This window comes from Pristiophorus japonicus, chromosome 18 (genome assembly GCF_044704955.1).
Source record: "Pristiophorus japonicus isolate sPriJap1 chromosome 18, sPriJap1.hap1, whole genome shotgun sequence".
In the NCBI taxonomy this organism is placed as follows: domain Eukaryota; kingdom Metazoa; phylum Chordata; class Chondrichthyes; family Pristiophoridae; genus Pristiophorus; species Pristiophorus japonicus.
Window position 1 is genome coordinate 17,872,507 of NC_091994.1, and position 144,179 is coordinate 18,016,685.

At 44.6% G+C, this 144,179-nt stretch overlaps 1 protein-coding gene across 1 annotated transcript; it reads right to left on the reverse strand.

Moving 5' to 3' along the window:
* Positions 1–6,166: 6,166 nt before the first annotated feature.
* Positions 6,167–85,338, reverse strand: rnf126 (ring finger protein 126). The gene is made up of 9 exons (XM_070859711.1): positions 85,243–85,338; positions 62,907–62,968; positions 55,492–55,555; positions 37,900–38,153; positions 37,379–37,447; positions 35,160–35,229; positions 32,011–32,104; positions 17,732–17,847; positions 6,167–6,960 (listed from the first exon to the last, which is right to left on the reverse strand). The coding sequence occupies exons 1-9, from the start codon at positions 85,312–85,314 to the stop codon at positions 6,811–6,813; spliced, it is 951 nt and encodes a 316-aa protein (XP_070715812.1). The 5' UTR covers positions 85,315–85,338; the 3' UTR covers positions 6,167–6,810.
* Between the last annotated feature and the right edge of the window lie 58,841 nt (positions 85,339–144,179).

Here is a 144,179-nt window from a genome sequence, read left to right on the forward strand (position 1 = left end):
GCTGCTGCATTTCCCACATTACAACAGTGACTACACTTCAAAAGTATTTCATTGGCTGTAAAATGCTTTGAGCCGTCCAGTGGTCGTGAAAGGCGCTATATAAATCCAAGTCACTTCTTTCTTTTCCTCTGGAAAAAAAACAATACCAGGTGTTAACTTTTTAATCAATTCCTGCCCATTGTCATTTTGGTCTCCCTCCAAAAAAAACATGCTCAAGCAAAAATGCAGCTACGCATCTAGTTTCCCCACCAGAAATATTAAAGGTCACAAAAAGGCTAAAATATTTACAACCTCTGGTTACTTTTATTTAGGGATCATCACATTTTTTATTATTAAGACCCACAAGGCATGAAGAAACAAAAATATATAAAACGCAAGGCAGCAGCTTATAGTTAAAACACAGCTGAAGCAATTGCTTCTATTTTTGTGCAACGTACATCAACCTTCGCCACTTTGATTTCTCGGCTCGTTGCCAGCGAGAAGTATTCCCTGCTCTGATGGTCAGTACAATTAAAATCTTACAAAACTGCAGAAAGGGCCTGATTTTTTCTTTCAGTACTGGATGTCCCTTTCTAGATTTCATAATACATCTGTTCTTGGACAGATCACATGTAAAAAATTATAGCCACATCACCAGAAATGCAGGTATGAAAAGAATGGAAGAATTATACAGAGCCATAAAACAGTCTGAAGAAATAAATCAATATTGTTCCATTTATTTAAAAAAAAACTAGAAATTATATTCATGTAATCAAATATACTTATAATTCATTTAGAACTTTTTCTTTTGAGGAAAACATAAGTAAATCTTGGACACTTCTTAAATCCATTAACATGAAGAACATTAAAAAAAAAAGGATGTGCATTGTAAGAATACCTAGCCGTTTTGTTTCTGGAGGCATATAGTCAGCAACCAACCTGTACCAATTACACTCCACTGATATAATGGTCACAAGTACAAGCCACCACTAAACTGCAGTAGCCCGATTTAGAGTTAACTCCCGGTTTCATAGTGACCAAAGGTGTCACTACTTGCCAAGCACCTATGAAACCCGTGACCTCTACCACCTAAAAGGACAAGGGAAGCAGACGCATGGGAACACAACCACTTCCAAGTTCCCCTCCACCATCCTGATTTAGAAATATATCGCCATTCCTTCATCATCGCTGGGTCCAAGTCCTGGAACTCCCTACCTAACAGCACATTTAGCCCCATGGACTGCAGCAGTTCACCACCACCTACCTTTTATAAAGCTCAAAATGTAATTATCATAACCAAATTAGTTTTGTAACATTGCTATATTAAATATTAATGCTAGAGCCTTGCTTGTTCCCCCATGCTCGTAGGATACATTTAATCCACCCAGTTTCTTCACACAGCATGCCTTACTGATTTTTGCCATATAGTATATTTCAAAGCTAAATTGACAAGAGCCTTCATCTGTGAAGAATATAAAGAAATTATTTCAGCACCTCTGCCTTCTGATGCTTCAATATTATGGCCCCGTATCTGGTATATTTACATTATTTCTTGCATAACCTAATAAAATTATTTGACTTAATTTTACTGCTATCTATGATTCTTTGTAAGATTATGACCCTGAACTTTCATAAGACACACAGGTGCTGGTAGGAACCCGCATAAATTACTCAATGGTTCATTTTAGAAACATATGCTAAGTTAGGTAATCAGCTCAAGTGGGAGTGATTTTCTGAACTAAGATTTTACGATATCTTTTAGTGTGCAATCATTGGTCGAGATTTTTCTGTATGAGCACTTTTTCATCACCTTCCTGGAAACAAGGTCAAGAACAAACTGCTCCACTTACACAACTTAAGGTGCAGCTGTGTTACAAAACAAAGTCGTGAATTTTTGAGCTTTATCACGAGTGTGTGAATTCAAGCTAATATTGATGAATTTCTTACAAAGTTTTATGGTAATATTTTTTAAAAAGTGAACAAAATATAAAACTATCAGGTGTCGTTACAGATGAATTAAGTGAGGGAATGTAAAGATTAGAACATTTTAGGAATCAAAAGGCTTGAACTTTCTGGGATTACAGATGCCCCTGGAATGCAATTATTATTATTAATGATTTTTGAAGGTCTCCCAATGCAACCCTCCCCACTTTATTGGTTCTGGTAAACTGGTCCAATTGTTCACCTGTGCTACATAATGGGCACTGCATTTGAAAAGTAATTCACTGAATAAAGCACTAAGGTGTTTGAACTTGATCAGGTGCATTATTATTGAATTCAAAGTCACAGGACAACCTATAATTATTAAAAATGCTAAAACCCATAAACAATTGTTTGCAAATGATGTACTTCACTTTTGCACAAGGTGGCGCTGCAGTAAACCAGAGACCTATCCATCTCCCCAGCCCCTCAGGAAAGATTTTTTCAAATACTTAGAAACAGATTTAATAAACTGTTTTAGGAAGATTGGTCATGAGGTTTAACTTAAAAAAAAATAATCACAATTTCTCAAACCCTTTAGTTTTGTTGACTCATGCAGGAAGAGAGACACAGGAGATAAATTAACAAAAAATGACTGAGGAAGTTCCCTGGTCTGCTGAATTTATGGCCTGGGCATTAAGTAAGGTGGGGTGGGGGGGGGGGGGGGGGGCGGTGGAAGCAGCCCATTTAATCTTACCCAGAGCCTATTGGAGGAACTGCACATGTGAATAGTGGGTGAGAACAGGGTTTAAGATGGCCCAATAGTTGAACAGCCAGTCAACATTCCTTGGTGGAAGTGAGAAACACCTTCCTACTATTCACTGTAGCATTGTACACGTCACTCTGGCATTTCCACTGCAGCAGTCATACTGGAACAAAACCTGCATTTATACAAAAATAACTTCCCATAAATATTTAAATTTTTAACCATTTTATTAATTGAAACTGCTATATTTATAATACATTTACAAGTATTGCAGTTACCTTCTCCACAAAGGAGCGTCATGCCCTGGACTTGCTACCAGTTTGGTAATGGTTTCCATGCACCAGCATCCTGATTACGCTCCTATATTGTCCCTACACAATATATTTACATACACAGTAAAAATGCTAGCAAGTCAGTTCAATTGATCAGCTTAAGGAAGTGCAGAGTTACCGGTCTGCCTTTGTTTTCTACTTAAGACTTGTTGCAATTAAACTGCATTTCTATGTGCCTGGAACAGAATGCAATGCAGTGCATCTCAGTAGGAAACCGTTCATGATTTAACAGGAAAATTAAAAGAATAGAAGCGAGATTGCGGACATGGTTAAAAAGGAAACCGTTTAAATATACTGATGTCAGCATAGCACAGGAATTTGAGTGATCTGGGTTTCCATTTATTTTATTGTGTCTCATTTCAAATATTGCAATTGCTGAAGAACACCCCTCGGATAGTTACACAGGTTTGTTCAGTTAAACAATTCAATCTTACAAACTGATTGGATATTAATGTCTTTGCAAATCTGGGCTGTGATTGCAATTATTCAAACTGTGAAAGATGGAAAAATAATTTACCTAGGTGGGAAAAGGAACATCCTCACGTTAAATACTACTCAAGATGACTCTTATTTTTTTCTGAATGGAGGGGGTGGGGGGGGGGAGGGGGAAAGAGAGAAAGAGTGGAAGTAATTAGTACATTACATACTAGAAATGGCAGATGATTTATTGCAAAGTCCTATGAATGAAAAAAAAATTGTTTTGAATTTAACCCCACTTCCATGTTAGGCCTTGATTTTTCCAATTATGCTCATCCTTTTGGGGAAATCATATACTGAGACAGTGCCAGGCGACAGCACCTCTAACTAGGCCTTGATCTAAACGCATATACACCCCAATGAGAGGTTAGGACCCAATGTCAAAATGACCGTGTGTGTTTCGTTACATGAATTGCACAACTTCAGCCTTCTGAATCCCACCAACATAAGGTTCAGCGTTAAGCACAGAGGTTATCCTACTGCATTTAACATGTTCAAGGACCAGTGTGAAATTTAGGGGCGAGGAACAAGAAAAGTGAAAGAAGACAGGAAAATGAGATGGAAGGCTTGGAAATGAACATAGCAGATGTCAATTACCACTGATGCTTCACTGGGCATTAGACATAGTAAAAGAGAAGGCAATCCTTTAATTTTAAGAAAGAAAGACACAAGGTGGTAAGCAAGTTTTTATTTTTTGAATTATACTGTACCTAAAACAGCCAATCTACTACCATTGTGCAATGCATCTTCAAAATGGCCTCAAAACCATGGCTAGTAGCCAAAGGGAAAAAGTTAAAGTTTTAAATCAGCTAAATTGTTCAAACAAAAAAAAAGGTACTGAATGCAGAATAAAAATGTTTAAATATTAAACCCACCCCCCCCCCCACCCACCAATTTTTTTTAAATTGAGGTCAAAACATTTTTCAGATACCTGGCAATATTCAGGGCACCATAACTATTGTGAACACACTTTAGTCTGGAGCAGAAATCCATGCATTGATATACTTGTCAGTGGGTAATACAACAGTTAAGAGACGACACAAAATTCAGAAATTAAATCTAATGGCGACTTTCCCATTTTTGTGTGACTGCTATCATATTTCTGAGTGAAGGTTGGCAGAATCTACTAACTTTTTTTGGGGGGGCGGGGGGGGGGGGGTTACATGTTAATTCAGCATTTGCCACTGATTTAATAGGGCAATTTCTCTTCATACTTGCAGTGGTTACCAAGAACCAAATCCTCACATGTACTGAAAGCAGATTTATCGCCATCTCCAAACCACCACCACAGTCAAAACAGCAGTAGTGAATTATTTTTGCCTGGGGAATGGTTTTAAAATTCAGACATGGAATCAAGTTCTTACATACACCATAACCCAATAATGTGCAGGTATATTTATATACACATTAGTTAATGTATATCTATGTACATATGTTGCTCTGCTTTAAGATTGTCCCGGAGCACATTATGAAGTCTGCATTATATGCAAAGTACTGCTCCATCTAATCAAATTTAAAAAAGAAAACCCTCTTCTCCAGTTGTCGATTTAAAAGTTCATGCAATTTCTCCAACTTTACTGAGTCTCATCACTTCAGGTCCCAGATGCGTTTACTCAGCTGATGACATAGCTTTCAGATTCAATTGCTTCCTGACAGACATCTGCAGCTGAAGAGCACAGCCATCTGTGTGGGCCAGCTGAAGCCCATTTACTAACAAGCCATTGCTGATGTGAACCAAGTGATTCTGTTTGTAAGTTTCAAGACCTGGATTCCAGATCTCCAGGGAGCATGGCAAAATCAAAGGAAATCTCTCAGTATCAATTTTAATAAAGCAGCAGGCTCAAGACAAGAGTAAGAGACAGACATGGAATTGCAAACTACAAACATATTTCCTCCCTTACCCTCTCCTTACTTTACACCCTTACCTTCTCTGTTAAGAGCACAAATACACTTCAATCATTTTAATTAGCCTCATTAACTATACACTAAAAGACAATTCTCTTACCTGCAAGTTATGTATCGCTAAAGTATAGTTATACAGGTTTGTTTATAAAAAAAGTCAGTGAAAAAAAATCAAAGTTTCTCAAGGAAGAAAAGCTTCCATCATTATAATTATTAAAGTTGGAAATAATGTTTCACATCATTGATCATTTAAGATTTGCACTTTACTAGAAGAAATGAAGTTCATATGCAAAGTCAAAGAGGACAACACCTTGTTAAAAAGGAAATGATTATTCACTGACTTGTATACAATTGATGGTGACACAGTATTAACAGACTCAGTAAATGCCACAGATTTACTCGTTATTTGCTTGCATCACATTTCCATACATTGCATGTTACCTACTGACAAGCATACCTTTGGACACATCTTCAGATTTCACGTCTCGCCAGGAAACCCAGGTTTACAAAATGCTTTACAGTGAGCCAATCCGGCTTTTAACAGGAAGTGACTGGTGACGGACAGCCCAGCTGCTGATAAAGAAATGCTGCCGGACTGCGTCCTAAACCACTCCAATTAGGTCCGTAGAGGCATTGCACTTCTTCCATGATTCAATTATTTTCAGATTCAACACAAGGAATGGTTGTTTAAAAAAAGATTGGTTTTAAGCAGGCATGTAATCAATTACCACTTCAATGTTTTAAGATAAATTTTCAAATATATTTTCTTCCCCCCCCCCCCCCACCCCCACCCAATCCTTTGATTTGAAGCAAACAACCCCCCCACATTTTACTAAACAAAAATGGGAGGATGTTGGCTGTCATTAAGCTTTCCACAGTATCTATAAAATGGCAATCAGGAAAAAAAGCAAAGAAAATAAAAGATAGAATCCCTTTTAGTATGAGAAAAACAAAAGTCAGGACTGTAAAATTGAATGAAAATACCCAGAGTTCAACAGCTGCATTAATCTTAAAACACATTACAAATGGTCAAAGATTTAAATATATTGGTGAAGAAAAGAACAGCAGAAATCTTCCACTGCTTAAGATAATTCACAGCAGTATGATTACAGCAATGTGCACACAGGGCTTTTCCACCCCCAGTGAGATGAAATAAAATGTACATAGCAGCTTGTCGATAAAAAAAAAGTTTTAAATCGGTCCCAGAAGTTAAATCTATGAAACAAATCTTGCAGTCTGGAGAAAAAAAAAAATGTGGGTATTCATGTTCGAGTTGAGATTTTAGAAAAGAGTTCTTTGTTAAGAAACTCGATTTACTCTGGCTTTCTTTGAGCCATGCATAATACAATAATTTAAATTATAAAATGTTTCACGGTAGTCATCAAACACTGTTGCGTATGAAAACAGTAACCTTAGATGTTTCTTTTTTTAAATTCAGGAATTGTTTGTTGCGTTCTCATTACTTGGTGAACTTGAGGCAGAGGAGGATGATGATGAAGAAAAGTTCATCCTTGATAAATCAGGAGGGTTCGTTGCTGTGTTTTGCCCACTTAAGCTTTTTCGACACACTGGACAGGTGTCATGCTGGAGTGAAGAAAGAGAAATGTTTTATAAAACATGCCTGTGTCCATAGAATAAAATACCCACTTTGAAGAAGGGTGTACACTGAAGTTTTACGCCTGATTTTTTAGGAGCAACTGGTGGAGAACGGACTATCTTAGAAATCGCAATTCTCCACATTTTTTTTTCTGCAGTTCTAGTCGGGTCGAACAGTTCGACTTTGGAACAGAATTTTTTCTTCAAAAGGGGGCGTGTCCGGCCACTGACGCCTGATTTCAAAGTTTCCACAGTGAAAACGTACTCCAAACTAACTTAGAATGGAGCAAGTGAAGATTTTTGTAGAACTGAAAAAACCTGTTCTACACATTAAAAAATAAGGTGCAGGTTACAAATTAGGCGTCCAGAACGAGGTGGGGGGGGAAGGGAACTCATTAAATTCTACAATAAATCCTTATTTATACTTCTATAAATATTATACAAATAAATCCAACCTGAATAAACACTTATAAGCAAAGAAAAGATTAAATAAACCATCTTCCTACCTGTGTAAAAGTGCTTCAGGCACGGAGAATGCTGCAGTCAGCCTGAGGCGCCCGTTCTTCCCGCGGGGGGGGGGGGAGGGGAGAGGAGGCGCCCATTCTTCCCGCGGGGGGTAGGAGGCGCCCGTTCTTCCCGCGGGGGGGGGGGGGGAAGGAGACAGTGAGAAGGCTGCAAGTGCTGATGGCAATGTGCTTTTATTAAAAAAAAATTTCAAAAATTAAACAGCTACAAAGAACTACAAAAATGGCCGAGTGCCAATGTTTTTTTCACACTGAGCATGCGCAAATGCTCCAACCCGCACGCGCAGCGTTGCCGGCAGGAAAAAAACTAATTTAAATAGTACCCGCCCCCTCCCACTTACAAAATCGGCGAGAGTGTAGGCTCCGCCCCCCTGGGCGCCGCGCCAGGCAGACAAGGAGCTGCAGGGCGCTCCAGAATCACGAGGTTTTTTTTTAGGCGCCGTTTTAGGCGCGAAAAACGGGCGCCCAGCTCGGAGGGGCGCCCGTTTTTTATCATGTGGAAACTTGGGCCCAAAATGTCACAATGGTCTTTTCTATTTACGAATGCTAACTGACTCTGTGCATTTCTAACATTTTTGAATTTTATTTCAGATTTCAAGAATTTGCAGTTTTTTTTCTTTTAGAAACATAGAAAATAGGTGCAGGAGTAGACCATTCGGCCCTTCGAGCCTGCACCGCCATTCAATGGGTTCATGGCTGAACATGCAACTTCAGTACCCCATTCCTGCTTTCTCGCCATACCCCTTGATCCCCCTAGTAGTATGGACTACATCTAACTCCTTTTTGAATATATTTAGTGAATTGGCCTCAACAACTTTCTGTGGTAGAGAATTCCACAGGTTCACCATTCTCTGAGTGAAGAAGTTTCTCCTCATCTCAGTCCTAAATGGCTTACCCCTTATCCTTAGACTGTGACCCCTGGTTCTGGACTTCCCCAACATTGGGAACATTCTTCCTGCATCTAACCTGTCTAACCCCGTCAGAATTTTAAACGTTTCTATGAGGTCCCCTCTCATTCTTCTGAACTCCAGTGAATACAAGCCCAGTTGATCCAGTCTTTCTTGATATGTCAGTCCCGCCATCCCGGGAATCAGTCTGGTGAACCTTCGCTGCACTCCCTCAATAGCAAGAATGTCCTTCCTCAAGTTAGGAGACCAAAACTGTACACAATACTCCAGGTGTGGCCTCACCAAGGCCCTGTACAACTGAAGCAACACCTCCCTGCCCCTGTACTCAAATCCCCTCGCTATGAAGGCCAACATGCCATTTGCTTTCTTAACCGCCTGCTGTACCTGCATGCCAACCTTCAATGACTGATGTACCATGACACCCAGGTCTCGTTGCACCTCTCCTTTTCCTAATCTTCACCATTCACATAATAGTCTGTCTCTCTGTTTTTAACCACCAAAGTGGATAACCTCACATTTATCCACATTATACTTCATCTGCCATGCATTTGCCCACTCACCTAACCTATCCAAGTCACTCTGCAGCCCCATAGCATCCTCCTCACAGCTCACACTTAGTGTCATCCGCAAATTTGGAGATACTACATTTAATCCACTCGTCTAAATCATTAATGTACAATGTAAACAGCTGGGGCCCCAGCACAGAACCTTGCGGTACCCCACTAGTCACTGCCTGCCATTCTGAAAAGTACCCATTTACTCCTACTCTTTGCTTCCTGTCTGACAACCAGTTCTCAATCTGGTCAATGAGCTGCCAAACGAAGGGCAATCCTCCTCACCGTTTGTGGGGCACCAAAGTATGGCCTCATGAAAAATCTGCTTGCTCCAGCAAAACCCACAGAGAAGTCGTCATGGTGATTTGAGCGCACTGGTCTGGGAGCATCTAAACCCGAAGGAAAGCGTTCTGATGGCGAGGTACTAGTTCTACACGTACAAGAGGTCTGAAGGCCAGGAAGTGGCGAGCTATGTCGCCGAGCTAAGATGCCTTGCAGGACATTGCGAATTTGAAGGAAACTTGGAGCACATGCTCAGGGACTTCTTTGTACTTGGCATTGGTCATGAAGTAATACTTCACAAACTTTTGACTGTAGAGATCCCAACCTTGTGTAAAGCCATAGCGATAACCCAGGCGTTCATCGCCACCAGTGAAAATCCCAAACAAATCTCTCAGCACACGAATGCTGCTACAAATACTGTGAACAAAGTAATGTTGGTTTCGAATCGTAATGTACAGGGCAGGCCTCACATGCCTGCAGCTGCATGTCTGCAGATGTCTCAGAATTCACCATCAAGGGTGGTGAATGCAAGGCCATTAACACCTTGTTGGCGCTGCAGAGGTGATCATCGCTTTCATTCATGCCGCTTCAAAGGATACGTTTGCAAGGGCTGTGGAACAATGGGACATCAACATACGTGCAGGCAAGCTGCAAACCCTGCAAACCACCATGTTGCAAAGAAGGACATGGTGGATCATGATGAACCAGAGGCTCAGACCGAAGAGGCAGAGGTATATAGGGTGCACACATTTACCACAACATGTCCCCCGATGATGCTGAAGGTTGAATTAAATGGACTCCCGGTGTCAATGGAGCTGGACACGGGCGCGAGCCAGTCCATTATGAGCAAAAAGACTTTGGATAAATTGTGGTGCAGCAAGGCCTCAAGGCCAGTCCTGACTCCTATTCAATGATAGCTTTGTAAAGACAAGCTCTGCTTCATTTGACCATTTGAAAAAAATAAAATCAATGTTATTATAACCATTCTGGGAACAAACCTTAACTGCATGCATTTATCTTGTGATTCTTAATAGCAAAATACATCAGAAGAGTGCTTTGCAATGCTGACAGAGGGAATATAATGGATAGCATGGAGACAAGAGAAAATAAATGGAGGGGCTAGGATAGGGAACTAAATGCACCAAAGAAAGGAATTTTGAGGAAGTCTTTGAAAGCAGGGAATGAGGTGGCCAGGCAGAGGAAATTAGGTAGAGAATTATAGCCGTTATGCTTCTGCCCTCAATTGCATCAATTAATTGTGGAGTGGAAGGAACAGGAGTGGTAAGAAGTCTGGAGTGGATGGTGCATGCAGGGACATAAGACAAACCAATCTAATGTTTATGCTCTGCCTCCGATTAGTCTCTCAAAGTTGCTCCCCCACACAAATCTACCTCGGCAACTTCTGATCCTCGGTACTATAACCTTAATCTAAATTCCCTTTCCTCTAATTTATCTTTTCTCCTCATTCAACTGCATTCTCCATGTACAACCACGACAAGTCCCTACAGTGTCATTTTGAGAAGTCTTGCCACCTCCAACTTCCCAATCTTCAATAAAACCAAATGACCAGATGTCGACAGTGCTGTTAAGTGCCACTTACTCACCAATAACCTGCTCACCGATGCTCAGTTTGGGTTCTGCCAGGACTGCTCAGCTCCAGACCTCATTACAGCCTTGGTCCAAACATGGACAAAAGAGCTGAATTCCAGAGGCGAGGTGAGGCGCGTGTGACTGCCCTTGACATCTGACCAAGTGTGGCATCAAGGAGCCCCGAGTAAAATTGAAGTCAATGAGAATCAGGGGGAAAATTAAGCACAAAGGAAGATGGTTGGAGGCCAATCATCACAGCCCCAGGACATCACTGCAGGAGTTCCTCAGGGCACTGTCCTAAGCCCAACAATCTTCAGCTGCTTCATCAATGACCTTCCCTCCATCATAAGGTCAGACATGGGGATGTTTGCTGATGATTGCACAGTGTTTAGTTCCATTTGCAACTCCCGAGATAATGAAGCTGCCCCTGCCGGATGCAGCAAGTTCTGGTCGACATCCAGGCGTGAGCTGATAAGTAGCAAGTAACATTCGCACCACAGAAGTGCCAGGCAATGGCTATCGCCAACAAGTCTAACCACCGCCCCAAGACATTCAACGGCATTACCATCGCCGAATTTCCCACCAACATCCTGGGGTTCACCATAGACCAGAAACTTAACTGGAACAGCCACATAAATACTGTGGTTACAAGAGCAGGGCAGACAGTGGATATTCTGCAGTGCATATCTCACCTCCTGACTCCCCAAAGCCTTTCCACCATATACAAGGCAATACTGTCCACTTGCCTGGATGAGTGCAGCTCCAACAATATTCAAGAAGCTCGACAGCATCCAGGTCAAAGCAGCCCCCTTGACCGACACCCCATCCACCACCTTAAACATTCACTCCCTCCACCATCGGCGCACCATGGCTGCAGTGTGTACCATCGACAAGATGCACTGCAGCAACTCGTCAAGGCTTCTTCGGCAGCATCGACCAAACCCGCGACCTCTACCACCTAGACAGGCAGCAGGCACATGGGAACACTATCACCTCCAAATTCCTCTGCAAGTCACACACCACCCTGACTTGGAAATGTATCACCTTTCCTTTATCATCGCTGGTCAAAATCCTGGAATTCCCTTCCTAAGAGCACTGTGGGAGTACCTTCACCATAGGGATTGCAGCAGTTCAAGACGACATCTCACCACCACCTTCTCCAGGGCAATTAGGGATGGGCAATAAATGCTGGTCTCGCCAGTGATGCCCACATCCCGGAACGAATAAAAAAAAACTTTAGTCGGCTGCAGCCCACTCACACCCTTCGCTCTGTGACACCACTATCCTCATACGTCCCAATCCTCAGCACTCTGTTGGTGGTTCATCAGTCATCATGCTACTGGAATTCCCTCTGCTTTCCAAAGGTTTTTCCATTCTACCCATTCTTTCTCTCTTGGTTCAACATTAACTAATCCTCTTTCCAGTCAGTACAAAACATTACCATAAATCAACTATTAAAGCTACAGTAAGAGTCAGTCTATAGATATGTGAAGAGTATTAATATGCAGAATCCAGTTTATAATATTTAATAGTATAACTTGTGGGAGCAGAAGTCATTTGTTTACACCTACTGCAATACAGAAATTATTTGGCAGAGAACAGATTTTTAACATTGTAGTGGAAGAGGTTGAACCTCCCTTAGCCGGAACCACCCCTCGTCCGGAACCATTCCCGGCCACCGGGTGGCGCATGCGCAGAACTCCGACATGAACAAATTGAAGTCCTTCCTTGCTGCCGACTCCCACAATCGCTGGCCTGACCGCCCCCGCTCCGCCCCCTCCCCCCCCCGCACACGATCTCTCTGCTACACTCCCAGCCTCAAACCAACCAGCCCAGATATCCCCTTGCTCAGTACCCGTACCATCCAAATTAATGTGACCACCCCTTGTCACGCCAAGTCCAGAGGATTCCGGATAAAGGAGGTTCAACCTGTACTTCTAATGTTTAAGTAATACATAACTAATTAAGAGTTTATCTTTATTGCCAAATCTGCATTATTATTGTTTTAAATTCAAGTGCAGGATAATTAGCAATATATCTCAATAATACCCTCATTTTGACCTACTTGGTAAGAAACAAAACATAACTGCTTTCACCAACAGATTCAGTATTGGAGTGCACAGCTGAATTTTCAGTGCGTTGTGCACACTAAGGGCCGGATTTCCGCCCGTGTTTATACCGGGATGTGATCCTCCGCGGCAAAAACCCGGTCGGCGGGATCCTTGGGTACCTGTTTGCGGCGGTGCTTCCAAGTACCGCCGGGGAGCGGTGCGCCGACGTGCAATGACACAGATTGCGTTTGCGTCGTACTTTCGGCACTCTCCCGCCCCGTACGCCACACCCAGAAAACCGACAGCTCAAACCTGTCGGTGCAGCCCTGCCAGCAGCGGTAAGAATGAAAATCTGCAAAAAAAGTTCAAGTTTACATTTTTTTTCAGCGATTCAATAGATAATGGTCGTGTAAATGTTTTGAGTGTGTTTTTGGAATTTTTTTTTGTTTTTCCTCCCTCCCAAGGCCTCTCTCGCAACGTTCCTGGCCCCGGACTAAAGTTGCTGAAATTCACGGTTTGCACCGCGAATCATCGTGCAGCGCCTTCTTTACCGCGCAGACGTAAAGGCCGAAAGTTTGTCCTAAAAACGGTAGCGCAATGAAAACGGTAATTTTGACGTAAAACGACTATTTTCGCTGAAAACCGAAAATCGAGTCCTCAGTGAGCATGCACACACACGGCCAATCTTAACGCAGGAGTTCCACGCCCATAAACTCACCTGGTGCTCCTCCTGCTACCAGGCTCACGTGCACCATCCCACCCCCCTGAAAAAGAGGCACGCCAACGCATGCGAGCCCCAGAATAATGAGCTACCACACATACATTCACAGAATGAAACAGCACTGAAGGAGGCCAGCCATTGTGCCTGCTCTTTGAAAGAGCTATCCAATTAAACCAATTTCCCTGCTCTTTCCCCATAGTCCTGTAAATAGTTCCCCTTCAAGTATTTATCCAATTCCCTTTTCAAAGTTATTACTGAATCTGCTTCCACCACCCTTTCAGGCAGTGCACTCCAGGCCAGGACAATTTGGTGAGAGAAAAAAATTCTCCTCATCTCATCTCAGGTTCTTTTGTCAATTACTGTGTGTCCTCTGATTACCGACCCTTCTACCACTAGAACAGTTTCTTCTTACTTACTCTATCAAAACTCTTCTTCATTTTGAACACCTCTATTAAATCTCCCTTTAACTTTCTCTGCTCTAAGGAGAACAACCTCAGTTTCACCACATAACTGAAGTCCCTCATCCACGATACCAAATAAACTATTATGATACAGCAGTTGGCCCTTCTCATTTTGCATCTGTCACTTTGCTTTGCTATCCAGTGATGATTCAAACATAAATCTGACAACCTATCTGCACGATGGATTTCAGGAAGTCTTAATCAGACCACCAAGTGCACTAAACAAGGCATTTCATCCAAGTGAAGGCAGGATTGACAGTTTGCTCTATAGCATGACATGAGAGAGCAAAGAAAAGCTAACTGCTGTGAGTGTTACAATATAAATACAGCACTATCTGAAACAGAACATATGCTTAGCATTGCCCATTTACCTGGAGAACATCCTCTATAGTGAGAGTGAGGGGGACGAGGGGAAAGCAAGAAAAAAATGCAAGGGCTTCAATTCCTGATCACTAGCCAACAACCCCTGTTGGAAGAGGCAGTTTTAACATTAGGCGAGGACAGAATCAATGTTCACTGCAATGCCCTCGCAATCAAAGTCAAGAAACATAGGAACAGGAGTAGGCTACTCAGCGCCTTGAGCCTATTCTGCCATTCAATTAGAGCATAGCTGATCTGTATCTCAACTCCATTTACCCATCTTTGCTCCAGAACCCTTGATACTCTTACCTAACAAAAATCAAATCGATCTCGGTCTTGAAAATTTTAATTGACCCAGCATTCACAGCCTTTCCTATTGCGACCATCGTTTGTGTGAAAAATGTTTCCTGATTTTACTCCTTAATGGCCTGACTCTAATTCCAAGATAAAAAGAAAGACTTGCATTTATATAGCGCCTTCCATGACCACTGGACGTCCCAAAATGCTTTACAGCCAATTAAGTACTTTTTGAAGTGTAGTCACTGTTGTAATGTTGGAAATGCAGCAGCCAATTTGCACACAGCAAGCTCCTACAAACAACAATGTGACAATGACCAGATAATCTATTTTAGTGATGTTTATTTTAGGAAATAAATATTGGCCAGGACACCGGGATAACTCCCCTGCTCTTCTTCGAAATAGTGCCATGGGATCTTTTATATCCACCTGGGAGAGCAGACGGGGAAATCGGTTTAACGTCTCATTCAAAAGACAGTGCAGTGCAGCACTCCCTCAGTACTGCACTGGAGTGGCAGCCTAGATTTTTGTGCTCAAGTCCCTGGAGTGGGACTTGAACCCACAACCTTCTGACTCCAGAGGCGAGAGTGCTACCCACTGAGCCACAGTGGATGCTGTCCCATTCGTCTAGATTCCTGCACCAGGGAAATAGTTTTTTTTGTATCTACCCCATCGAATCATTATCATTTAAAACACCTCAATTAGATCACGCCTCAACCTTCTAAACTCAAAGAAATACAAACCAAGTTTATGTAATCTGTCCTCACAACTTAACCCTTTGAGCTCCAGTATCATTCTTGGGCAGAGTCATCATGGTTTTGAAAGGGAAATCATGTTTATTAGAGTTTTTTTGAGGATGTAACTGGCAGGGTCGATAAAGGGGAACCAGTGAATGTATTATTCGATAAGGTGCCACATAAAAGATTGCTACTCAAGATAAGGGTTCATGGGGTTGGGGGTAATATATTAGCATGGATAGAGAATTGGGTCAATCGTCAGAAAACAGAAGGTAGGGATAAAAGGGCCATTTTTCATTTGGCAGGCTGTACCTAGTGGGGTGCCACAAGGATCAGTGCTTGGGCCTCAGTTATTTACAATCTATATTAATGACTTAGATGAAGGGACCATGTGCAATGTATCGAAGTTTGCTGACGACACAAAGCTAGGTGGGAAAGGAAGCTGTGAGGAGGACACAAACAGCCTGCAAAGGGATATAGACAGGTTAAGTGAGTAAGCAGTAAGGTGGCAGGTGGAGTATAATGTGAGGAATGTGACATTCACTTTGGTAGGGCATTTTTTTTTTTTTAAATGGTGAGATACTATTAAATGTTGGTGTTCAGAGAGATTTAAGTATTTTCGTACAGGAAACAGAGTTAGCATGTAGGTACAGCAAGCGGCATGTTGGCCTTTATTGCAAGGGGTTTGATGTACAAGAATAAGGAAGTCTTGCTATGATTGTACAGACTTTGGCGAGACCACACTTGGAGTACTGTGCACAGTTTTGGTCTCATCATGAGAAAGGACATACATGCCTCAGAGGCGGTGCAACTGAGGTTCACTAGATTGATTCCTGGGATGAGAGGATTGTCCTATGAGGAGAGATTGAATAGATTGGGCTTATACCTTGGAGTTTAGAAGAATGAGGGGTGATCACATTGAAATATACAAGATTCTGAGGTGGATTGACAGGGTAGACGCTGAGAGGTTGTTATCCCCAGGCTGGAATGTCTAGAACTAGGGGGCATAGTGTCAGGATAAGGGGTCGTCCATTTAAGACTGAGACGAGGAGGAATTTCTTTACACATGGGGATTTGGAGAGAAAGTGGAGTTGAGATCAAAGATCAGCCATGATATTATTGAATGGCAGAGCAGTCTCGAAGGGCCGTCTGGCCTACTCCTGCTCCTAATTCTTATGGTTCGAATTCTGGTGAATCTACACTGTGCCTCCTCCAAGATAAATATATCATTCCTGCGGTTTAGTGCCTATAACTGAATGCAGTACATCCAAATCGCTTTGCTCCTTCCTAGTCTCGCACCAGTAAGAAAATATTCCAATTCATCTTTCTCAGATCCAAAGTGGATGACCTCACACTTCCCCACATTGAACTCCAGCAGCCATAGTTTTACCCACTCTATGTCACAAGGTTACCTCCAATTCTGTATGCTAATAATCTGTAGGCTCCCACATGAAGGAAAGCTATCTGGGACAAAGTACTGAACAGTGCCTGCCCTTTTGTAACTTGCTCCCAGCTGCACAACTTACTGTGACTCCTGACTAAGTGTTATCTGTAAACTAGGATATACAACTCTCTATTCCTTCATCCACATCATTAATATACATGAAAAGCTGAAGGCACAGTACAGAACCCTGGGGAACATAATTTCTCACATCCCACCAATCAGAGAACGTTCCCTTAAACCCTACTCTATCTCCCAACTCCCAATAAATTACCAACCTATGTCACAAGGTTACCTCCAATTCTGTGCGCTTTCATGTATGCTAATAATCTGTAAGCTCCCACATGAAGGAAAGCTATCTGGGACAAAGTACTGAACAGTGCCTGCCTTTTGTGGATCCCCAGCAAGGAGCTAAAGACATCAAGGAAAAAAAAAAAAGGGACAGGGAACAAACCAATGGACAAAGAGAGGGAAAAAAAACCCTGTAAAATACAATACTGTAGATGAATGTGTAATAAGCACAATACAAATAAACTTATTGATCGGCTCTTTAAATTTCCTCATTTAAAAATACGCTTATATGGGTTGCAATTTCTACAGACCCCGAAGTATTAATCCTGCAGCATCTTAGTAAATGAAAATTTATATAATCAGCTGACTCAGCAAGATTTTAAAAAAGTGTTTCCTTGGATTTGTAGCCTATAAATGGGCAGGTACATCATTGTTGATGCTAACAGGAAAACTGCACTGATCCTCTGCAGGTCTGAGTAAAGGTACATCAATTTGTTCACTGGAACAGGTAAATGGGAGCTGAAAGTAGTATTGCTGCTTACCATTTCTAGCCACGGTATTATACAATCATTGTGGAATAAATGGTTGCACGGAAGTTGCCGAACAGTTTCTCCAACACCATAATCTTCTTTACACACAGGGCATTCTACACCACAACCTGTCGAGGAAGAAAAATTACACATTCAATTTGTCAAATCTACCCCATGAAATACTGCACTGGAAACAAGTACAACCCAGCTTGTTGTCTGACTGAATTCACATTTACAGATTCTTTGTTACATCTAAGTTCCATCTCAAAGACTGTTTAGTTAAAATAGAACCTCAAGTCCTTACCATAACAACAAACTGCTCCAGTTGTTTTTTCAAATCTTTTTGTTTAAACTGGTAAAAAAGGCAGTGTGGTGCTGGTGGTGGGGGGGGGGGGGGGGGCGGATTTAGCTTCAGGCTGCAGATTTTAATGTGATTACCTGAAAGGTATTTTTTGTTAGCTAATTACAATCAGTGCATTTTAATAAGAGGAGCTTGCGATACCTCACAAGCCCCCTCCCTATAGAAATAATTCGAATGATAAGGTGTTCTATGTAGAGGCCTGACCCAGAACTACATTTACTACAAACCATGCAGACCAATTCAAACCAGGCAGCCCCAGGGCTTCCACCCATGGCCTCCAGATCCATGCCTGCAACATCTAGGTTACCACTAAGGCTGCAGTTACTTGCAATTTAGATGAACAACCATCATGTTTTGCAGAGATAAAGGAGGCAAAAAATTGGCAAATCACCGTTGTTAAATGTTCTGCAATAACATCCAGTGTATTACCCAAAACAGTCATCCGATGTCTAGCTTGCCAATATATCAAATGCGTCTCTGGACTCATCTATGAGTAGAACCGCAGAGTGGTGATTACTTTCAGGGATGGAATCACAGGTGGTTTACTCTCCAATTCCAGGGGCATACTATGAACTCGGTGATTGCAAAATTCCACAACACCTGTTAAATATTAAACGTATTATGTGATGTTATAAGTGAGCATCTCAATTTTATGTACTTATAATTCTTCAAACATCTATAAAAAGACATACAATAGCAGTCTATGATAGTGAGCTAGGTACTGCATTTTGCATCAGATTACAAATATCATTTCACCTCAGACCCTGTGTATTGTTGCTGGATCACCAGAGTGATTTCACATTTCAGAAATTTCTGCTTCGAAACAGAAATTCTATTTTGTCAACTCATGTCACCCATAACCTACCATTCATTTTGATTGTCTCATCTTACCACTAGTACCGAAACATACAGACTTGAAATGCAATACACAATAGCTAGATGTTTCTATTTTAAACTGTTGTGTGCAAATGACAAAAACAAAAACATTTTTGTTCACACCAAATTACGTGGTGCAGTAGTTTAGCCAGTCCACTATTCAACCTGGATACAAATTCAGCAAAGACTGATGGAATGAAAGTCTCCAGTAAAGATCCTACATGAACGGAGATTGGGCAGTCTTAATACAGTTCCTTTTGAGCACGTGTCCACAGTACAAAACTGTCCCTAACTCGGAACTAACGGACACACAATGGTTGGAGTGGCAAATGGAAAAAATGCCACATTGTTGCAGTAGGGGGTGCTATGGTTGGATGATGCACATTATTGGGGCAGAGCTTTCTGCTACATCTGGTTGTGCTCCAGCTGACCTTGGAGTGCTTGATGCTGATACAGTCCTCACCACTTACACAGCTCACGGTTATTGTGGGCAACTGTCCATAATAGGCAATTAACACTCGCCATTGCCATAGTTGTCAATAACAAAGGCACCGCTTACACCATATTGGGGGGAAAATTGGGGTCGGAGGCTTCGTACGAATGCCTCTGACCCCCCAAAAAATCTACAAATCTACTTGTTGGTCCCGGAAAAAAACAAGATCCCTGTCAGAAGCCTAGATTCGCTGCGCAGCGCATGGGGACCTGTTTGAGGTACGTACGGAGAAGCTGGAGTCACATGGGCCTGGACCACCAATCATATGCAGTATTCTCATTGATAAAAATGGGAGCTCTGTTTGTACGGGCTACCATTACTATCAATGAGAAAAACCCCTAAAACACCGAAACACAGAATAAATAAAATACCTCACTTAAATGTTTTACATAAAAATATATATTTTGGAATTTTTTTTAATGTGTTTTAATAGTGTTAAAAATAAACTTACTTTAAAGGACAGGGTTTTTAAATATAAAAATGGGATTAAATTTAATTTTTATACGTTCTAAAACACTTACACTGGTAAAAGTAAGCTATGCGCCTGCTTTTACCAGGTGTAAAAGTTTGAAGGACATTTGCTGGGCAGGAATTGGGCAAATAGCTCAGTCTCTTTCGCACGGATGTCCTTCCTGCGAGGATGTGGAGGATCTGTCAAGAGAAATCTCGACAGATCAGAAAAGCTGGTTTTCGGCGCATGCACATTGCACCCCGAAAACTTTGTTCGTATGGACCCGGCAAGGCTGGAATTTTCAGCCCATCTCCAGCTATTTCGGGTAGACTCAGCCGTTCAATCAGCAGTTTGCACTTTCATAAGGTGCGATTACTGTGGCGACATTACGACAATACATTGACCCGGATGTAGTGATGTGACGCCGCTCACCGCGGACCTCAACAAAAGATGCCACAAACATTTAGAGGGCTCTGTGGCCTCAATTTTACCTTTTCCGTTAATTTAATTCTGGCACCATCTATAGGGGACCTCTGGTGTCCAGTAATAGTGATATCATCAAGCAGGCTAAGCAACCAATCACATTGAAAAATTCTCACAGACAGCAAACCGGGAAGTAACAAGCAGGTTTCATTCACTTTTTATAATTTTACAAAAAGCGAAATAACGATTGGGACATGCACATGGGATTAAAGTAGAAGCTAAAATAATTAACTTAAAAAAAATGAAATAAAAATATTTATTTCAAAAATGTATGGCATTATCATGGAATGGAGTAAATGAGACTTCACAATATAAGTCAGTTTTTCAGGGTCGGAGAGGTGGTTCAGCAGTATTTATGACTTAGTATGCCATTAACAAATCAGTTACAAATCAGTTAGACCTCATTCAACAAGGCTTAACGTTTTCAAGGGGTTTTATAGTGAGAATAGGCACAAAAAGTCAAAATTCATCTAGTGATTACTAATTGATTCTATCTGCCATAACTGCAACACCGCCCCCTGTGGAGGATCAGGATATCACTGACAGCAACTTGAGGATTTGCGTTTTTAAATGCGCATGCGCAGTCTCCAAAAATTGCTGTCAGTTTTAGAGAATAATGTCGGCGAATGCCAACAATCTCACCGTCATTACAATCGCAAATTCCAAGCCAATTATTTCACATGTAACATTCAGAACCACGAGGGGAAAAGAGAGACTCATCAGACAGAACTTTCCACTTCGATGGGACCAACACTGGATCAGCCACCCGTGATATAACTCACCCAATTTTCCTCAGTTGATTTCAGAGGCTCCAGGGGTAAAAAGGACAATGAGCTAACCCACTGGATCGCTCAGTTCCAATTTCAAGGAGTTAAAATGGTAAAGCTTCTCTGAATGAGAACAAAATTGTACGATCTATTTGCATATCACTTGCATCGTAGGAGTGACGACACCACACCTTATGCTCGACACTTTGACTCAATGATACTTGCACTCCAATGGAGCATCCATTACGGAAGACCCAACAATGAACATCGGTTTACATAAATCTGTCCAGCGAAGCAGAAAAATCTCAAACTTCTTTGGCAGTATGAAAGCCCATCTCTCTAACATGCACCTGGACTTGTCCCTTCCAACTTAGATTTTCAAGTTGAAAAATTGGCAAAATGTGTTGTTGACATTGCTATGTGAACTGAAAATCCGAAAGCAGAAATCAAGGTGCATCAACTAGTTCGATTTCATCACTACTCAGGAAGTTGAGAAACTTGTCCCCTTACTGGGCAGAATCTTTGTGTATCTGCAGATGCTAGCTCAAAGTTCTTTTTGTAAATTACATTTAGTGACAGACTATGGACTTAATTTTCCCCAATGCCTTTTTTTGACGTACTGCAAGAATTACACCCGTTTTTTATGGCCCCCAAAAAGCAACAAGCATGTTTCCCTGTTCTATTTTTTGAATTTGGCACCGCGCAGCCTGTCCTTTAACTTTTTTTTGGGGGGGGGGGGGGGGGGGGGGTGGAGCCTAATGTCTGCGCTGAAAAAAAAACAATGCCCCTCCCCCATTCTGCGCATGCGCGGAAAAAAAAGGGGCATTTTTGACATGATTGTAGTGCAGTACAGTACAGCTCCCGGTCTGCATTTGGCCATTTTTAAAGAGCCAGTTATGTGCGAGACCTTTAATTCTCAGTGGAAAAATCGGAGCTGCAATACAATATGCGACGCGGCTCAAGGACCAAGAATTTCTCACAGGATGAAGTGGAGGCACTAGTTACTGTAATTGAGGCCAGATGGCACGAGCTGGACACCAGCAGAGGTCACATAAAAGTTTCACCAAAACAAATGAAGAAACACTGGAACCAACTTGCAGAAGATTACTGTGCAATGGTGAGCACCCCCAGGCTTGGAGGCCAGTGCAAAAAGTGGCAGGACCTTGGTCAATCGGTTACTGTAAGTAATATTTTCATTTATTCACTGGAATTGCAATTGTAAATGTGACCATCTGTATGTCCTAGCCAGTAGAAAAATACCCCCTCGAAAAAGTTATATTTTCATCTTTGCAGAGGAAGGTGGCACACAACAAAAGGGAAAGAACTTGAACAGGAGGAGGCCTGGCAAATCTGCACCCACTGACATACATGGAAGACAGGGTCACTGGTTTGATGGGTCCTGCCTGGAGAAAAGCAACCACCACTGCACAAGCTGGGCCCACACTCGAGGGAGAGGGCAAGTCCTGCAAATTCCACAGTCTGGCTTTCCTAAATATTAAGTACTGCGCGGGGTAGCCATTCTTTGGTTCCTAGGGATGTCTCCGTCAGCTACACTTCGGTTGATGCAATGTGCTATCATTCATCATGGTCCTTCAAATGAGCCTGCTCCCTGCGCTGTGTGAGCCCACTCATACCACCCTGCCCCCTCCTCTGCTGCTAACCATTTATCTGTTCTGTTATATTTTGCGTAACCTGAGGCCAACCCTGACGAGGCTGAAGCCAATGCAGAAGATTCAGATACGGACGAGCCTGAAGAGAACATCTTCCAATCCCACCTTCCAGACCAAGAGCATGGGGGTGATGGGGAGGTGATGGATGGAGCCCACACTGTTGTACTCACTCTAGAGGAGGTGCAGGTGCCGCCCATTAAGGTACCAGGCCCTTTCCTGAGTGGTACAAGTGTTGGCGGGATATTCCATGGTTTCTCACAGTCCGAGGCTGGGGATTCCAGTGGGGTGCAGCGAGGCATTCCAAGGGTGAGGAGGGGAAGGAGAGCTCGACAGTGCTCTCCTGAGGTGCAGGATCTAACAGATGTGATTCAGATGATGGCAATGAGTGCGGAGAGCATTGACCTTACACAATCACTCCTGGACACCATCAGTGGGGTGGGTGATGAGGTATCGGGACTGTCAGGAGAAATAACAACACTCTCACAAGAAATGGGAACACTGTCAGTGAACATGAGGGAGCGAATGTTGGAGGTAGTTGAGACACTGTCAGGGCACATGAGGAAGGGAGGGAACACGCCCAGACCTCTCGCCCAGTGACAGAATCAACTGTCACTCCTACTCCAATCCCCAGACCAGCCTCTGAAGAGGCCCAAGCCAGGCCTTCCACATTACTGCCTGCTCTCTGCCACCCATCAAGTGCGCATTACCCGAGATGTTCGAAAGAAGAAGGTTGGTACCAACCAGAGAAACGCTGCGGGCAGGAGTGGAGTCACCAAGACCAAGTGCAGCGGGCGGTCTTTGAATAAGGTGGGAGAGAGATGGGTGCAGCCTTTCTTTGCTGCTTTTGTTATTATTATTGTTGTTACTGTTGCAACTGTTCTCAAATTAAAAAGGTTTTTTTTTTTAGTTATGTAAATTTATAAGTTTAAAAGTTTGTAAGTGATCTTAACTGAAAACTTTAAAGTTTTACAAGAGTATTTTTATTAAAGTTAAAATAAGTACAAATAAATGCACGTTAAACTTTTGAATAAAATAAATTTTAAATTATAACCATCATTTGTTCCATTATTTACCCAACTTTTTGAAGTAAAGAAGAATCATTTCCATTATCTGTTCCATAAACAACACATTACGGAACAGGTCCAAACAGTAAACATGGTCCATTTGGAATAGTTGCCGCTGAACCTTCAGGCAGCAAAGTGTTAACGGATGAGCTGTTGACGCAAGGCTCTAGCAATTGTTAAAGGGGCACGATGGCCCGCCCTCCTCCACCGTCGTGCTCCGGGTTCAGGTAGTTGCATGGCTTCCTCGTCGTCCTCCTCCTCATCATCTGCATCTTCCTCATCATCATCAGCCACTCTCACCTCGGGTGGGTCTTCCACTCCCAACTGCTGCTGCCTCATGGTGGCTAAGTTATGCAGCATACACAGTGAACTGACCGACAATCTCAGGGGAGTATTGCAAGTAGCCTCCGGAATGGGCCAGGCATCGGAAACGCTGTTTCAAGATGCCAATGGTCCTCTCTATTATGCTGCGCGTATTCCCGGTCAGCTTACGTCGAGGTTACGCGTAGGGGCATCATGAGCCAGGTGGGGAGACCGTACCCTTTGTCTCCCAGCAGCCAGCTCTGCCCTTCTGGCTGCTGCTGAAACATGGCAGATATTGCGCTCTCGGGTCGGATGAACGCATCATGGGTCTCCCAGGGTATCTCGCATCAACTGACATGATGTGATGCATAGTGTCACACACAAGCTGCACATTAACAGAGTGGAAGCCTTTTCTGTTCCCATACATCTCGGAAAAGGTGCTCGCAAGGCGATGTGGGTACAATCAATGCAGCCCTGTACCTTTGGGAAGCCAGCAATCCTGGAGAAGCCCATAGCCCTGTCACGCATTGCCTGGGCAGTCATGGGAAACTTTACGTAGTCATTCCTCCGGGCATATAGTGACCTGCTGAATGCAGATGTGTGTTGCATGTTGAGAAATGGCGCACACATCCCCAGTTGTAGCCTGGAATGATCCAGATGCATAGAATGAAAGTGCAGCTGTAACCTTCACTTCAACTGACAAAGCAGTCCTCCTGATGCTTCTAGGTTGCAGGTCTGCTTTTAGTAACTCACAGATCTCGATTTCAACTTCTTTGCGAAACGCAGCCTTCTCACACAGTCTGCATCACTCAGGTGCAGGTGTGAATGCCTGTCTCGATATACCCGATGTGGGTAAGGCCTCCTGCCCATCACCCTATGCGTTCTGAGGTTCCTCATGCGATGACGTCGAATCAATCGTCTCCTCCGCAGCACCATCATGCAGAAGGCTTGCACGAGGTATGGTATTGTCAGTATTGCCCCCATGGTTAAATTGTACGTTTACAAGAAGCTCAAAACAGCAGGACAAGCTTCTTTGATTTCTCTCTCCCCCAAAGGTCAACGGCCTAATATGGACCACACCCAGGTCTGCGCATGCACAATAGGCTTGCTTAGAATGGGAAGCTAGGCATTCAAATGAGGACATTTGGGGCAATCAAGTCTAATGCAATTCTTTAATTTTAGATTTTTTTCAAAGTACCATCCCACCACCGACCGAACGTCTCCTCACCGGGCTCGAGGGTCGGCCGGCAGAATTGCTCCCTCGCCCGGATACATGGGCTCGGCATACACCCCTCGGGCTTCTTTTGATGCTGCTGCAGAGTGTAATTGGCTAGACTTATATTCACTGGAATTTAGAAGAATGAGAGGGGACCTCATAGAAACAAAATTCTGACGGGATTGGACAGGTTAGATGCAGGAAGAATGTTCCCGATGTTGGGGAAGTCCAGAACCAGGGGTCACGGTCTAAGGATAATGGGTAAGCCATTTAGGACCGAGATGAGGCGAAACTTCTTCACTCAGAGTGGTTAACCTGTGGAATTTTCTTCAGAGAATTATGAACCTGTGGAATTCTCTACCACAGAAAGTTGTTGAGGCTACAGTTCATTAGATATATTCAAAAAGGAGAAGATGTGGCCCTTACGGCTAAAGGGATCAAGGGGTATGGAGAGAAAGCAGGAAAGGGGTACTGAAGTTGCATGATTGGCCATGATCATATTGAATGGTGGTGCAGGCTCAAAGGGCCAAATGGCCTACTCCTGCACCTATGTTCTAACGTTTCTATGTTTCCATGTAAGGGTTCTTTCTCATTCCTTCAGTTCGGCTTCCAGACATCCCCACCACCCCCGGGCTTCTTTTGAAGCCGAGCCAGTGTCCGGGCGAGGGACCGATTCTGCCGGCCAATGCTCCGACCCTCGAGCCCAGTTTGGAGACATTCAATGGTGGCGTGGCACTTTGGAAAAAAAATCCAAAATTAAAGAATTGCATTAAACTTCCATTTTTTACATTTTAAGTTTGAAAAAAATTAAGCTTGATGATGCATATTTGATGATACATAGAAACATAGAAAAATAGGTGCAGGAGTAGGCCATTCAGCCCTTCGAGCATGCACCGCCATTCAATAAGATCATGGCTGATGATTCCTTCAGTACCCCTTTCCTGCTTTCTCTCCATACCCCTTGATCCCCTTAACCGTAAGAGCCATATCTAACTCCCTCTTGAATATATCCAGTGAACTGGCATCAACAACTCTCTGCGGCAGGGAATTCCACAGATTAACAACTCAGTGAAGAAGTTTCTCTTCATCTCAGTCCTAAATGGCCTACCCCTTATTCTAAGACTATGTCCCCTGGTTCTGGACTTCCCCAACATCGGGAACATTCTTCCCGCATCTAACCTGTCCAGTCCCGTCAGAATCTTATACGTTTCTATGAGATCCCCTCTCATCCTTCTAAACTCCAGTGAATAAAGGCCAAGTTGATCCAGTCTCTCCTCATATGACAGCCCAGCCATCCCTGGAATTAGTCTGGTGAACCTTTGCTGCACTCCCTCAATAGCAAGAACGTCCTTCCTCAGACTAGGAGACCAAAACTGAACACAATATTTCAGGTGAGGCCTCAATAAGGCCCTGTACAACTGCAGTAAGACCTCTCTGCTTCTATATTCAAATCCCCTAGCTATGAAGGCCAACATACCATTTGCTTTCTTCACCGCCTGCTGTACTTGCGTGCCCACTTTCAGTGACTGATGAACCATGACACCCAGGACTCGTTGCACCTCCCCTTTTCCTAGTCTGCCACCATTCAGATAATATTCTGCCTTCGTGTTTTTGCCCCCAAAATGGATAACCTTACATTTATCCACATTATACTGCATCTGCCATGCATTTGTCCACTCACCTAACCTGTCCAAGTCACCCTGCAGCCTCTTAGCGTCCTCCTCACAAGCTCACACCGCCACCCAGTTTAGTGTCATCTGCAAACTTGGAGATATTACACTCTATTCCGTCATCCAAATCGTTAATGTATATTGTAAAGAGCTGGGGTCCCAGCACTGAGCCCTGCGGCACTCCACTAGTCACTGCCTGCCATTCTGAAAAGGACCAGTTTATCCCAACTCTCTGCTTCCTGTCTGCCAACCAGTTCCCTATCCACGTCAGTATATTACCCCCAATACCATGTGCTTTGACTTTGCACAACAATCTCTTGTGCGGGACCTTGTCAAAAGCCTTCTGAAAGTCCAAATACACCACATCCACTGTTTCTCCTTTGTCCACTCTGCTAGTTACATCTTCAAAAATTCCAGAAGATTCATCAAGCATGATTTCCCTTTCATAAATCCATGCTGACTTGGTCCGATCCTGTCACCGCTTTCCAAATGCGCTGCTATTTTGTCCTTCATGATAGATTTCAACATTTTCCCCACTATTGATGTCAAGCTAACCGGTCTATAATTACCCATTTTCTCTCTCCCTCCTTTTTTAAAAAGTGGTGTTACATTAGCTACCCTCCAGTCCATAGGAACTGATCCAGAGTCAATAGACTGTTGGAAAATGATCACCAATGCATCCACTATTTCTAGGGCCACTTCCTTGAGCACTCTGGGATGCAGACTATCAGGTCCCGGGGATTTATCGGCCTTCAATCCCATCAATTTCCCTAACACAATTTCCCGCCTAATAAGGATATCCTTCAGTTCCTCCTTCGCACTAGATCCACTGTCCCCTAGTACCTTCGGAAGGTTATTTGTATCTTCCTTCGTGAAGACAGAACCTAAGTATTGGTTCAATTGGTCTGCCATTTCTTTGTTCCCCATTATAATTTCACCTGAATCCGACTGCAAGGGACCCAAGTTTGTCTTTACTAATCTTTTTCTCTTCACATAATTATAGAAGCTTTTGCAGTCAGGTTTTATATTCCCTGCAAGCTTCCGCTCGTACTCTATTTTACCCCTCTTAATTAAACCCTTAGTCCTCCTCTGTTGAATTCTAAATTTCTCCCAGTCCTCAGGTTTGTTGCTTTTTCTAGTCAATTTATATGCCTCTTCCTTGGCTTTAACACTATCCTTAATTTCCTTTGTTAGCCATGGTTGAGCCACCTTCCCAGTTTTATTTTTACTCCAGACAGGGATGTACATTTGCTGAAGTTCATCCATGTGATCTTTAAATGTTTGCCATTGCTTATCCACAGTCAACCCTTTTAGTATCGTTTGCCAATCTATTCTAGCCAATTCACACCTCATACTGTCAAAGTTACCTTTCCTTAAGTTCAGGACATTAGTTTCCGAATTAACTTTGTCACTCTCCATCTTAATAAGGAATTCTACCATATTATGGTCACTTTTCCCCAAGGGGCCTCGCACAACAAGATTGCTAATTAGTCCCTTCTCATTACACAATACCCAGCTCCCTGGTTGGTTCCTCGGCATATTGGTCTAGAAAACCATCCCTAATACACTCCAGGAAATCCTCCTCCACCGCATTGCTACCAGTTAGGTTAGCCCAATCAATGTGTAGATTAAAGTCGCCCATGATTACTGCTGTACCTTTATTGCACACATCCCTTATTTCTTGCTTGATGCTGTCCCCAACCTCACTACTACTATTTGGTGGTCTATACACAACACCCACTAGCGTTTTCAGCCATTTGGTATTCCGCAGCTCCACCCGTACGATTCTTTCCAAAACTTTGCCTAAAAACAATGGCGTCTTTCGCCACCGATTTTTTAATGTGCGCTGCTTTTTTTTTTATATAAAGTGCCCAGAAGGTTTTTTGGGAGTGGTCACATACACCATCCTCGGAAAAATGTTAGTTGGTCAAACTTGCATAAATGTGAAAAATTGGCGCAGACATCAGGTTACACAAAAAAAAACCTAACCTAAAAAAAATCGTAACCGAGTTACGCTGGCGCACAATCTTTGGGGAAACATGGATATTTTAAATTTAGGCCAAAAAAACAGCGCAGATAACTGGGGAAAATTGACCCCACTGTTCCCTATAATTTTTCTTGCCGCTGTGCGGTGCTTTTAAGGGGCTGCGCGGGCCATTCAAAATACCACGTTTTTGCATTGATAAGCAAGCCATGTGGAATCCCTGAAGGACTGCGCAGCTTAAAGGGGACATTGGTGACATACCTTCCTACATTGTTACTGCAATAAAAATTAAAATAGCGGATGGAAAATTTACTTTCTGCCTTCTTTTACTTAATAAATACTATATATGCAGTGTATGTGCATTAATGGGTAGTTCAGCTTTCTTTAATGTTGTATTTAGCTCGACTCACCACTAAACAACACAACTTACAACACCACAACTACTTTTGCACCACTGGGAGCAGGCAACAAGAAACGAAGGGTCACAGACCTGAAACGTTAACTCTGTTTCTCTCTCCACAGATGCTGCCTGACCTGCCGAGTATTTCCAGCATTTTCTGTTTTTATTATAAACAAGAAAAGCAAATACTCTTTAATGTGATATCTCAAGCATGTCCCCATGGCACTTCACATTTTTTTCCCTCTACATTTCAGTTCCTCCAAGCCATGCACTGTTCCTTGGAGATTGGGTTATGGTGACTTGGGCTTAGATTGCCTTCCTTTTTTTCTGGGAAGCATTCAACCAAATAATTACAGAGTGGAAGCTTACTAAACTGGAGATCTAAGGTGCAAATCTAAACTCTTTGGGGCCGAAATTCAGGCTCGCCAGAAAGCTGGCACACCTATGATTTTTTACCTGAATTTTCCACCGGGAGCGATGAGGTGGCCGCCCAATCGATCTTCAGTACTTCGAAGATTTTTTAATATTGGACCGGAAGTCGGTCATAATGGGGGCGGATGTGCGGTGGCAAGTCATGCTGAGGGGCGGAAGTTGGGATGAGATGGCGACAGAGTGGTGGTGACGTCACCGTGCTCTCTCCCCCTCTGATAAAGGGGAGAGAATCAGGAAGTTTTTACGGTCAGCCACTGGGCCAGCCTAACCTTAACCCTAACCCAAGAGGGTGTGCGCCAGGCTGCCAATCGAACCCGGGGCAATAGTTGACCAGCCGATTGGGGAGTTGGCCGGGAAAAATCAAAACATGGTGGCTGCAGTAGTGCGCCCTGCCCTTGAACACTTCCAGAAAAAGCTGTCGGAGGCACCGCGTGGCGGATCGCCAATTTTTCAAGCTAAATTTGGGTCGGAGTTTTCTGGAGGTGTGCGAGATTGGCGGTGCACGCTTTGATGACGCGTTTGCGGTGGTCGGCAGTAGTGGGCTCCGGAAGTGGGAACAGGCCGAAAAATCCCCGAACTGAATTTGGGTCGGGGCGGCCCATCGACAACAATGGGTGGGACTACAATGGGAGGGTTCTACAATGGGTGGGTCTACTCGATTCTGCCGCATGGCCGCTGTAAAATGCCAGTAACGGGCCTTATAGGGACCCTGAATTTCTACCCCTTTCACTCTACACTATGCTGGAGCATCAACATTCATGTGCCCTGGACAGTTTTCCATACCCAGTACTGGGTTCTACAACTAGAGCCCACTGTCAGAAGATTGAAAAAAATGCTATTCAGTAGAGACTGTGGGGGAGAAATTCACCCCCACCAGAAACCTGGTGCACCCACCGTTTTCTAAATGTTTTTACCGTCGTGTCTTGATACATTTTCAGCTCTTTGGCAATTTTTTTTTTTTTTTGAGAGACCGGAAGTTGGTCATAATGGGGGCAGAAGTGCAGCGGTAAGTACTCTAGAGGGGTGCAAGTAGGGGCGGGACAAAGTCTCCGCCGCTGTCAGCCAGTGGCGGAGCGGTGCTGATGTCAGTACGCGTGTGTCACGTCTCTCACCTCACTTAAAAGGGGGGAGAAGCAGCGATTATTTAGGCTCGGCCACTGGACCGCCAGGGAGGGTTTCGGCCTGGCCAGCGGCTTGGCACCCAAGAGGAGGTGCCCGGCTGCCTGTTGGTGGCCCGGCTGAACCTGGAGCCATAATTGCCCGACCGATGGGAAGTCGGCCGGCAAAAAAAAAAAAAAACATGGCGGCTGTGGCAGTGCGCCCTCCCCTTGAAGGGCCGCTGCGCTGCTGTGGCCCACACAGTGAAAGCAAGGTGCACCGACAGAAAAAGCTGCCGGGGGCACCGCACGGCGGATCATGGACTTTTCCATCTGAATTTCGCGGGGGTGCGTGGAGGTGTGGCAGATCGGCGTTGCGCGCTTTGATGACGTGTTTCGGATGGACAGCAGCAGTGGGGCGGAAGTGGGGACCGGCAGAAAAATCCCCGAGGTAAATCTCGCTCGTTTGACCGGAAGTCGGTGGCTGCTTGACTCCGCCGCCTGGCCGCAGCTTTTTGGCAGAAAGCGGCCTTTTTGGGAGGCTGAATTTCGGCCCCTGTATGCTTTTGTGCTGGGGAGACAACACACTTACACACACATCAAGGCTATTTTTGTACACATCCTCACCGCCATATTAAAGGCAGACATAAGCAGAGTGCAGAAACAATGTGCAAAAATGTTTTAATTGGATTGAGCAGAAAAAAATCAGTTACATCTCAAACCAATTTTTAACCACAATACAAATATTTTATGGGTAGCTCAGCTATTTTGTCCAAATATTTTATCCTTCTCAACCAGCAGACAACCTAATGTGAAATAAAAGATTTCTGCATGAAACCAGAAAGATCAAAATCATCCCACAATTAGAACATGATCAAGTTGTATAATTTTATCATACTAAATGATAAAAGCTACGTAAAAAATGAAATTTCAGCAGCTGAGTTAGTGGTGTATTCCTGACAAAGGTACGACTGGAGGAGGAAAAATAACTAGGCATTCGGTTACTGGTCTGAAGTATACCCACCTACATGTTCATCTGTTATTTGTACTGTGGGAAGAGTCTTGATTTTCTCTTTGTCTGCAGGAGGTGGGCCAGTATTTTCAAACTGGTTCAGAAGCTGGAGGAAGGAAATAATTAATGTAATTTCCAAGCAGTATTAATTAAGGTCATAATTACGAGCTGCGAGAAGGGATATGTTAGAGGGGTCATCAAACAAGGCCGTATGGGTTGATTTGAAGAACAAAAAAGGGACGATCACACTATTGGGAGTGTACTATAGACCCCCAAACAGTCAGAGGGAGCTAGAAGAACAAATATGTGGGCAAATTGCTGCGAAGTGCAAAATCTATAGAGCTGTAATAATGGAGGATTCCAACTACCCTAATATTAACTGGGAAAAAAAGTAGTGTAAATTGTACAGAGGGTGTGGAATTCCTAAAATGCATTCAGGAGAACTTCTTTAGTCAGTATGTAACAATCCCAATAAGGGAGGGGGCGATTCTGGACTTGGTTTTGGGGAATAAGAGGGGAAGGTAGAAAGGGTATCAATGGGAGAGCATTTTGGTGCTAGTGATCATAATTCTAAGATTTAGGGTAGTTATGGAAAAGGACAAAGGTGGACCAGGGAAAAAAGTTCTCAATTGGGGTAAAGCTAATTTTGCTGAGCTGAGATGGGATTTGGCCAAAGTGGACTGGAAATGGCTACTTGATGATAAATCAGTGTCAGAGCAGTGGGAGGCATTCAAGGAGGAGATCCTGAGGGTACAGAGCAAGTATGTTCCCTTAAAGAAAAACAGTGTGGCTAACAAATCTAGAGCCCCCTGGATGTCAAGGGACAAACAGGGTAAGATAAAGAAAAAAAGGGAAGCTTATGAAAATATCAATATACTGGTCAGGTGGGCAGCACAGTGACAAATGGAATTTAATCCGGATAAGTGTGAGGTCATGCATTTGGGGAGGACCAACAAGGCAAGGAGAGAATACACATTAAATGGTACGACACTGAAAAGTGTAGAGGAACAAAGGGACCTTGGAGTGCAGGTCCACAGATCTCTGAAGGTAGCAGGCCAGGTTGATAAGGTGGTTAAGAAGGCATATGGAATACTTGCCTTTATTAGTCGAGGCATGGAATACAAGAGCAAGGATGTTATGCTTGAACTGTATAAACCAATGCTTCAGCCGCAGCTGGAGTACTGTGTGCAGTTCTGGCCATCACATTACAGGAAAGATGTGATTGCATTGGAAAGGGTTCAGAGGAGATTTACAAGAATGTTGCCTGGGCTGGAGAATACTTGGATGTGCACTTAAAGTGCCGTAACCTACAGAGCTATGGACCAAGAGCTGGAAAGCGGGATTCGGTTGGATAGCTCTTGGTCAGCTGGCGTGGACACGATGGGCCAAAATGGCCTCCTTCCATGCTGTAAATTTCTATGATTCTATGATTTCAAATTGAACACGATACAACTCTTTCCATTGCCTGCATACCATGGCTGCAGCGTGTACCATCAGTGTGTACTGCAGCAATTCGCAGAGGGTTCTTCAGCAGCACCTCCCAAACCTGCAACCTCCACCATCTAGGACAAGGGCAGCAGGTACAAGGGAATGTCATCACCTCCAAACCCCCATCCAAGTCACACACCTGACTTGAACGTTCCTTCATTGTCGCTGGGTCAAAATCCTGAAAGTCCCTACCCAATACCAACATGGGAGCACCTTCAGCACACGAACTACAGCAATTCAAGAAGGTGGCCCACCACCATCTTCTCCAGGGCAACGAGGGATTGGCAATAAACGCCGGCCTTGCTTGCAACACCACATTCCAAGCATAAGGAAAAAAAATGCCAAATCACTTTAAAAAAAAAAAAAAAATTCTGTAACAATCCAGGTTTCCAAAGATTATGCTTGAACTATAATGACTGGCCTAAGGAAAGGGAATTTGTTTTCAAGATTAAAAAGTGATAAATTTGTTAGATTACTGGCAGTAGAACTACAATATTTGCAATTCCACCATTTCCAACAGCAATGCAGCTTAACAGTATTCTTGACCCAATGACACAAGAGCAAGGTCTTCTTAAACTGAAAGAAAGTAGTAAAATGCTTATTGACTTATTTTTTGTCCCCAACTTTTTTTTTGGAGTAATAGTAGATCACTATTGTGCTACACCAAGCAGCCCCAAATCCCAAATGGCAATTTTGGCATTGTTACGGAGATAACAAGTTAATACAATCTTTAATAAACTTCTATAACAGATGGCTCAAGCAAGATCTGGTTCTTTCATAAGACATGACTTCTAAATCACGTAACAGCAGAAACAGGAATCTCTTGCCATGTCATAATATTAAGATGCAGAAACTCTCCAGAGCTCATAAATACATATCTGTGCAAAAATTGTAGTCGGAGGCTTCCCATAGAAGCTGCCAATTTAGCCCCATCATAAAATTTGCATCATAAAATTATAAGCCTACTGTGGCAATTTAGAAATTACGCTTTGTTACTATTGTTGGCAGCTACAGGACTAATATGCTAACTAAAAAGTATAAAATTGCTCCTCTGATATTCGCCTGTTTTATGAGGAAAATTCCAGATCTAATCTCTGGTGTGCGTTGAGTTAACTAAGCTCAGCCAGAGCAGCAGCAGTAATGGGGTCACTCTAATTGTCCTCTGCGTTGCTGGTTGGAGATCAGGGAGGGGGAAATCGCAATGAGAGTTCATGCTCCTAAATAATTATTCAGAAACTTCTACTGGAACTTCTGTGCATGGAAGTCATGAAAGAACAGGATCGGGTGAGGCTCCCTTCCTACTTCCATATTCTAATTCATCTTGGCTCGCATGTGAAGCTCCAGGAGGCCAACTGACATCTGTGGAGCTGTCGCCCAATCAACAGTCAATGCCTTCCATGAGCAGAAAAGAAATTGCAAGAGATGATCAGCTGGGGGGGGGGGGGGGGGCAGCGGAGAGAAATCCAAAAATAAGGGGGATTTTTTTTTTTTTTAAAAAGACATGTTTTTGATTTCTGTGGTGCCAAAACCTCAATTTATTCAATAATGAAACTTCCATTCACAAAATTGTAGCACCTTCACTTCTCTGTCAGAAGCTAGGACCAAATTGCATTTTTCTTGAGTCCACCTTCTTACCATAATTCCAACATGAACAGTGTTAACAGATTAACTACCTGTGTGATGATTGTGTCCAAGCCATTGGCTCCCCATGCGTAGTCCATTGGATTTGAGTGTAAGACACCCCTATAAAGTACAGAAAATTGTACATTAAAAATCAGTATACAAAATAGATAATGATATTTTAATTATACTAAATACATTTTTTGTTAGCCTGTGCTCAACTAGCAAAATATATGGTTAATTGAATTCTAAACATTAGGCTCTAAAATAATTAAAATTACAAAACAAAATACAACACTTTCAATTTAAAATAAAAAGTAATTTCCTTCCCACCCCGTTGCCCATCTCTCCTGATGCTGGGCTACAGGTTCCATTGCTAATAGCCCTTCGTACCTCAGCCAAGTGACCATCTTCCATATGAGAGTCTGGTCAGAAAGCATTGCTGTTTGACCATAACATTAGAGCACAAGTCAGTCCTCACATGAAATTCACATATACACAATACCAGCAAAGGATCACCAGATAGCAATTCCCACCCTAGCCTATACATGGAGGCCAATTCACATCCACCGGATCAACAAAGTGATTGAATCTGAAACCTTGCGGGTTTATATAGCTCAATACCACGTCTCAGCAGATTTACCTACCAAAGCATTTGAGGATTCTCAAACAATTTTTTTTTAGTGAATTTTTGTACGAACAATTTATCTCAATAGGCCAATTATTTGGATCAAAGCAACAGTAAAAGGGCTTAGAAACATAGAAATATGCAGCGCAGAAGGTGGCCATTTCGGCCCATCGTGTCTGCGCCAGCCGACAAAGAGCCACACGGCCCTTGGCCAGCAGCCCTGAAGGTTACATATAAACCTATGAACAATGACGGAAAGGTAAAGAACATCCGGTCCAACCAGTCCGCCCCACACAACCGCGATACCCCATGCATCGCAACAATTTACACTCCAGCGGAGCCATGCGATCTCCTGGGAGAGGCAGAAAGAGATAAAAATCCAAGCCAATTGGGGGAAAAAATCTGGGCAAATTCCTCTTCGACCCATCCAGGCGATCGAAACTAGCCCACATCATCAGTTATTGAATGCACATGACTTTATACTGAACTACCCAGCCAGGAAGGTCCCATAACTGTAGCAAACTAGCTGACACAGAAGACAGGGGGACTGATGAAGTCTAGAATATAGGACAGGCCTACATGGGGCTGAGGCCAGAAGCTGAAAACCAGTACTAGCGAGCAGCAGGTTCAGGTGATTGCAGATGTTGACCAAGAATGACAGCCAACATATACACAATCTCATATCCAATTGGTATTTGATAAAGATGTGACTGAAAAAACATTAACCCAGATTGTCTTATGAGGAGATCGCAACATATACTGCAAATTTCGAGCTCAAGCATGCTGGCTTTACAGAGGATAACTTCCTTCACATTTTCTTGCATCTCTAATTACAATATGCCGCAGCAAGTATGGCGGCAAATGGCCAATATCTGCTGCAATTCAATTCAGTGACGGTATTAAATCTTAGTTTTTATGTAAAACAGTGACCAAATTGAAATCTCCACTTCTCCCTTCTGATCTCCAAAGCAGATTAATGTCAAATGGGACATTTTTGAAATCACCGTATGCAAATTTGATGAAGCAGCAAACTGGAAAATAAAAGGCGATGAAACTGACAAAAGTTGCTGTCGGTTGAATTTATACCGCATGCTTGTGCTCGCTAAATTTCAGCTTGGAGTAGTCTGCCCCGTCAACACGTTTCAGTTCCTGTAATCTCAAAAGTGATCATTGGCCATTAACTACATGAGTTTTGATCATGGCTATTTATTAGGCTAACGTGACTGAGGGGTCTGCATGCATGCTACAATTCATTCCGTCACCTCAAAACAATGCACGTAATTTTCCTCAAATAAAATATTGAAAACACATTAGAACGCTGCTTTTGCTGGTATTGTTCCCTTACATATGCATTGTTTGGGTAGCGACCGGTTCAATCGAATTCTGGTTATTTCTGGTATTTTACACAGAATTTCTTGGACAATCTGTGCTCCAACAATGGCATACGTCATAGATACACCGTTGCTATATTCAGGAAAGTCTTGGCTTTTGTCATGTGGTTAGTTCAAGCAGGAAAAAATGGAAGAAAGATTTGCCTTCTCATTTTTAGACAAATGGATCTCAAAACAGATAGTCACAATTTTCAATAACTAAGCATTCAAACTTCAAGAAAAACCTTTTCAGTAGCTTTGCAATGTGGCTTACCATGGACCCAGTCCTAAGTTTGGCACTGCTGTAGGTGCAATGATTCCATTCACCAATTGCTGAATAATTCTGTAATAAACCAAAGAAAAGTTTGAGTGGAGATGTCTTATCATTTCAAACTACACTAACTGCAAGCACATGAATGCACGCTCCAACCATGCATAATTCAACATATACCATCATAGTTTCTATTATGGCACATGCATCAAAATGCACCTCCATTTAAACCGGTATCTCAAGCTAAAATGCTGGCAGAGTGTTCGGAGTGCACATTCTTTTAGTTCATACAATATACACTTGCTGTTGTGAATCCCTTGCTCCAACTCATTCACATTACATAACTTTCATATAGATGCCACCAATAATCTTCCTGGAGCTAGACACTGCAGTAAAATAGACACCAAATAGCAGCTTTAATATAAATAAGTTACAGCTAAAGACAGGTATCAAAGTCAGCATTTCATATTGTAAGCGAGCTTCTTTTCTCTGTTGAACTCTGAAATTTTCAGAGTTACACCTACCCTTCTAGAGTTGGCACTCCTTCGTTTCGTGATGAAGGACGCCGTGATGGGAAGCGGGGTGCTCTGGGTTGCCTGGAACTATATCGTGGCCGCGACTGGTGTTCCCGCTGCTCCCTCCTATTCTCAAACTCTCGGTTTTCTTCTGAGGTCTGGTTGGCCCCAAAGGAAAAGGGATCGAAGGGATCATCCAAAATGCCAAATGTAAACTGTCCATAGCTTCCTTGCGGTAAGGAAAGCAAGTGTTGATCTAAACCCTGGAGTAAATAGAATTTTAAAAGAAAGATTAGGGATAAACATTTTCTGGCTGTCACTAAAAAAAAAAACACATTTTTGCAATGTTCCCTTTGGTCCTCCCTAATCCATGTCCCAAAAGTAGTCAGGTAATGTTCCCCTGGGCCTCTTGAGGTTTAGATTTTCTCTTTTCTCTTTGCAGGGCAAATACCTGGTTTCTGTGCAATGCCGCCCCCAAAAAATAAACTAGTCTGAGGGGGTCGAGGGAGGAGAAAGAGGAGCAGAAATAGGGGAAGCAAAATCCGAAGACTAAATGCCCTACAGTATTTAAACCAGCATCTCAATCTAAAATGCCGACAGTGTTCAGAATGCACACTTTTAATTCCATTGCTACAAAAAAATGCAAGATGCTACGAGAGATTTTTGTATTTTATTTCACAGAGTTCTGAAATAGCTAAAGTTAAAATGATTTTCCCTTACCTAACTTTAAAATGAAGATCAGGAGACTAGCTGTCTATGGAACAAGGCCAAGGTGGTTGATCTAGAAATAAGTCAGGATATAGGGGGATTTGTTCTAGGTGCTCAGTAAATTGTAAATGGTCAAGGCATCAATAAGTATTCAAAAACCAGACAGGAGCATACCTGGTTTATATTACATTGATCATCCATCATTCAGATTATCATGAATGATGTGCAGTCCAAAGGTGTCAAAGTACTAGAGCATGCTCCTATATTCCATAGTTGTGACAGGAAATCTGAACTTCACAGATAAAAGGTAAAGTTCACATTGTCCATTTAGATTATCACATCTGGCAAGTCTGACAATTTTATCCAAAAATCTTGTGATTACCAGCAAGAAATACATTCTAAAAGTGGCATTTTAAACGCTTATGGACTTATTCCAATTGTGTTTTTAAGTACTGTATTGATTCAGTATCTTGCAATATTGTTAGTTCCTGGGTTAAATAATCCATGAATAATTTGACCAAGTAGTTCGACACACATTGGTCCATCATAGATGTGTTTTTCATCTTTCAACTTTCAGAAAAGACACGAGAATGTTTTGGGCAGCCCATGTGTCCTTCAGTGAATTATGCACCAGAGTTAGGGTTTATTTGTTAATCCTGAGCACATTAACCCATACAAGACACATAAAATAGGTGCAGATTTTAGATCAAAGGAAACCGATTCTGGATCCATGTTTCTCCCATGAGAAGAAGACAAGTGCATGCTGGGCAAAAGCCAAAACACAGACAGTAAGTATTTCAAACATACAGTACCATGCAAAATGGATTTAGCTGTGAAGCTCTAAATTTCATTGCAAGAGTAATTACCGGAAGGACCAAATGCTTAGTTGTAAACATAGACTGTGTTCTTACTCCTAATATTCTCCTTTGCAGTCGGAAGGAAGTGTGAAACTATGCCTTTCCATCTACATTTCTAAAAATTCTTAAAAATATATCTAAAAGCATTGGAGCAAAACATTTTTCTTTTTGCATTTGGTAGCAGCATAAAGCTTTCTTCTGGGTTAAACTTGGCGCGAACAGAGTCTGATGTTTACAACTAAGCATTTGGTCCTTCCGTTAAATACTCTTGCAATGAAATTTAGAGCTTCACAGCTAAATCCATTTTGCATGATACTGTATGTTTGTAATACTTACTGTCTGTGTTTTGGCTTTTACCCAGCACGCACTTGTCTTCTACTCATGGGAGAAACATGGATCCAGAATCAGTTTCCTTTGATCTAAAATCTGCACCTATTTTAGTGCGGTAGCGATCTTCAGCAGTTATGCTATTCTGAGGTAAACGTTCACCACTTTTCAACAGTATTCTAGGAGGTGTACGTACAGTGTAAACTGTCGCTTCTTTGCCAACCTTTACCGCTCCTAAAGATCTTACCTCTGTGCTGGGGCATAGTTCCACAGACTCTGGTCCCCCTTTTCTATCTCACCCAAATGGCTACAATTCATGTGTGAATCTTAATGAGCGTTAGCAAGCTTTTCAATAGGAAGGGTCTTTGTAGGTGAATGCAATTCTGTCCTTACCAGATGGTCACACAAGTGCACTTTGAGCAGAGGTCACTAAATAGAAATCAAGAGCAAATACCGGAGGCTAACTCGAATACTCTTGCTGCAACCCTTGTTCAAATTAACTTAAACACAGACCAGGGATCAAACTTGGAACATTCCGTTTTGATGCACTATACATTTACTGTAATACGGAGTTGTTTGAACTTCGGAATGCACATGTATTCAGCCGGATTCATACACTCAAAATCAGCAGCGATGAAAAGACAACCCACCTCAGGCTAGTTTTATTCTGTCACTGATTCAGATGGATGCTGCTTTATTCTGACAGAATAACTAATTGCGTTCACCAATCTCCATTCATTACGTCCTTTACAGTATTGCATGCCCTAGTGTGTGTAGCTCCCCCACCACCCCGCTGACAACAGTCTGACTGCAGCAGCTCCATTAAGATAGCCATGTAGATTCACATATTTAGCTTGCATCTCAGTATAACCACTGGGACACGAATACAATGATATATGTAACTCTCCAATGTTACTGGAAAAATGGAATGAGGAAGGAAGTAAGCATAACATGTAAATACTTAGTTAATTTCTAGAACAGCACAGAATTAAACCACCACAGCTTTTGATCTTGGGGATTTAAAAGTCTCTAAACTTCTAAACAGATAGGAGCACAATTAGGTTTTCTTACAGCTAACTTGCAGTGTTTTGGGGTAAACATATGATCACTTTTACATGATTTTTAAGTCATTCATACTAGCTTGTCCATCCTTAATTTGATGGCGCCCTTTTACAAAGTTATCTTTTCTCCCTCCCAAAATGTTGGTCGCTGAAAACTTTAGCTAGAGCATTCATCTGCTTCTGCCTCGTCCCTTCAGTAAGCAAAGGGTTTTGATAAATATTATTGTACTCAATAGTCTGAGGCACAGCAAAATAAACTTTCTGCAGATTACCAGATCGCCAAGTGGCAGCATTTTCATTGTGTACAGTGAAGAGTAGTGCCTGGCTGCCTTGATATTTTCAACTATGTCTATGGTAACATCTGAACAGGCAACTGTATAAGTTCATCATTTTCTTTGCACCAAAAGAAAATGAGTGAAGATACAAACAGCCGAATGCACTGGTGAAGGCAAAAGGATTGTATTGCTTCTTTGAAATCACCATCCTCTCCCTCCCCCCCACCGAGAACAAAACAGCAATCAGAGCTTGGAATTTTTACGAACAAATATTATACTGTAGATATGGGTGAAACTGAATGGTCAGAGATCATTGTACACAGTAAATATCAGTCTGAGAAACCTTACTCCAAATGGGCTGAGAGAAAAATACAGAACTACAGGAGGTAACAGGAGGAAACTGGAGGACTTACCACCACGGGGGAGATTTCCTCACTTCCCTATCAGTAATGAAATTCTAAGTATTTGCAAGAAGAACGAGTATCCAATTTTGCTGTAAGTAGCACACGGAAGACATTGTTTCCTTCAAGTGGTTAAAAACCAGCTTGTTGTGTTAAGTTGCACTCACTAGCCGGGAGATTAAATCTTTTACACTGATGGAACAAACACACTATGACTAATTATTTTAGGATAGATCCAAATAACTTTAGCTACACTGCAATTCCTGAATAATGCATGCCTTATTCTATTGCAGTTACAAGTCATACTCAACTAGGCCTTAATCTACACAATGGGCCCAAGTTTCCACATGATTTGCGCCTGATTTTTAGGAGCAACTGGTGGAGAACAGACTATCTTAGAAATCGCAATTCTCCACATTTTTTTTTCTGCAGTTCTAGTCAGTTAGAACAGTTCTACTTTGGAACAGAATTTTTTCTTCAAAAGGGGACGTGTCCGGCCACTGAAGCCTGATTTGAAAGTTTCCACAGTGAAAACGTACTCCAAACTAAAGTAGAATGGAGCAAGTGAAGATTTTTGTAGAACTGAAAAAAACTGTTCTACACATTAAAAAATCAGGCGCAGGTTACAAATTAGGCGTCCAGAACGAGGTGGGGTGGGGGGGTGGGGGCGAAAGGGAAGTCATTAAATTCTATAATAAATCCTTATTTATACTTATACAAATATTATACAAATAAATCCAACCTGAATAAACATTTATAATCAAAGAAAAGATTAAATAAACCATCTTCCTACCTGTGTGAAAGTGCTTCAGGCAGGCCTTTCGGGACCGAAGGCTGAACGGGCCGGCCCGAGACTTCGGGCAGGGCCCGTCCCCAGCACCAGATTTACAGGTAGGTGGCGTTAGGTTGGGTCGGGTCGGTTCGGGGGGGAAAGAGAGGGAGAGAGAGGGGGGGGGGGGGGGAAGAAGAGAGGGGGGGGGAAGAGAAGGGGGGGGGGGGAAGAGAAGAGAAGGGGGGGGGGAAGAGAAGAGAAGGGGGGGGGGGGAAGAGAAGAGAAGGGGGGGGGGGAAGAGAAGAGAAGGGGGGGGGGAAGAGAAGAGAAGGGGGGGGGGAAGAGAAGAGAAGGGGGGGGGGAAGAGAAGAGAAGGGGGGGGGGAAGAGAAGAGAAGGGGGGGGGGAAGAGAAGAGAAGGGGGGGGGGAAGAGAAGAGAAGGGGGGGGGAAGAGAAGAGAAGGGGGGGGGAAGAGAAGAGAAGGGGGGGGGAAGAGAAGAGAAGGGGGGGGGAAGAGAAGAGAAGGGGGGGGGAAGAGAAGAGAAGGGGGGGGAAGAGAAGAGAAGGGGGGGGGAAGAGAAGAGAAGGGGGGGGGAAGAGAAGAGAAGGGGGGGGGAAGAGAAGAGAAGGGGGGGGGGGGAAGAGAAGAGAAGGGGGGGGAAGAGAAGAGAAGGGGGGGAAGAGAAGAGAAGGGGGGGAAGAGAAGAGAAGGGGGGGGAAGAGAAGAGAAGGGGGGGGAAGAGAAGAGAAGGGGGGGAAGAGAAGAGAAGGGGGGGGGGAAGAGAAGAGAAGGGGGGGGGGAAGAGAAGAGAAGGGGGGAGAAGAGAGGGGGGGAGAGAAGAGGGGGGGGGGAGAAGAGGGGGGGGAAGAAGAGAGGGGGGGGGAAGAAGAGAGGGGGGGGGAAGAGAGGGGGGGGGAGAAGAGAGGGGGGGGGAGAAGAGAGGGGGGGGAGAAGAGAGGGGGGGGAGAAGAGAGGGGGGGGGAGAAGAGAGGGGGGGGGAGAAGAGAGGGGGGGGGAGAAGAGAGGGGGGGGGAGAAGAGAGGGGGGGGGAGAAGAGAGGGGGGGGGAGAAGAGAGGGGGGGGGAGAAGAGAGGGGGGGGGAGAAGAGAGGGGGGGGGAGAAGAGAGGGGGGGGGAGAAGAGAGGGGGGGGGAGAAGAGAGGGGGGGGGAGAAGAGAGGGGGGGGAGAAGAGAGGGGGGGGAGAAGAGAGGGGGGGAGAAGAGAGGGGGGGAGAAGAGAGGGGGGGGAGAAGAGAGGGGGGGGAGAAGAGAGGGGGGGGGAGAAGAGAGGGGGGGGAGAAGAGAGGGGGGGGAGAAGAGAGGGGGGGGGAGAAGAGAGGGGGGGGGAAGAAGCGAGGGGGGAGGGAAGAAGCGAGGGGGGAGGGAAGAAGCGAGGGGGGAGAGAGAGAGAGAGAGAGAGGAGGGGAAGGTCAGGTCGGATCCAGTCCGGGAGCGGGAGTTGGGTCGGGTCCAGTGGGGGGGTGGGGTCGGGTCGGGGGGGCGGGAGCACAGGTCGGGTTGGGTCCAGTCGGGGGGGTCGGGGAGCGGGAACAGGAGCGCGGGTCGGGTCTGGTCCGGAGGCGGGGGGGGGGGGGGAGAGGGTGTCGGGTCTGGTCCGGAGGCGGGGGGGGTGCAGGGAGCGAGTGTCGGGTCTGGTCGGGGGGGGGGGGGGGAGCAGGAGCTGGCCGCGGGAGGAGCCTTATTCACGCAGCCCCAGTGAGGCCATTCAGCCAGGGCTAGGGGCTGCGTGCTTCGGGCCCCTCCCACACAGTTCGGCGCCTGGAGCTACTGCACTTGCGTGCCCACTGTAGCGCGCATGTGCAGAGGTCCCGGCACTGTTTTCAGCGCCGGGACCTGGCTCCGCCCCCCCACAGCTCGTGCTGGCTGCGCCGAGGGCCAAAGGACCTGCAAGTAGGTGGAGAATACCGAGGATTTTTTTATGCGCACTTTGTGGCGCGAAAAACGGGCGTCCAGATCGGGACTGCGCCGTTCTAGGCGCATGTGGAAACTTGGGCCCAATGAAAGTCTTTTTAAATATTTTTCTAAACACGTCATTTAAAAATGTGCACCACGTTGATACATTTTGGTGGCATCATGCACTAATACTATTAAGTTACACATAAATTACAACACAGAAACAGGCCACTCGGCCAACCAGTCCATATTGGGGGTTATCCGCCATGTGAGCAGTACAACAGCCACAGTGTAATGTGCACATTGGATATGTGGCATGGATTACAAGGATATACAGCACAGAAACAGGCCATTTGGCCCAACCAGTCCATGCCGACGTTTATGGTCCACTCGAGCCTCCTCCAGTCTTTCCTCATCTAACTCTAGCAGCATAACCCTCCATTCCCTTCTCCCTCATGAGTATCTAGCCTCTCTTGAAATGCAATTTGCTTAAATCACTCGATTGTGGCGAGTTCCAAATTCTCACCACTCACTGGGTAAAAAGATTTCTTCTGAATTCCCTATTTGGTTTGTTGCTGACTATCTTGTATTGATGGCCTCTAGTTTTGCTCTTCCCCACAAGTGGAAGCACTCCGCAATGAGCTTTTGCATTACATTAAGTAAGTGTGGAATTCTGAGTGCATATTTTAAGACATGGAAGAATGCAACAGTTACATGAAGGAAATAACTGGCTCAAGTCAAGACATCCTCTACGTGATACAAAGAGAGTAAGTCTCCGAAGGCCATCAGCGCATGTGCGACTAAACATGACAAACTATTACAGCTGCACCTTGGAATGTGAACAAACAACATACAAAGAGCTCCATTCTACCCATAAACTACGTGTGATTAACTGGAATGCAAGGAGAAAAGGTGGCACTGAAACAATAAGTAAAAAATAGTCTTCAACAATAGAGAATTACGGGTAAAATATCAACTTTTATTGCCAAGCCAAGTGTAATCTTTTTCATTATAACCCAAAGTAATAACTATAAATGAAGATAACTCGGGTAAATTGGAAGTATGTCTATCAATGGAAGTTCTGCTTTGCCACATTATCACTTATGAATGAGATTGAAAAAACAAAAACACTTGATTGAGGTACTAAAATTATGGTTTCACTTTCAAAATTTACAAAGTACCAGTTGCCAAGCTTTGGGAAGACCCAAATTCAAAACATCCTCCACTGGGTTGAACATTTAGATCAGAAACCAACACAAGGCATGGAACTGGATGCTAACCCAGAACGTGTGTGGATAGGTCTTCACAGGCATCCTGAAAACAGCATTCTGGGCAATTTAGGAGACAATTGCTGGAGATAAGTGTGGTGCACAGATTGACTTTCCGGTGTGCAACTGGGCCTCAATAAACAAATGGCCTGTTTAGACAGATGCATATCCTCCTCCAGAGAGCTTTGAGGTAGTGTTGGGCTTCCTGAAGGGTCAGCATCTGTCACATGTGGCTTTGGTGGATTGTTGTAGGCCTTCTTACTTTAGGCATGATCGAACACCAGGTGAAGGGTCCTCCCATCAATAGACAGCATCAACGTTCCCCATAAACTGCGCAACGCTCCAGGGATCCCAAGCAGCCAGCTTTTCAATGCAAAGGCCACGCAGTGCCAGAAAAAAATAGAGGGAACATTGGACAGCACATCACAAATCTGTGCCTGCATTCTACAGCTATGCTTTAGTCTTTGCTCAAGGATCTGGCACTATCACCCTCTATTTTTTTGCACCATTGAATTTTAGAAACTATGTTTATTTTCTTAGTCCATGGGTAATGCTCATCATTCTGTGTTTTGTAGTGTCAATATCATTCCAAAAATAGGTATACAGGTATTTAAATTTAAATTAACTGTTTGGACTAAAATAACAGTTCTGTTCTTTCCTCAGTAATACCTGGACAACTTTTTTTTAGTCTTCATCTCCATGTTACAACTTTTACTGCTACCAACCCATGATCTGCCATTCAATAGACTATATTAGCTAGGTAACATGCCTCATTCATGCTCATTAATGTGGTCGGTTTTAATTATGCCCACTAACTTCTGACTGTCTTAGATCACTGACTGCCATCAGTAAGATGAGATACTGCACTTTGGAATTTAAGTGTCGTTCCCCAGAGTATTAAACAAAACGACCAGTAAGCCACGGCATTTATCTTTGGTTGGTGGCAAGATTGTTAGCTGCTATGTAACCTCATGGAATCTCGTCTATCGCGGCTACGTAGTGGTAGTTTGTGAATGCTCGCCAAGATAAATATCTGGCCATCAAGTTTGTTGGGCTTAACAACTTGAATTTATATAGTGCCTTTAACATAGAAAAATGCTCCAGGGCATAGCACAGAAGTACAATCAGACAAAAAGCGACAATGAACCAAAAGAGATATTAGGAAGGATAACTAAAGGCTTGGTCAGAGGTGGGTTTTAAATAGGGTCTCAAGGAGCAGAGGAAGGTGGTGAGGTTTAGGGAGGTAATTTCAATAAGCTGAGGACCTCGATGGCTGAAAGCATGCTGCCAATGGTTAAGGCAAAGGTATTTCAGGTGTACAAGAGGCCAGAGTTGCAGGAACAGAGAGTTCTTGGTAGTGTTGTAAGGCTGGAGACGGTGACTGAGATAATGAGGGGCAAGAACATGAAGGGAATTGAACACGAGAATGAGCATTTTAAATGTGAGGTGTTGTAAACGGGAGCCAATGCAATGAAATCGGTGGAGATTGTAGCAAGGGCTGAAGATGATGGCTTCAGTCTTCCCAACAAGATTGGCTATCAAACAGTCTGACAACACAGAGACAGTGGAGGGGTTGACAGAAGTGGTGGTGAGGTAGAATTGAGTGACATTAGTATACATTTTGAACCTGGCCCCATGTCTTCAGATGATGTCACCAAGGCGCAGCATGTAGCTGAGTAAAAGGAAGGACTAAGGATAAATCCTTGGGGGACTTGAGGGAACAGTACCAGAGCAGAATGAGAAGCCATTGTTGGAAATGATCTGACTACAGCTGGATAGGTAAGTGACGAACCAAGCAAGGTGATAGAGAATACAAGCAAGTTGTTAAGTTGGAAGGAAACACAGACAGCAGTTAGATGTGTACATGTGAACTGGCACGATGCATTAGGCCATCAATCACACTTGACATCTCAGGACTTTAGGCTGTTAACAACACATACTGTTGAATCAATTGAGCCAATAAGATAAAAAGGGGGCGAGTTCTTGGTTGTAAACTGATCCAGGTATAAATTCATCCATTTTAGCCATGTGCTGCCAGTGTAACAAAGACCTGGAATTCTGCCAAGGATCTGTTGCTGCTGCTAAAATAAAGTTACTTTAAACCTACAACCGGATTTCGAATCTCATTGAAAATTAAGAGATCTAACAATTTTGGCGTCACGAACAGGATCGCTGAGGGAAGAAACTGAATTTTGGATATCGGACCTACATACTGAGGTAAGGATTCCTCTTTATAAAAATCCTCAGTCAATTGTCTAAATTCACCCGCCCCTCTACGCGATTCCAAAAGCCTCCGGTTTGCGAACCCTCCAGTTGGTAGTCGGCTCGAGGTCCCATATAGACGGTCTAAATTCGGCGGTGTGTTAGTTAATTAATTACCGACCCACTGACCTGGCTGGAAAGTCTATGACTCGAGACCCCAGTAAAGAAATCAGTACAATGGCAGCAGAAGACAAGAGCAAAAAATTGCCTACAACTGTTAAAGGTGGGCGGGTTCCACCTGAGGTTTCGATAGATGAAATCCTCCAATAGTTGAAAAAATACATAGAGCAACAATTCGACTTATCTAAAACCTGTATCAAGATCTAACAAAAGTACGGTACCTCCAAAGGCAATGGTCCTTGGACGAGATCAAAAGGGTCTGGAGAAAAATGACCCATATGAAAAATAAAGAACGAACCAGATGGTCCCTAGCCGTTATGGGACAGATCAGACAGCGGAATTAAATCATGACGCGGTCCCAACATGATAGGGACCTGACCAGTACAAAGGACCAATTGCAAGCGGTTTGTGAACAACTAAGACAGAAAAAACTTGAACTTGAAAAGCTGGAAGCGGAAGTTAAAGATCTTAAAGGTGAAATTAAAGAATGGAAAAAATCATTAGGTCAAGAGACAGTAATAGGAAAAGGAAAATGTATCGGTCAATTCCCAGGGTACCCATGTTTGGATAAATTAAAAGCGCAAACCCGAAGACATGCCCAAGGAATAGATACGGATTCTGAGTCCTCCGACGATACAGGGTCGGAGGATGAAGAATTAGGGGTGCGCTTTGCCCAGTTTAAAAAAAGACGAGTTGTAGTCAAATCAGGAGATATTGCGGATGAGGACGGAACCAAAAAAATGAAGAAAAGGGTGTATGCAAAATACTTAGTTCATGATCCGGCAGACCCAGAGAAAATTGATAAATGGTCCAAGGAGTTGTCCAATCCAAAGAAAGGGGGAGGGAAAACGTGGGAGCAATTGCATCCCTGGGACGGAGTGCAAATTTTGACCATAATGGTGCCAAAAACACAAGGAAGAAAATTGTACGACAAGGTAGAAGCAGCTTTGGGGCAGAATGAGCAAGAATTAAACGCAGGATGGGATGTGATTAAACACTGGCTGCAAGCCTTCAGTCCAGCTAAGACAGACTGGGGAAAAATTGCAGCCTGCCAACAGAAAGGAACAGAGGAGGTCCTGGAGTATGACGAGTGGTTTAGATGCACTTGGTTAGAACATTTGGGTATGAATCATACGGATGAGGAAATGGATGAACAAGTGTTTGGACCCCTGAAAGCAATTTTCGTGGCAGGTCTAAAGCCAGAACTGTCCAAAATGCTTAAGGTAGTGTTACCGGACTGGGAAGGTAGAGGAACTACCTTTGCAGCATTGGTGGATCGATGTAACCAATCAGATAGGGATATGGGAGATAAAGTCGGAGCTGTGCAGGCTATGGGATGGAAATCCCAGGATTCCAATAAACAAACAGTCATTAGGAAAATTATCCGGAAAATGTCATTATTGTGGGAAAGATGGTCACTGGGCCAAGACATGCAGGGCGAAACAGCAAGGTCATGGCCGGGGAAGAGGACGTGGTCAGGGATACCACTCAGCCAACAAACCAGGCTTGTCACAAGATAACGACCTCATGGAAGCATTTAAGCGACTGACAATACAACAACAGAAAGAGTTACTTGGGATAGCAAAAAACGATTAGAGCCCACCCTGGCCCCTCTCCTCGCACTAATACAACGAAGGGGAGATGGGCTATATATAACTGTGCGGGTGGGCGATAAGGATGTGGACTGCCTTTTAGACACAGGGGCAGAATTAACATGCTTACCCCTACAATATGGAGACTCTTTGCCGTTGGATGGTAGGGCACGTACAGCCTATGGAGTTGGGGGCCATAAAAAGGAAATTAAACGGACAACACCGATGCTTATAGGGTTGGGTCCACATGAACTAACCACGCCCGTCTGGATAGACCCAGTAGATCAACCCCTTTTGGGAATGGACGTCCTAATCCAAGTAGATTCATCATTGCATTTCGAGGATGGTCGGGTGACATGGTCAATTAGAACTTTGAAGAAAGAAGAATGGAAGGAACACCCAATATGGGCTAAAGATAAGAATGATTGTGGCGTACTCCAGATGGAGCCTGTGTCATTTACCGGGACGAAGCCTCCATGCACTAAACAGTATCCCATCAGTCCAACTGCCGTCGCAGGAATCCTACCTGTTATTCAGCAATTGGAGAAACAAGGGGTGCTTATTAAAACACATAGCTCCTCCAATAGCCCCATGTGGCCGGTACAGAAATCTAATGAGACTTGGCGTTTGACCATCGATTATAGGAAAGCTAACTAGTGTATTGATCAAAAAGCTCCTTTGGTCGCAGATCCCTCCACCATTTTTAATGCCCTCAAATCAGAACATAAATATTTCTCGGTTATAGATATGGCCAACGGATTTTGGTCGGTGCCTCTGGCACCGGAGGTTCAACAGTGGCTTGCTTTTACTGTCCAAGGACAACAGTATACTTGGACCCGGTTACCGCAGGGTTTCCACAACAGCCCTACAGTATTCCACATGGCTTTACAAAGCCATTTGCGAGAATTACCTCCCCTGTCATCCAATATGTAGACGATATCCTGCTAGCTTCAAACACGGAAGAACAGCATGAACAAGATCTACGAGCTCTGGTGGACCACCTTTGGCTGAAAGGACATAAAGCCAGCATCGACAAAGCACAAATTATCCCAAGAAGAGGTTGTATACCTGGGACAAAAGATTTCACAAGGAAAGAGAGAATTTACCCAGGATAGAACTGCAGCCATTCAGGCTGCTAAAAAACCCACCACTATTCAGGAACTAAGGTCTTTTTTGGGATTGTGTAACTTTTAACAGAAATTGGATTGACTCCTTCACACAGCTTGCTCAGCCATTGAATGATGTCTTAAAGGGGAAACGTGCCTCTAAAGAAGCCATCACCCTCACTAAGGAACAGCAAGAGGCATTCCTGAGTTTGAAAAAGACCTTGTGTTCGGCACCGGTTCTGGGAATCCCCAACAGTGGTAAGCCATTTACCCTGTTTGTACATGATAAAGAAGGATACATGACAGCTATACCGACACAAGAACATGGGGATCGGTAAAGACCTATTGGCTATTATTCGGCAAAACTGGATGTAGTAGCCCTCGGATGGGGAAGTTGCCTAAGGGCCATGGAAGCTACATGTCGAGCGGTAATGATCACTGCGGGTCTAGTCCTCGACCAAAAGCTGATTGTCAAGTGTCCCCACATCGTACACGCTTTGCTGTCTATGAATAGAATGTCTCAAGTGACGGCAGCTAGATGGACCCGCTGGACATCAGTTTTGGAAGCTCCTAATCTCCATATCGTCCGGGCCAGCCCGGTTAATCCTGCAACTATGCTCCCAATGTCAGAATCGAGGGAGCAAGAGGGGGGAGAATGTGAAGAGCATGACTGCGTGGAGATTTTAAAAGAAAGAGAAAAAGCAGCCTTAGCAGCAGAGGAACCTCTGCACAACCCAGACCTCATCCTGTTAACAGATGGTTCCCCCTTTGCTGACAATGGTTCCAGAAAAGCAGGATGGGCAGTTACAACCTTATATGAGGTAGTGGCAAAAGGATGTTTATCCTCAGGAACGTCAGCATAACAGGCCGAGTTACAGGCCCTGTCAGAAGCATGTCAAATAGCAGAAGGACAGACAGCTAATGTCTACACAGGTTCGCGTTCTGCTTTTAGAGTTGCTCACAACTTTGGTATGTTATGGCGGAAAAGAGGATTCCTCACTGCTGCTGGTACACCTATCCAAAATGGAAAAGAAGTCCGAGATTTACTAGAGGCCATATAATTACCTCAGGAAGTGCCCATCCTGAAGTGTAAGGCCCATACCAAGGAAAATATCACGGAAGCACAGGGAAATGCCCTAACCGACCAGGCAGAGGCACTCTCCCAGAAGAGCCAACACAGATGTGCAGATTGAAAGCACTCAGGACTCTGACATGAGACCTTCAAACAATGCAAGGCGAGTGCTCCCGAAAGGAAACATGGACATGGATTGAGGCAGGAATTAAGCTATGTGAAGATGGTGTCTGGAGACAAAGAGTTACCGACAAGCCAGTCGAGCCACAAGCGCTTATGCCTTTTTTAGCCCAACAGATCCACTCGTGGGGACACTTGGCCTCACAACAGATGACGGCACAGTTCCAGAAAAGCTGGTGGGGTCAGGGATTTAAAAAACACGCCCAGCTGGTAGCAGACTGCTGTGTGGTTTGCCAGAAAAATAACTAGACCCATCACGGTAATGCCCCAACTGAGGCCTCCTGCCCGTCAGACCATTCCAGCATCTGCAGGTTGATTATATATCTCTCTCTCCATGCCAAGGATACACTAACATTCTTGTCATGATCGCCAGATTCTCTAGGTGGGTAGAAGCTGTCCCAACTAAAAGAGCCACAGCCAATCACACTGCAAAGGTCTTGTGTAAGGATTACATTCCTCGATGGGGAGTCCTGAGTAGCATTGACTCAGATCAGGGAACACACTTCACAGGTGCTGTCTGCCAAGAAGTCTGTAGGTTACTGAACATTATGTAGGATTTACACTGTCCTATCACCCACAATCATCAGGACAAGTAGAACGAATGAATCGAACTCTGAAACAACGGCTTGCCAAATATCACCAAGAAGGAACACCATGGCCCCAGGCACTACCAATAGTGCTATGTAGCATTAGGGCAACCCCAAACAGAATTACAGGTCTAGGCCCGTTTGAAATGATAAAAGACCCATGTCGCTGCCAGGAACTATCGATTTATGGAAAGCTGATGTTCACTTAATGAGTGACACTTTGTTATCATACTGTCAGAACCGAACCAATGCTATTAGTTCCGTTTCCTGACAAGTATCGGCAGCTTGGGGTAATCCTCACGAAGGAGGACACGACATCATCCCGGGAGTCTGGGTTTGTGTGAAAAAGTTGCATAAAGAACCTTTGGGTGCCAAGTGGGAGGGACCTTACCAAGTGTTATTGGCCACCCAGGCAGCTGTTAAAGTCCAAGGAAAGAAAGCCTGGATCCACGCCTCACACGTTAAACAAGCACCCGTAACTGAAGCTGAAATCTGATAAGGACAACTACTTCTTGCCAAAATGTATAAATTTACTGTACTACTGACTGTAGGTATTCTAGGCATTTGCCTACTTCTTCCTAGCTGACCTTCTGCACCAAAGGGAAATAGTAGAGTACATGTAAATACTTTTTTTTTTTTACATATGTCATTCATTTATACCAAACAAGGTAACATTTCAAGTTGTTGGGTGTGTGCACATATTCCTATTCACTCAAAGGGAGGGATTCCCTTGAGGCCAATTCCCTTGACTATCTCGGAAATGGCTGAGTGGATAATTAATCAAAAACAAAACAGAAATGCATTTCAGGATACGGAAGACTGGACACCTAAATGGAAGTCAGCAGGACACAATCTGACTTACTTTGAAGGGGGGTACCAACCGTGCTACAATAACTCCAAACGACTCCCATTTTTTTTTAATCACGAATACAACGGGCGTAGGAAGACCGAGTGAATCGGTCTGTCTGATTAGAAACATAACGGGGGGGCCAAAATATGGGGTATAGTAACTGCTCCTGGAATTATAATGTAATCAAGCCACGGAACCGTCCACACTGGGCCGATGTGGGAGTTCTTAACGTAACGGGGATTCTGAATAAAACAGATGGAAAGGCCTGGACAGGCCCCGGAATGTTGATGACAAAGAAACAGCTAACATTCATTGCCACCTATTGGGTGTGTGGCCACAAGGCCTACCCTTGGCTGCCCCAGAATTGGACGGGATCCTGCTATTTCACCTACATTGTGCCATATATGTATCATATAAAGTCCCTGTCGGAACATTTACGCCATCTTAAAAGAGCTATCACAGAAACAGAGAGGTTCTTTGCCATTCTGGTCCCTGGGTATGGGACCGCCAAACTGGCAAGAGAATCCATTAACATGGCATCCATTGTGGAACAGGTAGCCAATGATACCTCTGAGGCTCTAGTTAAAATTAATGCAGAAATGGTAGCAATCCGCACAGTAGCCCTACAGAATAGAATGGCCCTTGACTACATCCTGGCTGAAAAGGGAGGTACTTGCGTCCTACTCTGAACTGAATGTTGCACATATATCCCAGATAGCTCCGAAGAAATTATCCACTTAGCGGAGCATATCCAAAAAGAGGTAGAAAAACTTAAGCAACCACCATCATTCACTTTGTGAAGCAGGGCCACTGAATGGCCAGGTTCAATAGGAACTTAATTGGTGGAAGGTTTAATTCATTGCAATTATTTTACTTTTATATTGTTTGTTTATGTTGATTAAATGCTGTTGCAACCAGGCGGCTGTAGCTGCTGTCCCGCAGGTGAGACGCCTAGCAGGTCCCAGCAGACCGTCTGTACGTGGTACAGGGGTATGTTATGTTTAAGGGAAGGTTGTTTACTGGTTGAATTAAGATATTGATTTGGGTTAAATTGGAATGAGGTTAATTAACCTACTAAAACCAGACTTTCATTGTGGCCACGATGGAATTTGGGTTGGTGTAAATTTGTGTGGAAGTTACTAGTCCGGACATGTGGCGAAACACATCAACAAATTTTAGAAGGAAACTCTATTAACATGTATGAAATTATTTTGTAGAATGTATAACCAGTGATATGATTCAGTTTTTGAAAGAATCAAAGGGGGGATTGATAGAGAATACAAGCAAGTTGTTAAGTTGGGAGGAAACACAGACAGCAGTTAGATGTGTGCATGTGAACTGGCATGATGCATTAGGCCATCAATCACACTTGACATCTCAGGACTTTAGGAGATTCATACTGTTGAATCAATTGAGCCAATAAGATAAAAGGGGGCGAGTTCATAGTTGTAAGCTGATCCAGGTATAAATTCAGCCATTTTAGCCATGTGCTGCCAGTGTAACAAAGACCTGGAATTCTGCCAAGGATCTGTTGCTGCTGCTAAAATAAAGTTACTTTAAACCTACAACCGGATTTCGAATCTCATTGAAAATTAAGAGATCTAACACAAGGGGAGTCCCATTGCACTAGACAGTGGAGAAGAGGTGTTGGGAGGAGGATGGTATGGTTGACCGTAACAAAGGCTGCAGAGAGTTTGATAAGGACAAGGAGGGATAGTGCACTATGGTCACAGTCACAAAAGTTGTCACTTGCAACTTTGCTTCAAGCCCTTTCAGTGCTGTGACAGGAGTGGAAACCTGTAAAGTGGTGGGTCCTGGATGGTTCAATATAAATAACTACAGTATTGTTTAATAACCAGTTAAAGCTATTAGCTGCATCCTTTACTGAGTGGTTGGTGGTGTACACATGAAGTAAAGATCTATGCAAGAATGGCATCCTACCACATGCTCAGCTTATAAGTGAATTATGCCACGGATCCATTCAAAATAAGATATTGATGATCTAAACTATGCTCTAAAACTTTTTTTTAAAAAACACACATATTAACTAATACTTTTGCATTTACTAGGACTAAAACAAGATGAACTGATATCAGAATTAATAAAGTTAAAACAAACAAGTATTCATTGAAAATGTAGTTCCATCAAAAACCAAATTAGGAATCGATAGAACACATTCTTAAGAACATAATTATGCACTGCAGAGTAATTAAATGCACCTAAAACCCTGCTAAAATCATGCTACCAACCTCAAATAACTGTCGAGTCTGGTCGCTCGTGGAAGGTGTTGAACTTGAGCCATTTTCAGTATTTCTACAAGAATTTCAAATATTGCATAATTAACAATGTCATAATGTATAGTTTCCATAAGAATTTGCAACTAGCTATTACAGATTAATGCACAATAAGGCAGGCTGCTTCGTCTGTATCAAATGCTGGATTAAATTCAGAGTCCATGTAAACGTAAACACAGTAACACCAGTTTCAATCACAAGCTATTTCGCTCGGTTTGGTTCAAAATCCTAAAAGTTCCCAAGAAGAACTGAACATATTGTGCATCAAATGTCATCACATCCATTGACAATTCGAGATTCTCCTTGCACATTCAGTTGCAAATATCCTTGCAAGGTTGCAGCCTGCTGCTTCCATGACCGTTCAATGTGGCCAGCCGTTCACTAAAAAAATGTTTATGGCTCATTTTCATACAAATAGCAATATAATCAGCATGTTCTGTAAAAAGGAACTGACTAAATGAACTAGCCTATCCTTAGCTGTACCTTAATTATTATTTATAGGGTAAGGAAAGCATAGGGAGGACTTTCAATCATTATGAAGTACTTCCTTCCCTCTCCAGCGTAGGCAAGCCTATGATTTTTTTTAATAAAAGTACTTTTCACAGTTGTTCAGCCCATCTCCCCCTCAGAGATCTGCCATTTTGGGCTTCTCCTCTCATCAGGAAGCTTATTAGTGGGGAACAATTACAATGCGTAAGCAGTTCCGTAGGAAATGCTGCAGATCAGCATCATATCCAGCACTTGATGCTGACTCAGAGGAGTCAGAGGAGTCAGCAGGGAGGGGGGGGGGGGGGGGGGGAAATCAGTAATGCCCAAACAATCAGCAATAATATAACATTAAAAATATTGTCAGCTTGGAAGCTGACGAGAATCACTTCAGGTAGTCATGTGTTCTAGTCTTATTGACAACGAACACTCAGGTTGAACACACAAAAAGAACACAATGGAAGGTGCATTAATCATAGAATGGTTACAACACAGGAGGTGGCCATTCGGCCCATCGAGCACTTCAACTAGTCCCACTCCCTCGCCCTTTCCCTAAGGTCCAGCAAATCTTTTTCCTTCGGGTACTTATCCAACTCCCATGATTGAGTCTGCCTCCACCACCCTTTCAGGCCGTGCATTCCAGATCCTAACCACTCGCTGCGTAAAAAAGTTTTTCCTCATGTCGCCTTTGGTTCTTTTGCCAATCACCTTAAATCTGTGTCCTCTTGTTCTCGACCCTTCTGCCAATGGGAACAGTTTCTCTCTACCTACTCTTTCTAGACCTCATGATTTTGAACACCTCTATCAAATCTCCCTCTCAACCTTCTCTGCTCTAAAGAGAACAAACCAGCCAGCTTCTCTAGTCTACCCACATTACTGAATTCCATCATCCCTGGAATCATTCTCGTAAATCTTTTCTGCACCCTCTCTAAGGAATTCTCATCCGTTCTAAAGTGCGGTGTCCATTGGACACAATACTGCTGTTGAGGCTGCACCACTGTTTTATAAAGGTTCATCATAACTTCCGTGCTTTTGTATTCTATGCTTCTATACTAAATATATTCAAAAAGGAGTTAGATGAAGTCCTTACTACTAGGGGAATCAAGGGGTATGGTGAGAAAGCAGGAATGGGGTACTGAAGTTGCATGTTCAGCCATGAACTCATTGAATGGCGGTGCAGGCTAGAAGGGCCGAATGGCCTACTCCTGCACCTATTTTCTATGTTTCTATGTTTCTTCTGAAGCCCAGAATACCATATGCCTTCTCAACCTGCCCTGCCATCTTCAACGATTTGTGCACACATACCCCCAGGTCTCTCTTCCTGCACCCCCTTTAGGATTGTATCCTTTAGTTTAAATTGCCTCTCCTCATTCTTCCTACCAAAATATATCACTTCACACTAGTGTTAAATTTCATCTGCCATGTATCCGCCCATTTCACCAGCCTGTCTCTGTCTTCTTGAAGTCTACCACTATCCTCCTCACTGTTCACTATACGTCCAAGGTTTGTGTCATCTGCAAATTTTGAAATTGTGCCCTGTATACCCAAGTCATTAAGATGCATAAAGAAAAGCAGTGGTCCTGGTACCGATGCCTGGGGACCACTGTATGCCTTCCTCCAGTTCGAAAAACCGCCCACCACTACTCTCTGTTTCCTGCCACTTAGCCAATTTTGCATCCATGCTGCCACTGTCCCTTTTATTCCGTGGGCTTCAACTTCGCTGGTATGCTTTTTATGTGATACTTGGTACACCATGTCAACTGCATTGTCCTCATCAACCCTCTCGTTTACTTCATCAAAAAACAATTTGCCGTTCACAAATCCGTGTTGGCTTTCCTTAATTAATCCACACTTGTCCAAGTGACTGTTAACTTTGTCCCTGATTATCGTTTCTAAAAGCTTCCCCACTACCGAGGTTAAACTGACTGGCCTGTAGTTGCTGGGTTTATCCTTGCATCTTTTTTTGATCAAGGGTGTAACATTTGCACCACCCCCGTATCCAAGGAGGCTTGGAAGAGGCCAGTACCTCCGCGATTTCCTCCCTCAGCATCCTAGGATGCATCCCATCTGGTCCGAGTAACTTATCACCTTTAAGTACAGACAGCTTTTGTAGTACCTCCTCTATCTCATCCAGTACCTCCATACTTCCTCTTTCACTATGACTTTGGCAGCATCTTCTCCCTTGGTGAAGACAGATACAAAGTACTCATTTAGCACCTCAGCCATGTCCTCTGCCTCCATGCGTACATGTGCAAGTATCCATTTTGGTCCATAATCGGCCCTACCCTTCCTCTTACAACCAGTTCACTATTTATATGCCTATTAATGATTAACCTTTTTGAGCCATACAAGATCCTAAACCAGACAACTTGAATAAAATAAAAATAAACACAGAGTTTTTAAATCCACGACTGTTACATCAATTTCATGAGAAAGCGCGGCCTCTTCCTCCACCATCTCCTCTCCACACCCGAACGTCGAAACTCATGCTTGCATTACAGGTGGATGTGCAGCAGCAGCTTTCTAGTATCTCACCCCAAGTGGTTTTTTTTTTTTACATGGAAAAACTTTTATCTTTGGAGTGAGGAAAAGGGAAGACGAGTGGAAAATGAAGTCGGGTATGAGCAACACATTAGAAGCTTTGCAGCTATGTTCAACACACAGACCCTTCCTGATTACGAACTTACTTTCTCCACCATTCTCCATTGGGGAGTGGGCGGGTAAGTGGAGCGGAGTCCACGGCAAGATCAGCCATGATCTTGGTGAATGGCGGAGCAGGCTCGAGGGGCTAGATGGCCTACTCCTGTTCCTAATTCTTATGTTCTTATTTATCAACTCTCAGCACAACAGCATCCAGTCCGCAAAAACAATGAGACCACAAAGGTTATTAAAAAATACTTCACACTGCACCCCAAAATTTAAACAGTTTTATTAAATACTCAGCTCAAACAGAAATCAAATACTTTCCAAGCTCATGGTGGCATAAAAGTCTCAGCTTCAACAGAACAGAAATTTCTGCCACCACAAAAATGCACTGACCAGGTATTGATAATGCAGAGAAGAGTCAGCACAGTGACCAATGTTCCCACTAAGCTGAGTGGCCACGTGACTGTCTGGAGGAATGAGGGTCGTGAATCTTTGGAATTCTCTACCCCAGAGAGCAGTTGAGGCTGGGTCATTGAATATAGTTGAGATAGATCAATTTTTAAAAAGATAAGTCAGTCAAGGGTTATGGGGAGAGGACAGGGAAGTGGAGTTGTGGCCAGGATCTGATCAGCCATGATCTTATTGAATAACAGGGCCAGGCTCAAGGGGCCAGATGGCCTGCTCCTATTTCTTATGTTCTTGTGGAGGTTCTGGCAAGGCAGTCACCAGCTTTTCAATCGCGAAATATTGAATAGGCCGCGCAGCCCGTTAAAAGTGGCCGCGTAGCCGGAAAAAATATATATTAGGGGGAACATTGATGACCAACTTACACTAAGAAGAAGCTGGACAGTCATATATCAGACAATGACAACAACCCCCATCACCAACATTGCAAGATACACAAATGATATATATAAACCAAAGTAATTTCCTGGTGTATTAGAGAGATAGCGGGCCGGCATCACTGAACCAGCTTTGCATTTGGCAAGATTACGCATGCAATTGTTTGCAAGTCTCGATAAATTTTATGTAAAAAAATATCAAGTGTCCAGCTTGTGAGAAACTAAAGTGAGCCTGCCAGACAGTGGGGCGGGGTGGGGGGGCGGGGCGGGGCGGAGGTGCCGTTGTCTGTGAGTACTTTGAATGTCTTTGTTTGGCTGTTCCTGGCAGTAACTAGAATTGGTTTTGGAGCACGTCCTGGTTTGCTATCATTAACAAGTGGTACAAGTGGTTCAGTTCCTACAAGGCCAGAATCAGACGCTGCAAATCTGGCCAATGTTTTTTTTCCTGTGTGTGAGAGACACGGTGGAGAATATAGAGTCCTTTGTGTGTTTTACACAATCCTGTACTGACCACAATCCAGCTGTCAATATAGGAACATCCATAATCTCTCGTCCGTGAGGGTTTCAAGGTCGGATGCAGAGTAAAATTCCTCAGTGAGCTAGACTACACTTTGGGGCTAGAAGAGGCGAGGGCCCAGGGACAGCACGGGCCCAGCCCACACTGCGATACGTGTGCGCACTAGGTCCGTGCAGCAGAGCTGGTCTCCAGTCGTCTTGGTTAATCCTTGCCGCTGGACCAAGACCTAGCTCTGTCAAGCCCGTGTGGTGGCTGGTGTGCAACGGCCACCACACGTTTAAAAAAATCCACGCACAGGCAACTTCCACCCTTCAACATGTAGTTCGGGACCTGGAATATTAGATCCTTCATTGAAACACCTGTGAGCTTTTTGCCATGGAAGCAAGTCATCCTCGATACGAGGGACTGCCTATGATGATGACCTACCTGTGCAGAATTGTTGGATCAGAGTATTCCAGAACATAGCAAGATTGAATGCAGTAACCTTAGCATTAATATTCTGTGCAGAATACAAAGCTCTCGGAAAAACTAGGCCATTCATTTGGAAATATCTTATTTCACAATCTCATAATAAATAAATTCAGCATAATATAAATAATTCTCTTTTACATTGTCTTTCAGGCTTTCTGGTGTCAAGCATTATTTGCAGTGGGTATGTTAGATCAAGATAGTACTCAAATAAAATACAGTAAAGAGACCTCAAATTGTTCCATCAGAAAATGGAGATGGGTATTAAGTACAGCCTACGTAAGTGCGTGAATCAGTATTCCATGGAGCATCTAGCAGATATATTCTGGTTACAGAGACAAATGTTTTCCTATACTAGCAATCTCCCATGTTCACAGTAAGTTAGACAATATGCTGTTTTATAATGATAGCAGCAGAATAATGCATTGTGGGTTATATGGTACAATATTCTTAACCTGGAACTGTATTTATCCAGTCTGTCTTTCCAAAGTCTTGTAAATAGGCATAAGTCTGAGGTCAGTTAACAGTTTAATTGCTGTTGGGAGAGGAAAGTTTGCAGATGAACAAATGCTTATAAAATTTCCAGATAAATCTGCAAATTTTCCTCTTTAAAAGCAAACATCTTGCATTTGAACACTGACATGATTGCCATATTTGTTTTTATTCAAAACTATACTTTGACACATTATATTTATAATCGCCTAAAACATTGATCAAGTCAGAGGATTTACTAAACTATGAAGCTAAAGTGCAACAAGTAGTAAGTGTGCTTACAACAACTATACTCTACATAAAAGATTTTTATTTGTTATTAGCTGGTGTTCCATGATCTTGCTCACATTGTCAAAGGTTTTACAAGAACAGGGATATTACACCAAGTAGGATTATCGCAGACAACCGCTGTTCGTAGGCTGCCATGAAGATCTGGCAGCACTGAGAATGAGGCCTGGAGTCTGGTCGTGCTAGGTTGGGTATTATGGACTTGCAATACTTTGGGGGGCGGGGGCATTCTAGGATCTGGCAGCACTGTGGAGAGTCTGGCATAAGCGGCTAACCTTTTTGAGGAAGTAACACCATTTGGGTACTGTGGTAGCCCCCACTAGGTAGTGTACATATATTTCCAAAAGACATGTTAGAGTTACAGCTCTTAATTTTTTCCAGTTCTGACCAAGGGTCACCGATCAGATACATTAACTCGGTTTCTCTATCCAAAGCTGCTGCCTGACCTGCTGCATATTTCCAGACCATCATCAGGCCAGGGCCATTGGAGGGAGCAGCGTGCAGCAGCATACCACTGCAGGAGGGCGATGGCTACAAAACCAGGTCGCTGATTGCAGTGCGGGCAGGCACAGCAGGAGGGGCGAAGGAGCGGCAAAAGTCCGTCGAGGGAAGTGACCGGGGGCCCAGGAGGAGTGTGAATCTGGGGCCCAGAAGAGGAGAGAGACCAGGGGGAGCACAGGCCAGCCCACACTGCGATATATGTGCGCGCTCGGTCTGTGCAGCAGAGCTGGTCTCCAGTTAGTCTTGGGTAATCTTTGTCACTGGATCAAGACCTAGCTCTGTCAAGCCCGTGTGGTGGCTGGTGTGCAACGGCCACCACATGTTAAAAAAATCCAAGCACAGGCATCTTCCACCTTTCACGATGTAGTTCAGGACCTGGAATATTAGGTCCTTCATTGAAACACCTGTGAACTCCTTTTTGGCGTGGAAGCAAGTCACCCTCGTTTCGAGGGACTGCCTATGACGATGATTTCCAGCATTTTCTGTTTTTATTCCAGCATCTGCAGTATTTTGCTTTTGTGATTAAAGTTCTATGTGTGTTGAAGTTCCACACAAAAGGCTGCTAGTTAAGCTCAAAGCCGTGAGATTTCAGGGTTAAAAATTGGGAATGGATGATAAATTGGCAGAGGGCTATAAAACAAAAGGTAGAGGAGCAATGACTGGCATTCAGAAACTCCATGCAAATTGATCAAATTTACATGATCCCAAATTGAGCACAAGGAATTGAGGGAGGCAAACTTAGAAGTGAGTTATTCTGTAACTGCTTAACGTTATTATGGTGTGCTAAGTCAAAAGGGCACTAGAAAATCCAAAGCTGGTACCTCGATCAACTTCAGCATTTCTAATATTTTTGCAAACACAGCGGAGAGCTTACTCATTTCTTTGGCAGGTACAGGGAAGTGGAAAATCACAAAATACAGTCATACCAAAGGTACTCTCTGCCAAATTCGATTCTGAGACCCATAATAGGAAACCACTACAGGATTACAGTTTTACACTTACATTATAATTTTTCAGCTAATCTGTTTATTATCTCCCTAATCCTAAACATATTTTGGGGTCATTATTTCTTGCAGGATCTATAATTAAAAAGCTAGTTATGACATTGCTGTACAATGATGCTGTTTTACCTCGGTGCTTGATCAAGTAATTCTTCTATAAAACCAGAGTCACATCTTGGACATGTATATTCCTGGGGATAGAATAAAATAACATCATCAGGAAACAAAAACAGAGTAAAGCTGAACATATGAAATTCTTTTAAAGAACCCCCCCCAAAATCTTTTAAGTTTTGATTTTAAATATAGTGCTCAGTTTAGTCCCTGGTAACAATATTCGGAAGTACAACTAGACAAGAGTCAATCTGGATCTTTTCTTCTGCCAAATGTTTGACATTTATATCTTTCAGGTTAACTGTTAGACTCATCACTTCCCCTGTTAGAATGGTTGTCAGACAACACTTTACTGGTGCTGCTACATAACCATCTGCTAAAGGTAGATAGATAATTGGCACAAGTTGGCTGACTTTCCAATTTTCCCTGTGCTTTTCTGGCAAAATACCTTGCCTTATGTCAAATATTTTAATGGTAGTCTTAAGGGAACCATAGAAGCAAAGGAGCGGCTGCAAAAAAGTCCATACAGCCCACTCAGTGGACTTTAAAATTTAAGGACCCTTCTTTATGAACTTTAAAAAAAAATGGAGAATAGAAATTGCAGGCTCAACAAGCTCTACTCAATTGCAGTAAAGTAAAATCTTTAAACTATCTTCCAAATTATTTTTGCAGCTAATTGATGATTATTGTTTTGTCAAGATTCTGTTTTTCAACTAGCTGATGCACATTTAATAAATATTTCGAAGTATTCCCCAGTTCCTTTTTTAAAGTTATTGGGGTCAAAATTCAGGGTCTGTATAAGGCCCGTTACCGCCACTTTGTGATGGCCATGCGGCACAATCGAGTGGCTGCCGTGTTGCAGTCCACTGGCCGCCCCAACCCAAATTCAGGTCGGGGATTTTTCGGCCTGTTCCAACTTCCACCTCGCTGCTGCAGAACGCCGTAAGCACGTCATCAAAGTGCGCAGCGCCGCTCTGCCTCACCTCCAGAATACTCCGACCGAAATTTAGCGAAAAAAATTGTTGCCCCGCTGTGCAGTGCCCCCAACAGCTTTCTCTCTCGGTGTACCTTCTCCTGACTGCGCGGCCCGGCAGCATGGCGGGCCTTCATGGGGAGGACGCACTGCCACGGCCACCATGTTTATTTTTGCCTGACGACTTCCCGATCGGCCGGCAAAATCTTGGGTGCCAGGACGCTGGCCCGGTCAAAACCCTCCCTGGTGGCCTAGTGGCTGAAGATAAAAAATGCCTGATTCTCTCCCCTTTAACAGAGGAGAGAGAGCGTGGTGATGCACACTCGCTTGGATGTCACCACTGCTCCGCCGCTGAGTGACAGCTGCGGAGACTCGATCCCGCCCCAACTTCCGCCTCTCAGCAGGATTTACCGCCATATTTCCGCCCCCACTATGACCGACTTCCCGTCCAACGTTAAAAAATCTTCTAAGTGCTGAAAATAGATCGGATGGCTGCCTCATTGCTCCCAGCGGAAAAACGAGGTAAAAAAAAAATCATGGGTGCACCAGCTTTTTGGCCTGCCTGAATTTCGGCCCCATTGTCTCAGCCAAGCGTCCCTGTGCCAAGCATCCCTCCCCAACAAGTGATGGGTAGTTCGTTGTTGGAGCTTCCAGGCAATGATGCCGGCTGGGAGAGCTGTCTGGGAGGAGTTCATTGACCGAACAAGCTTTGTTTTTGGCATTCCATTCAGACTTTTGGATTAAAATAGAATGTTGAGTTACAGCTGCGGCTTGAATATTCCCAACATTACCATGAAGTTCTGGTGCGACGCCAGCAGCTTTTGTGACCCTGCTCCAGTCACGATCTTGACAGTCCAGCAATATCTGAAGTGCAGTAGCCAGTGTAGCATTAGCAGCACAACGTTATTTGAATTTTATAGTTCTTATTGATAGAGATATATAGAGATATATATTTTCAGTTTGAAATGATTGCCAGTTAAAAAGTTGAGTCATCAAGTTATTTATTGGTATAGCCAATAAAAACTGGTAGTGGTCAGACTTTGACCTGGAGTAAGCCACCTTCATTCAGCCCACTGACCCGATCTTTTATTTGCCAATGTCACGAAAAATCCACACTCACTCACTACAAACTGTGATTATTCAGAGTCAGCTGCTGAGTAATTGCATGCCGAGATGAATAGCTGAATGAATTCCAGTAACTCCTTAGTTCAGTAACACAAAAATGACTAGATATACAATTACGGTTCAGCAATGGGAATAATCAGCACATGTGCAGTATGCGATTCGGTAACGTATTTTTTTTTTTAACCACACAAGCATTCTTTTTCAGGTAAAAAGCAAAGCTGGGAAATAACCACACAAAAGCACAGTAAAATTCCCCTGTTGCGTCCCACTTCATTACCTTCAGTCAACAGATTCCATACATTTAACGAATGTGAAAGTAAAACAAAAAAAAAGTTATGTTGTACAAAGTTGTCATTTAATGACATTAAAAAATGGTCAGCTTTAAAATAGAGATGTGCAAAAGACAAAAGAAAATTCTAAAATCATGGAGTGGCCATAATTTGGTTTTACGCTGTTGTGGCGGCCAATCACAGCAGCAATTATACTGCCTGCCTTTTATCAGCATAGTTGCACAGCCGATTTAAAATAGTTAATAAATCTTCAATCACTTCCTTAATCAATCAGGCTATGGTGAACACAATTTATATAATACATCAGTCATGGCACAAAGTAAATAATTGTGCCCAATTCCAAGAAATTGACATGACAAATTCATTGAAAATGTCATGTATATTCAGTACTGTGTACAGAACACATTTTTCCCAGTACACATCACACTTTATTCTGGCAACAAGGAGGAAACATTTAAAAATTGGCTGACTTACAGAAAACATGTCCTTCCCATGTCCAACTCTGATACACCCCTCGCCTATTCTGTATGGCAGAACAAAGCCACCGTACCCTTGCCATGCATAGGCAGAATAGTCACTGCACTGCTCCCCTGTACATATGTCAGAACAAAGAGTCACTGCAACTGCTCCCCTGTAGATTCAGCACTACAGCTAGTCACTACACTCCTGCCCTGTGCATACAGCATCACAGATATGTTATTTCCATCTATTTAAAAAGTGAATTATTTTATAACCAAATAATCTTTGAAGTATTTGGATACAGTCACGCAATGTAATTCTATTCCTGCACTAAAGTACCTGTCTTGCATATTTTACATCTGTGGAAAGTGAGATATGTTTGCATTTTATTGCAATCCAATAAATATGGTGAGCATTAAATAGTACCATTTGTCTGGTCCAAAGCATAAAGAGGCAGTGTACTAATCTAACACTGCACGTGAATCTTTTCAACCTGTGTTTTTAAATCAAGTATCAACAATAAATTTGTTTGCCGCCTCCTCCCATTCACTCTTTTAAAGGTCACTTTTCCTGAAACACAGCATGCAGATGGTATGTTTGATTGTATCACAAACTAACCAAGACAAAATTATTTTGTGGCTGCTAATGCCATGGCTAAGAATAATTATAATGAAAATTAAAAACAATAACTATTGCTAGTTATTTAAAGCTACTTAGCTGCACCAGTCGGGTCAGCCATGGCTCAGTGGGCAGCACGCTCTCCTGAGTCAGAAGGTTATGGGTTCAAGACCCACTCCAGAGACTTGAGCACAAAAATCTAGGCCGACACTCCCAGTGCAGTGCTGAGGGAGTGCTGTTCTGTCGGAGGTGCTGTATTTCGGATGAGACGTTAAACCGAGACCTCATCTGCTCTCTTAGGTGGACATAAAAAATCCCGGTGTCCTGGCCAATATGTATCCCTCAATCAACATTACTAAAAACAGATTATCTGGTCATTATCACATTGCTGTTTGTGGGAGCTTGCTGTGCGCAAATTGGCTACTGTCTCCTACATTACAACAGTGACTACACTTCAAAAGGATTTAATTAAGTGTTTTGGAATGTCATGAGGTCGTGAAAAGTGCTATATAAATGCAAATATTTCTTTTACAAGTTACATAGAATATACAGCACAGAAACAGGCCATTCGCCCCAACTAGCCTGTGCAGGTATTTATGCGCCACACGCGCCTCCTCCCATTCCATCAACCTCATCTCAGCCTTTCAACCTATCTTTCCGTTCCCTTTTCTCTCATGTACTCGTCTAGTTTCCTTTTGAAAGCATCCAAGCTATTTGCTTCAACCACTTCCTGTGACAGCGAGTTCCACATTCTCACCACTCTCTGAGTAAAGACATTCCTCCTTATTTCCCTAGTGGATTTATTAGTATTTATGGCTCCTAGTTTTGGATTCTCCCACAAGTGGAAACATTCTTTCCAAATCTACCCTGTCCAACCCATTTATCATTTTAAAGACCTCTATCGGGTCACCTCATAGTCTTCCCTTTCCTAAAGAAAAAAGCCCCAACATAGAAACATAGAAATTAGGAGCAGTAGTAGGCCATTCGGCCCTTCGAGTCTGCACCGCCATTTAATAGAATCATGGCTGATCCTCTCTCTCAACACCATATTCCCGCTTTTCCCCCATACCCCTTGATGTCTTTTATGTCTAGAAATCTTAAATATATACAGTGACTTGGCCTCCATAGCCTTCTGTGGTAGAGAATTCCACAGGTTTAACACAGAGTGAAAAAATGTCTCCCCCTCTCGGTCCTAAATTTCCTACCCCGTATCCGGAGACTGTGACCCCTTGTTCTAGACGTCCCAGCCAGGGGAAACATCCTCCCCGCGTCCAGTCTATCCAACCCAGTCAGAATTTTATATGTTTCAATGAGATCCCCTCTCATTCTGCTAAACTCCAACCTGTTCAATCTTTCCCGATAGCTGTAATTTCTCATTCCTGGCACTATCCTTGTAAATCTTTACACTTCTCAGTGCTTCTATGCCCTTTTTATAGTATGGAGACCAGAACTGTTCACAGTAGTCCAAGTGCAGCCCTTCACTACTTTTGAATTCTATACTCTAGAAATAAATCCCAATGCTTTGCTGACCTGCGATGCTGCTTTCAATTATTTGTTTCACCTATATTTCTTTGCTCTTCTACCCCATTCACTTTCTTACTTTCCAAGGTACAGGTGATGTTTCTATTTTTCCTACCAAAGAGCATCATCCCACATTTATTTATGTTAAAGTTCATTTGCCACTTAACTTCCCAGTTCTTTTATTATGCTGCATTCTTCCTCAGCATTCGTTAAAACCCCAGTTTGGTATCAACTGCAAATTTTGATATAGAGTTACTTGTTCCCAAGTCCAAATCATTCATGTAAAATTATGAACAACATTGGTCTCAGCACTGATCACTGTGGAACATCGCTTTCTAACTTCCTCCGATCTGAATAACTACCCTCTCTGCTTTCTATTTTTTAGCCAATTTGCTATCCATTCACCTATTTGTCCCGACTCCACACGCCTTAATCTTTATCATTAGCTTACCGTGTGGTATTTTATCGAAGGCCTTTTGAAAATCCAAGTATATGACATCTACTACATTACCCTTGTCTACTCTTTCCGTTACCTCTTCAAAGAATTCTATCAAGTTAAGCATGACTTAGCACTTTTAGAATCCATGCGGACTATTTTTTAGTTCCCAGGTTTTGTTCAATCTCCCTTTCTGTATCATCATCATCATCACGAGGATGACTTGCTTCCACGAGTTCACAGGTGTTTCGATGAAGGACCCGATGTTCCCATCCTGAACTCCAATTGAGGGGGTGGAAGATGCCTGTGCGTGAATTTTTTTAGCGTGCGGTTACCGTTGCACACCAGCCACCACATGGGCTTGACAGAGCTAGGCTTTTATCCAGTGGCAAAGGTAAACCAAGATGACTGGAGACCTGCTCTGCTGCACGTACCTAGTGCGCACACATATCGCAGTGTGGGCTGGCCCGTGCTGCCCCTGGGCCCTCGGCTCTTCTGGGTCCCGTACCCTCATCTGTCGCACCTCCGCCACGATCTCTCACCGCCCCTCCGCCATAAACATTCACCGCATCTCGCCACAAACACTCGCCGCTCATCCGCCCCGACCTTCCACCCCTCTGTACCTGGGCCCTGCCGATGTTCCTGCCCACGCTCCAAAACGGCAACCAGGGTTTTGATGACGTCACCCAGTCGCCCATCTCAAAAACATCACATATTTGGAGCAGCTCGCACTGGAGGTTGAAGTGGTATGCCGCTCCAGCTCTTTTATGGCTCGGCTGCACCTGTCCTAACTCGCACTAAGCCCCCTTCACCTATCACCCCTGTGCTCGCTGAATATATTAGCTTGCGGTTAAGCAAGACCTCGATATGAAAATTCTCATCCTTGTTTTCATAACCCTCCATGACCTCGCCCCTCCCTATCTCCAATCTCCTCCAGCCCCATAATCGCACCCCTTCCCTCCCAGAGATATTTGCGCTCCTCTAATTGTGCACTTGAGCATCCCTGATTATAATCGCTCAACCATTGGTGGCCGTGCCTTCTGTTGCCTCGGCCCTAAATTCTGACATTCCCTGCCCAAACCTCTCTGCCTCTCTTTCCTCCTTTAAGATGCTCCTTAAAACTTACCTCTCTGACCAAGCTTTTGGTCGTCTGCCCTAATTTCTCATTGTATGGCTCGGTGTCAAATTTTTTGTCTTGTAATAATCCTGTGAAGCACCTTGGGACAGGCGCTATACGTTAAAGGCGCTATATAAATACAAGTTGTTGTTATGTCACTCACTCTCTTAAATCTTGAGTCTTACTATGTTGTGATTACTACTACCACCAAGATGCTCTCCTCCTCCTCTCTGTTCTGGTTCATTACCCATTACAAGGTCCAGCAGAACTCCGACATGAACAAATTGAACACATTGAAGTCCGTCCTCGCTGCCGACTCCCACAAATCGCTGGCCTGACCCCGTGATGCACCCCCCCCCACCATCTCTCTGCTACACTCCCAGTCCCCAAGCCAGCCAGCCCCGATATCCCCTTGCTCAGTACCTATACCATCCAATTTCACGTGACCACCTCTCATCCAGAAAAATTCCTTATCCAGGCCAGGTCCCAAGAGTTCCAGATAAGGGAGGTTCCACCTGTACCAGCTTTTTAATTTCTACTTTAAAAAAAAACTGAATTCAAATTCTCCAACTGGCATGGTGGGATTTGAAATCCCATGCTCTGGATTACTAGTAGTAACATAACTACTACACTACCATACCCATTACCTTTGAACAATTAGATATTACTTTGAGCCTATGATTCCTCAGAGTTTAGCTACTCTCATGCACATTATGATATCCCAAATTGGATCCAGTAACTCAAATGTCAGTACTCACCATTTGTGCCCAAACATCTTAACTCAACATCATTCACAGATGTTAGTGCACTGGTTATGGTGATGGACCAGCAACCCACAGGTCATAAGCTCATATCCCACTATGACAAGTTGAAAAACTAAATTCAATAAATCTAGCAACAGTGGGCTAGCAGCAGGAAAAAAATGAAAGCTGTAATCTCATGGCCTGGCATATCCCTCACTCCTCCATTACTATCAAGCTAAATGACCAAGCTTGGCTCAATGACGAGTGTAGAAGAGCATGCCCAAAGCAGCGCCAGGCATATCTGAAAATGATGTACCAACCTGGTTAAGATACAACACAGGACTACATGCATGCTAAACAGCAGAAGCAGCATGCTATAAACAGAGCCAAGCGATCCCTCAACCAACGGATCAAGTCAAAGCTCTGCAGTCCTGTCACACCCAGTTGCGAATGATGGTGAACAATTAAGCAACTAACAGGAGGAGGCGGCTCCGTGAATTCCCCATCCGCAAAATGATGAGTGCAAAATATACGGCTTAAGCGATCACAACCAGAAGTGCCAAATGAACGATCCTGCTTGGCCTTTGCCTGTGGTGCCTACGGTCACAGTTACCAGTCTTCAACCAATTTGATTCACTCCTCAAAAAAAAAACATAAAACAGCTGAGAGCACTGGTCACAGCCAAGGCTACGGGTTCCAACAACATCCCGGCTGAAGAGGCGTGCTCCACCACTAGCCACACCTCTTGCCAAGCTGTTAGAGTACAAATCCAACTTGACCAATTACCGTCTTAATCAGAAAAGTGATGGAGTCATTAACAAAGCTGTTAAGTGCCAGATACTCACCACCAATGTGGGTTCCACCAGGACCACTCGGCTCTGGATCTCGTTATAGCCTTGGTCCAAACATGGACACAAAAGCTGAATTCCAGAGGTGTTGTGAGATAATGAAGCGGTCTGTACCCGCATGCAGCAACACCTGGATAACACCCACGCTTCTGCTGAGGTGTCAAGTAACATACATGCCAAACAAAGACCATCTCCAACAATAGAACCTAACCACCTGCCTTTAACATTCAATGGCATTACCATCGTCAAATCCCCCACCATCAACATCCTGGGCAGGGGTGGGGGGTCACCACTGACCAGAAACTCAACTGGACCAGCCACATAAATGTCACGGTTACTAAAGCAGGTCAGAGGTTGGATATTCTGCATCAAGTGGTTCACCTACAGATGCCCCAAAGCAGGGTCCTCTGTAAACCGCAATGCCTCCTGTGCGGCCCGCCTCCCCCAGTTGCGCAGCCCATTTAAACCTTTGCGTTTGCGCAGTACCTACAATGTAAAAACCCGTGACCGGCCTGTGTGGGATCTCAGACCCGTGGCCGCACAGTTTAGCGGGAACATTGCCCCAAAGCCTCTCCACCACTACAAGGCACAAGTCAGGAGTGTAACAGAATACTCTCCACTTGTCTGAATGGGTGCAGCTGCAACAACACTCAAGAAGCTCAACACCATCCAGTACAAAGCAGGCCACTTGATCTGCACCCCACCTACCAGCTTAGACATTCACTCCCTCCACCACTGGCATATAGTGTGTACTATCTACAGGATGCACTGCAGTAATTCACTACGGCTTCTTCGACAGCACCTCCGCACCTAGAGGACAAAGGCAGCTGACACACGAGAACATCATCAGCTCTGAATTCCACTCCAAGTCACGCACCATCCAGACTTGAACATATACCTCACAGTTCCTTCATCGTTGCTTGGTCAAAATCCTGGAATGCTCTCCTGAACAGCACTGTGGGAGTGGCTTCACCACATAGACTGCAGCGGTTCAAGATGGCGGCTCACCACCACTTTCTCAAAGGCAACTAGAGATGGGAAATAAATACTGGTCTTGCCAGCGACGCCCATATCCCGTGAATTAATTTTTTTAAATCGTAAGAAACCAACTGTCCTTCAGGGAAGGGCACATGCCATCCCTGCCTACTCTGGCCTACGTGACTCCAGTCCACAGTATATGGTTGACTCTTAATGTCATGTGAAACAGCCTAACAAGCCGCTACAGGTCCCTTCTTAGGGCAACGAGATGGGCAATCACTACACTAAATCCACCAATGAACCAGCTAACAAAGAACTATTTCAAATTAAAAAATTTTTAACCATATTATTCAGCTGGACAAATACTCAGCATTAAGTGTTCTCACTGGGTTTAATTTTAATCTGTGCTAGTTTTAATCTCTCAAACTGCTTTCATTACGAACACCATCAGTATTTTGTCTTATATTACACAGCTCAAAATACTTTCTACAGACATAACTCAAATTTGAAAGTACAAAATCTATGCCTGTGTTTTAAGTTTTTTTCCAGTTGAAGTGGATACAAGACAAGACAAAAGTTTCGATGGTCTCCAGCATGCTTTACTGAAATCCTAATCACAACTGTTCGTTACCTTTTGATATGGTGCAATGTTTGAATGGTGTTTGAATGGTGTTTGAATACTTCTGATAACTTTGTTGATAATTTGAATACCTCCTCATAGGTTTATCTCTGTATGCTTACTTATGTGTAGGCAAGGACAATTAAGAGTTCAAAAGGAGAAAATGTCTGACAAAGATTATTATTTTTTTGTACTGTACCAAGAATTGCATACATTCACTATTTTCTGTTCATATCGGTCAAAAATTAGTTGCTCTGCAGTAGCAGCTATACCCACCCCCCCCACCACACCCCCCTCCCGCACCCCCCCCCAACCACCCCACCCCTCGCACACCCCCCCCCCCCCACCAACCAACCCCCCCCAACCCCCCCCCCCAAACCACCCCACCCATTGCGTTTTACAAAGAATGAATAGGAGCAGGAGTAGGCCATTTGGCCTCTCGAGCCTGCTCTGCTATTCAATATCATGACTGATCTGATCTTGGCCTCAACTCCAATTCGCTGCCCGCTCCCCACTCCCCATAACCCTCGATTCAAAAATCTGTCTACCTCCACCTTAAATATATTCAATGACCCAGCCTCCAAGCTCTCTGGGGCAGAGAATTCCAAAGATTCACAGCCTTCTCATTTCGGTTTTATTCTGAAACTATTTTAATCCAAGAGTATCCTCTACTGCATCAGCGTGAAATCATCTTCACCTTTCATATCATTCATCAATCTGACACTATGAGGAGATTGCCAGAGAGGAAACTTTCATCCCATCCATCAGGCTGCGACTAAATCATTGTGCCACCCAAAATGATGGTCCCCTACGGCAGCTTTTAGGTAGAGGGACACAAACTTGAGGGATGAAAGGGTGCAGAGGAAGATGTGACAGGCTATTTCAGCTAGCGCCAGATTGGTGATGAACTGGTGTGTAAATTATACAAAGAAAATTGTTTTGCTACATTGTCATCACCCTTGGCACAAGTTATAGCAGTCTCCAGCTAATAAACCAAAACCATGCAATTAGCTCATTGATAATCCGAGCAATTTTCCATTACAGCCCTAAACACCAGATAAAGTAACTGGTTTTACTTTAATCATATCAGTCTAAAAGGATTTATGTAATAAATACACAAGCCTATTGATACAACACCTTATTGTGCTCCTTACTAAAATCAAAAGGGAGAAGGTTGTGTGACAAAGTGTCCATGGCACAGGGCCCATTAATTGACTAGTGAGAACTCCCAGAGACAGCATTCTTAACTAATTCAGCTTTTCCCTTAACCCAAGCACTTGGGTTAAATTTCCTACTCAATATCTAAAAGGTCTAACATCTGGTATAGTAGTCTCAGTAGATTATTTAATTATACTGAGTATCAGAGAATGCACTTGGAAGCATAACACTACTTTAAATATCTTGCTGTAAAAAAAACATCGAATGTACTCTAGCTTTTTCAAAATTATAGTAATGGTTTACTTTTGCCTTTATTAATCCCCTACATAAACTTGTCCTCATCCAAAACTCTGCTGCGGTATTTTAACTCATACCAAATCCCATTCACCCATGCACCCCTGCCCTTGCTGACCGATACTGGCTCCTGGTCCAACAATGCCTCAATTTTTTAAATCCTCGACTTTTTTTCCCCCCAAATCAGTCGCCCCTCCCTATCTCTCGAACGTCCTCCAGCTCTACAAGCCTGGGAGATATTTGCACTCCTCCGATTCTGGCATCTTGCATATCCCTTTTTTTTTTTTATATTCGTTCCACCCTTGGTGGCTGTGTTTTCAGCTGCCTTGGCCCCAAGCTCTGGAATTCACCCCCTATTTCTCGCCACTCTCTACCGGTCTCTCCTCCTTTAAGATGCTCCTCAAAGCCTACCTCTTGGATCAAGCTTTTAGTCATCTGTCTGGATATCTCCTTCCGCAGCTCGGTGTCAAAACGTTTTTTGATAATGCTCTTGTTAAGTGCCTTGGGACATTTTGTTGTTACAGGCACTTATATACAAACGTTGTTGCTATTATACTCATTAATGTGAAGAATATATTTTCAACTATTTGGCACAGTGGCCTGCACAGAGTAATCTTAACTTAGATGTTGTACAGGCTGGATGGATGCACAGTAAAGCTCCCTCTACACTGCTGTAGCAATGAATGTCAACTCCTATCTCAAAAGAGCACCTGTACTGTGCCAGTGTCCCGCTTTCACTATTCTTGACCACACTATGTACAATGGACTCAGGCTCACTGGCAGCTGGGCTCAGATCAAACTCGTTTCATGTGGGATATTGATAGCTGGCATGGAGGAGATGGAGAGGAGACAACTGCTTGAAAAGACCAATGTCATTATTTTCAGACCCCGCCACGAACTCCATCCCTCTCCCCAACTTCTGTCAGAGGCTGAACCAGACTGTTCGCAACCCTTGGTGTCATATTTGACCCTGAAATGAGCTTTCGACCACATATCCGCAGCATAAGCAAGACCACCTATTTCCATCTCCATAACATCGCCCATCTCCGCCCTTGCCTCAGCTCATCCGCTGCTGAAGCCCTCATCCATGCCTTTGTTACCTCTAAACTTGGACTATTCCAATGCACTCCTGGCTGGCCTCCCACATTCTGCTAGAGGTGATCCAAATCTCGGCTGCCCATGTCCTAACTCGTACCAAGTCCCAATCACCTATCACCCATGTGCTCACTGACTTACATTGGCTCCTGGTTAAGCAATGCCCCGATCCTCTAATCTGCCCTCAAGCAGCCCTGATTATAATTGTTTAACCATTGGTGGCCATGTCTTCTGTTGCCTAGGCCCTAAGCTCTGGAATTCCCTGCCGAAACCTCTACCTCACTTTCCTCCTTCAAGACGCTCCTTAAAACCTACCTCTTTGACCAAGCTTTTGGTCACCTGCCCTAATTTCTTCGTTTATGGCTCGGTGTCAAATTGTGTATCTCAAAACACTCCTGTAAAGTACCCAGGGACATTTCATCACATTAAAGGCGCTATATAAATACAAGTTGTTGTTGTCGTAATGCTATTTTCACAACCTGTCAATGTTATTCTGCAAGTGGAAACAATGCTCAGTGTTCCAGTCACGAGCTGCACTGTTAAAAGCACAGTGCAATTATTCACTTCACAAAAGCAGAGTAACCCTTCACAAACAGACATCACTGGAACAAAGGAATACCAATAACAGAATGGATCCTGAAGCTAGATTGCCATAGAAACTCGTGTATAGAATTATGTACAGAAAAACTCGACCACATTTCACAATTTAAAAAAAATACTTCAAACCTTTTTTCACTAAATGCTAACAAGCATAACATATGAATATTACAACAGTGTATTATTAGGTTAAATTCACTTGGGGGAAGGATGTCAATTCAGTCGCACCTGCAGCCCTTGCCAATTAGAGGTCTTTTACCTCATGTGATCACTACCACCACAATACTCTCGATATATTCAGTTTAGGCATGGTGTCAAACTAAAAAAAAATATCTTAACAAAATTAAATGGGCTCATGATTGCATGTGTAATCAGTTCTCACCAGGAAAGAGGAAAGTATAGAAATACTGGTTCTGGGTGAAGTGACAAAAGAGTAGCAGCATGCCAAGTTCTGTCTCGGTCTCCAGTCATCCTGGAGTTGCATGGATTTTAAAGCAGAGAAAGAGGTCATTGGGCCCAACTGTTCTGTGCCAGTGTTTATGCCCCACACAAGCCTCCTCCCACCTGACCTGCATATCCTTCTAGCCCTTTCTCACTCATGTACTTATCTAGCTTCATCTTTAAAAAATTATTAGACTATTATAGCAGAAACAAAAGACAAATGGAAAGGAACATGAATAGTCTCGGATTTTAAAGCAAGGTGTTGAAGAGTTTAAGAGGAATGACAGGAAGCTGTCCATATTTGCAAGGGCAAGGTGACACAGAATCAGTGGGTGTGCAATCCAATAGAGTACAATAATGCCAGGCACAAAACACAGAATTAACTAAAAGCAACACTGGGTAACTGGTCACGTCATGAGCTGGCACTTTCTAGAGAATAGCATGTGTGCTCTCCTGGGACTTCCCATGAACCTTTCACACGCACTATCTACAATACAAAGAAAAAAAGAAAGAATGTGTATTTATATAGCGCCTTTCATAGAAACATAGAAAATAGGTGCAGGAGTAGGCCATTCAGCCCTTCTAGCCTGCACCGCCATTCAATGAGTTCATGGCTGAACATGCAACTTCAGTACCCCCTTCCTGCTTTCTCGCCATACCCCTTGATCCCCCAAGTAGTAAGGACTTCATCTAACTCCCTTTTGAATATATTTAGTGAATTGGCCTCAACTACTTTCTGTGGATGAGAATTCCACAGGTTCACCACTTTCTGGGTGAAGAAGTTTCTCCTCATCTCGGTCCTAAATGGCTTACCCCTTATCCTTAGACTGTGACCCCTGGTTCTGGACTTCCCCAACATTGGGAACATTCTTCCTGCATCGAACTTGTCTAAACCCGTCAGAATTTTAAACGTTTCTATGAGGTCCCCTCTCATTCTTCATAACTCCAGCGAATACAAGCCCAGTTGATCCAGTCTTTCTTGATAGGTCAGTCCCATCATCCCGGGAATCAGTCTGGTGAATCTTCGCTGCACTCCCTCAATAGCAAGAATGTCCTTCCTCAAGTTAGGAGACCAAAACTGTACACAATACTCCAGGTGCGGCCTCACCAAGGCCCTGTACAACTGTAGTAACACCTCCTTGCCCCTGTACTCAAATCCCCTCACTATGAAGGCCAACATGCCATTTGCTTTCTTAACCGCCTGCTGTATCTGCATGCCAACCTTCAATGACTGATGTACCATGACACCCAGGTCTCTTTGCACCTCCCCTTTTCCTAATCTGTCACCATTCAGATAATAGTCTGTCTCTCTGTTTTTACCACCAAAGTGGATAACCTCACATTTATCCACATTATACTTCATCTGCCATGCATTTGCCCACTCACCTAACCTATCCAAGTCACTCTGCAGCCTCATAGCATCCTCCTCGCAGCTCACACTGCCACCCAACTTAGTGTCATCCGCAAATTTGGAGATACTACATTTAATCTCCTCGTCTAAATCATTAATGTACAATGTAAACAGCTGTTGCCCCAGCACAGAACCTTGCGGTACCCCACTAGTCACTGCCTGCCATTCTGAAAAGTACTCATTTACTCCTACTCTTTGATTCCTGTCTGACAACCAGTTCTCAATCCACATCAGCACACTACCCCCAATCCCAAGTGCTTTAACTTTGCACATTAATCTCTTGTGTGGGACCTTGTCGAAAGCCTTCTGAAAGTCCAAATATACCACATCAACTGGTTCTCCCTTGTCCACTTTACTGGAAACATCCTCAAAAAATTCCAGAAGATTTGTCAAGCATGATTTCCCTTTCACAAATCCATGCTGACTTGGACCTATCATGTCATCTCTTTCCAAATGCGCTGCTATGACATCCTTAATAATTGATTCCATCATTTTACACACTACTGAGGTCAGGCTGAACGGTCTATAATTCCCTGTTTTCTCTCTCCCTCCTTTTCTAAAAAGTGGGGTTACATTGGCTACCCTCCACTCAATAGGAACTGATCCAGAGTCAATGGAATGTTGGAAAATGACTGTCAATGCATCCGCTATTTCCAAGGCCACCTCCTTAAGTACTCTGGGATGCAGTCCATCAGGCCCTGGGGATTTATCGGCCTTCAATCCCATCAATTTCCCCAACACAATTTCCCGACTAATAAAGATTTCCCTCAGTTCCTCCTCCTTACAAGACCCTCTGACCCCTTTTATATCCGGAAGGTTGTTTGTGTCCTCCTTAGTGAATACCGAACCAAAGTACTTGTTCAATTGGTCTGCCATTTCTTTGTTCCCCATTATGACTTCCCCTGATTCTGACTGCAGGGGACCTACATTTGTCTTTACTAACCTTTTTCTCTTTACATACCTATAGAAACTTTTGCAATCCGCCTTAATGTTCCCTGCAAGCTTCTTCTCCTACTCCATTTTCCCTGCCCTAATCAAACCCTTTGTCCTCCTCTGCTGAGTTCTAAATTTCTCCCAGTCCCCAGGTTCGCTGCTATTTCTGGTCAATTTGTATGCCACTTCCTTGGCTTTAATACTATTCCTGATTTCCCTTGATAGCCACCTTCCCTTTTTTATTTTTACGCCAGACAGGAATGTACAATTGTTGTAGTTCATCCATGCGGTCTCTAAATGTCTGCCATTGCCCATCCACATTCAACCCCTTAAGTATCATTCGCCAATCTATCCTAGCCAATTCACGCCTCATACCTTCAAAGTTACCCTTCTTTAAGTTCTGGACCATGGTCTCTGAATTAACTGTTTCATTCTCCATCCTAATGCAGAATTCCACCATATTATGGTCACTCTTCCCCAAGGGGCCTCGCACAACAAGATTGCTAATTAATCCTCTCTCATTACACAACACCCAGTCTAAGATGGCCTCCCCCCTAGTTGGTTCCTCGACATATTGGTCTAGAAAACCATCCCTTATGCACTCCAGGAAATCCTCCTCCACCGTATTGCTTCCAGTTTGGTTAGACCAATCTATGTGCATATTAAAGTCACCCATTATAACTGCTGCACCTTTATTGCATGCACCCCTAATTTCCTGTTTGATGCCCTCCCCAACATCACTAATACTGTTTGGAGGTCTATACACAACTCCCACTAACGTTTTTTGCCCTTTGGTGTTCTGCAGCTCTACCCATATAGATTCCACATCATCCAAGCTAATGTCTTTCCTAACTATTGCATTAATCTCCTCTTTAACCAGCAATGCTACCCCACCTCCTTTTCCTTTTATTCTATCCTTCCTGAATGTTGAATACCCCTGGATGTTGAGTTCCCAGCCCTGATCATCCTGGAGCCATGTCTCCGTAATCCCAATCACATCATATTTGTTAACATCTATTTGCACAGTTAATTCATCCACCTTATTGCGGATACTCCTTGCATTAAGACACAAAGCCTTCAGGCTTGTTTTTTTAACACCCTTTGTCCTTTTAGAATTTTGCTGTACAGTGGCCCTTTTTGTTCTTTGCCTTGGGTTTCTCTGCCCTCCACTTTTCCTCATCTCCTTTCTGTCTTTTGCTTTTGCCTCCTTTTTGTTTCCCTCTTTCTCCCTGCATTATTAGTTTAACTCCTCCCCAACAGCACTAGCAAACACTCCCCCTAGGACATTGGTTCCGGTCCTGCCCAGGTGCAGACCATCTGGTTTGTACTGGTCCCACCTCCCCCAGAACCGGTTCCAATGCCCCAGGAATTTGAATCCCTCCCTGCTGCACCACTGCTCAAGCCACGTATTCATCTGCGCTTTCCTGCGATTCCTACTCTGACTAGCACGTGGCACTGGTAGCAATCCCGAGATTACTACTTTTGAGGTCCTTTTTAATTTAGCTCCTAGCTCCTTAAATTCGTTTCGTAGGACCTCATCCCTTTTTTTAACCTATGTCGTTGGTACCAATGTGCACCACGACAACTGGCTGTTCTTCCTCCCTTTTTAGAATGTCCTGCACCCACTCCGTGACATCCTTGACCCTTGCACCAGGGAGGCAACATACCATCCTGGAGTCTTGGTTGCGGCCGCAGAAACGCCTATCTATTCCCCTCACAATTGAATCCCCGATCACTATCGCTCTCCCACTCTTTTTCCTGCCCTCCTGTGCAACAGAGCCAGCCATGGTGCCATGAACTTGGCTGCTGCTGCCCTCCCCTGATGAGTCATTCCCCCCAACAGCACTACCTTCCTTGCACTACTCTGCATGCTGGTCTTCCATTCCCTATCTGGCTGTGGACCCTTCTCCTGCGGTAAGACCAACTCGCTACACGTGCTACTCACGTCATTCTCAGCATCGTGGATGCTCCAGAGTGAATCCACCCTCAGCTCCAATTCCACAACGCCTCCGGACGTGCCAAGGGATGTTACAGCCAAATAAGTACTTTTGAAGTATAATGTAGGAAACATGGCAGCCAAATAACGTGCAAGATCCCACATAGTAATGAGGCAATGAGCAGATAATCTGTTTTAGTAATGTTGGTTGCGGGGCAAATGTTGGCCACACACCAGGAGAACCTTCACCACACAAACCACTCCCCACTCCCTCTTCGAAAATTGCCATTTTTACATCTATCTGAAAAGGACAGATGGGACCTCAGCAGCATTGCGCTAAGTTGCACGGACGAGCAGCCATCTGGAGGTCCCGCGCAGGCCGCTCACCGGCTTCTACAGGCAAGAAACCATGCATGCGCAAACATTTTAATGGGCCACACAGTTAAAGGGACCACGCACTAAAACAATTAGGGGGAAACACTGGGCCTCGGTTTTGCATCTCAGTCGATTGACGGCCCCTCTGATAGTGCAGTACTGTGCTGGAATGTCCATTTACATTACGTGCTTTAGACTGAGACTTCATCCCACTTCTGGCTCAGAGGCGGGAGCTCGCACTGGAGCAAGGCTGACTCGCACCTATTCGTATATAGTTATTTGAAGTGGGAGTAGTCATCATCACCCATGTCGGTCACCAAGACAGAATGTTCTAGAATACTAAAAACAAAACTGCAAATTGAAACAGAAAGCTAAAATAGCTATCGGAATCACTGTTCACTCCAGAGGTCAACAGTCACAATTTTTTTTAAAAGCGTCTGCTTCAGCAACAGGAGATAAATCATTCACGGCAAATCTTAGAGGAGATCCGAGCTATATTTTGTGGACTGTACTTTAATTATTTTTATGTTTAACTGCAGACTGCTTTTCAAGATAGCTTTAGATGGTGAAAATCTGCCCCCCTCCATCCTCCCCCCAGCTAATACACAACCTTCCTTTAACATACTAAAGCCCGTGTCTTTCAACAATGCCTGATGGACACCATTAGACTTGTCCTCAACACAAAAATACAAAATAGAAAAATAATTCATTTCTGCAAGTACTGGCGTTGTCACTACTTCCTTGATTTATTTCCAGTGATCACTAGGGGGCGCTCCAAAAAAATCTGCAGAGACTATTGCCAGATACTGCTCCGCCTAAATAGTGGCACATGGAGTCACTCCTTTCTTGGAAATGAGAAAGCGTAGATCTTTCCATATTACACCCATGGCATTGCAACTAGAAAGACAGCTCAGTATCATGCGACTGGGCATTCCCCTTTGTGAAACAGCAAATGACACTAACTTATCTGCTTATTTCTGCTCTTTACATATTCCAATTCATTGTAGTTGTAATCAAAATAAAATACAGTGAAATGAATCCAAATGTTAGGATGAAATTATCCAATGTTTTTTAATTCTGCTGGAAAGAGCAAACAGATAAAGCCTGGTTACAAATAGGACTGTAAACCTGCATTCAGTTTAAACGGAATTGCAATTTATAATTAAAAATAAAAACAGAAAGTGTTTTGGGTTAGCTTGGTTTCTCTCTCCACAGATACTGCCTGACCTGCCCGAAATGTTTCCAGCATTTTCTGCTTTTATTTCAGATTTTCAGCATCCACGGTATTTTGCTTTTGTTTGCACAATTATAATGAAACATGTTTAACCACATAAAACTTACACAACCTTACAACACTTGATAAGGTACTGTTGTTTGTCAGTAGGGTAATTGTTCAAATACAACTCGTTACCCATGCCTGAAGCACTACTTCAAATTGTGCTAGATGAGCTTTAATACTGGCTCATTTAAAAGTTAGGTTCAAATGAGCACACAATTAAATCAGGTCGCAGTAGGGGCTACCAAGCAGAAGACTTGAGCACAAAAACCTAGGTTGACCCTCTAGTGCAGAGGGAGTGCTGCACTGTTGGAGGTGTCATCGTTGAGATGAGACTTTAAAATCGAGGCTACGTCTACTCTCAGGTGGATGTAAAAGACCCCACTATTTCAAAGAAGAGCAGGGGAGCTATCCCTGGTATTCTAACCAATATTTATCCCTCAATCAACATCACTAAATAAAGATTATCTGGCCATTTATCATACTGCTGTTTGTGGGAGCTTGCTGTGTGCAAATTGGCTGCTGTATTTCCTACACCTTTTATGTTGAAATTTGGTGATTGATGGTTAGTGCCATCAACAAGACAGTAAGCAAGTGACCCCTTTTAATGGGGCACAGCCAGTAAACCGCAAATTAAACCAAACTTATACGCAAGTTAACAAATCAAAATGTTGTTTCTGGGGGTGAAGCATTCGAGTCTCTCCGGTGTCCAGTTGTGGAAGGCCTCAAGCGTACCAGTGGACACTGTGCTCCCTCTCCAGGGACACCCAGGCACGAACATAACCATGGAAGAGTGGACCCCCCCTCGAACGCCCATTGCCTCGACCTGCTAACAGCCACCTTGACCAGGAGCAATCCAACAAAGAGGCCCTCAGATCTGCCTGCTTCCTCCCCCACAGCAGGTGCCCAACGATCGGGAGTGTGGGACTGAAGTGCAAACAAAAATTGAGCAGCAGCCCCTTCAAAAATTGCTGAGTTTCCTACATCACACTAGTGACTGCACTTCGAAAAAGCACTTTGGGAATTCCTGATGTTGTGAAAGACTTGTATTTATATAGCGCCTTTCACGACCACCGGACGTCCCAAAGCACTTTACAGCCAATGAAGTATCGTTTTTTTAAAAAAGTGTAGTCACGGTTGTAATGTAGGAAACGGGGCAGTAAATTTGCACACAAGCAAGCTCCCACAAACAGCAATGTCAGAATGACCAGATAATCTGTGTTTTTGTTATGTTGACTGAAGGATAAATATTGGCCAGCACACCGGGGAGAAATCACCTGCCTTTCTTCGAAATAGTGCCATGGTGGTCTTAAAAAAAAAATCTAGGCTAACACTTCGGTTTAAAGACTCATCTGAAAGGCGGCACCTCCGACAGTGCAGCACTCCCTCAGCACTGCACTGGAGTGTCAGCCTAGATTTTTTTTGTGCTCAAGTTCCTGGCTCATCATCATCATAGGCAGTCCCTCGGAATCGAGGAAGACTTGCTTCCACACCTGAAGTGAGTTCTTTGGTGGCTGAACAGTCCAATATGAGAGCCACAGACTCCGTCACAGGTGGGACAGATAGATAGTCGTTGAGGGAAGGGGTGGGTGGGACTGGTTTGCCGCACGCTCTTTCCGCTGTCTGCACTTGATTGCTGCATACTCTCGGCATTGAGAATCGAGGTGCACTTCCTCCACTTAGGGCGGTTTTGGGCCAGGGACTCCCAGTGTCATAGAAACATAGAAAATAAGTGCAGGAGTAGGCCATTCGGCCCTTTGAGCCTGCACCACCATTCAATGGCTGATGATCATCTCAATACTCTCTTCCTGCTTTCTCTCCATACCCCTTGATCCCTTTAGCCGTGAGGGCCATATCTAACTCCCTCTTGAATATATCCAACGAACTGGCATCAACAACTCTCTGCAGTAGAGAATTCCACATGTTAACAACTCTGAGTGAAGAAGTATCTTCTCATCTCAGTTCTAAATGGCTTACCCTTTATCCTTAGACTGTGACCCCTGGTTCTGGACTTCCCCAACATCAGGAACATTCTTCCTGCATCTGTGTCAGTGGGGATGTTGCACTTTATCAGGGAGGCCTGGAGGGTGGTTAGGTTTGGATAATCTCAACGCAGTAAACCCAAATCCCTTTTTTAGCACATGATTTGCATTTGTGTGGGTGCCAATTGAGCCCTTCCCACACAACCAAACCCAACCTTCTGACTCAGGAGTGCAACCAACTGGCTGACACACAGGGTTGTCCTTTTGACAAAAGTTTTTTGGGGGGGGGCGCGGGGAGAAGTTTGTGTGTGTGTAAAGAAGTTTGCAAGTGAGTGTGTGTGTGTGTGTGTGTGTGTGTGGGGGGGGGCGGGGTGCTGGGAGCAGCAGGGGGGGGGGGGGGGAAGAAGTTTGTGTGTGTGTGTGTGTAAGTGTGTCAAGAAGTTTGTGTGTGTGTGTGTGTGTGTGTGTGTAAGTGTGTAAAGAAGTTTGTGTGTGTGTAAAGAAGTTTGTGAGTGAGTGTGTGTGTGTGTGTGGGGGGGGGGGAGGGGAAGTGTGGGGGGGGGGGGGAGGGGAAGTGTGGGGGGGGGGGGGGAGGGGAAGTGTGGGGGGGGGGGGGAGTGTGTGGGGAGGGGAAGTGTGTGGGGGGGGAGTGTGTGGGGGGGGAGTGTGTGGGGGGGGAGTGTGTGGGGGGGTGTGTGTGTGTGTGTGTGTGTGTGTGTGTGGGGGGGGGGGGGGAAGAAGTTGTTTGTGTGTGTGTGTGTGTATAAAGAAAATTGTGTGAGAGTGTGTGTGTGTATAAAGAAGTTTGAGTGTGTGAGTGAGTGTGCTATGCTGGGAGCAGGGGAAGCAGCCAGCCACCCCGCGCACGCGCACTGCGGCCGGAGCGTTGTGTGGCAGCAGGGACGCGATTGGGCAGCGACTCGGGCCCGGCTCGTGTTACCCAGAAACGGAGGCGCCCGGCGCACCGGCTCGGCGCTCGGCGGCCGCCCGCCCCGCTCTCTCCAGCCCCCCCCTCCCCACACACACACCCGCCAGCGCCGCTGCCCGTCACTCACCCCGCTCCCCGCCCCGCCCACCGCACAACCGATCGACATTGAAACACGGAGCCCGCGGGGGGAGCTCCACTCACCGGCAGCCTGGGGAGGATCTCGGCCGAACAGCGGTGGCAGAAATAGCGAGACTGTGAGGAAGCCTCCGCCATATTCACGTAAGTCCGCCACAGTGACGTACGGTACGGGTGCCCTGGCGCGTCAAAAAACATTACTTCATACGCCGATTGTGACGTGCCTGGAACCTGTCAATCACAGGACAGTGTTGCAGAGTGTGTATCTGTGTGAGCATTTATTGAGCAGTGTTTGTTACCATTGTCATTTAAGTCTTTATTAAGTAAAGTGTGTGTTGTCACCATTATCTTTTAACTTTTTTATTAATGAAAATGTGCTTTGTTACCATAATCATTTAACTTTCTTTATTAAGGAAAGTATGTGTTATCATTATCATTTAATTTTCTTTATTAACGAAAGTGTGTGTTGTTACCATTATCATTTAACTTTATTAAGGAAAATGTGTTTTGTTACCATAATCATTTAACTTTCTTTATTAAGGAAAGTATGTGTTGTTACCATTATCATTTCATTTTCTTTATTAACGAAAGTGTGTGTTGTTACCATTATCATTTAACTTTATTAAGGAAAATGTGTTTTGTTCCCATTATCATTTAACTCTTTCTTTATTAAGGAAAGTGAGTTTTGTTACCGTTATCATTTAACTCTTTATTGGGGAATAAAAACAGAAAATGCTCAAAATACTCAACAGGTCAGGCAGCATCTGGTGGGAGAGAGAAACAGTTAATGGGCCTGAAATTCGGGTCAGGTCGGAGGCTTCCTTCGGATGAACGCTTCCGCCCCGAGAATTTTTTACAAAATTACCTGGTGGTCTCGGAGACGTCTGCGATTCCTGTGTGAGGTCTTCTCTTCCCGCGCTTCGGAACGCGTTCCCGTCCACCAAGTTCGGACGCAGAAGGTGCAGTCACGTATTCCGTATGGACCTGCAAAAGCCGGTTTTCGGCGCGCAATGTGCATGCGCTGAAAACCAGCTTTTCCAATCTGTCAACTTTTGGCTTGACAGATCGCATGCAACCCCGCAACCAGGACATTCGCACTGGCGAGAATGAGCTATTTGCCCAACTCTTGCCCAGCGAATGTCCTTAATACGCTTGCGCCTGGCCTGGTCTACTTTTACTAGCGTAAGAGTTTTAAAACAGATAAAAATAAAATTTTAACACTCATTTTTATGTTAAAAACCCTGTCCATTAAGGTAAGTTTATTTTAAACCCTGTTAAAACACTTTTTTTTTAAATCCCCCAAAAATATATTTTTTCTAAAACATTTAATGAACTTTAATTTAAATTAATTTTAATTATGTGAGGTGTGTTTTTTATTTTTTATATTGTGTTTAGTGTGTTTGTTTTTTTCCCCTCATTGATAGCAATACGAACTCGGAGATACGGAGAATACTGTACCTGATTGGTTGTGCAGTCAAACGTGACTCCACTTTCTGCGTCCGAACCTGGAGGACAGGGGCGCGCTCTGAAGCACGTGAAGAGAAGGCCTCACACAGGAATCGCAGGCGCCTCTGGGAGGGACCGCCAGGTAATTTCGTAAAAAATTCTCGGGTCAGAGGCATTCGTCCGAAGGAAGCCTCCAACCTGAATTTCAGGCCCATTATGATTTAACTCTTTATTAGGCAACGGCGACATGAAGCAAAACCTTTTTTCGCAGCGATTGGTTATGATCAGAAATGCATTGTCTGAAAGGGTGGTGGCGGCAGATTCAATCGTGACTTTTTTCAAAAAGGAATTTGATAAGTACCTGAAGGGAAAACATTTGGAGGGCTACGGGGAAAGGATGGGGGAGTGGGACTAGCTGAAATGCTCTTGCAGAGAGCTGGCACGGGCTCAATGGGCCAAATGGCCTCCTTTGCTGTAACCATTCTGTGATTCTAAGTTTTATTGGCACATGTCACTCATTTTCAGTTTGTTGTCTAAATATGGAGTATTGTATATCGATTGAAGGATAAAATCAACACAGCTACCTGTATTGAAATGGGTATTACGTGCTCCTTCATAGTTTGATTATAAATCTCACTCCAGATGTTTTCCCAATGGTAATGACACTTTTTCTCTCAATCTTTTCAGTAACTGCAAGTTTCAATTATACAGCATCTTTTAATGTAGAAAACCCTTCCAAGGCAGTTCACAGAGGCCGATTTCCCCCAAAATTGGACACCAAGCCAAAGAAAGATATTCGGAAGAATGACCAAAAATGTAATCGAAGAGGTGGATTTTAAGGAGGGTCTTAAAGAAGCAAAGAGAGGTGGCGAGGTTTGGGGATGGAACTCCAGAGCCTGAGGTCTAGGCCACTGAAGACAGCGATGGGGGCGAAGGAGGTGAGGGATGTACAAGAAGCCAGAGTCGGAATAATGGAGAGTTCAGCTGGAATGGGGTTGTAAAGCTGGAGGAGGTTACAGAGCTAGGCAGCAGTGAAGCCCTGAGATTTAAAAATGAGGATGAGATTTTTAAATTTGATACATTGGGTCCCAGAGCCAAAGTAAGTCAGCAATGATTTGGGGTGATGGGCAAGCGGAATTTGATGCAAGATAGATTGTGGGCAGCTGTTTGAGATGAGCTTGAGGGTAAGAGGTCGACCAGAAGAGAATTGGAATAATCAAGACTGAAGTTGATAAAGGCTTGGATGAGGGTTTTAGCAGCAGGTGGGCTGAACTAGAGGCAGAGGTGTGCAATGTCGTGGAGATGGAAATGGATGGTCTGTGATGGAGAGGATATGGGGTCAGAAATTCAGCTTAGGGATGCCGAAGTTGTGAACAGTCTGGTTTAGCTTGAGACAGTAACCATGAAGGGAGATGGAATCGGCAAGGGTATGGAGTTTGGAGCGGGGACTAAAGACAGTGGGCTGGATTTTCGGTTGTCGATAGCCTCAGTTAGCACCCAGAGGGGGCGTTAATGTGAGCGTTAGAGCTTAGCGACCGGGCACGCAGCTTTTAGCTCCCCACCAGAAAATTCGTTACCGGTCTGGCGGGGGCACAAACTTCGAGCGCCTGACTGTTGGCGATCACTCCGATCATGACGTCAGTCCTGGTGCAACGCCCAAGCTTGCGCCCAGCTCGCTAAATTCAGTGCGCCCGCCAATAACAACATCTGGAACAACAGTCGGAACAGGCTTCCAGAGTCGTTAACTGGTGGCTACTTAAAGGGATGAGGATGCGCTTCCCTTGGAGGTCATAGTCAGTGCGACGTTTACACAGAGCACAGTGCGTGAGCCTCAGAGTTTGCAATGGCAGACACACACAACAGTTTAGCTTGAGAAAAAGTATTTTGGAAAACTTTAATGGGGGCGTTACTAGTTCGCCAGTGTCGCATTCTACATGCTCGAGCAAGGCGGCGTCAAGAGAGAAGGGCTGTTGTCATGTCAGCGGCTGAAGGAGGAGAGCCCCTAGACATCGGGGCAGGAGGCCTTACCTCCCCCACAGCTTTACCGGCGGCAACGTTCATACCTGGACCTGTCCGAGGAGCAGTGTGTCAGAAGGCTGCGCTTCCGAAAGGAGGTAGTTACAGAGATATGCCATCTCCTGCAGGAAGACCGACAGCCTCACATCAGCACCAGGACTGTGCTACTGTCACAGTGAAGGTCATGGTGGCATTCACCCTCTATGCCTCCAGCTCCTTCCAGGCAGCATCAGGGACATATGCAGCGTCTGACAATTCACAACACATCGCTGCATCCACGACGTCACCACAGGCACTCTACATATGTAGAATGGACTTTATTAATTTCCCGATGACCAGGGAGAAACAGGATGAGCACACATGTAGATTTGCCAGGATAGTGGTCTTCCCCAGGGTGCAAGGAGCAATTGCCTGCACATACGTGGCCTTACGAGCACCATTCCAGAATGCAGAGGTCTTCAGAAACAGATATGGATACCACTTCCTAAATGTGTAGCTGCTGTGTGACCACACGCAGCACATCCTCACGGTCACTGCTCGCTATCTTGGAAGTGCACATCCTGCGGGAGAGCACTGTGCCTCAACTGTTTCAGCCACAACAGCAAAGCCGAGGCTTGCTGCTCAGGGACAAGGGATATGGCCTGGACACTTGGCTAAAGACCCCCCTCCGCATCCCCACCAGAGAGCCGGAGGAATGCTACAATGAGAGCCATGCCGCCGCCCGCATCATCATAGAGCAGACAATAGGGGTGCTAAAGCAGCAATTCCAACGCCTGGACCGCTCTGGAGGCAGCCTTCAATACTCCTCTCAACAGGTCTCACTATTCATTGTGGTGTGCTGCATGCTGCACAGCTTGGCCATCATGAGGGCCCAGGCCTTGCCAGTGGGGATCGCAGATCCACTTCAGGAGGCTGAGGACGAGGAGGAGGAAGAAGAACAGGAGTCTGGCCATGCCCCAAATGTCCAGCAATACGACGAGGACGCAATGTGCCAAAGTTGGCGGCGCCAGGGCTATTCGGTGGCGGCTCATATGGGAGTGCCTCCCTTAAATGCAGTGTGCTGAGGGATGCAGCTAATAATGACCGCGCATTGTGCCACGATAATGCTACATCTCCATCTCCAACTGAACAATCATATACCAGAAGCTGAAGGAAACGGTTAAACTAACATTTTATTTTGCAAATATGCTTTAAACAACCCCAAAAACCCCACACCCTACAATAAAACAAAATGGAGCAGCCGCCCCCTTCAAAAAACAGAACAGATGCTGAAACTTCCGAACATACGTACATGGGTCCCATGGGGACACATTTACTTAGTGGGTCTTAGGCTCGCATTTCCCACCCCTCTGCCTCACCCTCCCTCCCTCGCCTACTGCTCGTCCCCAATGGGTCCTCGGTGTCTGCAGCAAGGCCGCTTGAGGCTGCTGTGTGTCTGAGGGAGTCAGGACAGATGCCTGGCAGGACGCCCTGAACCAGTTCTGGGTCTGCTGACAGCATTGCCTGAGAATAAGCGGCAGCAGTCTCAGATGGCTGGCTTGCAGAAAGGGAATGGCAGTGGTGGGACCCGGAATGATGTCTGTTGTGTATGGAGAAAGAGTCAGACTGAACACTGCGAACTCAAAGTAAAGTGTGACCTTGGTCTTTTATTGCAGGTCTCCAACGTGCCTCTCCAACTTGTGAAGCCTTTTTTATACCTGTGTTCCCAAGGGATTATGGGATCCCTTGGGACGCCGGGGAATGAGCCCTCTGGTGGCTGTACAGAGTAAATACAAGTCCACATATATAACAATGTTCTCCTGAGAGAGGACATCAGGTTCAACCTCGACCAACTGGCTGGCACTCCCCCGAGGCTGAGCCTCATCATCTGGAGCAATCTGGTAGGGCGCAGATTGCTGGCCTACTTTGGCACCATTAGCCATGGGGACCCAGACACAATGGCAGCAGTCAGTGCTTGCGTGGCATCGCACAGTGGCTATGTGAACAGTGGATCTGGGGCACGAGCAACTACCAGTAAGTATGAGGCTCAGGACTTGGACGGCATAGGAAGAGCTGAAAGGTGCTGCTAGGTGGGCACAGGCTGAGTAAAGAGCTAGAGGGTGAGAGACGCTTGGATGGGCAGGCCATATCTGGTGAGGCAATAAAGAGGTCTCAGGCTGTCTTCAGCAAGGAGGAGCATGGTTTGGTAGACATAGAGAAGCGGTAGGCACTCCAGAGTCTTTACATTGTGAGAGACATGTGAAGTTCATATGAAGGCATTGGATGGTGAATGGAAAAGGTACTCACCCTGACGGCCCTAGTAAGGTCATTGAATTTATTGCGACATTGCATAGCTGTTGTGGCCACCGTGTTCCGGGCTACAATGTGCTGCGCCACTTGTCTCCACAGCCCTTTGTCCCCCTCCAGACTGGAGGACATCCAGTGACTCTCCACTGCTTCCAGCAAGGCATCAAGGGCGGTGGGTGAGAAGCGGGGAGATAGCTGACGTCCTCCTTGCTCTTCCATTTTTGCACTCTGAAGCCACTGTGGAGCTGGAGCTGCTAATGCCTTACTTTACCTTGCCATGCCTTTAAGAGTCCTGGGATCTGAATCGGAGTTCCACGCATGCGCAATGGCTTCGCAAAATTTAGCGACAGAACTTTTGTTCACACCCCCCCCCCCCCCCCCCCAAGTCATGTGTGTAACAACTGATTTTGCACTACCTTCAGCTGTTTGCTCAATTCCGACAAGTTTCTCAGCGGGAGGCACAAACTTTTTCAAGGCGCTAACATTACCATTCCACCTGAGTTACCGCCCCAACTGAGGCACGACCGAATTTCTCCCCCTATGGTTTTGGCTTCAACTACCTCTCCTTGGCCCAGTGGTCAATGCTGTCATCTATTTTCCTCAGACAAAGTTCTCCATCCCATCAAAATTGCTGTCATCAACTCCCTACTTAAAATACTCAACCCATCCGACATCTCCAACTACTACCCCATCTCTAACATTTTCTTTCTCTCTAAGGTACTTGAATGCATCATCATCACCCAATTTGGCTCCCACTTTTCTCTCAGCTCCCTGTTTAAATTTTTTCGTCTTGTTTCCATCCGTTCACAGCACTGAGACCACACTAGTCAAAGTCAGGAACGATATCTGACATGCCTGGAAATTTGGCATGTTATCGTTCCCTATTTTTCTACGACTATCTTCCTATGACCTTTGATGGGGTTAACCACTCCCTCCTTCTCCACTGCTTGTTCTCATAGTCTACCTTCATGGTACTACTCTTTCATGGTTTCATTTCTAAGTGGCTTGATGGGCAGCACATCTCCTGCAATAAATTCTCCCGTCATCTCTGTCATACCCCAAGGTTGCATTCTCATCCCTATCCTGTTCGGCATTTACAAACTATCTCTAAGCAACATTTTCCTTAAGCATGCAGTTAACATCCATATGGATAAACACCCAGTTTTACCTCATTATCACCAGTCTTGCTTAACTCCATGACTGTTGCTGTGCTGTCCAATTACCTGCCTGACGTTAAGTCATGAATGAGCTAGAGTTATCACCAGCTTCACTCCATACAAGCTCCTATTCATCCAGAATCTATGGTCTGCATCCCATCTTATACTAAGTCCCGCTTTCCTACCCCTCTCCTCACCAACCACTAATGGATCCCTTTCCTCTTCCACAAAGTTTTGAATTCAATATCTTCATCCCCATCTACAAAGCTGCCCATTACTTAGCTTCATCCTGCTATTGCATCTTGCTCCAAACCTGTGTCCCAGCTCACGCTATACTATTCAAACTCTGGCTCGTCCCTCTGTCTGGAGCTAAAGTTATTTCTAGCTCACAAGAGCAAGACTGGGCCGCTCTGTGCAGCACATGCCTGAAACCTTGTACCTCAGTGCCTGATTCAATCTGCTTTTCCAGTTTCTCACACAGACTGAACCCAACCATGCAGAGCTTTTGGTATTCCGTTTGATCAAGTCAAACGTCAAAACCGCTTATTTCAACCTCTCAAATATTGCTTTTCTCTGTGCCTATCTCCAGCAGCACTCAAGAAGCTCAACACCATCCAGGACAAAGCAGCCCGCTTGATTGGCACCCCATCCACCACCTTCATCATTCATTCCCTCCACCACCGGCGCACCGTAGCTGCAGTGTGTACCATCTACAAGATGCACTGCAGCAACTTGCCATGACTTCTTCGGCAGCACCTCCCAAACCCGTGACCTCTACCACCGAGATGGACGAGGGCAGCAGGCACATGGGAACACCATCACCTGCAAGTTCCCATCCAAGTTATACACCATCCTGACTTGGAAATATATCGCCGTTCTTTCGTCGTCACTGGGTCAAAATCTTGGAACTCTCTGGTAGTACCACCACCTTAGGTAGTCCCTCGGAGTCAAGGATGACTTGCTTCCACATTAATATAAGTTCTCGGGCAACTGATGAGACCAATGCAGGACCTACTGTCTCTGTCACAGGTGGAGCAAACGGTGGTTGAAGGGACGGGTGGGTTGGGGGGCTTGGGTTGTCGTGCTCTGTTTGCGCTTCGCTTCCGCGTGCTCCCGGCGAAGAGACTCGGTGTTCAGCGCCTTCCCGGATGCTTCTCCTGCACTTGGAGCAATCTTGAGCCAGGGATTCCCAGGTGTCCATGGGGATGTTGCACTTTTTCAAGGAGACTTTGAGGGTGTCCTTGAAGCGTTTCCTCTGCCCACCTGCGACTCACTTGCCGTATCAGAGCTCTCAGTAGAGTGCTTGTTTTGGGAGTCTGTCTGCATGCCCGATACTAATGTGGCCCGTCCATCAGAGCTGATCGAGCGTGGACAATGCTTCAATGCTGGGGATGTTGGCCTGAGCGAGTACACTGATGTTGGTGCGCCAATCCTGCCAATGGATTTGCAGGATCTTGCGGAGGCAGTGTTAGTGCTACTTTTCCAGTGCTTTGAGGTGTTTGCTGTACATAGTCCATGTCTCTGAAACATATAGGAGGGGGTTATCACTACTGCTCTGTAGACCATGAGCTTGGTGCCGGGTTTGAGATCCTGGTCTTCGAACACTCTCTTCCTCAGGTGACCGAAGGTTGCACTGGCACACTGAAGGCGGTGTTTGACTTCATCATCGTCGTCTGCCCTTGTCGACAGTAGGCTCCCGAGGTATGGAAAATGGTTCACATTGTCCAAGGCCTTGTTCCGGATCTTGATAATCGGGGGGCAGTACTGTGAGGCGGGGGCAGGTTGGTAGAGAACCTTTGTCTTACGGATGTTTAATGTAAGGCCTATACATCATACAGTTTGGTGAAGGTGTTGACAATGGTTTGAAGTTCGACCTCCAAGTGTGTGCAAACACAAGTGTCATCTGCATACTGTAATTCAATGACAGAGGATGGGACGATCTTGGATCTGGACAGGAGGCGACGGATGTTGAACAATTTCCCGTTTGATCTGTAGATTAGCTCCACTCCAGTAGGGAGCTTATTGAGGGTGAGATGGAGCTTTACAGTAAGGAAGATCGAGAAGAGCATTGGTGCGATGACACAGCCTTGCTTGACCTCGGTCCACACGTGTATTGGGTCTGTGGTAGATCCGTTGGTCAGTATCACAGACCTTCACCAGACAGACTGCAGTGGTTCAAGAAGGCAGCTCACCACCACCTTCTTAGGTAGTCCCTCGGAGTCGAGGGATGAGTTCCTATGGATTGAAGGGTAGCTAATGCAATCCCACTTTTTAAAAAAGGAGGGAGAGAGAAAACGGAATTATAGACCGGTTAGCCTGACATCGGTAGTGGGGAAAATGCTGGAATTAATTATTAAAGATATAATAGCAGCACATTTGGAAAGCAATGACAGGATTGGTCCAAGTCAGCATGGATTTATGAAAGGGAAATCCTTGCTTGACAAATCTTCTAGAATTTTTTGAGGATGTAACTAGTAGAGTGGATAAGGCAGAACCAGTGGATGTGGTGTATTTGGACTTTCAAAGGGCTTTTGACAAGGTCTCACACGAGATTAGTGTGCAAAATTAGGGCACATGGGATTGGGGGTAATGCATTGATGTGGATAGAGAACTGGTTGGCAGACAGGAAGCAAAGAGTGGGAATAAACTGGTCCTTTTCAGAATGGCAGGCAGTGACTAATGGGGTACCACAAGGTTCAGTGCTGGTACTCCAGCTATTTACAATATATATTAATGATTTAGACGAAGGAATTGAATGTAATATCTCCAAGTTTGCAGATGACACTAAACTGAGTGGCAGTGTGAACTGTGAGGAGGATGCTAAGAGGCTCCAGGGTGACTTGGACAGGTTAGGTGAGTGGGCAAATACATGGCAGATGCAGTATAATGTGGATGTGTGAGGTTATCCACTTTGGTAGCAAAAACAGGAAGGCAGATTAGTAAAAGGGGAGGTGCAACGAGACCTGGGTGTCATGGTACATCAGTCATTGAACGTGGCATGCAGGTACAGCAGGCAGTTAAGAAAGCAAATGGCATGTTGGCCTTCATAGGATTTGAGTATAGGAGCAGGGGGGTCTTGCTGCAGTTGTACAGGGCCTTGATGAGACTGGGCCTTGATGAGACCACACCTTGAGTATTGTGTGCAGTTTTGGTCTTCTAATCTGAGAAAGGACATTCTTGCTATTGAGGGAGTGTAGCGAAGGTTAACCAGACTGATTCCCGGGATGGCAGGACTGACATATGAAGAAAGATTGGATCGACTCGGCTTATATTCACTGGAATTTAGAAGAATGAGAGGGGATCTCATAGAAGCATATAACATTTTGACGGGATTGGACAGGGTAGATGCAGGAAGAATGTTCTCAATGTTGGGGAAGTCCAGAACCAGGGGTCACAGTCTAAGGATAAGGGGTAAGCCATTTAGGACAGATGAGGAGAAACTTTTTCACCCAGAGAATTGTGAACCTATGGAATTCTCTACCACAGAAAGTTGTCCAGTCCAGTTCATTAGAAATATTCAAAAGGGAGTTAGATGTGGCCCTTACGGCTAAAGGGATCAAGGGGTATGGAGAGAAGGCAGGAGTGGGGTACTGAGGTTGCATGATCAACCATGATCATATTGAATGGTGGTGCAGGCTCGAAGGGCCGAATGGCCTGCTCCTGCACCTATTTTCTATGTTTCTCCAGGGCAATAAATGCTGGAACTTGTCAGTGACATGCAAATCTCAGGAACGAATAAAAAAAAATGTTTACTATTTTATGGTCATCAGCAGTTTCAAGCCTATTAGTGTCTTTTACAGCTCTCGTCTGTTGTCTGACTGCCTTCCTGTTGTGATACAGAAATAATCTTTTTAGTTTTGCTTAGTTTCAGCTGCTGTGCCTCTTTCCAGGTTTCTTTGCTCCTCTAATCAGCCGTTTAATATGTTGCTGCATTTTCTTATATCTGTCCCAATGAGCCACTTCTCCTTTCACCTTTGTCGGATTTTTACAACCCACATTTCGGCTTTATCTCACTTTTAATTTAGCATTGTCTATGCTTGTTGGTTTTAGGAAATGATTTTTTCTACGTGCTCAACATTATTGCCCTGAATTTCCATGGGGTTCCACTGATCGCCTGCCATGACCAGCGTAAAGTCTGGATATATGTCTGTTTTTAGGCCTCCATGGCCTCGCCCCTCCCTATCTCTTTAATCTCCTCCAGCCTCAAAACTCCTCGAGATATCTGCACTCCTCCAATTCTGGCCTCTTGAGCATCCCTGATTTTAATCACTCCACCATTGGTGGTCGTTCCTTCAGCTGGCAAGGCCCTAAGCTCTGGAATTCCCTCCCTCAACCTCTCCGCCTCTCTACCTCTCTTTCCTCTTTTAAGACGCTCCTTAAAACCTACCTCTTTGACCAAGCCTTTGGTCATCTGCCCTAATATCTCCTTATGTGGCTCGGTGTCAAATTTTGCTTGATAACACTCCTGTGAAGCGCCTTGGGACATTTTACTAGGTTAAAGGCACGACATTGATTTTGGTTCCCGCCACAAACTCCGTTCTCTTGCCATTGACTCCATCCCTCTCCCCAACTTCTGTCTGAACCAGACTGTTCGCAACCTTAATGTCATATTTTGACCCTGAAATGAGCTTTTGACCACATATCTACAGCATAGCTAAAACCGCCTATTTCCACCTCCGTAACATCGCCCGTTCTCTGCTCTTGCCTCTACTCAGCCATTGCAGAAGGCCTCATCCATGCCTTTGTTACCTCTAGACTTGACTATTCCAACACACTCCTGGCTGGCCTCCCACATTCTACCCTACGAAAACCAGAGATCATCCAAAACTTGGCTGCCCGTGTCCTAACTCGCACCAAGTCCCGTTCACCCATCACCCCAGTGCTCGCTGACCTACATTGACTCCAGGTTAAGCAATGCCTCTATTAAAATTTTCATACTTATTTTCAAAACCATCCATGGCCTCGCCCCTCCCTATCTCTGTAATCTCCTCCAGCCCCACAGCACCCAGCGATGTCTGCACTCCTCTAATTCTGCCTTCTTGAGCATCCCTGATTATAATCACTCAAACATTGGTGGCCGTGCCTTCTGTTGCCTAGTTCCTTAAAACCTACCTCTTTGACCAAGCTTTTGGTCACCTGTGCTAATTTGTACTTATTACGGTTTGATGTCAAATTTTTTATCTCATAATACTCCTGCGAAGCATTTTGGAACATTTCACTATGTAAAAGGTGTTATTGTTGTTGTAAATAAATTCAAGTTGTTGTTGTTTCCAGGGTTTCCACTGGTCTTCCGTCAACTTTATCTTTAAAGATGTTCCACTTGTCTTCTGCTAAATTGAATGACCTACCCCAATTTATTTACTTTAGTTACTCCCTCATTTCATCAAATTTAATTCACTGTTTTAATGTTATATATCTGGCTCCTAGTTTGGAGTATTTCTGTCTCTCAGATCAACTTTATCACTCTTTGGTCAATGTCCCCACCCTAGCCCCACCGCCGCACCACCACAGTCCGTAAAGTCTTTGCATCTATATGCACCTTTTGGACCTGTGCAGTTTTTTAGCAGATATAACAGGCCAGAATTTAATAACACTGAATGAACAGCATCTAAACGGGTAAATGCTGACATTGCAGTCAATCATTCACTGCTCCGACACAGACCGTGCTGTGAGTGCCCCCTCTCCCCCATAATCAGTGTAATCGGTGAAACTGACACAAACCTGGGCTTTTGTGCAGTTACATCGCTGTTAAATACCCAGTTAAATGTTAGGCCTTTTGGAATCGGTATAACTGGGGTTTTAACAGTGTATTGACTGCTGAACAAATGTTATAACCATGAAAAACTAATTTTCATTTTGTGCAGTGTCAAATTTTTCCATTATAATAATTGAAATTTTTACGAAACTTTAAAAAAATACATATTTTTTAAGTTTGTTCACAATATTTCAGGTTCTACCTTATCCCCATATGAGAACACCAATCTTTATTTAGCTCTCTGTAACATTTTTTTAAAAGTCAGGATAAAAGCAGATTCTCATTTCCTGGTTCACTGAGAATTCTGCAAAGTGTTTAGCTGGTTAGACAGCTTGTTGACATCACAGCAGATCACGCTATAGAATCCACACTAAACTGCGCTGAAATCACTGGCGTGTAGAAAAAAGCAAACTTTTCACCTCAGATTGCGAGTTCTCTGTAGGCAGCTTTCTTTGGGGCCAGCGACAAACGTCTTTGCTTCACAGCAGATTCCGGGCCAATAACTAGCTACAGTAATGTTTTGTAGCACCCTCAGTGGTACAGAACCTTTTGTCTAGCTAGATGGTAAATAGTACATTAGGATGTATTTTTATTAACCTTGAGCAAGTTCTAAAAACATACATTTATGGCATTTACTATATAACATTAAACATGTTTTCAATTCAGCCAGTTGTGTTTGCCATTATGTAAGTTTTACGTTTAAATATGCAAAAGTTTTCCAAAAGTTTTTTTTTCTGACCTATGTAGAATGTCATTGTTAAGGTAAGCAAGAAGCTATCTTTAGGAGCAATAAGCCACAAGTGGGTTTAAATAGTTAGCCCAAGATTACGAATGCTAGACCTAAGGTGATACATACCAGAACAATTATGTTTGGTAGAGGAGAGGGAGTTGTTCAGAATTGGGCCTCTCATGAAGATTAGAAAAGGCAGGAGAATTGCCAGTGGAGGCATGATGGGCCGAATGGTGTGTTGGCACGATGTTACATCCCTTGGGCGGATAAGAGTACATTAAATTAATATTACAAAATAGGCATTTGAAAGAAATTAAGTATGAAGTAAGCCACTACTTGAAAGTGTAATTGCCAGCTCTGAGGCAGAATTGTGGCCCTACATGTTGGAATATGTTTGATTCCTCCAAACCATTGAGTTCCCAAAATCAATCACATCCCTTCTGAGCCAAGGAATGTCACCTCCCACTGGGAGGGAATGAGGGAAGAAACTCCAAATGGCAAGGCAGTCTTCTTGAGGGATGCCCTCTGGCAACAACTATGGCTACAAATTCCTTGAAGCTTTACACTTATCCCACAGGCAATGTCATAGTGGGTACCTGACTTTGCATATGGGATAAACATAATACAAGGGAGAATTTCTAGCTCCGACATGGGTTAGAGAGACATTAGTACAGACCAGGGGCTAGAACCTCACACTCAGTTTCTCACTTGGTCATAATTGGTGCATGGCTTTGAAAGACCAGAAAAGATGGGAGTGAACTGAAGGGAGTTTATACTCATTTGAAAAAGAAAGTGTGTTTGCCAGGGGAAGATATAGTGAAGCACCTGCTACAGTTACATTGTTTTATGGCAAGTATAAGTTTATTATAAGATGATATCTCAATATGTGTTTAAAATGAAACTCCGGTGTATAACATTATGGATCCACCTGCATAAACTTAACTGATTTAAGTGAGAAAGCTTGCTAAATGCTCCGTGAAAATGTTCAAAATGGAAGATTCATCAATCTATGCTACTTTATCTGGAAATAAACCAGAAATTTTGAAACCAAAATAAACACTACGGCCCTGAAATTCTGTCGCTTTAATCGGTTAATGCTGCCCCTACAACAGAAAAGAAAACAATTTCAGGCATTACCATTTCTGAATCCCCCACCATCAACATCCTTTTGGGGGGGGGGGGGGGGAGAGGCAGCATTGATCAGAAACTTAACTGGACCAGCCACACAAATACTGTGGCTAATAAGAGCAGGTCAGATGCTGGGTATTCTGTAGCGAGTGTCTCACCTCCTGACTCCCCAAAGCCTTTCCACCATCTGCAAGACACAAGTCAGGAGTGTGATGGTATATTCTCCACTTGCCTGGATGAGTGCAGCTCCAACAACACTCAAGAAGTTTGACACCATCCAGGATAAAACAGCCCGCTTGATTAGCACCCCATCCACCATCTTCAACATTCACTCCCTCCACCACCGGCACACCGTGGCTGCAGTGTGTACCATCTACAAGATGCACTTCAGCAATTCGCCAAGGCCTCTTCGACAGCATCTCCCAAACCCCTGACCTCTACCGCCTAGAAGGACAAGGGCAGCAAGCGCTTGGGAACACCATCACCTCCAAGTTCCACTCCAAGTCACACAACATCCTAACTTGGAAATATTTTGCCATTCTTTCATCGTCGCTGGGTCAAAATCCTGGAACTCTCTCCCAAACAGCACTGTGGGAGCACCTTCACCACACAGACTGCAGCGATTCGAGAAGGCAGCTCACTACCACCTTCTTGAGGGCTATTAGGGATGGGCAATAAATGCCGGCCTTGCTAGCGATGTCCACATCCCGTGAACGAATAAAAAAAAAGTCAAAAGCATTAAGAGGTAGATTTGCATTTTACTGTCTAGGCATTTAACATCACTTGGGCCAAGCACAGAGAGGTGAATTGGGCAGAGAGGATCATACGCCGGTCACAACACACCTGATTTTCCTTCCGCTAACCTCAATGGAAACGAAAGTTGGATAGGTTTTGTTTGCACCAAGTCCCGCTCACCCATCATCATCATCATTATCGGCGGTCCCTCAAACGAGGATGACTTGCTTCCATGAGAGTTCACAGATGTTTCAATGAAGGACCCGATGTTCCAGTCCTGAACTCCAGTTTAGGGGCTGGAAGATGCCTGTGCATGGATTTTTTTAACGTGTGGTGACCGTTGCGCATCAGCCACCACATAGGCTTGACAGAGCTAGGCCTTTATCCAGCGGCAAGGGTAAACCAGGATGACTGGAGGCCTGCTCTGCTGCACGGACCTAGTACGCGCACACATCGCAGTGTGGGCAGGTCCGTGCTGCCCCTGGGCCCTCAGCTCTTCTGGGCCCTGTACCCTATTCCACCACGATGTTCCAGGGCCCGGCGCTCCGGCTCTATTTATAGCCCCAACCTGCGGTGGTGTTCTCTCACAGGTCGGGGCGGCCCATGATGTTCCAGGGCTTGGCGCTCCAACTCTATAGCCCCGACCTGCGGTGGTGTTCTCTCACAGGTCGGGGCGGCCCATGATGTTCCAGGGCCCGGCGCTCCAACTCTATAGCCCCGACCTGCGGTGGTGTTCTCTCTCGGGTCGGGGCGGCCCATAGAGCAGCCAGGTCAGATGTTATCCACCCGAGGGTGCTCAAGGAGATGCGACATGTACTATGCGAGCCCCTTTTAAATAGCTAGCTGCACTCTGGGACAGTGACCATAGACTGGATGGAGGCTAATGTAGTCCCTATCTTTTTAAAAAAAGGAAGCAGAACCAACCCAGGTAATTATAGGCTCATTAGTTAGACATCAGTAGTAGGAAAGATGCTTGAGGGAATCATTAGGGATGCAATATATGATTACTTGGATAGAGGGACATATTAAGGACATCCAAAGGGAGGTCAGGTCTTACAAATTTGACTGCATTTTTTGAAGAAGTCACCAAGGTGATGGATGAGAGAAGCCCATTAGATATTGTCTACTTAGACTTCCAAAATGCTCTCCACAAGATTGAAGCCTCTGGCATTAGTGGTAATATATTGAGCTGGATTGAGAACTGGCTGGAAGGTCGTATGAAGAAAGTAGTTATCGATGGATTTGGATCTGTTTGGAGTCCGCTCACCCATCACCCCTGTGCTCGCTGACCTACATTGGCTCATGGTTAAGCAACACCTCGATTTCAAAATTCTCATCCTTGTTTACGAATTCTCTATGGCCTCGCTCCTCCCTATCTCTGTAATCGCCTCCAGCCTCACAACCCTCCCAAGATACCTGCGCTCCTCAAATTCTGCCCTTTTGAGCATCCCTGATTATAATCGCTCCACCATCGGTGGCCGTGCCTTCAGCTGCCTGGGCCCTAAGCTCTGGAACTCCCTCCCTAAACCTCTCCACCTCTCTACCTCTCTTTCCTCCTTTTAAGACGCTCCTTAAAACCTACCTCTTTGACCAAGCTTTTGGTCATCTGCCGTAATTTCTTGTGTGGCTCGGTGTCAATTTTTTTTTGTCTTCTAACACTCCTGTGAAGTACGTTGGGACATTTTACTGTTAAAGGTGCTAAATAAATATAAGTTGTTGTTGTTTGCAAAATACAGTTCTCCCACCGGCTTTTTTTTTGCACCCAGGCAATGTTTAATATCCAATGTTTAATCTACCTTAAAATGTTAAAATGCTAATATCCGACCGTGTCATTTCAGGACCAAGATCTGTTTTTGTGAAAAAGTTGTTTTTTTCTTTGGGGGAGGGAAGATCAGAATCAAAACAAACCACAGCAATGTCCAAAAAACAAAATGCTGGCCATAATTATAATATAGTGCCTGTGTGACCCATTAAGTTCGACGTTTTAACTAGTTGTGTATCATTACGAATATCTCTCAACACCATAATAAAATAATTCCTGTACCTCACAATGGAGATTGTTTTATTGCTGTTAGCCTCGTGATTAACGCAGGTGTCATTTTCCATTTACATATATATTAAATTAAAAATCTTATTGTTAGAATTTGTCACTGGCTGCATAATTACAGTATTGTAGGCATTTAAATAAATTATGAGCAATGAAAATTTGTACAAGGTAACTGGGTAAAAGAGAAATTATTCCCATAAATATGGCAGTAAAATAATCGTTAAGGTGTAGACATTTTTATTTGGTGAAATAAAGATTCAGTAATTGCATTTAACAGCCTGCCTGTAGAGGGCACTTTAAGCATGTAAAATAACATCTCCATAATTGAGTATCAATTGAATCAAAAATATTTCCACGAGCTCGATATCACAATGGCAAAGTGACCACCCAAAGTATATTTAATGACTAAAAACTACAAATATACTCATTCCACTTAATCTTTGTCAAAAATACACGTATTTTAAATGTAACATGTCATAACGAGTAGTGTGATCTGATGTCTCTCTTAATGAGGTTGAACATAACACACTGACTTTTTTACTCTCATAAATTTATACAGTCAGCTTCACCTGGGGAGATATTTATCATGTCGGTGCTGCCCACGGCATATCCTTTATGTATCCTCAGCAGAGTATCAGTTTCATTGCAGGTCAGAATTTTCCATTGTTCTGTTTCGTGCTTAGCACTGTGAAACCCACAGGCTTTCACTCATTTCAAGACAATTCTTCACAATAAACGTGAACTTTATCATTTATTATTACGCTTACGATAAATGATTCAGTGTGCTATCTAAACTGAGAACTGGGGCAGGATTTTCGGCAAAAACGGTAGTTTTACGTCAAAATTACCGTTTTCGCTGCGCTACCGTTTCTGACCGAACTTTCAGCTTTTACGTCTGTGCCAAGGGCGTATTGGTAAAGGAGGGGTTGCACGACTATTCACAACGCAAAACACGAGTTACGGAACTTGGTCCGTGGTCGTTTGTGCTGCAATAGAGGCCTTGGGAGGGGAGGGGGGGAAATAAAATAAAATTGCAAAAAAACATTCACAAAACCCTTATCTACTAAATCGCTGAAAAATAATTTAAAAATAAAAACTTTAACTTACCTTTTTTTGCAGGTTTTCATACTTACCGCTGCTGGCAGGGCTGCACCGACAGGTTTGATCTGTCGGTATTCTGGGCACGGCGTACGGGTTGGGAGAGCGCCGAAAGTACGACGGTAACGCAATGCGCGTCGTTACACGTCGCGCACCTCTCCCCGGTGGTATTTCATTTCACCGCTGCAAACAACGAGCCCAGGATCCCACCCGGGCTTTGCGACCGGGTTTCCGCTGCGGAGGGTCAAAAGGTGGCGAAAATCCGGCTCCTGGTATCCACCATGGTGCAGAGTAGACCAGTTATCTCATTTGGCCTGCTATCGGACACTGCAGATAAGAAAGATCAAAAATCAAATCGACGCTTAACCTCTTTGTCTACGATGTAACCATATCCAACATCACACAATTCCGCAATATTTGGCTGTAGAAAGATTGCATCTGAAGACAGATTGCATCCAATCAGAAACTGTATTTTTCAATGTTGGTTCTATCTGGGACCTGGAAAATTTGAATAGAAATTCATATGCAGTTTAGAATAATCCAGTTTGACTCTTATTTTAACTAATTGGAAAGGAAAGTCTAGGGGATTACCTTTTGTTCAAATTGCTCCCTGTATAACAGTGACAGTAGAAATGGCGGTTATGTTGCTGGACGAGTAATCCAGAGGCCTGGACTAATGATCTGGAGACGGCAGCTGGGGAATTTAAATTCAATTAAAAATAAATCTGGAATAAAAAGCTAATATCAGTAATGGTGACCATAAAACTACCGGATTGTTGTAAAAACCCAGCTGGTTCACCTAATGTCCTTTAGGGAAGGAAATCGGCCGTCCTTACCCGGTCTGGCCTATATGTGTCTCCAGACCCACAGCAATGTAGTTGACTCTTAACTGCGCTCTGAAATGGCCACCAGCAAGTCACTCCATTGTGTTCAAGAAGGTAGCTCACCACCACCTCCTCAGGACAATTATGGATGGGAAATAAATGCTGGCCTTGCCGATGACGCCCATATCCCATGAATGAATAATAAAAAAAATAAAGAAATATATAGATAAATAATACAATTTTGAAAAATTTGTTTAACAATTTCTTTAAAACATCAATTATCTGAAATAAAAACAGAAGATACTGGAAATACTCAGCAGGACAGGGGAGAGAAATGTAGAGTTAACATTTCAGGCCAAAAATGTTGCTTCCCTCAAGAAATTAAATCAATTGGGGAGAACTCATGGCAATCCGAGTTGTGTGTGGTCAAACAGTATTCTACACTTTCATATTGATCAAACTATGTCAGATGCTCCTGACCATGATGGATGTTAGAATGCAATAGGAATATTTTTGAACATTTTTACAACAAACTAAGAAGAAACAAAATTTAGTCGGATGGTGATAGATCTAGCTCATCAAGAAAGAATCACAACTGGCATTTCCTTGTTTTTTCTGAGTGCTGTTTGCAATTCAAACAGGTTGATATAGATTTCGCTGCTCATGATGCTGTCTCCTCTACTACATCATCATCATCATAGTTCCTTGGCATCGAGGAAGACTTGCTTCCACTCTTAAAATGAGTCCTTAGGTGGCTGTACAGTCCAATACGAGAACCACAGTCCCTGTCACGTGGGAGAGATAGTCGTTGAGGGAAAGGATGGGTGGGACAGGTTTGCCGCATGCTCTTTCCGCTGCCTGCACTTGATTTCTGCATGCTCTCGGCGATGAGACTCAATATGCTCAGCACCCTCACTGATGCACTTTCTCCACTTAGGGTGGTCTGTGGCCAGGGACTCCCAGGTGTCAGTGGGGATGTTGCACTTTTTCCGACTTTGTGCTCCCTGTAACGTTTCCTCTGCCCACCTTTGACTCGTTTGCATGAAGGAGTTCTGAGTAGAGCGCTTGCTTTGGGAGTCTCATGTCTGGCATGCGAACAATGTGGCCTGCCCAGCAGAGCTGATCAACTGTGGTCAGTGCCTCAATGCTGATGATGTTGGCCTGGTCGAGGACGCTAATGTTGGTGCGTCTGTCCTCCCATTGGATTTGTAGGATCTTGCGGAGACATCGTTGGTGGTATTTCTCCAGCGACTTGAGGTGTCTACTGTACATGGTCCATGTCGCTGAGCCATACAGGAGGGCGGGTATTACTACAGCCCTGCAGACCATGAGCTTGGTGGCAGTTCTGAAGGCCTTGTCTTCAAACCCTCTTTTCCTCAGGTGGCCAAAGGCTGCACTGGCGCACTGGAAGCGGTGTTGAATCTCGTCGTCAATGTCTGCTCTTGCTGACAAGAGGCTCCGAGGTATGGGAAATGGTCCATGTTGTCCTGGGCCGCGCCGTGGATCTTGATTACTGGGGGGCAGTGCTGTGCGGCGAGGGCAGGCTGGTGGAGGACCTTTTTATTTTACAGATGTTTAGCGTAAGGCCCATGCTTTCGTACGCCTCAGCAAATACGTCGACTGTGTCCTGGACTTTAGCCTCTGTAAGTGCACAGACGCAGGCGTCGTCCACGTACTGTAGCTCGACGATAGAGGTTGGGGTGGTCTTGGACCTGGCCGTGAGAAGTTGAAGGTTGAATAGGTTCCCACTGGTTCTGTAGTTTAGTTCCACTCCAGCGGGGAGCTTGTTGACTGTGAGGTGGAGCATGGCAGCGAGGAAGACTGGGAAGAGGGTTGGGGCGATGACGCAGCCCTGTTTGACCCTGGTCCGGACATGGATTGGGTCTGTAATGGATCCATTGGTAAGGATCATGGCCTGCATGTCGTCGTGGAGCAGGCGGAGGGTGGTGATGAACTTTTGGGGGCATCCGAAACAGAGGAGCACGCTCTATAAACCCTTGCGGTTGACAGGTCTACATTGTGGAGACCAAACACAGATTGAGTGACCGCTTTGCGGAACACCTCCATTCAGTCCATAAGTGTGACACTGAGGTACCGGTCGCTTGGCATTTTTAGTTCTCCCCCCATTCCCACTCTGACCTCTCTGTCCTTGCCTTCCTACGCTGTTCTAATGAAGCAACTCGTCTTTCAGTTAGGCACTTTACATCGTTCCAGACTCAACATTGAGTTCAACAATTTCAGATCATAAACATTACTCCCATTTTGTTGGACAGCAGTTGTCAATCATGATTGTGCTATTCCCATTTACACCTTGAATGTATTCAAGTTACAGATAGATAGATTTTTAACCAATAAGGGAATTAAGGGTTATGGGGAGCGGGCGGGTAAGTGGAGCTGAGTCCACGGCCAGATCAGCCATGATCTTGTTGAATGGCGGAGCAGGCTCGAGGGGCTAGATGGCCTACTCCTGTTCCTAATTCTTATGTTCTTATGTTATGTTCTTATGTTCACCTCCTCGAGACCTATCTTTTGTTTCTTTACTTGTCCCATTACCACCCCCTTTTGCCTCGCACCAACATCGCTTTTTGTCATTTAATCTCTCCTGCCTTCCACCCGATCACAGACCTTCACTTTTGTTCTTTCCTCCCCTCTCCCATTTCCCTGCCTTTCTCCTTGCTTAAAACCTGTTACATCTCTACTTTTCCCAGTCTGATGAAAAGTCATCAACCTGAAACGTTAACTCTGTTTCTCTCTCTCTCCACAGATGCTCTGAAGGGGATTGACAGGGTAGATGCTGAGAGGTTGTTTCCCCTGGCTGGAGTGTCTAGAACTAGGGGGCACAGTCTCAGGATAAGGGGTCGGCCATTTAAGACAGAGATGAGGAGGAACTTCTTCACTCAGAGGGTTGTGAATCTTTGGAATTTTCTGCCCCAGAGGGCTGTGGATGCTGAGTCTTTGAATATATTCAAGGCTGAGCTAGATAGATCTTTGGAGTCGAGGGGAATCGAGGGATATGGGGATAGTGCAGGAAAGTGGAGTTGAGGTCAATGATCAGCCATGATCTTATTGAATTGCGGAGCAGGCTTGAGGGACCAAAGGGCCTACTCCTGCTCCTATTTCTTATGGTCTTATGCAGTCTGACCTGCTGAGTATTTCCAGCATTTTTCTGCTTTTATTCCAGAATATCACGTTAGTGAAGAGGGTCCACAATTGTGTGGAGTATGACCATGTACTGCTGGGCCAAATGGTCTATTTCTGTCCTGTAGATTCCATGCAATGCTAGGAAATATGGGGATTTCACTTGAGATGAAAGGTAATAGATGAAGAAAGTTAAGAATAGCATAGTCAAATCCAAGAGGTGATAGATTCTCGTTAGACAGATAAAGCTGTGGTTTTGAAGGATTGGAAGAAACAAAATCTTCGTTGTCTTGGAACAAAGAGGAGATCGAGATACAGTGGTTCACACATCGCACTGCGAGAAGATTGGAGATGGGCCGTGCTGGAGATGTGCAATCTGAAGGAAGTGGATTACATTGCTTGCATGTTTTTGCTTTCGCTTCCAGCCTTTTTAAAAGTAACATTCTTTTTTTTAAAGCTTGGCTGAACTTTAGAATTAATGAGGGACTTTTATTATGTGTACCTTTTAAACAATTTGAAACAGTTATTAAACTATCAAAGTGGCCCAACATTTTAATAGCTTTGTGTATATGTTTTTGTGCTAAGAGATAAAATATGTGAAAGCACTGTTATTTACTTCAAGAGTGTACTCTTAATGCAAAGTTGCTTCATTCAAATTATCTGACATTTAAATTTTTTTAACCAGAAATTCCTATGGTTATGTGTCATTTACATTGCTTAATTCGAATTACTGGATCATTTTTAAATGGTTGAATTACCAAGAGTAGACTAGTTTTATCCTCTTCACTTTGTTTAAGAGTGAAGTATTTACTATTTACACATCTATTTACCTTAAAGTAATCTTCATTGCTTATACATTCACTGTCTATTATGTAACATTTTTCTGGCTTTTTCCGTTTATTTTCTTTGCGAGTAAATATCTGGTGTAGCAGTGTTGCATAAAGTGATGCATAATAGAACTGGGTGGTCCAGTGGATTAAAAGACTTTAAACTTTGTATACATCCAGCACTTTTCACCTCTTTTTAAGATCTATTTAATTGACTTAAAAGCTATTAAACCCATGACATGTAGATTTCTCTTTGTAAAAGAAGTTAGTATATCTGTATCCAGTTACTGTGGCTTTTTAGAATTTGTACAGAACTTGTTTGATCATATTTGGGGGTCCCGGAGTTTTTTTTTCTTAAATTGGTCTGAGGTTTTTCTAATTATATTTTTGCCTCTCCCGAGATTTGCATGGTTGGGGAGAGGTGAGATGGGGGTGATAGTGCCCAGGACAGTCTTAACGGACAAACTGATCTTTGCTCTGGTCTGCACAGTAATGTCGTCGTCGTTCAGTTACTGACTCCTGTCGTATGGATCTCAACAGCTGGCATCCAAAATCAAGGTAAATCTGTTGGAACCTTTTCAACTGGAGTTTCCTTGCCGCGGCCAATCTTAATGAGGGTGGTAAAAATACTGCTGCACTGTGATATTATCAAACACAGATGTATTTATCATCATCATGATGCACACGTATTCTGGCCAAAGTGCTAGGGTCAGCCCATGCACGCATTACCAGCTTTGCTGTTAGCTCACAGGGCGAACGGTGACACGATTTACAATTCAGGAGTAGTGCACATAAGAACATAAGAAATAGGAGCAGGAGTAGACCATTTGACCCCTAGAGCCTGTTCTGCCATTCAATAAGATCATGGCTGATCTGATCATGGACTCAGCTCCACTTCCCTGCCCACTCCGCGTAACCTTCTACTTCCTTATTGCTCAATATCCATTTCTGCCTTAAATATATTCAGTCACCCAGCCCCCACAGCTCTCTTGGGTAGAGAATTCCATAGATTTACAACCCTCTGAAAGAAGAAATTTCTCCTCATCTCAGTTTTAAATGGGCGGCCCCCTTATTCCAAGACTATGTCCCCTGGTTTTAGTTTCCCCTATGAGTGGAAATATCCTCTCTGCATCCATCTTGTCGAGCCCCCTCAATGGGCCCAAATTTGGCCAGGAGTTGCTCTGTTTTTTTTTTGGAGCAACTTGATTTTTCTGGAGTATCTTAAAAATCCCCATTCTGCACATTTAATTTGCGTCAGTGTAAGTGAGTTAATTAGGATTTTTTTTAGTTTCGTTTTTTTTTCCAAAAGGTTGTGTTAACAGCCATCTATGCCTGTTTTGGCCATTTAAGCCAGTTTGGACAGCTAATAGTCGCTCCAAACTAACTTAGACCAGCATATGTGGCCACTTGTGACCCGCACAGAAAACCCTTGCGGAGAGTTAAGAAATCGGCACAGGTTGGTACATTCTAAAGCACCAAGCACTAAACAAAGCACAAAAATAAGCATTCAATAACAAATAAAAAATACAAAGAAGCTGAGAGGACCTGCACCTACCACTGACTTATAAAGCACAAAAAGTAATAAGTAATTAATTGAAGGATTAAAAAATATAAGAAACTCTGCACCTAAAGCACCAAGACCAAAGTAATAAACAATCAATCAATAACAAATAAAAAAATAGAAGTCCTACCAAAACACGGCCTAGAAGGCAACGGGCCGCCGATGAGGAAGACCATTCGGCTAGAAATAGGGGCATCACGCTTCGGCCCCTCCCACACAGCCTGCAGCACACTCAGATTCTGGGGGCGAGGAGCTACTGCATATGCGCGCACACTCTAATGCGCATGTGCAGAGGTTCCGGCACTCTTTTCAGCGCCGGGACCTGGCTCCGCCCCCGAATCCAGTGGCCACGCTACACTACCATCGAGGAGAGGCTGGGGAGCGGCCAAACTCGGCCTGAAGATTTTTGGAGCATTTAGAGGTGGACAACAGCGGCGCACCTCTGGTAAGTGCACCAGAAATCTATACTGGCTAAGATCTACCCCATTATCTTATAAGTTTCAATAACATCACATCTCATTCTTCTGAACTCCAATGTGTTTAGAACTGAGATGAGAAGAAACTTCTTCACTCAGAGAGTTGTTAACCTGTGGAATTCCCTACTGCAGAGAGTTATTGATGCCAGTTCATTGGATATATTCAAGAGGGAGTTAGATATGGCCCTTACAGCTAAAGGGATCAAGGGGTATGGAGAGAAAGCAGGAAAGGGATACTGAGTTGAATGATCAGCCATGATCTTATTGAATGGTGGTGCAGGCTCGAAGGGCCGAATGGCCTACTCCTGCACCTATTTTCTATGTTTCTATGACCCAACCGACTTAACCTATCCTCATAAATCAACCCACTCATCTCCAGAATCAACCTAGTGAACTTTCTCTGAACGTCCTCCAATGCAAGTATATCCTTCCTTAAATACGGAAACCAAAACTGTATGTAATACTCCAGGTGTGGCCTCACCAATACCCTGTACATGGTAGCAGGACTTCTCTGCTTTTATACTCTATCCCCCTTGCAATAAAGGCCAACATTCCATTTGCCTCCCTGATTACTTGCTGTACCTGCATACTAACTTTTTGTGTTTCATGCACCAGGACCCCCCAGGTCTCTCTGTACTGCAGCATTTTGGAATTTTTCTCCATTTAAATTATAATTTGCTTTTCTATTATTTCTGCCAAAGTGGATAACCTCACATTTTCCCACATTATACTCTCTCTGCCAAATTTTTGCCCACACACTTAGCCTGTCTATATCCCTTTGCAGATTTTTTGTGTCCGCCTCACAATTTGCTTTCCCACCCATCTTTAGGCTGCTCTCCCAAGATCCGGCCTATAATGTAAAAGGCCCATTAAAGGACCATAAGAATATAAGAAATAGGAGCAGGAGTAGGCCATTCAGCTCCCCGAGCCTGCTCCGCCATTCAATAAGATCATGGCTGATCTTCTACCTCAATTCTACTTTCCCGCACTATTCGCATATCCCCTTAATACCCCAAAAATCCATTGATTTCTGTCTTAAATATACTCAACCACTGAGGCTCCATAGTCCTCCGGGGTAGAGTATTCCAAAGATTCACCACCCTCTGAGTGAAGAAATTTCTCCTCATCTCAGTCCTAAATGGCCGACCCCTTATTCTGTGACTGTGACAAATGATCTTCACTCCCACCCAGTTTCTGTTTTGTTTCAGATCTCCAGCTTTCAAAATTTGCTATACTTTTACCTCTGGAATTTGTGTTTGAATACAGCCCAGAATGAGAGAAAGAAAGTCTCCCCTCTCTAATTTACATGATGGCTATAAAGCTGTTAAGTTTATTAGTTGGGGTTAACTTTACAGAATTGGTAAACATGACTTGACACTAAGAGTCTTTTGTTAATGCAACGTGAAGAAACTACAGACACAATACAGCTTCCTCTGAGCTGCCCTCTGACACCTGCTTTTCATGAACTCTACCAAAGCAGTCATTGTTCAACCATGAAAATCATGGTTCAACAGCTTCACAAACAGTTAATGAGCTACTTGATCTGCATGTGTTAACATCCAGCTTCATGGCTTTGAGCTACAAATCAAAGTAGGGCGATTCTGCCCATCTTAGTTCATCCACCCAGAAGAACTCTACAGATCCGTTGTTACAGCATCTAATTGTTTATATTAATGAGTTCAGGATTTTTTCCTCTATTTTTTAGTCTATCTGGAAACCCATTCCATATGTGAAGAAGTTCCTAATATCAGTCCTAAATTTTCCTTTCACTAACTTGAATCTGTGTCCCCTTGCTGTACTCCCATAATTTAATTTAAAGCAATATTCTGTCGTTACTTTTCAATACTCATCATCATCATAGGCAGTCCCTCGAAATTGAGGAAGACTTGCTTCCACTCTAAAAGTGAGTTCTCAGGTGACTGCACAGTCCAATACGGGAATCACAGGTGGGACAGACAGTCGTTGGAGGAAAGAGTGGGTGAGACTGGTTTGCCTCACGCTCCTTCCGCTATCTGCGTTTGTTTTCTGCATGCTCCTGGCGATGAAACTCGAGGTGCTCAGCGCCCTCGCAGATGCTCTTCCTCCACTTTGGGTGGTCTTGTGCCAGGGATTCCCAGGTACTATTTACAGTCTTGTAAATGTCTTTAAGAGCACCTATTAGATGCTTCCATTCCAGGCTTAGTCCAAATTGCTCCAGCCTTCATAACTCCGATACTTGACACTAAAGATCAGCATTCAACATCATGGCTCTTCTCTGTACTGCTGCCAGGGCCTGAATGTCTCCCTCATTTCATAGAATCATAGAAGTTTACAGCACGGAAGGAGGCCATTTCGGCCCATCGTGTCCGTGCCGGCCAACAAGAGGCTATCTAGTCTAATCCCACTTTCCAGCTCTCGGTCCGTAACTCTGCACGTTACAGCACTTCAGGTGCACAGCCAAATACTTTTTAAATGTGGTGAGGGTTTCTGCCTCTACTACCTTTTCAGGCAGTGAGTTCCAGACCCCCACCACCCTCTGCATGAAAACATTTCCCCTCAAATCCCCTCTAAACCTTCTAGCGATTACTTTAAATTTATGCCCCCTGGCTGTTGACCCCTCTTCTAAGGGAAATAGGCCCTTTCTATCCACTATATCTATACACCTCAATGAGATCTCCCCTCAGCCTCCTCTTTCAATGAAAACAAACCCAGCCTATCTAATCTGTCCTCATAACTTAGATTCTCCACTTCCGGCAACATCCTCGTAAATCTCCTCTGTACCCTCTCCAGTGCAATCATGTCCTTCCTGTAATGTGGTGACCAGAACTGCACACAGTACTCCAGCTGTGGCCTAACCAGTGTTTTATATATTTGAAGCATAACCCCCCCCTGCTCTTGTATTCAATGCCTCAGTTAATAAAGGCAAGCATTCCGTATGCCTTCTCTACCTGGCCTGCTACTTCCAGGGATCTGTGGACATGCATTCCAAGGTCCCTTTGTTCCTCTACACTTCTCAGTATCCTACCATTTAATGTGCATTTCCTTCCCTTGTTAGCCCTCCCCAAATGCATTTCCTCACACTTCTCTGGATTAAATTCCATTTGCCACTGTTCTGCCCACCTGACCAGTTGATTGATCTCATCATGCAGTCTGCAGCTTTCTTCTTCATTACAAACCACACAGCCGATTTTAGTATCATCTGCAAACTTCTTAATCATACCCCGTATATTCAAGTCTAGATCATTGACATACATCACAAAAAGCAAGGGACCTTGTACTGAGCCCTGCACAATCCCACTGGAAACATCCTTCCAGCCGCAAAAACACTCATCAACCATTACCCTTTGCTTCCTGCCTCTGAGTCAATTTTGGATTCAACTTGCCACTTTGCCCTGGATCCCATGGGATTTTACGTTTGTGATCAGTCTGCCATGTGGGACCTTATCAAAGGCTTTGCTAAAATCCATATGCACTATGTCATATGCTTTGCCTTCAACAACCCTCCTGGTTACCTCCTTGAAAAATTCAATCAAGTTCGTCAGACACGACCTTCCCTTAACAAATCCGTGCTGACTGTCCTTAATTAATCCGTGTCTTTCTCCGTGCTGACTGTCCTTGATTTAATCCGTGTCTTTCTAAGTGAAGATTTATCCTTTCCTTCAGGATTTTTTCTAATAATGTTCCCACCACTGAGGTGAGACAGACATTTCTTGGAGACTAGAACAGGATACAGTATTCAAGATGTGGTTTGATTACAACTTCCTGTGACTTCTGTTTTACTGTTTTAGGTGTGAGGTTCAGGTTGTTGATTGCTCCTCTACACTGGTTGGACATATTGAGTGTGCAGTCTACTAAGGTTCATCAATCTCTTTCAACTTCACCCGTAGCTATTTCAGCACCATTTATGGAGCGCATATGTTCCCCCATTGTTTTCTTCTATGTACAATACTTTACACTTATTTCACCTGCCATTGTTCTCCTAACATTGGCCATATTTTGTCCAACTCATTCTGTAATTGACTTCCAATTCCACAACCCTTCCTAGTTTGGTATCATTGGCAAATTCGACCAATTTACTTTGAGCTGCTGAATCCATGTCGTTGATGTAAATTAAAAACTGTAATGGCTCCAACAATGAGTTCTGGGGCACCCCCCAATCAGTATAGTTCCCCATTCTGACACAGTTACACTAAGAAGTACCTGCTAATTTACAACCCTTTGGCCAGTTTCTTATCCATTCCCACATTTCATCTGAATCCCCACAACTTTGTTTAACTAATAGCCTTTCATGTGGAACTTTGTCGAAAGCCCTCGGAAGTCCAGATATACCATGTCATAGGGTTTTTACAGTTCAGTCAGATTGTCACTTCCTCAAGAAATTGGGGAGATTAGTCAGGGAGCATCTTTCCTTTGAAAATTCATTTTGATTGTTTACTCCAAACCCTCTACCCTTCCTAATTTGGTATTCACTGTAAATTTATTAGGTTATTATTGTAGAGGTAATCCTAAAGTTTACTCCTGATAATCAATTCCATTATTTGACATCACCCAGGTAATTTACACTTTCAAATGTGGTAGGTATGAACTGTGACTGACCCACGAGATGCAAGACTTTTGTTGTATGGCAGAGACTTTGAACAAATATTTTGTATCGGTCTTCACAGTAGAAGACACTAAAAACATCCCAGTAGCGGATAATCAAGGGGCTATAGGGTAGGAAGAACTTAATACAATCACGATCACTAAAGAAATAGTACTCGGTAAAATAATGGGACTAAAGGCAGACAAGTCCCCCGGACCTGATGGCTTGCATCCTGGGGTCTTAAAAAAAGTGGCTGCAGAGATAGTGGATGCATTGGTTGTAATCCACCAAAATTCCCTGGATTCTGGGGAGGTCCCAGTGGATTGGAAAAAATGCAAATGTAAAAAAGGAGGCAGACAAAAAGCAGGAAACTATAGACCGGTTAGCCTAACATCTGTCGTTGGGAAAATGTCGGAGTTCATTATTAAGGAAGCAATAGTAGGACATTTGGAAAAGCATAATTCAATCAAGATCAGCATGGTTTTATGAAAGGGAAATCAGGTTTGACAAATTTGCTGGAGTTCTTTGAGGATGTAACGAGCAGGGTGGATAAGGGGGAACCAGTGGATGTGGTGTATTTGGATTTCCAGAAGGCATTCAATAAGGTGCCACATCAAAGGTTACTGCACAAGATAAAAGTTCACGGGGATGGGGGTAATATATTAGCATGGATTGAGGATTGGCTAACTAACAGAAAACAGAGAGTCGGAATAAACGGGTCATTTTTCGGTTGGCAAACAGTAACTAGTGCGCTGCCACAGGGATCGGTGCTGGGGCCTCAACTATTTACAATCTATATTAATGACTTGGATGAAGCAACCGAGTGTAATGTAGCCAAGTTTGCTCCTGATACAAAGATGGGTGGGAAAGCAAATTGTGAGGAGGACACAAAAAATCTGCAAAGGGATATAGACAGGCTAAGTGAGTGGGCAAAAATTTGGCAGATGGAGCATAATGTAAGAAAATGTGAGGTTATCCACTTTGGCAGAAATAATAGAAAAGCAAATTATAATTTAAATGGAGAAAAATTGCAAAGTGCCGCAGTACAGAGAGACCTGGGGGTTCTTGTGCATGAAACACAAAAAGTTAGTATGCAGGTACAGCAAGTAATCAGGAAGGCAAATGGAATGTTGGCCTTTATTGCAAGGAGCATAGAAGGCAGAGAAGTCCTGTACAACTGTACAGGGTATTGGTGAGGCCACACCTGGAGTACTGTGTGCAGTTTTGGTCTCCGTATTTAAGGAAGGATATATTTGCATTGGAGGCTGTTCAGAGAAGGTTCACTAGGTTGATTCCGGAGATGAGGGGGTTGACTTATGGATAAGTTGAGTAGGTTGGGACTATACACATTGGAGTTCAGAAGAATGAGAGGTGATCTTATCGAAACATATAAGATAATGAGAGGGCTCGACAAGTTGGATGCAGAGAGGATATTTCCACTCATAGGGGAAACTAAAACTAGGAGGCATAGTCTCAGAATAAGGGGCCACCTATTTAAAACTGAGATGAGGAATTTCTTCTTTCAGAGGGTTATAAATCTATGGAATTCTCTGCCCCAGAGAGCTGTGGAGGCTGGGTCATTGAATGTATTTAAGGCGGAGATAGACAGATTTTTGAGCGCTAAGGGAATAAAGGGTTATGGGGAATGGGCAGGGAAGTGGAACTGAATCCATGATCAGATCAGCCATGATCTTATTAAATGGCAGAGCAGGCTCTAGGGGTCAAATGGCCTACTCATGCTCCTATTTATTGTGTTCTTGTACTGTATATGTATATGTTTGCAGGCTTACCTGAATTTATGGCAACCGCAGCCAAAACTATAATGTCTTGTCTGCTCACTTTTTTCCAGACGTACTTTCCATAATGTTTGCTTCATAATACTTTTTTGTTCCTTCTCCTTAGGTTCCTCCAAGCAATACCCAATTTCCCAGCTAAAGGAGCTGGTCCTTTACTGGCACTGCTCTTTAACCAGCTGTGAACCACAACAACAACAACTTATATTTATATAGCGTATAATACATATTAAAAATTCCAAGACACTTCACAGGAGTGTTATAAAACAAGATTTGATGCTGAGCTGCATAAGTAGTAATTAGGGCAGATGACTAAATGCTTGGTCAAAGAGGTAGGTTTAAAGGAGGAAAGAGAGGCAGAGAGGTTTAGGGAGGGAATTTGAGAGTTTAGGGTATAGGCAGCTGAAGGCACGACCACCAATGGTTGAGCGATTATAATCACGGATGCTCAAGCGGGCAGAATTAGAGGAGCGCAGATATCTTGTGGGGGGGGGGGTTGTGGGGCTGTGGGGCTGGAGGAGATTACAGAGATAGGGAGGGGTGAGGCCATGGAGGGATTTAAAAACAAGGATGAGAAGACGTACATGAGAGTGCCCCAAAGTGAGAAAGTGTTTTTCTTTTCTATGCATCCCCTTCAGCAACTGAATCAAGACAGGAACCCATGCCATAATGAGGCACACCCTATGATGCACGTTATACATGCATAAATTTTTTTATGGTGACTTATATCAGGGTAAATGAATCATGTGTAACAATTGCTGAACGTTTTTTGTCGATGCTGGCTTTTTAATAGGATGGCAGTGAAGGTGTAGACACTGTTTGAATCACCAGTATTACTGAGGGCAATTAAGAATGTTCTTAATCCCACAATGTGGTCAGCATAATATATTGCAATGCATTTTGTGGGCGAGGAGAAACCAGACAGTAAAAAAAGAACATAAATGATCAAGCCTCTTCCCACAATTAAAAGCTGTGTCTAATATGGCACAGGCGTCTGTGGAGAGTGAGCAGTTCTTCAAATAATCCCTGTACTTTGCCGTCATATTGTTTCATTTGGTTGATTCTGTTTGGATAGCAAGTTGGTCAATCTCAATAAAAAAAATGATTTCACTGTTTTGGAAAAATGGAACATTAGAATATCTTCAGTCAGGTAGGGAGGTAGGGCATTTTTCAATAAGTTGTGATACTAACCTTTGAAGAGATTTCAGAACTGAGACCATTGAAGATATTCATTAGATTAGAATATCTCCAACATCTATTCTACTCCTGCAAGAAAAAGCTTTTAATCTAATAGGCAATCCTGCTCCGACCTCTCACCTGTAGCCTCTCTCTCTCTCTCTATCTCTATTGCAACCTTTCTTGTCTCTTTATTAATAATATTATAATGAGCAGTTTTCTTCTGGGCTTTCCAATCCTAAGCTGGAAATGCGCCATCCTACATGCTTTCTCTCCCCTCATTGTGTTCAACTCAGGACTCATCGCTCAGTGTCTTCTTATAACTCATTCTCTCCCAGAACCTCAAGGCCTGAATTTGGCACTTGAGTTACCCCACAGAGTCTAAACGGGGTAGAGGAACAAAGAGATCTACGGGTACAGATTCACAAATCATTAAAAGTAGCAACGCAGGTTAACAGTGCATTAAAAAATGCAAACAAAGAATTCCTTCAATTCTAGAGGAATAGAATTGAAAAGCAGAAAAGTTATGTTAGACTGGTTAGATCACATTTAGAGCACTGTGCACAGTTCTGGGCTCCATATAATGAATAGGATGTTGAGACACTGGAGAAGGTGCAAAAAAGATTTACAAGAACGGAGAGATTATAACCTACAGGAAAGATTTAACAGACTGGGACTCTTTTCTCTAGAAAGAGAAAGTTGTGAGATGACCTAATAGAGGTCTCTAAAGTTATGAAGGGGTTTGACAAGGTAGATGTGGAGAACATTTTGCACTTGTGGGGAATCCAAAACTAAGGGTCACAAAAATAAGATAGCCACTAATAAATCCAATAAGGAATTCAAGAGAAAGGTCTTTATCCAGAGAGTGGTGAGAATGTGAAACTTGCTACCACATGGAGTAGTTGAGGCAAATAGTATAGATGCATTTTAGGAGAAGCTCAATAAGTACCACTGTGTGAGAACTCCAGCGGCATGTCGGGGCCATAAAAGGAGTGGCGAGCGGCCTCGGGAGCAGTGTGGAGGCGTACTACTTCAGGGAGCAGCGCGAGCTGGTGCAGGAGGGCGACGGCAGCGAAGACTGATGTCATCAAGGTCCAGATTGGTGATTGGAGCCTGGGCAGGTACAGCAGGAGCGGCGAGATCAGGGCGAAGGAGCAGCGAGAGAATGTAGAGCAATGTGATCAGGGCCCAGGAGAGGCGAGGGCCCAGGGGCAGCATGGGCCAGCCCACACTGTGATATGTGTGCGCATTAGGCTCGTGCAGCAGAGCAGGTCTCCAGTCGTATTGGGTAATCCTTACCACTGGACCAAGACCTAGCTCTGTCAAGCCCGTGTGGTGGCTGGTGTGCAACAGCCACCACACGTTAAAAAAATCCACGCACAGGGATTTGTCCACCCTTCAAGACTAGTTCAGGATCTGGAATATTAGGCCCTTCATTGAAACACCTGTGAACTCATCTCTTTTTGGTGTGGAAGTAAGTCATTCTCGTTTCGAGGTACTGCCTATGATGATGATGAGAGAAGTATAGCAGTGGGCAAGGAATAGAAGATTATGCTGGTAGGGTTAGATGAAATAGGATGGGAGGAGGCACATGTGAAACATAGTGAGAGAGGAAGCATTAAGGAGCTTAGTAGTTTTGAAAGTGGATAAATCCCCAGGCCCGGACAAAATGTATCACAGGCTGTTAAGAGAAGCAAAAGAGGAAATAGCAGCATTTTTGACCATCATTTTCCAATCCGCTCTGGCTACAGGTGTGGTGCCGGAGGACTGGAGGACTGCTAATGTTGTACCTTTGTTTAAAAAGGGAGAAAGGGAAAGATCGAGTAATTACAGACCAGTCAGCCTAACCTTGGTAGTGGGAAAATTATTGGAAAAAATTCTGAGGGACAGGATAAATCTTCATTTAGAAACACAAAGATTAATCAAGGACAGTCAGCGTGTATTTGGTAAGGGAATGTTGTGTCTGTCTAACTTGATTGAATTTTCTGAGGAGGTAACAAGGAGGGTCGATGAGGGTAATGCATTTGATGTAGTATATATAGATTTTAGCAAGGCTTTGGATAAGGTCCCACATGATAAACTGGTCACGAAAGTAAAAGCCCATGGGATCCAGGGCAAAGTGGCAAGTTGGATCCAAAATTTGCTCAGAGGCAGGAAGCAAAGGTTAATGGTTGATGGGTATTTTTGTCACTGGAAGACTGTTTCCAGTGGGGTTCCGCAGGGCTCAGTACTAGATCCCTTGCTTTTTGTGGTTTATATCAGTGATTTAGACTTGAATGTAGGGGTTATGATTAAGAAGTTTGCAGATGATACTAAACTTGTCTGTGTGGTTGACAATGAAGAAGAAAGCTGTAGACTGCAGGAAGATATCAATGAACTGGTCAGGTGGGAATAACATTGGCAAATGGAATTAAATCCGGAGAAGTGTGAGGTAATGCATTTGGGGAGGGCTAAAAAGGCAAGGGAATATACATTAAATGGTAGGACACTGAGAAGTGTAAAGGAACAAAGGGACCTTGGAGTGCAGGTCCACAGATCCCTGAAGGTAGCAGGCCAGGTAGATAAGGTGGTTAAGAAAGCATACGGAAAACTAGTCTTTATTAGCCGAGGCATAGAATACAAGAGCAGAGAGGTTATGCTTGAACTGTATAAACCACTAGTTAGGCCACAGCTAGAGTACTGCGTGCAGTTCTGGTCATCGTATTCCAGGAAGGATGTGATTGCACTGGAGAGGGTACAGAGGAGATTTATAAGGCTATTGCCTGGACTGGAGAATTTTAGCTATGAGGAAAGATTGGACAGGCTGGGTTTGCTTTCTTTGGAACAAAGGAGGCTGAGGGGGAGACCTTATTGAAGTATATAAAATTATGAGGGACCTTGATATAGTGGATAGAAAGGACCTATTTCCCTTAGTAGAGTGGTCAACAACCAGAGGGCATAGATTTAAAGTAATTGGTAGGAAGTTTAGAGGGGAATTGTGGAGAAATGTCTTCACCCTGAGGGTGGTGGGGGTCTGGAACTCACTGCCTGAAAGGGTGGTAGAGGCAGAAACCCTCACCACATTTAAAACATGCTTGGATATGCACTTGAAATGTCATAACCTATGGACGCAATGCGCAGAAATGGCCTCCTTCCGTGCTGTAAATTTTTATGATTCTATGATTCTATGATAAACAATATACACCGGCATAGTCCAGTTAAGCCAAATAGCCTCTTTCTGTGCTGTAAGTTCTATGTAACCGCCCAACGCAGGGGATGGGATGCCTGTTCAGCATCATTATGGGTAGAATTAGGGTCATTTAAAATGTGTTGCCTGTGCAAACAGTCAATTGATTGTGTAGTGTTTGGCAATAAGTTCAAGAAAAATAAAACAAATCTTCATCAATTTTTTACTGACAGGATTATGGCTACTGAGGACACACTGAGGCCTTTTGCAGTTAATTTCCAGCCAAGATCTAGGCAGATTCCTTGGCAAAGCTTGCCCACAATATGCAAATAACTCCAAGGCCAGGAAATTGGTCAGGGTCAGAGGCACATCTTTGTGACAGATGGATGTCCCATCACAGCCAAGATGCGACACCATTCTACTAAAGCAGAATAACGTAGGCTTAGAACTGTACAATCCTTGCTTGCTGAAGTTTTTCCTTTCCCCTGCAATTTTCAGCTTTCTAAATCTAATCTTGAGCTTTTTAAATGACATTTTTTGAATCAGGTTATGTGTGCAAAGTGAGTTGCGAGATCGTTCCCATGTTCAACTCCTGCAATTGCCAGAATTATTTCATCATGACAGAGACTCTACTGATTTACAGCTCTTTCGCCTTAAACCATTTTATGTTCCAGTTGGAATACATGTTTATACTTGAATAAAGTGGTGAATCATCCTAAGGGAAGCCTGTGGCCTTTGAGGTCTGTATCCAGTTACCAGATTTTTATACTGCATTTGTTATTGAGTAAATGTTTATTTTCATCAAGATCCACGGCACGGCCCTGGACAACGTGGACCATTTCCCATACCTCGGGAGCCTCTTATCAGCAAGAACAGAGGAAAGGAGTTATTTGAAGACCAGGCCCTCAAATCTGTCAGCAAGCTCATGGTCTACAGGGCTGTAATAATACTCACCCTCCTGTATGGCTCAGAGACATGGACGATGTACAGTAGACACCTCAAGGCGCTGGAGAAATACCACCAACAAGGTCTCCGCAAGATCCTGCAAATCCCCTGGGAGGACAGACGCATCAATGTTAGCGTCCTTGACCAGGCCAACATCTCCAGCATTGAAGCACTGACCACACTTGATCAGCTTCACTGGGCAGGCCACATCATTCGCATGCCAGACACGAGACTCCCAAAGCAAAGCTCCCAAACTCGGAACTCCTTCACGGCAAACGAGTCAAAGGTGGGCAGAGAAAACATTAAAAGGACACCCTCAAAGCCTCCCAGATAAAGTGCAACATCCCCAATGACACCTGGGAGTCCCTGGCCAAAGACCACCCTAAGTGGAGGAAATGCATCTGGGAGGGTGCTGACCACCTCGAGTCTCATCGCCGAGAGCATGCAGAAATCAAGCGCAGGCAGCGGAAAGAGCGTGTGGCAAACCAGTCCCACCCACCCCTTCCCTCAAAGACTATCTGTCCCACCTGTGACAGGAACTGTGGTTCTCGTATTGGACTGTTCAGCAACCTAAGGACTCATTTTAAGAGTAGAAGCAAGTCTTCCTCGATTCCGAGCACTGCCTATGATGATGATGATTTTCATTTTTAATGTCTCATACGTTTGCTCCAATCTGTATTTTGGTTTGTCAATTCTTCAGGTATTTGTATCAATAGCCATTTTAATTGTATGTTTTCTAGGGATGTGAGCCAAAAGCAGAGAGGAATCAACAAAGAAACAAAGGGGGCAAAATTGCCCCTTTTTGAGAGGCCTGTTAGCCACTCCGGGAGGTACTAACGGGGTGCAAGGCACCGGGGTGGGGGTGTGGTGCTACTAGCTCCTGGGAAATTGCCTGGGAGTTTGCGGAGGCACTGCCATGGCAGCGGCGTGCCCCATGGGTAGTGGCCCGGGCCGCCGCCCAACCCTTTCCGTCCCGCGGGGGAAATTGCCCCACAGCCCGCGAAGCTGGCGCGAGCGGGTGTCAATGCCAGCCGCTGAAGTCCTGTCCCTCTCCAGAAATTCGGGTTACCACTCCCTCCCGGAAGGAAGTGGAGCGCTAAATCCAGTGCTCTATTTCATTCCTGGGGCGCTAACATGGTGGACCCCTCAGCAGCGCTGCGCACTGGGCCACACAGCGCTTCCACAGGGGCTCTTCCCTCACTTAAAGAGAAGACCCCACGCTGCCAACTTTTGTGTTCCAGGTCGGTCCGTTTTTCTTTTGCAGCCACCTAGGTCCTATACTGAGGAATTCTTTTCCTAAATGACGTGGAACACCAGGGAGCGGGGGTGCCGCGCGATCAGCCTGCCTTTAATATTTGCCCTGGTGTTTTCATCCGGCTCTGCTGTAGGGGGCAAAAGTCAATTTCGGGGCGGGGCACTAATGGGGCGATGTGGCGGTGATGATGTCTCAATCTACAGGTGCAGGTGATCGGGGCGCAAAGTCAATATGGTGTGAGTCGTTAACAGCATCATGCCCGGTCGCAAACTCATTTGCGCCCGGTTAGCGCCTCCCTGTTAGCTAACGGGAGGCGTAAATGAGTTGAATTTCCAGCCCAATGCCTTTTTTTGTCATTTAATTTGTAGTTTTATCTGTTTCTATTTGTTTTGTTTAATTTCCTTTCTGTTTTAATAAGTTTTATTTTGCCATCATGTCTTTGCAGAAAACACTAATAGGCAATTTTCTTCAAATGTCGATTGATATTTTGGAACACTAATTGCACTGTTGGTTCAGTCTTGGTTAATTTCTTATAACCTGTATAAGGAATTCTAAACAGTATTTTGTCTAGTCCTTTTGCCAATACTTTTCGTTTCTCTTTTGTGTAATTAATGACTGTTTTCATGTTATCTTGTGTCTTATCTAGTTCCTTTTGGCCGCAGCTCTGTTGTTTACTTTGATGCAAAAGTTATATCTGTCTTCTGGTTTCTGATTCATCTTGCCGATTACTTCCATAGTTGGTGCTGATAATGGGCTCAATTTCCCCCAGTTATCTGCGCCGTGTTTTTGGCGTGCGCGGCTTTTTTTGGCGTAAATTAGAATATTCAAGTTTCCCCAAAGTTTCTGCGCCAGCGTAACTCAGTTAGTTCTGATTTATTTAGGTTAGTATTTTTTTGTACCATGTTCGGTCGGTGGTGGGATGGTACTTTGAAAAACATCTTAAATTAAAGAATGCCATTTGACTTTGTTGCCCCAAATGTCCTCATTGAATGCCTAGCTTCCCGTTCTAAGCAACCTATTGCGCACGCGCAGACCAGGGTGTGGCCCATACTAGTGCGTCAATCTTGGGGAGAGAGAGAGAGGAGAGAAGCTTTAACTTTGTCCTGCTGTTTTGAGCTTCTTGCAAAGGTACAATTTAATTATGGGGGCAATACCTTACCTCATGCAAGCCTTCTGCATGATGGTGCTGTGGAGGAGACGATTGATTCGACGTCATCGCATGAGGAATCTCGGGGCACGTAGGATGATGGGTAGGAGGCCTTACCAACTTCGGGTACATTGAGATAGGCATTCATACCTGCACCTGAGTGATGCAGACTGTGTGAGAAGACTGCATTTCCGCAAAGAAGTTGTACCGAGATCTGTGAGTTAGTAAAAGCAGACTTGCAACCTAGAAGCGTCAGGAGTACTGCTTTGTCAGTTGAAGTGACAGCTACAGCTGCACTTTCATTCTATGCATCTGGATCGTTCCAGGCCACAACTGGGGATGTGTGGGCCATTTCTCAACATGCAACACATATCTGCATTCGGCAGGTGACTGCTGCACTATATGCCCAGAGGAATGACAACATAAAGTTCCCATGACCGCCCAGGCAATGAATGAAAGGACTGTGGGCTTCTCCAGGATTACTGGCTTCCCAAAGGTACAGGGCTGCATTGATTGTACCCACATCGCGAACACCTTTGGAGGATTCCGAGATGTACAGGAACATAAAAGGCTTCCACTCTGTTAATGTGCAGCTTGCTAATTGATGTGAGATACCCTGGGAGCACCCATGATGCATTCATCCTATGCGAGAGCGCTATATCTGCCATGTTTCAGCAACAGCCAGAAGGGCAGAGCTGGCTGCTGGGAGAGAACGGGTACGGCCTCGCCACCTGGCTCATGACGCCCCTACGCGTAACCCAGACGGAAGCTGACCGGGAATACAACATGTTTGCGACACGCAGCATAATAGAGGGGACCATTGGCATCTTGAAACAGCATTTCCGATGCCTGGACCATTCTGGAGGCTACTTGTAATATTCCCCTGAGATTGTCGGTCAGTTCACTGTTGTGTGCTGCATGCTGCATAACTTAGCCATCATGAGGCAGCAGCAGCTGGTAGTAGAAGACCCACCTGAGGTGAGAGTGCCTGATGATGATGAGGAAGATACAGATGACGAGGAAGAGGAGGATGAGAAAGCCATGCAACTACCTGAACCCGGAGCACGACGGCGGAGGAGGGCGGGCCATCATGCCCCTTTAACAATTGCTTGAGCCTTGCGCCAGCGGCTCATCCATGAACGCTTTGCTACCTGAACGCTCAACAGCAACTATTCCGCGTGGACTATGGTTACTGTTTGGACCTGTTCCGTAATGTTGTGTTGTGTTGTGTTAATGGAACAAATAATGGGAATGATTATTCTTTAGTTCAAAAAGTTGTGTTAATAATGGAACAAATAATGGAATTTGGATGGTGAGACCCTGGGTGTGCCTCGCTGCAACCCATGGAATCCCCAGCCTCGGACTGGGAGAAACCATGGAATGTCCCAATACTCGTACCGCTCAGGAAAGGGCCTAGCACCTCAATGGGTGGCACCTGCACCTCCTCCGGAGTGAGTATAACAGTGGGGGCTTCATCCATCACCTCCCCTGCCCCTCCCCCTCTGCTCTTGGTCTGGAAGGTGGGATTGGAAGATGTTCTCCTCTTCAGGCTCGACACGTCTGAATCTTCTTCTGCATCGGCTTCAGCCTCGTCAGGGTTGACCTCAAGTTCTGCAAAATATAACAGAACAGACAAATGGTTAGCAGCAGAGGAGGGGGCAGGGTGGGTGGTATGAGTGGGCTCACACAGCGCAGGCAGCAGGCTGATTTGAAGGACCACGATGAATGATAGCACATTGCATCAACCGAAGCGTAGCTGACGGAGACATCCCCATGAACCAAAGCGTGGCTAGCCCGCGCTGTACTTAACATTTAGCAAAGGCAGACTGTGGAATTTGCAGGACTTAACCCTCTCCCTCGAGTGTGGGCCCAGCTTGTGCAGTGGCGGTTGCTTTTCTCCAGGTAGGAACCATCAAAGCAGCGACTCTGTCTTCCAAGTGTGTCAGTGGGTGCAGATTTGCCGGGCCTCCTCCTGTTCGAGTTCTTTCTCTTTTATTGTGTGCCACTTTCCTCTACAAAGATGAAAATATAACTTTTTCGAGAGGGTGTGTTTCTGCTGGGTGGGACATTTACAGATGGTCACATTTACAATTGCAATTCCAGTGAATAAATGAAAATATTTCTTACACTAACTACTTGACCAAGGTCCTGCTACTTCTTTTTGCACTGGCCTCCAGACCTCGGGGTGGTCACCATTGCACAGTAATCTTCTGCAAGTTGGTTCCAACGTTTCTTCATTTCTTTTGGTGAAACTTTTAAGTGACCTCTGCTGGTGTCCAGCTCGTGCCATCTGGCCTCAACTACAGTAACCAGTGCCTCCACTTCGTCCTGTGAGAAATTCTTGGTCCTTGAGCCGCCTTGCATATTATATTGCAGCTCCGATTTTTCCACTGAGAATTAAAGCCCTCACACACAACTGGCTCTTTAAAAATGACCAAATGCAGACCGGGAGCTGTACTGGGCATGCGCGCCCATAGCAGTCACGTAAAAAGCGTCCTTTTTTTTTGCGCATACGCAGAAGGGGGGGGGGCATAATTTTTTTCAGTGCAGGCATTAGGCACCACCCCCTGAAGTTAAAGGACAGGCTGCGTGGCACCAATTTCAAAAAACAGAATGGGGAAACTTGCAAGTTATTTTGTTGGAGTAGTCGGGGCCAAAAAAAACAGGCGTAAGTTTTGCAATATGCCAAAAAACAACATTGGGGAAAATTGAGCCCAATATATTTTATTTCTTTGTTTTTTTTCTCGTGTTTTTTTTCTTTTGTGTTTGGCTGTAGTAGATCTTCTGCCTATAGTACTCCATTTTCTAGCGTTTTCATTGGCCTGGAATTTGCGGTTAGCGGCAAAACAAAGACGTTTGCCGCTAGCCCCAAAGAAAACTGCCACAAAGATCTCGCAACCTCTGTGGCGAGAAGTTGGCCTTTCTCGATGCGTAAGTGAGTTCAGCGCTCTATAGTGGGGAATCCCTAGTGTGATCTGCTGTGACGTCATTAAGCTGTCTAAGCAGCCAGTCACATCGAAGAATTCTCACAGAGAGGGATCCAGGAAATTAGAACCTGCTTTTATCCTGACTTTTAAAAAATGTTACAGAGAGCAAAAACAAAGATTTGGGCTCACATATGAGGATAAGGTAGAATTTTGAAATGTCATGAACAAATTTTAAAAAAAACATTATCCGTTACTACCCACTGCAAATTCCAGCCCATTGTCATTTCTGCTGCAATATTTTGAGGTATGCCTTTCGTCATTTGATAGAAAATGTTTCCCATTTTTTAAATACCTTAGAAAGCTAATTAATGTCATTTCAATCATTCACAATAAGGTCATGGATGGCAAGGGCCTTGATTACAAGTGAACAGACATTCTGGAAGGAGATGAGGAGAGGGGAAATGAAAGTTGACCCACTGGCACTGTCCACAGCATCAGCGATGGGAGGGGTGAATGGGACGGGAAAAGAGGTTGCCGTGCTAGACCGGAAGTTCGGCGAGAGAGTAGGATGGGGCAGTTGGGGTCATAAGGAGGCAGCGACAAGTGTCTTGATGGACCCTTTGGAGGATAATGAGAGAGGCACAAGAGCCGGAGAGCGGTAAAGACAAAGAAGATAAACGGGAAATAGATTGGGCTGGAGTGGCAGCCAAAATGGGCATGCAAATAGACACGGAGAAACTCAGGTTACATAGGCATGGCAAAGATTAGGATAGATATGTCGTGATAGTAAACGGAGAATAGAGAGGAGACAACAGGAGAGAGTCTGAAATTAAAGTCCAGAGGTCCCGTGGTGGGATGAAGCTGATGTAGATAGGGCGGAGTCAGCTTGGAGCATCGACGAGCTGATGTCCAGGTTCGGAGACAGGTGTGCAGAGCAAGTGAGTCCAGGAGATATTTGGTGGGCAGAGTATTGGAGGAGGCACTGCTAAAGGTATTTCCATGGAAAATGTAGAGCCAAGGAGGTGTGGAGAATCACTCGCGGGGCATCATAGGTTGATGCAGGGATCCAGTGGAGGTAAGTAATGGCCTTGGGGATTAGTAGGACATACCAATGGATCCATTATACCAGTGGAGGGATGAATAGAGTCAGCGACAGTGGGAAGCAGGCAAAAGGCATCCAGAGCAACAGTGGGGCAGAACCCAGAGCTTGGTGGGAACCAGCAGGAACAAAACAGAGCTAGCTTAGAACAGAGTTAAAAATTCCGAGAGGCAGGGGCAGAGAAGGGTAATGTTACATGAGGTGGAAGTAGGATATGGAATGGAGAAGATATGGAGTCAGAAGCTCAGTCAGGATTGAATAGGACGTCAAGGCTACCAATAGTCTCGTTCAGCCTAAGAAGCAATGTCCCCGCTAAGGTGCGCGCGCACGGCCGCACCATAATCTGAAAGGTCCCAAGCAGGCCGCTCATGGCTTTTATGTCGTAAATACCGCGCATGCGCAGACATTTAAAGGGACAGCACATTAAAAGAAATAGATAGGACAGAACAAAGTGCACTTTACAGGGAACATTGCCGAGGAGGGGGTTAAAATTGGAGTTTGTAGCAGGGATTGAAGATAACTGCTTTGGTTTTCCCAATGTTTAGCTGGAGGAAGTTGTAGCTCATCCAAGACTGAATGTCGAATAATCAGTTTGACAACACCGAGGCAGCGGAGGAATTAAGTAAGGTGATGGAAAGATGGTGTTGGGTGGCTTCATCATATATGTCAAAGCTGACCCCACATCTGCGGACGTCGCCAAGTGGCAGCATGCAGATGAGGAAGAAGGGTGGGACCAAGGATAGTACTTTGGGGTTCCCCAGATGTAATAGTCTGGGGATGGAAAGGGAAACCACTGCTGGGGATTGTTGCTACAGTTGGATAGCCATGGGTGGAACAAAGCGATGGCTCAACCACGAAAATGATTCAAGCCTCCCACCGACGATATTGAGTGGGCGCAGTGAATGCTTCACTCCATTCCTGGCTGGAGAGGGGGAAAAAACAGCCAGCATTTCTGCTCCTGATTACTGTTCAGTGACTTTAGCTGGAAGATATGTGATCTACAAGGACAGAATCGGGTTTGGCTGTAAATCCTCCATGAAAGATGTTGAAAGAAAACAGGAGAAAAGAAGAAGAACCAATTACAGTGGGAGCACTTTAAGGGCATTCTGGCTGGATGAACTAAGATGGGAGGAATAGTCTTTCTCATCTATAATTATCTTGTTACTATATCTGTTAAATGGCAGCAACCAAATACTGTTACATGGTTGATTTGTGACACAATGCCAAATTTTAAATGGTTATGTGGCATCATAATTTCTTTTAAAATCATCTAACTACCTACGTGATGCCCGAGAAAGTGCTTTTGTCACCATGGGACTTCAATCAACAACAATAACTTATATTCATATAACGTAATAACGTAATAAAAACATCCCAAGGTGCTTCACAGGATTGTTAACAAAGAAAAATTTGACACCAAGTCATATAAGGAGATGTTAGGTCAGATGACCAAAAGCTTGGTTGAAGAGGTAGGTTTTAAGGAGCGTCTTAAAGGAGGAAAGTGAAGTGGTAAGGCGGTGAGGTTTAGGGAGGGAATTCCAGAGCTTAGGACCTGGGCAGCTGAAGGCACGGCCACCAGTGGTGGAGCATTTAAAATTGGGGATGTTCAAAAAGCCAGAATAGATGGAGCGCAGAGGTCTAGGGGGATTATAGGGCTGGAGGAGATTACAGCGATATGGAGGGATTTAAAAACAAGGACGAGAATTTTAAAATCGAGGCGTTGCTTAACTGGGAGAGAGAAATCAAGTAGAGAGAATGGTAACACGCTGGAACAGAAATAAATAACTGAGAATTGAAACAAGAAACAAAACACTCGATTTTACATGTCAATTCAGGTGAAGAATCTGTAGGCATGACTTGAAAATTGCCAGACCCATAAACAATTCCTCTCTGGCAAGCATAAAAACACAAGCAGATGCCAAAACAAACTTTTTTAAAATGCATGATCATTTAAAATTGGCCTTCAGTCAATATCTGCAGAACGCAATACTTTCAGGGTTGAGTGTTTGCAGACTTTTGTGGCTTAATCTTTGAAAAAACAAGGAAAAAGATTAAGTTGAAATAGGGCAGGATGCATCAAGCATAATCCAATATATTGGGTGCTTAGCACTGTCCCATCTCATGCTAGATGCGTCTCAGAATAAGAGGTCGGCCATTTAGGACTGAGACGACGAGAAAGTTCTTCACTCAAAGTGTTATGTCTTCAGTTGTCATCGTAATCCATGTATAAACTGACCTAAGTTGTACACCGTGAGAACACTGACCACTAGGTGGTGAACTTGTGGGAGACACTCCTAACCTGGACTTTCAGGTATAAAAGGGGAAGCTCCACCCACCTTCATCACTTCAGTGCTGGAATAAAGGTTACTGGTCACAGAGTGACCTTCTCTCTAGTATGGGCCTCGTGTGCATTTGTACTGTATAGTAAGGACATATTATTGGCGACGAGAAACTGGGATTTAAACCACGCGAACATGGCCACTAGCAGCACAGACGAGAGGTACTGTGTTGGTGATGATTGGGACGATTTTATTGAAAGACTACAGCAAAGTTTCGTCATTAAGGAATGGCTGGGACAGGATTCGGCCGACAAACGCAGGGCTCATCTCCTGACAGTTTGTGGATCCAGGACGTACTCCCTGATGACAGACCAGAGAAGCCGTAGGACAAGACTTTTGAAGAGCTCAGTAAGTTGATCGGGGAACACTTTAAACCGGCGAGCAGCATGCACATGGCGAGACACTGGTTTTACACGCACCGGCGGTGAGAAGGGCAAAGCGTTCCAGACTTCGTGGCAGACCTCCGGCGACTGGCGAGCCTATGTAGGTTCCCAGATGCATGCAGAGCGGAGATGCTGTGAGACATTTTTATTGAGGGCATTGGGCACGCTGGGATTTTCAGGAAACTGATTGAGACCAAAGACTTGACCCTGGAAACGGCGGCTTTGATGGCCCAGACATTTATCTCAGGGGAGGAAGAGACCAGAATGATGTTTGACAAAAATCTTGGTTTAAATGCAGCATAGGGACAGAGAGTCAACATTGTTAACGCGGCACACAGTTCTCCAGGCAGACAGGAGCAATCGGATGCCCTAGCATGTAGTCGAACCCAAAGGGGGAATTCAACAGAGACAATGGCTAGCTGAACGGCGATTCATGCCATTGCAAGGGACAATGCGGCCAGTAATGCGGCCATCAACACCTGTCAATGATGCGTTTAAGGAGTTACAGATACAGTCAGAGACGATTGACTGGTAATGGACCTTTTGTTTCCAACAACGGCTCATGTTGGAGGTGTGGAGGCAAACACACAGCCAGAGCTTGCAGGTATCAGCAATATACCTGCAGAAATTGCAACGTCAGTAGTCACTTGGCGCGCATGTGCAGGAAGCCTGCAGCCAGGGTGATGTACGAGGAGAACGGGCCCGATGTCAGCCCAATGAGGCCAAATGGACACTGGGGGAAATCGCTGGAAGCTGAAGTTCAGCGAGTTCATGTGGAGCACATATACAGTTCACACACCAGGACGCCACCGATAATGATGAACGTGCTCCTCAATGGAGCTAGACACGGGGGCCAGCCAGTCCCTGATGAGTATCAAACATTTTAACAAGTTGTGGGCATCCAAGGCCAGGAGGCCAAAATTATTGCCGATTGACGCACAGCTACGGACATATACAAAGGAAATCATTCCGGTGCTAGGCAGCGCCACGGTAGTCATCACCCACAAAGATTCAGAGAACAGGTTGCCACTCTGGATTGTCCCGGGAGACGGTCCCACACTGCTGGGGAGAGTTGGCTTGCTGTCATGAACTGGAAATGGGGCGATGTCAATGCAATTTCTCCTGTGGAGCGAATATCATGCTCACAGGTCCTGGACAAATTTAACTCACTATTTCAACCCGGCATTGGCACTTTCATGGGGACCAAGGTAGTGATTCACATAAACCTGGACGCCAGGCCAGTACACCACAAGGCCAGAGCGATGCCGTACGTGATGCGGGAAAAGATAGAAGGTGAATTGGACCACCTGCTAAGGAAAGGCATCATCTCGCCAGTCGAATTCAGTGACTGGGCGAGCCCGATTGTGCCGGTGCTCAAGGCAGATGGGTCGGTCAGGATATGTGATGATTACAAGGCCACCATCAATCAGGTGTCACTCCAAGACCAGTACCCACTACGGAGAGCGGAGGACCTCTTCGCGACGCTATCCGGTGGCAAACGTTTTTCAAAATTGGACTTGACCTCAGCTTACATGACCCAGGAGCTGGCGAGTGAGTTGAAGAAGCTGACCACCATCACGACACATAAGGGGTTGTTTGAGTACAACAGATGTCCGTTCGTGACTCGCTCGGCCGCCGCGATCTTTCAACAAAACATGGAAGGTCTCCTCAAGTCGATTCCAAGGACGGTGGCTTTTCAAGACGACATCCTCATCACGGGTTGCAATACTGAAGAACACCTCCACAATCTGGAGGAGGTGCTATGCAGACTGGACCAGGTAGGTCTGCGACTGAAAAAGGCGTCTTCCTAGCTCCAGAGGTAGAATTCCTGGGGATGAGGGTAGCAGCAGACGGGATCAGACCTACTGCGTCCAAAACGGAAGCGATCCAGAGAGCACCCAGACCCCGTAACACAACGGAGCTGCGTTCGTTCCTGGGGCTCCTGAACTATTTTGGTAACTTCCTTCCCAAATTGAGCACGCTGTTAGAGCCGCTACATGTACGCAAAGGTCACGAATGGGTCTGGGGGGACAGCCAGGAAAGGGCTTATGATAGAGCACACAATTTGTTATGCTCCAACAATCTGTTAATGTTATATGACCCATGTAAGAAACTTGTTTTACCGTGCGATGCGTCGCCCTATGGGATCGGGTGTGTGTTGCAGCATGTTAATGCCAAGGGTCAGTTACAGCCGATAGCTTAGGCCTCCAGAGGTCTGTCCCAGGGAGAAAGGGGCTATGGGATGGTAGAAAAGGAAGCGTTTGCATGTGTATATGCAGTAAAAAAAATGCACCAGTACCTGTTTGGCAGGAAATTTGAGCTGGAGACAGATCACAAACCCCTAAAGTCCCTTTTGGCTGACAACAAGGCCATAAATGCAAATGCGTCGGCCCGCATAGAGAGGTGGGCACTTACGTTAGCCGCCTGTGACTATACAATTCAGCACAGACCGGGCACTGAAAACTACTCCGATGCACTCAGCAGGCTCCCACTAGCCACCACCGAGGGGGGCAACCGAGCATGCTGCTGAGATGGTCATGGCTGTTGAAGTTTTCGAAAGCGAAGGTTCACCCGTGACAGTCGTCAGATCAAAGTCTGGACAAACAGAGACCTGCTACTGTCTTTAGTCAAGAAATGTGTCCTGAATGGGGACTGGGCAGCCACGTACAGGGCATTCCCTGAGGAATTTAAACCATTTCACAGGTGCAAGGATGAACTCTCGATTCAGGCCGATTGCCTACTATGGGGAAACCGAGTAGTCATGCCCCAGATGGGCAGAGAGGCGTTCATCCAAGAACTCCACAATGAGCACCTGGGCATTGTCATGATGAAGACAATTGCCAGGTCACACGTTTGGTGGCCAGGAATAGATGCAGACCTGGAACTTTGTGTTCACAGGTGCAACATGTGTGCCCAGCTGGGCAATGCGCCCAGAGAAGCCCCCCTTAGCCCCTGGTCCTGGCCCGCCAAGCCATGGTCACGCATCCATGTGGACTACGCAGGTCCTTTCATGGGAAAAATGTTTTTGGTTGTAGTAGACGCCTACTCCAAATGGATCGTGTGACATTCTCAATTCAAGCACATCCTCTGCCAGCCTACGGGCAATGTTCGCCGCCCATGGTCTACCGGACGTCTTGGTCAGCGACAATGGCCAGTGCTTTACAAACATTGAGTTCCAGGACTTCATGGCAGGAAATGGTATCAACTATGGCAGAACGGCACCATTCAAGCCGGCCTCAAATTGCCAGGCAGAACGAGCAGTGCAGATAATCAAATGGGATGCTCAGAATCCAAGGGGGTTCCCTACAAAGCCGCTTATCACGCCTCTTGTTGACCAATAGATCCCGACCACACTCGCTCACAGGGGTTCCATCCGCAGAACTGCTAATGAAAAGGACGCTCAAAACCAGGCTATCCCTCATACACCCCACCATGAAAGAAATTGTTGAGAGCAGGCGCCGGTCACAATGTGACTACCATGACGGGAATGCAAGGGCACGATGTATTGATGTCAATGACCCTGTCTTTGTCCTCAACTATGCTGCAGGGCCCAAATGGCTCACAGGCACAGTGATTGCTAAAGAGGGGACTAGGATTCTGGTAGTTAAACTTACCAATGGACAAATCTGCCGCAAACACAAAGGAGGTTCAGCAACCCCATAGAAAGAAGCAGAGGAAGAACACGATGTAGAGTTCACTCCACCACAGGTGACCGAACACCGGAACAACCGGAGGAGAGCTCAGTCACTGTGAGCAGTCCGGACAGGCCTGAGGCACCGCAAACAGCAGACACGCAGGCCAGCGCCCAACAACCGGAGCCCCAACTCAGGCGCTCTACAAGGGAGCGTAAACCACCAGAGAGACTTAACCTGTGATCCCAATAAGACTTTGGGGGGGGAGGTGATGTCATGTATTCAACTGTCATTGCAATCCATGTATAAACTGACCTAAGTTGTACACCGTGAGAACACTGACCACTAGGTGGTGAACTTGTGGGAGACACTCCTAACCTGGTCTTTCAGGTATAAAAGGGGAAGCTCCAACCACCTTCATCGCTTCAATGCTGAAATAAAGGTTACTGGCCACAGAGTGACCTTCTCTCTAGTATGGGCCTCGAGTGCATTTGTACTGTGTCGTAAGGACATATTACAAAGGGCTGTGAATCTTTGGAATTCTCTACACCAGAGAGCAATGCAGGCTCAGTCATTGATTATATTCAAGACAGAGATCGATAGATTTTTGGATGCTATTGGAATTAAGGGATATCGGAATAATATGGGAAGGTGGGAGTTGAGGTCGAAGATCAACCATGATCTTATTGAATGGAGAAGCAGGCTCGAAGGGGCGAATGGCCTACACTTGTTCCTATTTCTTATGTTTGGTGTCTAAGTTAACCATAGGGTACAGTAGCTTGCTTATAGTCAGCAAACATTTTTTTTTTCTTAACTTTAATTGGTACAACAACTGGGCAACTGGAGGTTGCTATCTCAGTGACATGCATCTTAAAGATTTGGGGACAACTTGTATTCATTTTTTATGCATTTTTGATCCACTCAACCACACAACAACTAGAAACATTAAGGTGAAGTAAACTGCTTTTTAAAAATTTGGTTAGCGATATCATGACGGATGTGTTTAATTATTTCTTCACATTACTCATAAGTGAAGGTTGTGGATAAATTCCAGGTTCAGATTAATTAGTTCAAGAATCCATAATAATATCTACCGGTCTAAAATGCATGTGTTATGAAAAACATTAAAAGCATAGAGAGCTATAGGTTCTGCTTTTTTCCCCCCAAGAATTAAAGAAATACCTTTTTTTAATCATAATCCTGACTCACTCACAAAATTGTAACTGTAGGTCCCCTCCTATTTCTCACCTTCACGCTGCCCCTCGGTGACATCATCCGGCAACACAAGATGTGTTTTCACGTGGACGTTGATGATACCTAGCTCTACCTCTCCTCCACCTCTCACACCCTCCACCGTCTCTGTTATGTATTGTCCATGTACATTAAATGTATAGTTACAATGGTGCGCCACAAGGGGCACTGTGGTGGGAGACCCGAAAGTACTTGCGAGACAGAGTATAAAAGGCTGCCCACCACACCTGAAGGGCACTCTGGAGTTACACAATAAAGGACCAAGGTCACAGCAGTTACTACAACACCAGACCGTGTGTGGAGTCAGTGATTTGAGTGCTACATACATCACAGATTGGCGACGAGAACACGGACGAGCTCTTCACGCAACCATGGATACTTTGGGCACGCTAAAGGATTTCACAGAGGGTAATGACTGGGATGCCTTTACGGAAAGGGTCGAGTACTATATTATAGCAAACGACCTGACAGGGGACACGAACGCACTGATAGAGAAGCGCAAGGTGATATTGCTGTTCAGTTGTGGCGATGAGGTTTACCATCTTGTCAGGGATTTGCTGGCACCCGCGAGCACCAAGAACAAGTCATATGAGGAGCTGATTGAACTCATTCGTAACCAATTGAAACTGAAGGAGAGCATCCTCACGGCTAGGCACAAATTCTACCACCACTGCAGACCTGAGGGCCAGGATGTCACAAAATATGCTGCGGACATCAGGAAACTTGTGGCGCCGTGCGATTTTGGCACACACCTTGACGAGGTGTTGTGAGACGTCTTTGTTATGGGGATTGGCCATGAGGGTCTTCACAAGCTGCCATCTACTGAACCTACAGTCAGCCTGCAGCAAGCCATCACCATCAGCCGGGCATTTATGATCTCGACTTGCAGCACCAAGCAGATGATCCACACGGTCTCGAACCCGGCAGGTACTATTCACAGGATAGCACCCGTCACGGACAAAACTACAGAACGTGGCTCTGCCAAGGGCAGAGAGCATGGACCTCAGGGTCCTGGAACTCAGAGTCCGCCGAGGGGGGCTAATCGAGTAGCACCATGTTGGCGCTGCGGAGGAAGCCATGGGGCTCACCGGTGCAGGTTTGTGGAGTATACGTGCAGTACCTGCCACACGAAAGGCCACCTTCAGCATATGCGCAAAAGAAACACGACTCACCATGTGGCTGAGGAGATGGTAGATGATCTGCTGTCCAGCGAGGAGCATTGCGGTTTGACTCGACAGGCATCCCAGCCCCAGGTAGGAGAAGATGATGCGTTTGGGCTGTATACGTATACCGACGATTTGGCCCCAGTGATTATGGAAGTCAAGATTAACGGAGTCCCAGTGAGTATGGAAGTGGACACGGGGTCGGGTCAGTCGCTGATGAGTCAGGAAACTTTTGGTAAACTGTGGATCAACCCAGCTGCACGACCCAAGCTGGTCCTGGTCACGGTGAAGCTGCACACCTACACTAAGGAACTGATACCTGTTCTTGGCAGAGCGGATGTGCAGGTATCCCACGGTAGCGAGACGCACGGTTTACCTTTGTGGATCATTGCAGGCGATGGGCCGACGCTACTCGGCAGGAGATGGATGGGGAAGGTCCGTGGGAGCTGGGAAGACTTCATTCCTCCACAGACCGCTGTCCCCCGTGTTCACAGGCAGAGCTGGCCTCCACCTTGGGATCGGATGGCAGCGAAGGAAGCGTGTGTGGGGTTGGGCAGAGCAGCGCCGGCCGTTGACTCTCCCCTGCAAAGTCTGAGAGTGAGAAAGAGGCGCTGGAACTAGCAGCAGCGCCGACCGAGCTGGAGAAGAGAGAAGGGCTTCGACGGGCTGCTCCAGCAGGCACCGTCGGCCCGCAGGCAGAGGCGGCCGTTCGCGGGGCTTGCAGCGAGAGGTTCGGCTGCGGCAGTGAGGAGGTCGGCTCCGGAGGACGTGTGTGTGTGTGGCAACTCCCGGGCAAAAAGGTCAGCTGCGGGGGCGGGGGGGTGGGGGTTGCTCCGGAGGATGCGGGGGCCAGTGCGTTGCGACTCCCGGGTGCGTTCAGAGATGGCGGCGAGCCCCGTGGCAGCAGAGTTCTGCAGAGAGAGGCAGACAGGCACCAGCAGAGCACCTAAAATGGCGGCACCCAGAAGAAACCTCGTGGGAAAAACAAAATAGCATCTTAAAAGGGAAATGTACCCGGGAGTCTTAAAGGGGCTTTACACCGTTGGCGGTCCCCACAAAGAGACTTTTGTAAGGGCAAGAGCGAGTCAAAATAATTACTGTGATTTGTATGATGACGTGATTTATGACAAGAGTTAATATTTTGATGCTAAAATGATTACTGTGATTAAAATGATTGAGATGATTGGTGAAAAGAGTTAATATCACAAGGCACAGTTAAAAGGGTTAATGGATCTGTGACTAACATTACGAATGGATTAATGCGATTTCTGATTTTATGTGATTTATGCAATTGTTCAGCGGCTACAGACAAGCCGCAAAGGCAACCATTTTCTCAGAACAGAGGCAACGCACCAGTTGCCATACCCTGTCTCAGCGCAGTCTAGTACCTCGGGCAAAAAGGGGCAGTATGCCGCCACCACATCTCACCCAGTGGAGCTGGGATTTAATAACTGTTCAGTGTACCGGCAACCTTTTGATCTAACTCTTCAACGCATCTATATGTATCATACAAATATACTGTCTTTGTGTACCTGCTTTCTACTGGAAATTATGTTTGTGTACTTCATCACCCATGTAAGGACTGCAAATACCACATGCTTGCACCAAATCGCAAGCATAATCTCTACATAGGGGGCAAGAGGGAAGTGGATGGTCAAGGACTCACACTCACAAATCAACCAGGACGAACAAGGCCGAGGTTACCAGCAATTTGCTTTTGGAACTCGCGGGGGGGGGGGGGGGGGGGGGTGGGTGGTGGGGGTGTGAGATGTTATGTATTGTCCATGTACATTAAATGTATAGTTACAATGGTGCGCCACAAGGGGCACTGTGGTGGGAGCCCCGAAAGTACTTGCGAGACAGAGTATAAAAGGCTGCCCACCACACCTGAAGGGCACTCTGGAGTTACACAATAAAGGACCAAGGTCACAGCAGTTACTACAACACCAGACCGTGTGGAGTCAGTGATTTGAGTGCTGCATACATCACAGTCTCCATACTATCAGACTGCTTGTCTGACATCCAGTATTGGATGAGTAGAAATTTCCTCCAATTAAATATCGGGAAGACCAAAGCCATTGTCTTCAGTTCCCGCCACAAACTCCATTCCCGTTCCACTGATTCGATCTCTCTCGCCGGCAACTGTCTCAGGCTGACCAAGTCTGTTCGCAAACTTGGTTTCATATTTGAACAAGAATTGCGCTTTCTACCTCATATCCGACTAAGACTGCCATTTCCAACTTTGTAATATCGCCTGTCTATGCCCTTACCTCAACTTACCTGCTGCTGAAATGCTCATCGATGCCCTTATCACCTCTAGATATGACTATGCCAATGCACTCCTGGCTGGCCTCCCTAGTTCTACACTCCATAAACTAGAGGTCATCCAAAACTCTGCTGCCCGTGTGCTAACTCCTACCAAGTCCCTCTCACCCATCACCCCGAGCTCGCTGACCTATATTGGCTCCCAGTTAAGCAACGACTTGATTTTAAAATTCTCATCCTTGTTTACAAATCCCTCCATGGCCTCGCACCTCCTTATCTTTATAACCTCCTCCTGCCCTATAATCCCCCTCGACCTCTGCGCTCCACCCTTTCTGGCCTTTTGAACATTCCCGATTTTACATGCTTCACCATTGGCGGTCATGCCTTCAGTTGCCTAGGTCCTAAGCTCTGGAAATCCCTCCCTAAATCTCTCCACCGCTCCACTTCCCTTTCCTCCTTCAAGACACTCCTTAAAATCTACCTCTTGGACCAAGCTTTTGGTCACCTGCCCTAACATCTCCTTAGGTGGCTCGGTGCCAAATGTTTTTTTTTGATAACACTCCCGTGAAGGACCTTTGGAATGTTTTATTACGTTAAAGGCACCATATAAATATGTTGTTGTTGTTGTAATGACTCAAGAGTCTTGTTACTGTAAACAGCCTCAGGTGTAAACCTGATCCAACTTTATTCGTGCCCAAAGTACCCGCGTGACATGGTACCCACGCTTATATACCAGTGACCGCACACATGCGCGTACAGCTCGATGGCCTCTGACAGTGGCGCCCCCTGGTGTCTGGTGAACCCAAGCATCAATACATAACAACATCCCCTTTCAAGATCTTAATATCAGTCTCTTTACAAATTATGACGGTCTGGGACTTTTCTCTCACGAGTTGATCGTCTCAGTTCAACTTTAGTTTTAGGCGAGTGTTCCGAGTCAGTGTAAGGTTCTGCAAAACCAACCACGGAGACATGTGGCAAGGAGAATGGGAAGATGCCATGTTTAAAATGACCAACTGTAGCCAACAGCCTGTAAACCGCGGAGGATGATGGGACTCTGGCCACCTTGTACAGTAACAGACAGTGTTGCAGGGGCACAGAACCGGACGGGGGATGAGCCAGCTACCGTAAGGGGGAAGAGTGTACATTCGGTTCTTCCAGGAAAATGGATACAAGGCAACTTTATATTTTAAAAGGACATTTCTCCAGCTTTTCATGTGAAACCCTCACAGAAGAGGCAACATGTCCAGGCAAAATCTCCCTAGTAATACACAAGGCAACACAAAGGGTATCAGTTTGAATAATTAAACAAAGGTCCACAGGTCTGATGCGGTCATTTTGGCCACTCCAGACAGAGTGGCACCTCTGTCAAGATAGTGAACAATCATCTTCATTCACCCCATCAGCGAGCGACAGGATACAGGAGGTGTGATTAATCTCCCATTCCAGACAGATCGATACACATCGAACTGCCATTCACACCCCATTTTATTCAAGGAAGACCCAAGACAACGGCATGCAGTTTTAGCGCAAAGATGAACTGACTATAAGAAAAAGCTGCAAAAACACACAAGGAGGTTTTTGAGGTTGGAGGTTGGAGTTTGGAGGTTGGAGGTTGGAGTCAGCTTTTTGCATTGAGTTGTAGAGTTGAGTTAAGAAGGTGGGAGTCAGTTTTTGTTGTGGTTGAGTTGAGTTAAAGGGGAGTTGAGTCAGCTCTTCACAGGGCCCTCGCTCTGGGGAAGGTGTGCTTAACTCCAGCAGCTTTTTGCTTAGGAGCCAACCAAGAGGCAAATAGAAAAAGCCGACGCAACATCGAGGAGGAAAACCGAACCGACCGACAACGTAAAACCCACCCCAGAGGGACCCCAAGCTGAAATAAGTGCCCCCAGAACTCCGGAGTTGATAGGATTGTGAGTAAAGCCCAAATCCCCTCACAGACTCAATTTAGGATCGGAATTGGTAAGAAGGGTGGAAGTGGGAGCTGGGGTTGTGTGTGGGTGGAATGTTTCAACCTCTTATTTTCCCCTTCGCTGTTGCGAGAATTTTTCGTGTTGTTGAGTGAGATTGTGCCATTACTGCTACTTATGACCTCTTCCTATGCCCTCTATCTTTGTGTTTACTATTCTAAATAAACAACATTAGCCATTTTGCACTCTTACCCACTGTGTCTGGTGCCTCATTACTCACCCATCCTCATAAATCGCATGTACAGAACCTCAGGGGAGTGTGGATTCGAACCCACACCCCAAGCTCCCCTTACGTCAGTTGTGACTGAAAGCTGAGTAACCGATCTGAGTGAAGTGGTAATGACCACATCAGAGACTGAAGGTCCAGGTTCAGTAATGACAGCAAAGTCCTCTGATGAATGAATATTGGTTGGTTGGTCACTGACGGCATCTTCCTCAACCGGTTCCAGTTCATCCGTGTGCCGCAGTTTCACTTGATCAACATGTTTCTTGCATGTTTGCCCATTCTTGAGCACAACAATAAACACTCTGTTACCCTCCTTGGCTGTAACAGTGCTGGCGATCCACTTTGGACCTTGACCATAGTTCAGTACATAAACCGGATTGTTGACTGAGATGTCACGTGACACAGCAGCACGATCATGATATCATTGCTGACTTTGATGTCAGTTTTCAACAGGATCATTCAAATCAGGATGAACAAGACAAAGCTTGGTCTTGAGATTTCTCTTCATCAGTAGTTCAGCAGGGGAAACCCCAATAAGCGTATGAGGTCTTGTCCTGTAACTGAGCAATATACATGACAACCGAGTCTGCAGTGAACCCTGAGTTACACGTTTCATACTCTGCTTGATCGTTTGAACAGCACGCTCTGCTTGACCATTAGAAGCAGGTTTGAATGGAGCTGACCTCACATGTCTAATACCATTGAGTTTCATGAACTCCTGAAACTCCAGACTTGTGAAGCAAGATACATTGTCACTCACAACAATGTCAGGCAAACCAGGAGTAGCAAACATGACACGAAGGCTCTCAATGATAGCTGTGGACATATTGGATGACATAATAATACACTCTATCCACTTTGAATATGCATCCACCACAGCATCTTTCCCAGGAAAGGGCCCGCAAAATTGATGTATATCCTCAACCATGGTTTAGATGGCCACGACCAAAGACTCAGCGGAGATTCCACTGGTACTTTACTTCGCTGCATGCAAGTATTGCACTGATGCACACATGATTCCAGATCAGAGTCAATTCCAGGCCACCATACATGAGCCCTGGCAATGGCTTTCATCATGACAATGCCAGGATGAGTGCTATGTAGTTCATGTACAAATTTTTCTCTGCCTTTCTTGGGCATGACAATACGATTGCCCCACAGTAGACAATCAGACTGAATGGACAGTTCATGAGGATATACATCGATTTTGCGGGCTCTTTCCTGGGAAAGATGCTGTGGTGGATGCATATTCAAAGCAGCATGTGCAGTGGCTCTTGTAAAGTGCTCAATCCGGGTAAAAAATTACCAAAGTAGTTGAGTAGCCCAAGGAATGAACGTAGCTCTGTCACATTCTGAGGCTTGGGTGCATTTTTGATGGCCTTGGTTTTCGAATCCATAGGCCTGATACCATCAGCAGCAATCTTCCTCCCCAGGAATTCAACTTCAGGTGCCATGAAGACACACTTTGAATTCAGCCTGAGTCCCACTTTGTCCAGTCGATGTAGAAATTCCTCAAGGTTGTTCAGATGTTCAGCAGTGTCGCGACCTGTGACCAGGATGTCATTTTGAAACACGACAGTTCTAGGGACGTACTTTAGTAGACTTTCCATATTCCTCTGAAATATGGCTGTAGCTGAACGAATTCCAAAAGGACACCTGTTGTAGACAAACAGCCCTTTATGGGTGTTGATGCAGGTGAGTTTCTTCGAAGTGCCGACAAGCTCCTGTGTCATATAGCCCGACGTTAGATCTAGTTTACTGAACGACTTTCCGCCAGCTAGCATGGCGAACAAGTCATCAGCTCTCGGTAACGGATACTGATCCTATTTTGAAAACTAGTTAATTGTAACCTTGTAGTCTCCACAAATCCTGACAGTGCCATCACTCTTCAACACAGGAACAACAGGACTGGCCCACTCATTAAACTCAACCGGTGATATGACCCCTTCACGTTGGAGTCTGTCAAGCTCAGTTTCAACTTTCTCCCTCATCATATAGGGAACAGGCCGAGCTTCATGATAGATGGGCCTTGCATCAGAATCCAGATAAATCTGCAACTTGGCTCCTGTAAAATTTCCAATGCCCGATTCAAACAAAGAAGGAAATTTCTTCAACACTTGAGCACACGAACAAACTTTGATATCGTTCCAATTCCACTTGATTTTCTCGAGCCAATTCCTGCTGAACAGCATTGGACCATTGCCTGGGATGATCCATAATGGAAGATCATGAACCACACCTTGACTACTGCACTGCCAATCACTGGTACGAGTTCCTTAGTGTAAGTACGCAACTTGGCATTGACTGGACTCAGCTTAGGCTTCACCGCCTCAGTGTCCCACAGCTTGTCGAATGTCCTTTGGCTCATTATTGACTGACTTGCACCCGTGTCCAGCTCCATCGATACCGGCACGCCATTCAGTTTCACATTAACCATTATTGGCTGGCTCTTTCCCAAGAACGAATACAGACCATACACTTCCT

Bases quoted from the DNA above. Each gene is read 5' to 3' on its own strand.
- rnf126 (XM_070859711.1), bottom strand. From the start codon at position 85,314: ATGGCGGAGGCTTCCTCACAGTCTCGCTATTTCTGCCACCGCTGTTCG. The intron at 37,448-37,899 runs GTAGGTGTAACT...GGTTTATTACAG, and splicing joins GGAGTGCCAACTCTAGAAGG to AATTATTCAGCAATTGGTGA. The intron at 6,961-17,731 runs GTAAGCAGCAAT...TCTTCACTCCAG, and splicing joins TAATACCGTGGCTAGAAATG to CATGACACCTGTCCAGTGTG.